At 50.1% G+C, this 144,179-nt stretch overlaps 1 protein-coding gene across 3 annotated transcripts; it reads left to right on the top strand.

Annotated features, from left to right (window-relative positions):
- The first annotated feature begins 26,004 nt into the window (after nt 1-26,004).
- Nucleotides 26,005-104,194, top strand: LOC144720742 (uncharacterized). Of its 3 annotated transcripts, none has more exons than XR_013585795.1 (6): nt 26,005-26,410; nt 31,268-31,357; nt 32,761-32,875; nt 64,999-65,145; nt 68,838-74,066; nt 82,610-104,194. XR_013585795.1 is itself a non-coding variant. In XM_078597769.1 (6 exons), the coding sequence occupies exon 6, from the start codon at nt 92,648-92,650 to the stop codon at nt 93,413-93,415; it is 768 nt and encodes a 255-aa protein (XP_078453895.1). In that variant the 5' UTR covers nt 26,005-26,410; nt 31,268-31,357; nt 32,761-32,875; nt 64,999-65,145; nt 68,585-74,066; nt 82,610-92,647; the 3' UTR covers nt 93,416-104,194. The 3 variants fall into 3 exon arrangements, 1 of the variants encoding a protein (XP_078453895.1); XM_078597769.1 differs by having other exon boundaries at nt 68,585-74,066; XR_013585794.1 differs by lacking the exon at nt 68,838-74,066.
- The last annotated feature ends 39,985 nt before the right edge of the window (nt 104,195-144,179 follow it).

Here is a 144,179-nt window from a genome sequence, read left to right as displayed (position 1 = left end):
GGAAAGGAAACGGGAGAGAAATCGTCTCTAATAAACGAGGAAAAATGTCCTCACACCATCGTAAGGGAGGAGAAATCAGGGCTCGCGACACCAGCGAAACTCACAGACGTTGATCCACAGAATAAATATGGAAGTAACATTAAATCACACTCTTGGGTACGTGGACAGAGTCCAGGAACTGATCGCACAAAAGTTAAAGTAAAATCGCCAGGACATGGTACACTAAGGTCAGAGGCAAAAACTGAAGGGAAATGGCAACACGAGCGACACAGCACTGGGCGTGCACACAGAAAATGCACACCGCTTAATCACGCCCGACACAGTACAGATCAAAGTGACAGATTTCCTGATGATAACTTGTTTGATGATGACGCTGTCGGCGATCAACTTTCGGAATACTTATTCAACAGTAAAACCCTTAAATTGATGGACAAGGCTCTAGTCAGAATTCCCGATTTTGACCCCCACAATAAGACTATGGATATCCACACACATATCGCAACAGTAGAAGAGGAGGCAATGATTAGAGGGCTGAGGAGACGGGATGAAAAAGCGAGTTTGTTGAAACGAAGCTTACATAAAGATTCTATCCCATGGGTAAAGTCACTACCACACAAGGTTAGAAATGATTTTAAACAATTGAGCCTGGCAGTGATTCGGAAGTTTGGAGAATATTCGACACTCACTGAAGGGTTTTATGCTGTAAAATCAATGACCCAGGGCATGGACCAAGACCCACGTGACTACCTCGTACAATTTAAAAGAGCGTATTATGCAGGCGATGTGAATCAATACCACGAAGGAGATAAAATGTTCAAAATTATGTTTTTTGAATCCTTGAGCCCAGAGATTACAGAAAGGGTGAGAATGGTTTTGAATCCAGAAACCGCATCCTTACGCCGCATAGAGAGCAAGGCGTACATGGCATGGTTATACAGAGCTAAGAATCATAATTCGGATCCAGAACACAGGGAGAGGGATAAGGAACCCAGCCTCTCAGAGAGGAATAAAAATCACCGAGCAGTCCCACAATGCAGGACGGAGCAAAAACGCACGCACACATGGCAAAATAACCCAGAGAGAGGTTGGCACGAGTATGAGAGCGACACAAAGCCGAACATTCAGAGGAATCGCAGGAGGGGGAGGTTCAGAACAGAACCATACCAACACCCCATGCCACGACACACACGAGGCCAAAGTTGCACACTAAGATGACGAGATAACCATCCAGCGGGAAGGTACACAGACTGCGGAGGTATGGATGCGAACATGCAGGAGAATCGTAGGAGGGAGAGGTTCAGAGCAGAACCATATCAACACCCCATCCCACGACACACGCAAGGTTCAAATTACTCACAGAGATGGCAAGATAACCACCTAGCGGGAAGGTGTTACACAGACCGCGGAGGTATGGATGCGAACATTCAGGAGAATCGCAGGATGGGAGGTCAAACACAATCGATCCAATTCCGACCAATTCCTCCACCGGCTATACCAGGAGGGAATAGAGGAATAACACAGAATGCGGTCCAAATACATGATGAACTACCCACAGTGAGCGCGAGCGAGCGGCCAACACGCGCCCCACCCGCCGAGGTGTTAAACCCTGAGCTCAATGGGAAATACAAACAGGCTGCAAGTGACAGGGCGGGCAAAAACGTGGACAGTGCTTCCGTAAATGACGCGCGGATCGAATACAAGGACAGGGTTGCATTGAAGCGTGATCGGACAGTACAAAAACAGACAGCAGGGACACGCCCTGAGGAGCGCAGGCGTGAGCCTTTGAATGGAAAATATCCATATGAAACAAAAATTAATGTGGATCGGAGTGCTAAAATGGAGACGAATGTTCATGACATATCGGGAATGGTGTTGGAATCTAACACACTCATAAAAACAAAGAGGGCAACATTACGAGACACAGAACTAAATCGACACACTGACTCGGCAAATGTGCATGTAATCGCAGAGAGAGCGAATGCCATTGATGACGGAGTACAGAAGTTGGTTGTGTGCGCGAATTCTGATTATGTGCAGCACAATTTTACACCACACACTCCCACGACGCGAAGAGAGTGAGAGGGGAAATTACAAAAACGAACCGGAAAACCGTGATCGAATGATCAAAGTGATAAGTGGTAAACCAGACACTCGGAACTTGGTAAAAAGATTGCAAGGATGTAACAGGAGGAAAATAACGCAAAAATGCGTTCGAAACCGCTACCTAGCGTTTCCCAGGATTTAAAAAAAACAAAAAAATTAATATCCGTCGGAGTTATGATGTATGAGAACCATGTAACTGATGATATCGATGTTTAACGTGTTGTTATCTTCTTTGCTTAATTCAAATGTAACCATGCTAAGCAAAAACAAAAATGAACATTCGTCGGAGTTATGATGTATGAGAATCAATGTAACTTGTGGTGTTGATGTTAAACGTTTTGTTGTATTTTCCTTGCTTATCTCAAATGTAACCTTGTTAAGATTGTGATACATATGCGCGCGCTTTGGAAGGAATGCGTTATGGATTAGTACCGATGTTTAACGTTGTGTTTTATTTATTTTGCTTATTTCAAATGTAACCATGTTATGATTGTGATACATATGCGCGCGTCGTAAGAAATACCCGCCGAGAGTGAGGGCGGCTTATGGATTCATAACACAAAAAAAAGGCATTTACTTGGTTTGAAAATTCGCCAGTGGCCAAATCGACCCCTGATAATTTTCAAACGGGCGGATTGTTGTGTCTATACCCTTTTTTTTTATTAAGAACAATTCAAAATTTTTTTTTTTATCTATATATATACCTTTTTTTAAATTAATTAATGAAAACAACTCACGTCTCCTCACAAGAACAACAGGAGTCCATGAAACATGGAGGGCAGTTAAAATGTTGAGAATTCGGTCACAAAGAGGTCATGGACATCCAGATGGACAAAAGATGTATGGACTAGCCTCCCAAGACATCTGGAGATGTACAGATAAGGTGCAGAATAAATAACGGTTGAAACTTCGCGTTTTCTTAACGTTTTCCTTACTTAACAAAGATAATTAACCAACAAACAATAATATTTTTTTCTATTATTATATGTTTCCTACCTACACGACCTTCGAAAAAAAAAAAAACTAAAGAGTACGAATTCCAGAAAGCTTAAGTGGAAACATAATTACGCTTAACCTCAGGACATTAAAATATAACTCAGAATAAACACCAATCTCTGGAGAACTAAACTTGGCGAAGCCAAAATAATAATGTGACGAGAATCATTACGAATATTCATTAAACATAGACGAATGATTACCACGATACTCAGACCGAAGGAACTCATAAAATATAATTCAAGAATAAATGTAACACACAGCACCACATAAATGTATTGCAAACATCTCCTCAGCCACCTTTGTCTTCCAGCAGGGCCTGACAAGCAAAGAGGGAGTAAAAAGGTCACAAGGGGCGGGGGGGGGGTTTGTGCTGACATGGTTTGTTTTCTCTCGCAAGGGTCGCGGGGGTGTCTGCTTTTTCTCGCTCTGTTTGTGTTTTGTTGCCCGCTCGCAAGGAATGCACAGAAGGGAGTCACGTTTTGAGTTAGGCACGGGCGCACACAGCGAACAGACAGTCTGGGTTGAGTCGTGCTCAGTCTCGCAACTCGGCTTGCGACGCGGTGTTGCGACGGGGCTCGCAAGAGAGGTGTGGCAGTCGTGCCTCAAGGAGAGATGGGACGACGAGACGTCGTTAAAGTGACAGTCTGAGAGCAGTCTGGGTTGAGTCGTGCTCAGTCTCGCAACTCGGCTTGCGACGCAGCGTTGCGACAGGGCTCGCAAGAGAGCGGGGGCAGGTCGTGCCTCGAGAAGTGATGGAACGAGGAGGAGTCGTTCGAGTCGCAGAAGTCTGAGTTCAACCTGGGTCGGGGCTGGGTTTCAGCCGTGCTCCGGCTGGCGGAGCGTCGTGAGGAAACGAAACACCGATGCCGATAGCCGGTGTCGCTTCTCGCAGAACGAAGTTAAGTGCGAGTGAAGCTGGCAGCTGCACGAACAAGGGAAGCACGGAGCAGAGAGAGTGACGAGTGACGACAAGCAATCAACCTGTAAAAGGGCGGAGATCGCCAAGCGTCGACCAAGCGTGCAAAGCAGAGAGCGCGAAGCAGTGGAGAAAGCCTGGTCAAACGGCTGTGAGGAAGAGGACAGCGCCATCGAATGCGCCGTGTGTTTGAGGGCACACCTACCAACGACCAGTGTAAACAGACAAGATGTCCAGAGCGACGGCGAACGTCGTGCCAACTCGTCATCCAGCAGTGGAGAGAGAGAGCGCAAGAGCAGCACGACTCGGACGTCACCGGGCGTCACCGAGCGTCGTGCCAACTCGTCATCCAGCAGTGGAGAGAGAGAGAGCGCAAGAACAGCACGACTCTGACGTCACCGGGCGTCACCGAGCGTCGTGCCAACTCGTCATCCAGCAGTGGAGAGAGAGAGAGCGCAAGAGCAGCACGACTCTGACGTCACCGGGCGTCACCGAGCGTCGTGCCAACTCGTCATCCAGCAGTAGAGGGAGAGAGAGCGCAAGAGCAGCACGATTCGGACGTCACCGGGCGTCACCGAGCGTCGTGCCAACTCGTCATCCAGCAGTGGAGGGAGAAAGAGCGCACAAGCAGAGACACGCAGGGGCTCGCGGCGGCCACGCCCAACCCAGAAAAAACTTCTGGCCGCTGTTTGTATCCTCCTACACCACACAAGCTAACGACACAATTAATATTACGAGGGGACAACGCACACACAGCACGCACACGAATAAGACTTAAAAAAAAAAATTATCTTTGCGTTTCAGAAAGGGTTGCCATTTCGAGGTGGTGCGTTCAATATCAACTGATCGTGCAAAGCAGTTGCTGCCGTCGAGTTACATGAATAAGAAATATTTAGTCATTCATATTAGGTAATTGCATAGTATCGCAAATGCATAAGTGTTTATTCATTCATTTTAGTCAAATGCATAATACCGTAATTGCATAAGATTTTAGTTATTCATATTAATCGAATGCATAGTATCGCAAATGCATAAGAGTTTGGTTATTCCTGAATTATTCACGCATGCTTGACCTGCATGATAGAATGTCACATGCTTGTTAGAATAAAATTGCTTAACACCAACTGTTCGAGTGCTTCTTTCCAAGTCCATGCAAAACTATCTTATTCATAAGAGCTGTTGCCTGCGATGAGATATGAAAATGGAGACCTAAAATATCATAACACACACTAAGATAATCGGTAAACGTTTAATCGATGATAATCGTGTTATCCTGATTGATATAACTCTGGATAAACGAAGCTGAGCTTAAGTATCACAACTGCACACATTAACATCATCGCAAGCATCCGCATAAATTACTACGATTATCTCCGCGATTATCATAATGTATGCATATAATTACATACATTAGCATAATTTATGCATGTTAATACACACCTTAACATAATTAAAGCGATTTGCGCAATTTTTCGGAAAAGTATTAATTTTTATTATTTTCATCAAAATTTCATAACCCGACAAATACAACAGAGGGGTGAGGAAGAGTGGTGAGGAAGAGTGGTGAGGAAGAGTGGTGGTGGTGAGGATGATTGGTGAGGGTGAGTGGTGAGCTTGAGTGGTGAGGGAGAGGGGTGAATGGAGAGGGTGAGTGGTGAGCGTGAGTGGTGAGTTGTGAGGGTGAGTGGTGAGTGGTGAGCGTGAGTGTGAGTGGTGAGGGTGAGTGGTGAGGTTGAGTGGTAAGTGTGAGTCGTGAGCGTGAGTGGTGAGCATGAGTGGTGAGTGGTGACAGTGAGTGGTGAGGGGGAGTGGTCAGAGTGAGTGGTGGGTGTGAGTGGTGTGGGTGTGTGGTGAGCGTGAGTGGTGAGGGTGAGGTTGAGTAGTGAGAGTGAGTGGTAAGGGTGAGTGGTGAGAGGTGAGTGGTGAGGGTGAGTGGTGGTGGTGAGAGAGAATGGTGAGGGAGAGTGGTGAGGGAGAATGGTGGTGGTGGTGAGGATGGTTGATGAGGGTGAGTGGTGAGCGTGAGTTGTGAGGGAGAGGGGTGAGTGGTGAGGGTGAGTGGTGAAGGAGAGTGGTGAGGGTGAGTAGTGAGTGGTGAGGGTGAATAGTGAGGGGTGCGTGGTGAGGGTGAGTGGTGAGCGTGAGTGGTGAGCGTGAGTGGTTAGTGGTGAGGGGTGAGGAAGAGTGGTGAGGGTGAGAAGTGAGGGTGAGTGGTGGTGGTGAGGGTGAGTGTTGAGGGTGAGTGTTGAGGGTGAGTGGTGGTGAGTGTGAGGATGATTGGTTAGGGTGAGTGGTGAGGGGTGAGTGGTGAGTGGTGAGGGTGAGTGGTGAGCGTGAGTGGTGAGTGGTGACAGTGAGTGGTGAGGGTGAGTGGTGAGAGTGAGTGTAAGTGGTGAGTGTAAGTGGTGAGGGTGTGTGGTGAGCGTGAGTGGTGAGGGTGAGGTTGAGTAGTGAGAGTGAGTGGTAAGGGTGAGTGGTGAGAGGTGAGTGGTGAGTGGTGGGGGTGAGAGAGAATGGTGAGGGAGAGTAGTGAGGGAGAGTGGTGGTGGTGGTGGTGAGGGTGAGGATGGTTGATGAGGGTGAGTGGTGAGCATGAGTAGTGAGGGAAAGGAGTGAGTGGTGAGGGTGAGTGGTGAGGCAAAGTGGTGAGGGTGAGTGGTGAGTTGTGAGGGTGATTAGTGAGTAGCAGAGGTGGGGACTCGAGTCATGCGACTTGGACTCGAGTCAGACTCGAGTCATGAATTTGATGACTTGCGACTCGACTTGGACTTGCTTAACAATGACTTTGTCCCACCTATGAGATGTGGACTCGAGTCATGTGACTTGGACTCGAGTCAGACTCGAGTCATGAATTTGATGACTTGTGACTCGACTTGGACTTGCATAACAATGACTTTGTCCCACCTCTGGTGAGTAGTGAGGGTTGAGTGGTGAGTGGTGAGTGGTGAGCGTGAGTGGTTAGTGGTAAGGGGTGAGGAAGAGTGGTGAGGGTGAGAAGTGAGGGTGAGTGGTGGTGGTGAGGGTGAGTGTTGAGGGTTAGTGTTGAGGGTGAGCGGTGGTGGTGGTGAGTGTGAGGATGATTGGTGAAGGTGAGTGGTGAGCGTGAGTGGTGAGGGAGAGGGGTGAGTGTTGAGGGTGAGTGGTGAGAGAGAATAGTGAGGGAGAGTGGTGAGGGAGAGTGGTGGTGGCGAGGGTGAGGATGGTTGGTGAGGGTGAGTGGTGAGCGTGAGTGGTGAGGGAGAGGGGTGAGTGGTGAGGGTGAGTATTGAGCGTGAGTGGTGATGGTGAGTGTGCGTGGTGAGGGAGAGGGGTGAGTGGTTAGGGTGAGTGGTGAGGGAGAGGGGTGAGTGGTGAGTGGTGAGGGTGAGTTGTGAACGTGAGTGATGAGGGTGAGTGGTGGTGACGGTGAGGATGGTTGGTGAGGGTGAGTGGTGAGAGGTGAGTGGTGAGTGGTGGGGGTGAGACAGAATGGTGAGGGAGAGTAGTGAGGGAGAGTGGTGGTGGTGGTGAGGGTGAGGATGGTTGATGAGGGTGAGTGGTGAGCATGAGTAGTGAGGGAAAGGAGTGAGTGGTGAGGGTGAGTGGTGAGGCAGAGTGGTGAGGGTGAGTAGTGAGTGGTGAGTTGTGAGGGTGATTAGTGAGTAGTGAGGGTTGAGTGGTGAGTGGTGAGTGGTGAGCGTGAGTGGTGAGCGTGAGTGGTTAGTGGTGAGGGGTGAGGAAGAGTGGTGAGGGTGAGAAGTGAGGGTGAGTGGTGGTGGTGAGGATGAGTGTTGAGGGTGAGTGTTGAGGGTGAGTGGTGGTGGTGGTGAGTGTGAGGATGATTGGTGAAGGTGAGTGGTGAGCGTGAGTGGTGAGGGAGAGGGGTGAGTGTTGAGGGTGAGTGGTGAGAGAGAATAGTGAGGTAGAGTGGTGAGGGAGAGTGGTGGTGGCGAGGGTGAGGATGGTTGGTTAGGGTGAGTGGTGAGCGTGAGTGGTGAGGGAGAGGGGTGAGTGGTGAGGGTGAGTATTGAGCGTGAGTGGTGATGGTGAGTGTGAGTGGTGAGGGAGAGGGGTGAGTGGTTAGGGTGAGTGGTGAGGGAGAGGGGTGAGTGGTGAGTGGTGAGGGTGAGTTGTGAACGTGAGTGATGAGGGTGAGTGGTGGTGGTGACGGTGAGGATGGTTGGTGAGGGTGAGTGGTGAGTAGTGAGGGTAAGTGGTGAGGGAGAGGGGTGAGTGGTGTGGGAGAGTGGTGAGGGTGAGTAGTGGTGGTGAGGGTGAGTAGTGAGTGGTGAGAGAGAATGGTGAGGGAGAGTGGTGGTGGTGAGGGTGAGGATGGTCGGTGAAGGTGAGTGGAGAGCGTGAGTGGTGAGGGAGAGAGGTGAGTGGTGAGGGTGAGTGGTGAGAGAGTGGTGAGTAGTGGTGGTGAGGGTGAGTATTGAGTTGTGAGGGTGAGTGGCGAGGGTGATTAGTGAGTAGTGAGGGGTGAGTATTGAGGGTGAGTGGTGAGTGGTGAGCGTGAGTGGTGAGCGTGAGTGGTTAGTGGTGAGGGGTGAGGAAGAGTGGTGAGGAAAAGTGGTGAGGAAGAGTGGTGAGTGGTGCGGGTGAGTGGTGAATGGTGAGGAATAGTGGTGAGGAAGAATGGTGAGTGGTGAGTATTGAGAGTTAGTGGTGAGGGTAAGTGGTGAGTAGTGAGGGGTGAGTGTAGAGGGTGAGTGTGAATAGTGAAGGTGATTGGTGGTGGTGAGAGTGAGTGGTGAGGGTGAGTGGTGGATAGTGAGGGTGAGTGGTGAGTAGTGAGGGGTGAGTGGTGAGGGTGATTGGTGAGGGTGAGTGGTGAGTGGTAGTGGTGAGCGTGAGTGGTGAGGAGCGAGGAAGAGTTGTGAGGAAGTGTGGTGAGGAAGAGTGGTGAGGGTGATTGGTGAGCGTGAGTGGTGAGGGAGAGGGGTGAGCGTGAGTTGTGAGGGTGAGTGGTGAGGGTGAATGGTGAGGGTGAGGTGTGAGTGGTGAGGGTCTGTGGTGAGTGTGAGTGGTGAGGGGTCTGTGGTGAGTGTGAGTGGTGATTGTGAGTGGTGAGGGGTCTGTGGTGAGTGTGAGTGGTGAGTGATGAGTGGTGAGGTGGTGAGTGGTGAGGTGGTGAGTGTGAGTGGTGAGTGTGAGTGGTGAGTGTGAGTGGTGAGCGTGAGTAGTGAGGGAGAGGGGTGAGTGGTGAGGGTGAGTGGTGAGGGAGAGTGGTGAGGGTGAGTAGTGAGTGGTGAGGGTGAATAGTGAGGGGTGCGTGGTGAGGGTGAGTGGTGAGCGTGAGTGGTGAGCGTGAGTGGTTAGTGGTGAGGGGTGAGGAAGAGTGGTGAGGGTGAGAAGTGAGGGTGAGTGGTGGTGGTGAGGGTGAGTGTTGAGGGTGAGTGTTGAGGGTGAGTGGTGGTGGTGGTGAGTGTGAGGATGATTGGTTAGGGTGAGTGGTGAGGGGTGAGTGGTGAGTGGTGAGGGTGAGTGGTGAGCGTGAGTGGTGAGTGGTGACAGTGAGTGGTGAGGGTGAGTGGTGAGAGTGAGTGTAAGTGGTGAGTGTAAGTGGTGAGCGTGAGTGGTGAGGGTGAAGTTGAGTAGTGAGAGTGAGTGGTAAGGGTGAGTGGTGAGAGGTGAGTGGTGAGTGGTGGGGGTGAGAGAGAATGGTGAGGGAGAGTAGTGAGGGAGAGTGGTGGTGGTGCTGGTGGTGGTGAGGATGGTTGATGAGGGTGAGTGGTGAGCATGGGTAGTGAGGGAAAGGAGTGAGTGGTGAGGGTGAGTGGTGAGGCAGAGTGGTGAGGGTGAGTGGTGAGTTGTGAGGGTGATTAGTGAGTAGTGAGGGTTGAGTGGTGAGGGTGAGTGGTGAGTGGTGAGCGTGAGTGGTTAGTGGTAAGGGGTGAGGAAGAGTGGTGAGGGTGAGTGTTGAGGGTGAGTGTTGAGGGTGAGTGGTGGTGGTGGTGAGTGTGAGGATGATTGGTGAAGGTGAGTGTTGAGCGTGAGTGGTGAGGGGTGAGTGTTGAGGGTGAGTGGTGAGAGAGAATAGTGAGGGAGAGTGGTGAGGGAGAGTGGTGGTGGCGAGGGTGAGGATGGTTGGTGAGGGTGAGTGGTGAGCGTGAGTGGTGAGGGAGAGGGGTGAGTGGTGAGGGTGAGTATTGAGCGTGAGTGGTGATGGTGAGTGTGCGTGGTGAGGGAGAGGGGTGAGTGGTTAGGGTGAGTGGTGAGGGAGAGGGGTGAGTGGTGAGTGGTGAGGGTGAGTTGTGAACGTGAGTGATGAGGGTGAGTGGTGGTGACGGTGAGGATGGTTGGTGAGGGTGAGTGGTGAGAGGTGAGTGGTGAGTGGTGGGGGTGAGACAGAATGGTGAGGGAGAGTAGTGAGGGAGAGTGGTGGTGGTGGTGGTGAGGGTGAGGATGGTTGATGAGGGTGAGTGGTGAGCATGAGTAGTGAGGGAAAGGAGTGAGTGGTGAGGGTGAGTGGTGAGGCAGAGTGGTGAGGGTGAGTAGTGAGTGGTGAGTTGTGAGGGTGATTAGTGAGTAGTGAGGGTTGAGTGGTGAGGGTGAGTGGTGAGTGGTGAGCGTGAGTGGTGAGCGTGAGTGGTTAGTGGTGAGGGGTGAGGAAGAGTGGTGAGGGTAAGAAGTGAGGGTGAGTGGTGGTGGTGAGGATGAGTGTTGAGGGTGAGTGTTGAGGGTGAGTGGTGGTGGTGGTGAGTGTGAGGATGATTGGTGAAGGTGAGTGGTGAGCGTGAGTGGTGAGGGAGAGGGGTGAGTGTTGAGGGTGAGTGGTGAGAGAGAATAGTGAGGTAGAGTGGTGAGGGAGAGTGGTGGTGGCGAGGGTGAGGATGGTTGGTTAGGGTGAGTGGTGAGCGTGAGTGGTGAGGGAGAGGGGTGAGTGGTGAGGGTGAGTTGTGAACGTGAGTGATGAGGGTGAGTGGTGGTGGTGACGGTGAGGATGGTTGGTGAGGGTGAGTGGTGAGTAGTGAGGGTAAGTGGTGAGGGAGAGGGGTGAGTGGTGAGGGTGATTGGTGAGGGTGAGTGGTGAGTGGTAGTGGTGAGCGTGAGTGGTGAGGAGCGAGGAAGAGTTGTGAGGAAGTGTGGTGAGGAAGAGTGGTGAGGGTGATTGGTGAGCGTGAGTGGTGAGGGAGAGGGGTGAGCGTGAGTTGTGAGGGTGAGTGGTGAGGGTGAATGGTGAGGGTGAGGTGTGAGTGGTGAGGGTCTGTGGTGAGTGTGAGTGGTGAGGGGTCTGTGGTGAGTGTGAGTGGTGAGTGTGAGTGGTGAGGGGTCTGTGGTGAGTGTGAGTGGTGAGTGATGAGTGGTGAGGTGGTGAGTGGTGAGGTGGTGAGTGTGAGTGGTGAGTGTGAGTGGTGAGTGTGAGTGGTGAGCGTGAGTAGTGAGGGAGAGGGGTGAGTGGTGAGGGTGAGTGGTGAGGGAGAGTGGTGAGGGTGAGTAGTGAGTGGTGAGGGTGAATAGTGAGGGGTGCGTGGTGAGGGTGAGTGGTGAGCGTGAGTGGTGAGCGTGAGTGGTTAGTGGTGAGGGGTGAGGAAGAGTGGTGAGGGTGAGAAGTGAGGGTGAGTGGTGGTGGTGAGGGTGAGTGTTGAGGGTGAGTGTTGAGGGTGAGTGGTGGTGGTGGTGAGTGTGAGGATGATTGGTTAGGGTGAGTGGTGAGGGGTGAGTGGTGAGTGGTGAGGGTGAGTGGTGAGCGTGAGTGGTGAGTGGTGACAGTGAGTGGTGAGGGTGAGTGGTGAGAGTGAGTGTAAGTGGTGAGTGTAAGTGGTGAGCGTGAGTGGTGAGGGTGAAGTTGAGTAGTGAGAGTGAGTGGTAAGGGTGAGTGGTGAGAGGTGAGTGGTGAGTGGTGGGGGTGAGAGAGAATGGTGAGGGAGAGTAGTGAGGGAGAGTGGTGGTGGTGCTGGTGGTGGTGAGGATGGTTGATGAGGGTGAGTGGTGAGCATGGGTAGTGAGGGAAAGGAGTGAGTGGTGAGGGTGAGTGGTGAGGCAGAGTGGTGAGGGTGAGTGGTGAGTGGTGAGTTGTGAGGGTGATTAGTGAGTAGTGAGGGTTGAGTGGTGAGGGTGAGTGGTGAGTGGTGAGCGTGAGTGGTTAGTGGTAAGGGGTGAGGAAGAATGGTGAGGGTGAGTGTTGAGGGTGAGTGTTGAGGGTGAGTGGTGGTGGTGGTGAGTGTGAGGATGATTGGTGAAGGTGAGTGTTGAGCGTGAGTGGTGAGGGGTGAGTGTTGAGGGTGAGTGGTGAGAGAGAATAGTGTGGGAGAGTGGTGAGGGAGAGTGGTGGTGGCGAGGGTGAGGATGGTTGGTGAGGGTGAGTGGTGAGCGTGAGTGGTGAGGGAGAGGGGTGAGTGGTGAGGGTGAGTATTGAGCGTGAGTGGTGATGGTGAGTGTGCGTGGTGAGGGAGAGGGGTGAGTGGTTAGGGTGAGTGGTGAGGGAGAGGGGTGAGTGGTGAGTGGTGAGGGTGAGTTGTGAACGTGAGTGATGAGGGTGAGTGGTGGTGACGGTGAGGATGGTTGGTGAGGGTGAGTGGTGAGAGGTGAGTGGTGAGTGGTGGGGGTGAGACAGAATGGTGAGGGAGAGTAGTGAGGGAGAGTGGTGGTGGTGGTGAGGGTGAGGATGGTTGATGAGGGTGAGTGGTGAGCATGAGTAGTGAGGGAAAGGAGTGAGTGGTGAGGGTGAGTGGTGAGGCAGAGTGGTGAGGGTGAGTAGTGAGTGGTGAGTTGTGAGGGTGATTAGTGAGTAGTGAGGGTTGAGTGGTGAGTGGTGAGTGGTGAGCGTGAGTGGTGAGCGTGAGTGGTTAGTGGTGAGGGGTGAGGAAGAGTGGTGAGGGTGAGAAGTGAGGGTGAGTGGTGGTGGTGAGGATGAGTGTTGAGGGTGAGTGTTGAGGGTGAGTGGTGGTGGTGGTGAGTGTGAGGATGATTGGTGAAGGTGAGTGGTGAGCGTGAGTGGTGAGGGAGAGGGGTGAGTGTTGAGGGTGAGTGGTGAGAGAGAATAGTGAGGTAGAGTGGTGAGGGAGAGTGGTGGTGGCGAGGGTGAGGATGGTTGGTTAGGGTGAGTGGTGAGCGTGAGTGGTGAGGGAGAGGGGTGAGTGGTGAGGGTGAGTATTGAGCGTGAGTGGTGATGGTGAGTGTGAGTGGTGAGGGAGAGGGGTGAGTGGTTAGGGTGAGTGGTGAGGGAGAGGGGTGAGTGGTGAGTGGTGAGGGTGAGTTGTGAACGTGAGTGATGAGGGTGAGTGGTGGTGGTGACGGTGAGGATGGTTGGTGAGGGTGAGTGGTGAGTAGTGAGGGTAAGTGGTGAGGGAGAGGGGTGAGTGGTGAGGGAGAGTGGTGAGGGTGAGTAGTGGTGGTGAGGGTGAGTAGTGAGTGGTGAGAGAGAATGGTGAGGGAGAGTGGTGGTGGTGAGGGTGAGGATGGTCGGTGAAGGTGAGTGGAGAGCGTGAGTGGTGAGGGAGAGAGGTGAGTGGTGAGGGTGAGTGGTGAGAGAGTGGTGAGTAGTGGTGGTGAGGGTGAGTATTGAGTTGTGAGGGTGAGTGGCGAGGGTGATTAGTGAGTAGTGAGGGGTGAGTAGTGAGGGTGAGTGGTGAGTGGTGAGCGTGAGTGGTGAGCGTGAGTGGTTAGTGGTGAGGGGTGAGGAAGAGTGGTGAGGAAAAGTGGTGAGGAAGAGTGGTGAGTGGTGCGGGTGAGTGGTGAATGGTGAGGAATAGTGGTGAGGAAGAATGGTGAGTGGTGAGTATTGAGGGTTAGTGGTGAGGGTAAGTGGTGAGTAGTGAGGGGTGAGTGTAGAGGGTGAGTGTGAATAGTGAAGGTGATTGGTGGTGGTGAGAGTGAGTGGTGAGGGTGAGTGGTGGATAGTGAGGGTGAGTGGTGAGTAGTGAGGGGTGAGTGGTGAGGGTGATTGGTGAGGGTGAGTGGTGAGTGGTAGTGGTGAGCGTGAGTGGTGAGGAGCGAGGAAGAGTTGTGAGGAAGTGTGGTGAGGAAGAGTGGTGAGGGTGATTGGTGAGCGTGAGTGGTGAGGGAGAGGGGTGAGCGTGAGTTGTGAGGGTGAGTGGTGAGGGTGAATGGTGAGGGTGAGGTGTGAGTGGTGAGGGTCTGTGGTGAGTGTGAGTGGTGAGGGGTCTGTGGTGAGTGTGAGTGGTGAGTGTGAGTGGTGAGGGGTCTGTGGTGAGTGTGAGTGGTGAGTGATGAGTGGTGAGGTGGTGAGTGGTGAGGTGGTGAGTGTGAGTGGTGAGTGTGAGTGGTGAGTGTGAGTGGTGAGCGTGAGTAGTGAGGGAGAGGGGTGAGTGGTGAGGGTGAGTGGTGAGGGAGAGTGGTGAGGGTGAGTAGTGAGTGGTGAGGGTGAATAGTGAGGGGTGCGTGGTGAGGGTGAGTGGTGAGCGTGAGTGGTGAGCGTGAGTGGTTAGTGGTGAGGGGTGAGGAAGAGTGGTGAGGGTGAGAAGTGAGGGTGAGTGGTGGTGGTGAGGGTGAGTGTTGAGGGTGAGTGTTGAGGGTGAGTGGTGGTGGTGGTGAGTGTGAGGATGATTGGTTAGGGTGAGTGGTGAGGGGTGAGTGGTGAGTGGTGAGGGTGAGTGGTGAGCGTGAGTGGTGAGTGGTGACAGTGAGTGGTGAGGGTGAGTGGTGAGAGTGAGTGTAAGTGGTGAGTGTAAGTGGTGAGCGTGAGTGGTGAGGGTGAAGTTGAGTAGTGAGAGTGAGTGGTAAGGGTGAGTGGTGAGAGGTGAGTGGTGAGTGGTGGGGGTGAGAGAGAATGGTGAGGGAGAGTAGTGAGGGAGAGTGGTGGTGGTGCTGGTGGTGGTGAGGATGGTTGATGAGGGTGAGTGGTGAGCATGGGTAGTGAGGGAAAGGAGTGAGTGGTGAGGGTGAGTGGTGAGGCAGAGTGGTGAGGGTGAGTGGTGAGTGGTGAGTTGTGAGGGTGATTAGTGAGTAGTGAGGGTTGAGTGGTGAGGGTGAGTGGTGAGTGGTGAGCGTGAGTGGTTAGTGGTAAGGGGTGAGGAAGAGTGGTGAGGGTGAGTGTTGAGGGTGAGTGTTGAGGGTGAGTGGTGGTGGTGGTGAGTGTGAGGATGATTGGTGAAGGTGAGTGTTGAGCGTGAGTGGTGAGGGGTGAGTGTTGAGGGTGAGTGGTGAGAGAGAATAGTGAGGGAGAGTGGTGAGGGAGAGTGGTGGTGGCGAGGGTGAGGATGGTTGGTGAGGGTGAGTGGTGAGCGTGAGTGGTGAGGGAGAGGGGTGAGTGGTGAGGGTGAGTATTGAGCGTGAGTGGTGATGGTGAGTGTGCGTGGTGAGGGAGAGGGGTGAGTGGTTAGGGTGAGTGGTGAGGGAGAGGGGTGAGTGGTGAGTGGTGAGGGTGAGTTGTGAACGTGAGTGATGAGGGTGAGTGGTGGTGACGGTGAGGATGGTTGGTGAGGGTGAGTGGTGAGAGGTGAGTGGTGAGTGGTGGGGGTGAGACAGAATGGTGAGGGAGAGTAGTGAGGGAGAGTGGTGGTGGTGGTGGTGAGGGTGAGGATGGTTGATGAGGGTGAGTGGTGAGCATGAGTAGTGAGGGAAAGGAGTGAGTGGTGAGGGTGAGTGGTGAGGCAGAGTGGTGAGGGTGAGTAGTGAGTGGTGAGTTGTGAGGGTGATTAGTGAGTAGTGAGGGTTGAGTGGTGAGGGTGAGTGGTGAGTGGTGAGCGTGAGTGGTGAGCGTGAGTGGTTAGTGGTGAGGGGTGAGGAAGAGTGGTGAGGGTAAGAAGTGAGGGTGAGTGGTGGTGGTGAGGATGAGTGTTGAGGGTGAGTGTTGAGGGTGAGTGGTGGTGGTGGTGAGTGTGAGGATGATTGGTGAAGGTGAGTGGTGAGCGTGAGTGGTGAGGGAGAGGGGTGAGTGTTGAGGGTGAGTGGTGAGAGAGAATAGTGAGGTAGAGTGGTGAGGGAGAGTGGTGGTGGCGAGGGTGAGGATGGTTGGTTAGGGTGAGTGGTGAGCGTGAGTGGTGAGGGAGAGGGGTGAGTGGTGAGGGTGAGTTGTGAACGTGAGTGATGAGGGTGAGTGGTGGTGGTGACGGTGAGGATGGTTGGTGAGGGTGAGTGGTGAGTAGTGAGGGTAAGTGGTGAGGGTGAGTAGTGGTGGTGAGGGTGAGTAGTGAGTGGTGAGAGAGAATGGTGAGGGAGAGTGGTGGTGGTGAGGGTGAGGATGGTCGGTGAGGGTGAGTGGAGAGCGTGAGTGGTGAGGGAGAGAGGTGAGTGGTGAGGGTGAGTGGTGAGAGAGTGGTGAGTAGTGGTGGTGAGGGTGAGTATTGAGTTGTGAGGGTGAGTGGCGAGGGTGATTAGTGAGTAGTGAGGGGTGAGTGGTGAGGGTGAGTGGTGAGTGGTGAGCGTGAGTGGTGAGCGTGAGTGGTTAGTGGTGAGGGGTGAGGAAGAGTGGTGAGGAAGAGTGGTGAGGAAGAGTGGTGAGTGGTGCGGGTGAGTGGTGAATGGTGAGGAATAGTGGTGAGGAAGAATGGTGAGTGGTGAGTATTGAGGGTTAGTGGTGAGGGTAAGTGGTGAGTAGTGAGGGGTGAGTGTAGAGGGTGAGTGAGAATAGTGAAGGTGATTGGTGGTGGTGAGAGTGAGTGGTGAGGGTGAGTGGTGGGTAGTGAGGGTGAGTGGTGATTAGTGAGGGGTGAGTGGTGAGGGTGATTGGTGAGGGTGAGTGGTGAGTGGTAGTGGTGAGCGTGAGTGGTGAGGAGCGAGGAAGAGTTGTGAGGAAGTGTGGTGAGGAAGAGTGGTGAGGGTGAGTGGTGAGGGTGAATGGTGAGTGGTGAGGGTGAGGTGTGAGTGGTGAGGGTCTGTGGTGAGTGTGAGTGGTGAGGGGTCTGTGGTGAGTGTGAGTGGTGAGTGTGAGTGGTGAGGGGTCTGTGGTGAGCGTGAGTGGTGAGTGATGAGTGGTGAGGTGGTGAGTGGTGAGGTGCTGAGTGTGAGTGGTGAGTGTGAGTGGTGAGTGTGAGTGGTGAGGGTGAGTGGTGAGGGTGAGTGGTGAGGGGTGAGAGTGAGTCGTGATGGTGAGTGGTGAGAGTGAGTCGTGAGGGTGTGTGGTGAAAGTGAGTGGTGAGAGTGAGTGGTGAGGGTGAGTGGTGGTGGTCACGGTGAGTGTTGAGGGTGAGTGGTGGTGGCGATGGTGAGTGGTGAGGGTGAGTGGTGGTGACGAGGGCGAGGATGATTGGTGAGGGTGAGCGTGAGTGTTGAGGGAGAAGGGTGAGTGGTGAGGGTGAGAGAGTGGTGAGGGAGAGTGGTGAGGGTGAGTAGTGGTGGTGAGGGTGAGTTGTGAGTAGTGAGGGTGAGTGAGTGGTGAGGGTGAGTGGTGAGGGTGAGTGTGAGTGATGGTGAGTGGTGAGTGATAGTGAGTGGTGAGGGATAGTGAGTGGTGAGTGGTAGTGAGTGGTGAGTGGTGATGGTGAGGGTGAGTGAGGGAGAGTGGTGAGCATGTATATATTTTTGCCTATGATGACAGCAGTACATGCTGACGTTTTGTATGTTAAATGTAAAAGCTAAATGTGTGAATGTGTGTGTCTGTTGGAAATGTTAAGCAAATTTGGCGACACGCAGTTTGTTAAAAAGGGAATAGGGCAATTCTAAAGTAATCTACAACCCTCGATTCCTTCGCAACGATTGCAAAGAATCGCTTCTCTTCGTGCTTGGGCTACATTTTTAATTACACAGTTGTATTTTCATTGGTATGTTATGTTTTAAAGTTTTCAGTAGATTTTAAATGTATTTTTCCCCCGGGCAACGCTGGGTATATCGAGTTTATAGCACAAAGTCTTTGCCTGACACGTGTGGGGTGTCGAGGCCTAGTACCGTGCAGAGCCTCCGGCCTCGCCTAGATTGCCCACCCGGCCGAGACTGGGTGCTGGGGCCGCTACCCCCCCCGCGCTAGAATAATACTGTCTAATCGCTATAATTTTATTATCTACCGACCCTATAATAGTAATTGCGCACATTGGTGTGGGGGGGGGAGTGAAGAAGACATGAAACTTTTGATGAATTTACCTCAGCGTCGCGTGTTAATGCGTGTTCATATTTTTAACGGGAATTAAAAATGGCGTCCACCCCGCAGTGACGGCGTTGCTGCCCGTTGCCAGGGGCAACCGCCCTGGTCGGCGTTTTTTGTAATAAATAAATAAAGAGCAATCACACTAAATCGATAGTTAAACCACTTTAAAGGCGACGGACTAAAAAACGGAAATGCCTATTCACACCGCGGGGCACGGGATGTGCCTCCAGGCAATTTTTTTTCGTCCTAAACCCCGCGGCCCGAGCGCCAAATCCCTCACAAGCGAGCGTACACAGACAAACAGACGGACAGACAGACAGACAAAAAGTGACGTTTATAGGTAAGATAATTTCTTTGTCAGTGGGCAAACGTACAAAATCAGCAGGGGATCAAATACTTTTTTCCCTCACTGTACATACATAGACTGAACAACAACAACCGCCATTCGCCACTAAGTGGCGGTGACGTCACGACAACGCTTGTGCTAGGCTATGTGCACCTTGAGGCCACGTGAAGTGTCGAACGCCCGCTGGCAAGAGGTCACGGGGCAAACCCAGATGGCACAGGTCGACTGACTGAGACGACTGGCTGATGCACCACCTGTTGTCCCGACTATGGCAACTTTCTGTGCTTTAGCCACCCGGTGCTCCGCTCGTTGTTGTGAGCGTCGCTCCTCCGCCCTCTGTTGTTGTTGGAGGGTGACTGCCTCCAACTGGCCAGTAGCCTCCTTCAGCAGCTTCCTCCACAGTGGCCGATCTTGACACAGCTGGTACCAGTCATCCGCAAGTGGACTCAGCTCCAAGTCCTCCTGTAGCACATGACTGACTCCATGTCTTCTCCAGCCCGTGCCGCGCCCGTTTAGCCCCCTCGATCAGGCGGAACAAAAGCTGTTTAGGCATGCGGTGGCTGGCCATGCGGGCTACATGACTCAGGCAACGCAGCCTTGCCTGCCGGAGGTCACCGATGTGACTTTGTCCACATCTTTCAAGGATTTGTGAGCTCACACAATGCAGCCTGGTTAAACCCAGGATGGATCGTAGGCAGGCCAGCCTAAATGTTTCTAACCGGCGAAGATGTTCCATTAGGGGGGTCCAAGTTTCGCAGGCGTAGAGAAGGGAGGAAATAACCGTGGCCGAGAAGACCTGAAGCTTCGTACGGAGTGATAGAGCAGGTAGCTTCCACACAGCGTTACGCAGCCAATGAAAAGATACTGCAGCTCGACTGATTCGGAGTGAGACCTCTGCTGTTAAACCGGAGCCGGTCATTAGCACACTGCCCAGGGAAACTCTCCAGTGTCTCCACAACTGCCCCATCACCAATTGGGAGTTGTGGGGGTGGAGTGTCCGATGATACAAAATAGCCAAGCAGGTGCTTAGCTTTGGTTGGGCTGATGGTAAGGCCCCACCTTTCGGTAGCAAGCTCCAGGTTCAGCAGCAGCACCTCGAACTCCTCCTCCGAGTGAGCAGCCATTAGCAGATCATCGGCATACATAACGTGGTTGAGCAACAGGGAGCAATCCCTTGACCGCACCCGGGCATCGATCAGCCTCCCATTGTATCTGTAGCAGATGGGAATTCTTCCGGTACAGGTGTAATGCGGGCGTAAACGGCTTCGCGGATATGACGTCATGGGGGGAGGAGTTAGGTCACGTGAGAGAGAGGGGTGAGGTCTTAAGGGAGAGATACCGGTAGAGACGGGGGGAGTGTGGGAGACAGAATTAGAGTGAGGCCACGCAGGGCGGAGGTCGAGGGGTGGCGAGATCGCCACACACACGGGGGAGTAAGACTTGGCACCGTCGGCCAGCGGTGACCAAGCGCGGATGAACGACGGGCAGCGGTGGAGCTGCAGTGAGGGCAGCCGGAGGACTGCACAGGGGATCTGCAGCGGAGCTGCAGAGGTGTGGAGGCTACGGGAGCGAGAGCAGCTATGGAGCTGCCAAGGAGAGAGCTCTGAGCGAGGGCCGTGTGGGAAAAGTGTAAGAACCCGAATAAAGGACAACGGAGACAGACCCAGGATCGAGTCCTTTATTACACAGGCATTGAAGGCTCGACGAACTACGTGGTCCAATGTGGGAGCCAGAGGACATCCCTGTTGCACCCCAAGGTGTACAGGGAATGGCTCTGACTCACGGCCACGTAGTTAAGATGCCGGGCCGCTCACCATCATGAAGGTCCTTAAGGATGGTGATGAGTGGGTTCGGGACTCGGAAAGCATGAAGAGCAACCCAGAGGCCAGGCCTACTGATGGCATCATAGGCCTTGAGCAGGTCAATAAAGCACACGCATAGACTAAGATGCACAAATGGACCTACAGACACGCAAAGAAATGTAGTTACACTGACTAACATGGAGGCATGCACATACAGCGACTAACACACATGCACATGGACTGAGACACACACACACACATATGGACTGGCACACACAAACACATCGACTTACAGACACACACACATATGGACTCACACACACATAGACATGCACTTGAGATACGCACACATGGAGTTACACACACATATCGACGTACACACATACACCGACACACACACATACATAGAGTGACACACACATTGCCGTACACACACATACACATGTGGACTGTCACACAGACATCCACTTGAGATATACACACATGGAGTTGCACACACATATATGGACGTACACACATACAGCGACTCACACACACACACCGACTCGCACACAGCAATACGTGGACTAAAACACACATTGACGTAAACACACATATGTACTTACACACACACATATGGACTAAGACACACACACACATGAACTTACACATACATAGACTGACACACACATAGCCCTACACACACATACACATATGGACTGTGACACACAGATGTAATAAAGGACTCTTCCACAGTGTCGATCTCCGTTGTCCTTTATTTGGGTTCGTGTAAAGCTCGCTCCCACGGCGTCCTCGCTCAGGCCCGCGTCTCCTCCGTCGAGCTCTCCGCAGCCACACTGCTGCTCTGGCCTGCAGCCACCCTGCTGCTCCGGCCTGCAGCCACCCTGCTGCTCCGCTCTGCAGCCACACTGCTGCTCCACTCTGCAGCCAGCCTTCCACAGCCCGCTAGCCCCCTGCGCCCGAACACCGATGGCCGACGGTGCCGAGGTCTCCCAACACGTGGTGATCGCGCCACCCTCCCAGTACTGCCCAGCGTGGCCTCCTCCCGTTTTTACTCCGTCTTAACTCCCCGATCCCCTTCCGGTTCTCTCCCTAAATCCTCTCCCCCACGTGACCCTAACTCCTCCCTCTCCTCACGTGACCCAGACTCCGCCCCCCTCAATCCTTGCTCGCATTACACAGATATCTACTTTAGATACACAGACATGGATTAACACACATATGGACTCACACACAGACGCATTGACTTACACACACACATCGAGTAACACACACATGTATAGACTTACACACACATATGGACTAACACACACACATATGGACTGACATACACATTGACGTACACGCACACAGATCGACTGACACACATACATGGACTAACACACACACAAAAACACTTTGACGTTGTCCGTTCGAAAAAGACACCCACATGGAGTTAAAGACACGCATGGCTCTACACGCACACACATATGGACTCAAAGACACACACATGGACTCACACACACACATCGACGGGCACAGCAATCCCCGATGATGGCACAGCTATCAGTATCGCAGTACTACGTATGAGTAAATAGCGTGACGTAAGCGATGGAAACAATAGAAATGCATTTAAGAAATAAGCAGAAATCACAGACTGGCAGTAGACCGTGGCAGTGTTATAAAAGAGCAACCCAAAAATCCAAAAAGAGTTTTGTGTACACAAACATAATTATTGTAACATGTCAACACATTGCCAGTGAACTCAAGCACGTACGCCAAGCTCTTAAGGCTAATGGTTACTCCGACTACACAATCCGCAAAGCCATCACTCCAACCATCAAGAAGGATCGTGTTGAAGAGCCTTTCAAAACCATCACCTTACCCTACATTGCTGGGGTCACAAAAAAGTTCTCCAAAATCCTGATTAAACACAATATCCAGGTCCGATTCAACACAGTACATAAAATCCGTGATCTGGTCCCATCTGTAAAATATGTGATTCCAGACATGCAGTACCCTGGCGTCTACAAACTAAGTTGCCTCTGTGGTAGCAGTTACATTGGAGAAACCAAATGACATGTCTCGGACCGCATCCGTGAACATAAAGCAGACCTGAAACACGGTAGGACAAACACCTCAGCCGTGGCAGATCACTGTTACAATTCAGTGGGCTCACATGAAATTGACTTCTCCAAGACAGAGGTTCTCTGCAAGCCATCTGGCTACCATGAGAGATTCGTTCATGAGGTGATCAACATATACAAACACAGAGACAATTTCAACCGAGAAGATGGATTCTGGCTCAGCAATCATTGGAAGGACGTAATAAACCATTTCGGATCTTAACTGATTGTGTTCACGTTTACGGTGACTTTCAGACCGCAGTCCACTCACTGGCATTGACTATATATATTTTATTCTCTGCAGGGAATGGATTCTTTGCTCCGTTGCAAGTCTCCTTTCACCACTCTCCCATTGACATATTTCGTTGCTTCCTCTTACTACCTTTCAAGCGACGGTCAATGGTATAGTGTATAGCAGATTGTATAATAATAAATAGTATAAAAGTGTAATGTTTAATATAATGTATAAGGTAATATATAGCATCGTAATTGTATAGTGAATATACAGCAGTGTGGTATACAGTAGGGTGGATAGAATAATACATAGTGTAATATTACAATGTATGGTTTATAGTAATGCAGTATATAATTTAATGTTGGGTTTGTCTATGGCAGTATATAGTACGGGGTAGACCCGTGTGATGTAAGAGAAACAAGTTTAGCTGGAGGCATATTATATTTTTTGCGACATAGAATTGTAATGTATGACTTACTGTAAGTAGCTCAGCTTATTGGAGAGTATATTTAGTATATTGATGATACTGATGTAGTTTATATTTTATTTTTTTACGTGGTGGTTTAGCTGCTGCAGCCCCTTACTATTAAAATTCCTTCCCTCTATTACTGCTAACCCTACTCCCTCCCTTTGATGCTGCTAATCCTGCATACTGCATAATGCACGGGCATAATATTGTAATGCAAGCGTAAATGGGGTTGCTGCTGAGCTCTGGCCCAATCACACGGCCCGGGGTATTGGGGGCAGAGCCCGGTATGGGGGGCGTGTGAGAGGGGCCGCCGTTCACCTTGGCTCCAATGGGAAGCGAGGTGAATGGAGGTGGAGCCAGCAGGGCAGTATGGGAAGGCCGGATCTGACGATCCAGAAGGGGAGGAGTCAGGGTCACGTGGGAGAGACGATATAGAGGGGAGCCCGGAAGAGATCGGGGCCAGTTGATGGAGTGAAGAAGCGGGACCACGTTGGGTGGCCGCCGCGCCATCAGCCACGTGGCTGCGGAGCGGAAGAAGGAGCTGATGGAGGAGCGTGTGGGGCACGCAAGAGGAGCGCGCGTGGCACGCGAGAGGAGCGCGCGGGGCACGCGAGAGGAGCGCGCGGGGCACGCGAGAGGAGCGCGCGGGGCACGCGAGAGGAGCGCGCGGGGCACGCGAGAGGAGCGCGCGGGGCACGCGAGAGGAGCGCGCGGGGCACGCGAGAGGAGCGCGCGTGGCACGCGAGAGGAGCGCGCGTGGCACGCGAGAGGAGCGCGCGGGGCACGCGAGAGGAGCGCACGGGGCACGCTAGAGGAGCGTACGGCTGCTTGCGTTGTGGCTGAAACATCGTGAGAATTATTTTATTATGTTTTATTTTTATTATTTTATTACTTCCCTTCTACGTGACTTTACCGAAAGAACCAAGAAGAAGTTCAGAGTATTGTGAGTATTGTTTTTTGTTTGCATTTGATTGCAAGTATTGTGGTTAATGTTTACATGATTCTTTGCAAAAGGTCAGTTTTGTTGCCGGAAAAAAGGGGAAAACCCCTATTAAGTATGGGGAATCTTTTCCTTTGTCAACGAGATGCTTGCACAGCGAGGTTTGAGGTGCCACTGCCTCCCATTCCTCGCCCGCCCCACACCACGGCACCAGCGAATGATACAGTACTTCCAAAACTAAATCCCGCGAAAGCTACATAGGTATACAAAGAGGTTGCTTGCGATAGGTCGACACCGTGAACAATAACCCTGCGATAAGCGATATTCCAGGGTCTCCCGTACAGTAAAATAATTGTTGTCATTTTAGTTCTAAACGTAATAATTTTTACATAACACAAAAAACGCGCTTAATCATATCGCATACCAAATGTATAATTAGAGATATTGTAATCGTAATATTTAAAAGTAAAATGTAATTTTCCAATTAAATATGAACGATACAATGTCCTATTTTTGTAATGTCATAACCAGTGTCACACCCTATGGGGATACAGCCGCGCAACGTAGTTTATTTTGAAACTTGCAACCAGAACAAGCCATAGATCTCCATGCAATGGCTCTCCGAGACTGCCGTGCGGATGTTTCTCCGGGTCCTCCGTTTTTCCCCTCCACGTTTATAATTAACATCAGGCGTTTAGAGAATTTGGCTGCTGCTATACATTTCACATGATGATAAGCCACTTCGTTGGTTGGCTACATACGGTGCAAAAGAAGTTCAACTTAAACTTGTTTTACCAGGTAAGGTCCACTGAGCTATGTCGCTCTTTTTCAGAAGCGACTTGGCCAAATGATAGCTCAACGAAGTGGCGTATCATGATGTGGAAATTTATACCAGCCAAATACTTAAAAAGCATGTTTCTAAAATGTGGAGGGAAAAACTGGAGAACCTGGAAAAAAATCCACGGGAAGCACATGTGAATTCTTAATATACAAGTGTCGGGGTGAAATCAAAAACATGACCTCCTGTATACCAGGCAAGGTAGTTAACATCTCGCCACCGTGGCACCCTATACATATGTTGTGTGGTAGAAAAGGACGCTGAAGCCGGTCGTGTAGGGGCTGACGCCAAACTGTTTATTTAGGGCTTACGCCTAACTCGGGAAGGGGTTAACACAACGGTTATTAACTAAGCTCCCCAGGGGAAGGGTACTGGGAGTTCCCTACACCCCACCAGGCTATCAGGCTCTTCCCACAGCACTGACCGAGGGTTCAGCCAACTCGGCCAGCCGGGTAAAGCAGCCCTTCAGCCTGGCTCTCTACCCTCTATCCCGGAGCCCCTGCTTCCCAACCACTCACTCCTCTGACTCTCGGCGAAGACCCCGTCCACGTCACGGGTCTCCCCTCAAATACCCCGGGGGGCATGACGTCACTTTACCCTGACGGCATTCCCCCGAGGCGAGTGTGACCTGACGTCAGCACTCCACTCCTCAACACATACGTAAATAAATACATAATTCGTGGCCAGGTCGCTTCTGAAAAAGAGCTATGTAGGCTGAGTGCGCCTCAACTGTTTTCAAATAAAAGTTAATAATATTTTAAAAAACTTTTTTAAAACACGCTTTTATGAAATGTACTAGTAATGGCATAACTCCACGACTCCAGGAAGTGGCCCTGAAGCTTTCCATAACATAAGGGACCGTGGCCAATAACAGCCAACGTCAGTTGACCGTGGATAATTAGACCCAAGCCGAAACATAACATGTAAAAAATAATGTTTAAAAATATATATATATTTTATGATAGAATATAGTATTGTCATCAGTATTACATAAGTATACCAAGTTTACAGTCGATACCACATTGGGAAGTGGGTTAAAACTGAGTTACAAGATTTGAGTATACAACGACAACAACACCAGACAGAGATAATAAAAAGTGTGTAAAATAAAAAAGCGTGTAATAATTTTAGTTTAATAGAATACAGGTGGGGCAGGTAGATGAGGGAGGGTGAATGATGGCGTGGAATGCGATCCCCCTCCTGTCCCCGACGTTCTCAGCTCGACGTAAACAATGCGGGAGAGCGCGCGTCATGTGGGGCGGAGCGAGGGGCAGAGCGACACTGTCCAGGTAACAAGGCGGAAGCACTCTCGGCTCTGCGTGCGTCAAGGTTGTACCGAACCTCTGCACAGATGGGATGGGGCTAAAACGATGAACGGATTGAACGTGACCGATCGATACATGTCGACAGGTTGTATAATTCAAGTTAGCTAAAAGGTGTTCGTTTTACATTGCCTTGGACGCGGCCGAGTGTGGAGCGTCTGAAGCAATCGAGGCTTGTGTCCGCCAGACAGGTGTGCGCGCCGCCCCGCCTGCCTGCCTGGGCGGCGGGCAGCGCATGACCTCAGCGGCACTCAGCTCTTTAACAACAACACCGCCGCCTACACGCACACCTTGATGTTCGCCGGCCGAAGGCTACTACGTACATGGAGCTTCACACGCTGTGGGCTGTGCTGGCAGCTTGTGTGGTGGGTAAGTCGAGTTCGCCGACGCTCGATGGCAACTGAACCGCGTCACGCAGTGCTGTGGCTAAGTGGCGTCAGTCAGGCTCGGCTGGCTTCACAGAGTGGCCTTTGGAAAGTGCTTTCTGCGTGTCTATTGGAGTTACTCTACACTGTTTTACATTTAAGACAGCCACAAATCCTGTGATATGGACCTGTGTAACCGTAAAGTTTAAGTGTAAGCATGCGATATACGTGAATTCCGAGTATATCCTTTGGGTCGGATGTAACTTGCCTGTGATGTATGGTTTGTGATGCTATAAGGTAACCTACTGTATGCTTCCTGCGGAGTTATTTTTTAACTGTTTTGGTGAACTGTACATGCTAATTGAGCGTCAGAATTGGGTCTTGTATAATAATCTTTGTAAATGACAGCGCCAGAGAAGATTGTTACATTAAGTTTTATCCAATCTGTCCGTAACGTGCATTGTAGTCATGCTTATCAGTGTTGGAGCTACTAAGTCAATGCTGCAAATTCTACATTCTTATGGAGGTTCAGGTCTCCATGAGAAAAAACACCACTGAAATACGAGCAAGTGGCGTAGCCTCGTAAGTTGCTATTAAATGCATGGATGTGGAAGGGTGATGCTGGTGGGTTCAGTAACTTCAGTTGAACATTTAGGATTTAAATAATTTTACCTACAATTGAAATTATGTTGCCTTTGAAACTGAACAATGAAATTGATGTGGTATGTGTTGCACACAAAAATTTAATAAATTAAATCCTTTGACCAAAGGGTGCTCTGAAACAGCGTTTATTTTAAAGCAATTTCTCGGCACATCTCAACTGCAGTGACTCAGGATGTGAATATTAACAACGGGGTGCCACGGTGGCAAGATGTTAGCGACTTAGCCTGGTTCAATCTTGACCCTGATGATGCCTGTATATTTGGAGTTTGCATGTTCTCCTTGCGGTCGCGTGAATTTTTCTCCGGGTCCTCCGGTTTTTCCTTCCACATTTAAAAACATGTCAAAAACGTTATCATTTAAAAACATGCATTCAGAGTATGTGGCTGCTGTAAATTTCCACGTGATAAGCCACTTTGTTGAGCTTTCAAATGTGGCCAGGTCGCTTCTGAAAAAGAGCTTATATAGTTCAGTGGGCCTTACCTGGTAAAATAAAAAACAATTGTTTAGTTTAACATAAAATAGCAAAACTAAAGAGGTGATAAATAAATAATCATAGGAAAGGGTTAAGAGAGTATGTGCAGAACACACTAGCCACTACCCGTAACCACAACCAACGACCCAACCAGTTACTTCTGTAATAAAAGACTCGGACGCTTCTCTCTGTCCTGTGTCCTTTATTTGGGTTCGATCTCTTTTCCTCACGGTACTCCTCTATAAACTCTCCACTCTGCAGCCCCAGGCTGCTGTCGCTCACGTAGCCCAAACTTCCTCCTAGCAGCCCCGCTGCTGTCACGTCGTGCAGACCCCTGCTGCCGACTCCTCCCTTGCAGACCCGCTGCTCTCTGCAGCCTCCTCGCTGCTCCTCCTGCCCCGGGGTCGGTCACCGTTGGCCGACGGTGCCGATCCTCGTGGCTCGGGTGCGTGGCGACCTCGCCACTCTCTCTCACACTTCGCCCTGCGAGGCCTCTCACTTTTCCCAGTCCCCGATCACTCCCGACTGCTTCCGGTTACCCCCCTTATAGACCCTTACCCTCTCCCCCACGTGACGTAACTCCTCCCCCCATGACGTCACTTCCGGGAGGTCGTTTACACCCGCATTACACCACCCTCCCCCGTAGAGAAAATCCAGCCGACCTCGGCTGAACACAACTCCAATAAGCAATGCAAGCGAACACGACCGAATACGAAAAAGGACACAGAACACACGATAATATACGGAAAGAACAAGAACACAACACAACAATTAACGAAATGTGAGGGATTTCGAGCGGGTGCGGGTCGCCGGGCCGTCCCGGACGGTCGGTGGCCCTCCCGCCGAGCGGGAACGTGGCAGGGTTTTAAGAGCGACAGGCTGAAGTTCGTCTGTCGCTATTGGAGGCCTGCCAACGTCCCGGTCTCCTATTTTCAAAGGCGCAGCATCAGAGGCGTCCCGCGATCGTGTCCACGGCGGGGTAGGAAGGGCTGCGGGCCTCAAAGGTTCTGCAGCCGTGGTAGGCGCACCCCGAGCTGGGTCTGCTTTCCCCTGCCGCGGCACGGCTGGCTCGTCTGTGCTGGCGAATCCTTCCTTGGAGCGGCCGCTGTCGAGGCCTCCTGCTGGGGCGGACCCGGGACGCGGGCCCAGCAGTCCCTGGCATAATGGCCCTTACGCCCGCAGCGGAAGCAGTCGATGTTGTTACGCCTTGCTGCGGGCGCCCCGTCCCGACGCGGCCGTGTCGGCGGCGCAGCCCGCGGCTCCGGCCACGGAGCAGCGGCAGCCGACAGCTCCTGCGGGCTCCTGTCGTCCGGCACATAAACAGCTTTCTTGGGGTCCCAACCCACGGCTCCCCCTTCGACGATGGGCCCACCCGTCCACGCCGTAACCTGCTTCCACCGGCGCAGGTTGAACTGGGCGTCGAGACATTTAGCCGCAGCCCGGAATGTGAGCTTCTCGTGACAGCACACCGGCATGGGAATGCCGAGATCCCGGGACAACTCCAACATCTTCCCCAGGATGAGAGGTTCCAACAGGTCAGGCTCCATCTCTGGGTATGCGGCCATTGCCAGCTCCAGTACCGCGCCCCTATACGCCACCGGAGACTCCTCGGGTGCGTGTTGTCGTTGCACAAACCGGCGATGAGCATCATCCGGCGGCTCGTAAGCATCTGCCATTTCGTCGAACACACCACGCAATGTTTTCTTCTTCGCGGCTTTTATAGAGCGAAATAATCTAACGGACTCATCATCAAGAAGAGTCGGAAGAACTTCTAATGCCTCGGCCTCAGTCCACCTCGCCGAGCGCACCGCTGCCAAAAATCTGCAGGCGAACGCACTCCAATCGCCCCCGATGGAGAATTCCTTGACAGTCGTTAGGTGACGACTGCGACGCCTTGGCGCGTTCCCTGCAGCCGCTGACTCTTCCGGTGGCATGTTCAACATGGCGTCGCAGCGTGGCATCGACAAGATGGCGGCCCTCCGTCGCGGAGGGCCCAAAATGGCGGCTTCCCGCCTTTCGTCGTGCGCCACGCCCAAGATGGCGTCTTCATGCCGCGTGGCTGATGGCGTCGACATTGAAGACAACCCGGGCTCCTGCGGACCACCAACATCGCCTTCTGACGCCGTCCTCAGCGTAACGAGCGCACACAACTGTGCAAGCACGTTCTTGAGAGTTTCAAGTTGCTCCGCCATCTGACTCCATCTCAAATCCGCGTCCTTTGGTGCAGACTGGTCCGCCGACACGGCGACATCTTGGACCCCTGGACCCGCACTCGTCCCAGCACGGATCTCCTCCTCTGCCGGAGTCGGGTCCACCGCAGGAGGAAGGTCATCGTCGTCGGAAGATGAAGCCGATGCCGGAGACGGAATATTCTTTTTTCTCAGTTGTTTAGCCATACCGTTCCACTTTGACACCAGTGTAATAAAAGACTCGGACGCTTCTCTCTGTCCTGTGTCCTTTATTTGGGTTCGATCTCTTTTCCTCACGGTACTCCCCTATAAACTCTCCACTCTGCAGCCGCAGGCTGCTGTCGCTCACATAGCCCAAACTTCCTCCTAGCAGCCCCGCTGCTGTCACGTCGTGCAGACCGCTGCCGCTGACTCCTCCCTTGCAGACCCGCTGCTCTCTGCAGCCTCCTCGCTGCTCCTCCTGCCCCGGGGTCAGTCACCGTTGGCCGACGGTGCCGATCCTCGTGGCTCGGGTGCGTGGCGACCTCGCCACTCTCTCTCACTTTTCGCCCTGCGTGGCCTCTCACTTTTCCCAGTCCCCGATCACTCCCGACTGCTTCCGGTTACCCCCCTTATAGACCCTTACCCTCTCCCCCACGTGACGTAACTCCTCCCCCCATGACGTCACTTCCGGGAGGTCGTTTACGCCCGCATTACACTTCCATTAACAAACCCTATTTCTGAACCCCATAATCCTGCCTCCAGTTTTCCACCTGGGGACTTTTCACTTTTTATTGTTGACAGCATATTACAATGCACAGAGGCATGAATAGACATCAGAGCAGGTTATGCATACTGTACGCTACACGAGAGCTATTTTTCATTTCCATATATCAGCTGCTTAGTGACCCTGCCTTGTGAGAGTAATACACAACTTCACATGCCTTTAAATGTCCTTTCACAAAGTGCGTCTCAACTGCACGCAGAGATGTGGCTAATTCTGTAATAGTGGTTGGCACAAATGCACCATGTTCTCTCCTACAAGATGTGTTCATTCGCCCGATGACCAACATTTAAATATGTAATCATCATCATACCCTATTCATAGTCAGAAAATGTAGTACCACATGGTGAGGCTTCACAATGGAGTGGAAAGTCAGCTGTGATCATTTATTGAGATAATGACGCATTTTCCATGGGAATGTAATTTTCACAATTGGTTGAGGCCCACAAATAGAGTACTTTCCTGAAATATATCTGATATGGAGATTACCATGCGTGTAAATTCTAATGATGTATTAGAAGGGTAACAAAGCTGAAATTTGGCGCAAATGGCGAGTTCTTACAATTACAAATTCAAAAAGTATGGGTCAAAGGTGAACTAATTACACTTCTGGGACAGGGTCAGCCTAAAGTTATAAATTGTATTTTACCCATGATAAATACTTAAAAACATAGCCCCTATATCAGTAAACAAAGTAATCTGCTTCCCATCCAGTGTGATGGTAAAGCAATACTAATCATGTATGTGTTTCAAACGCTTCAATTCTTTCTGCAGCAGGATTATCAACATTTGCATTGGCAGATGGTACAGTGTCACCTAATCCATGTCCAGCTGGGTCAAGTGATGGATCTGGTGATTGTTCAGGTATTTTGTGGGAGTGTGTGTGCCCATCTTTTGTATTTGATAAAACATGGACTGATGTGCTGCAAGATAAATCGGAGTTGAGTAGACATGCGGACAGCTGACACCAGAGTTTCAAGATTGGCTTTTGTAAAAGGAGGTTTTGAAAGAAACTAACTAACTAATCCACCAATAGGAGGCAGAGAAGCAGTGATCACAACATTGAGTAGAGTGCTAAGCTGATAAAACACAGTGAGTTCGCAGTTAGAGTAGAAGTGGTATATCTGTAGTGCCTGAAAGTACTCGTCACGCGCTGAGGTCGGTGTGCGTGCACGCGGCGTACAGTGGGAGCAAATAAGGACACGGGGTGCTTATTGGCTGGGCGTTGTTGTTGTCGAGATGTGGGGCCGCGCTGTCTGAAGATGGTAGCAGGTGGCAGGGAGTAATTAAGGACGCAAGGGCGCTGATTGGCCGAGAGGGTGTTGTCGCGGAGTGGCGCCGCATTGTCTGGAAAAACATGCCAAGTGGCAGCGGGGGCCGGGGACGAGGGGCGTCGCGGGGGATGCCCCTGATTAATTGGGGATTAATTGGCTCGGGGATAAAGACAGGGTTTTTTGGAGGAGACGGGAGTTCGCGCCTGGGAGGAGACAGGATGGAAGAGTCGGAGCAGCAGAGCTAATAACAGTATAGGGTAGCAGTGGAGAAGTGTAGGGTAGCAGTGGAGAAGTGTAGAGTAACAGTGAGACGACGAAGCCAGTAGGAAGCGGCTGGAGTGTGGGAAGAGAAGCTGATGTAGTTACGACAGAGTGGGACGGCAGAGCTGATAAAGAGCAGCCGAACTGTGGCGGAGAGAGTGGAGAGGAGAGTCGACGGAGGAGTGATGGGGAGCGAGTGAGGCCGGCGGAACGCGGCAAGTGAGCGGAGAGCGCGAAGAAGAACCGTGGATCGGTGTTAGCTGGAGGAACGTTGAGCGATGTTGGATGGAGGAGTGTTGATCGAAATACGCGAAATAAAGTGAAGAGGAAAGGCAAGAAGCTGTCGTGTCGAGTCGAGCACTACATATCTGCCAGGCATCTCGGTTAGCCCATAATACCTGGGTCTGTGTCGCAACTACCTTCCCAGCAAGACTTTCACACTTAATGTAACCTCTAAGCAGACCTAGCCTAGCACAATCAACTTGAATCTAAACCTGGCCTATACCTCCCCTAGGTCAACTCGGTATTAAATGGCTTCCTGGTGCCATATGGCCATAAACCTCACTCACGTGCAATGGCCACACCACTTGTCCCATGTGTGCTGTTGGGCTTCAATTATATGCTTGCTAGCAGCACTTCCCCAGTCTATGGAAAAACAGACATATGTTTCCTTTGTTTTGATTAAGAAATTGACCTTTGTATATGTGTTTGCCCAAATGTATCTCTTTGCAGAGGTCAGACCCGACAAGGGAGAAAAACACTTTGGGGAATGTCAAGGGAATGACAAGCACTACTGCATCTACGGAGAGTGCCGCTTTCTTATCAAGTTCAACACTCCCACCTGCATGTAGGTACCGAATGGCCTGGCCCTTGAGTATGAACTGCTTGGTATTCAATGGCATAGTACTATGAACTATACTAACTCCACATGTATAACTATGGCTTCAATACTGATTGGAATGATTTCATTTAACAAATTTAAATATCTTATGAACACAATAGTGTATTTATTTTATTATCACAATAATATTCAGTACCAAAACATATTTTTTTTTTATCATTCACTGCACATGGTCAAGGCACAGCTCAAATTCTTGGGCCCAACAATTTTTAAATAACTCTTGTTACCAAAAACAACACGACAGCTGTGGTGGTATTGGTTTTTTAAACCATACTTTACAGATGGAAATCAATGCCATTGGAACAATTCCAGTATCCGATGTTACCTTGGGAAATTTTATTTGGAAGCCTCACCTACGAATTAATTTTACATAATTTCTATTCAGTTAATTAATGTATGTTATAGTAAACATTTTGTGGCTAGAAGCAAACTTGTGGATGAATGGCTCTATAACTGTATTTACTTAATCATTCATTTTATTATGGTTGTTCTATTTGTATTGTTTCTTGGAATGGAAGTGCAGTCCTCCCACCTGAGAAAGAAAGGCAATGGTTGAAATGCGTGAAAAATAACACGTATATTTTCACGACCAATATCATGATTCATAATAGTTTTTTCGGTCAGATTGCGAAAGTAAAATGTGTGTTGAAAACCCTCTACCCGATACAGCCAATTAATAAAGTCACGTGAACAAGTGTGTCAATTTATTAATACTTTAGCAACCTCACGAAATGTAACAATTGAGTTCGACCTATTTGCTAAGTTAGAACAAGTGTCATCAGGCAGTTATGAAGATTGTGACAATGTCCTGCAGTTTTGGTCCTTAAATCGGAGGTGTGATGTCTCCAATGTGCACCCACAAGGGAGCAGAGAAGTGGCAGCTAGTGATGATACTTAGAGATAAATGTAATTTATTACAATAAATGTTTACTTGATTAAATGAGTTAGTCATAGTTAATTAGTTGTACTGGATGGTTATGTTAAATTATAATAAATTACGTGAGCTTTATTTAACTAATTAGTCGTAATTAGTTACAATAAATTGCTAGTAATGTTTTAACACTGTGTTTGTTTCAAATGCTGTAAATACAGTTTTCTTAAAGGTTGTATAATTGTATCTTTATTACCTAATCATGCGTTTCTGAGATGTTAGCTCAGTTGAATTTTATATTTATTCTGTGCATTTCAATGAATTCTATAATAAGTCTTGGCCAAAAATCAGAAGTTTGTATAGAACATTAACGTTATCATCATGCGAATGTCCTTGTTGCCGACAATTGTGCTTGTATTTGATGTTCCTTTGTTAAGTTATTACTAGCATCTTTGCGCATCCTAGGACGGAAGCTGTAATATTTATGAAAAAATTGAGCAGAGTAGAATTGTATCTTGTGTAAATGTAATAGCAGTGAATCTTGCACAAGAGTATGTCATCAAACACTTTACTGCATTTCACTGTAGCAATGTATTAATGGCAGTGAATCTGACACAAAACAAAGTCATAAAACACGTCACTGTAGTTCACTATAGCACTGTATTAATGAATCAGTCAGAAAGGGTTTTATTCGCCATGAAAGTTCGCACAGACAAGGAATTTACTTTGGCAGGAAGGTGCATACATTCAACATATAGGAATCTTAAATCTTAAATATATGGTGTACAAGTCTATTTATACTAAAGGTACAAAGTCTAACTAATACTAAGGGGCTAAAGTATGTAAAAAAATTGAAAAAAATAAAATAGCTATAATATACAATATAAAAATACAAAAATACAAGTAGGGTAACATAGTGCAAATATGGCAAGGTGTCATTGTGCAGATATAGTGCTAAAGTCAGTTTGAGCCCTTGGCCTTGTTGAAGAGGCCAGCAGCGGATGGGAAGAAACTGTTTTTGTGGCGTGAGGTTTTGGTCCTGATGGGCCGCAGCCTTCTGCCGGAGGGAGTAGCTGGAACAGAGAGTGTCCAGGGTGGGAGGAGTCGGCCACAATCTTCCTCGCTCGCCTCAGGATCCTCGAAGTGCTTTTTTTTTCCAGTGATTCTTGCACAAACCTATGTCATTAAACAACTCACTTCATGTCACTAGCACTATATATAACTGACCTTCAATTTGTTCAAATTCACTGCTCTGATACTTTATTCTTTTCTGCTTTCGGTCGCTGGGTTTGAAATACATTGGAAATCGATACAATGTGGAAAATCACCGAAAAATGCCTATTTTACCATAATGTAGAAGCATAAATTAGACTTATCTTTCATCTCAAGTGCTGAAGAAGTAGATAAAGACACCAAATCCACTTTGTTGCTGCATATAATGATTTATTAGATTTACTTTCAATAAAGAAACGTCAAACTTAAAGCGAATTTGCAGAAAAAATATTTTCCTTCCGCTCGACTTGCGCGAGTGTAAAAATCCACCCGCTCATGAATATTAATGATGGGGGGGGGGGGGTGCGGCATGTGGAGTGACGTCACGCGCGTTACAAACAAACATTCTTGGCTCATTATAGTAGTAATTATGCTAACATTTCATCCCGTCAAACCAACATAGCATTTACCGGTGTCCCGAAGCAGTGATATATTGGCATGATTGTTCACGTACCCAACTTCACTAATTGGCTGTGTCAGGTGCAGGATTGATGACACACAATGTTTACTTTTGTGATCTGACCTAAAAACTCAATTATGAATGATTGTTTTATTATAAGCACAATACAGTTTTTCACAGATTACTTGTCAATAATCGATCTCGCCTGCATTTGCACTTGTATGCTTGAAGTGTTGGTAGGTGGGAAGTACGTTTTCTGTTGTTGAAACACGAGTCGACTCACCCTTCGTCATGACAGATCATAACCGAGACCCTGTGGACTTATGAACTTCAACATTCGACACTCAATGGATAATTCACTTTGACATGTTGCCTGATAAATGGAGGCACCTGGAGCGAGTGCCCCTGTGGTAGAGACTTCAGAGATGTTTTCTTTCACTAATCATGATTGCATTTATTAAATCAGGTTCTTTGAAAGAAATAACACTATGCAATACAATTTTTGTTCCTGGGTAGTAAGTGTTATTTCATAATTGCTTATGTCTAAAAATTATAGAAAATAGCTATTATTCCCCACAAACTTTGCTTATGTGACCAGGACAGCAATCATTTGAAATCTACATATTTTCAAAGAGAAAACGTGCAAATGTGTCTTTTCGTTCACATGAAGTCAGAAAAACACAACATGAATAAAAATGTACATGTATTTATACTAAAGTAATACAAAAATTACGACAAAAGATTTAGAAGTGAGTCGTTTTTTGAGATTTACGATTGTACTGTATATCACTTTCACGAATAAGCCCCCAAATGTAGTCTCCCATCATGTTCTCGTTATACTGTCCTCGGTAGCGGCGTTCAAAGTCCAGTATATCCTGGTGCAAGCGCTCGCCTTGCTCCTCTGAGTACGATCCCATGTTCTCCTTGAATTTATCAAGATGAGCATTAAGGATATGGACATTGAGGGACATCCTATAGCCCATTGTGCCATAGTTATTTACCAGAGTCTCAACCAGCTCCACATAGTTTTCGACCTTGTAATTTCCCAGGAAGCCACGAACCACTGAGACAAAGCTGTCCCAAGCCGCTTTCTCCTTACTAGTGAGCTTCTTGGGGAATTCATTGCACTCCAGGATCTTCTTTATCTGTGGTCCGACCAAGACACCGGCTTTGACCTTTGCCTCAGACAGCTTCGGGAAGAAGTCTTGAAGGTACTTGAAGGCTGCCGACTTCTTATCTACAGCTCTGACAAATTGTTTCATATGGCCCAATTTGATGTGCAGTGGTTGCATCAGCACCTTCCGGTGGTCCACCAGTGGCTCCCACTTGACGTTGTTCCTCCCTACAACAGAGAACTCGGTCCACTGTGGCCAGTCCCGCCTGTGGTAGTGCGCCTTGGTGTACCTGCTGTCCCAAGGTCAAAGATTGCAGGGAAACTTGGTAAAACCGCCTTGGAGATCCATCAGGAATGCCACCATTTTGAAGTCTCCGATGGCCTCCCAGCCGTACTGATTATACTTCAAGGCGTCCAGCAAGGTCTTGATGTTGTTGTAATCCTCTTTGAGGTGCACCGAGTGAGCCAGGGAAAGAGACGGGCACTTGTTACCATTATGGAATAGCACGGCTTTGAGGCTCCTGGATGAGCTGTCAATGAAGAGGCGCCACTCATTCTGGTTACAGGTGATTCTGATTGCCTCGAATAGACTGGTCACATTGTGGTAGAAGCAGAGCCCATCTTGATGGGTGAAGAAGCTGCAAAAGGTTGGTGACCTTCCTCTGATCTACGACTTGCACACTTTCATCCAACAAGCTCCACTGCTTGAGCCTAGACGTCAAAAGCTCGGCATTGGACTTGGTGAGACAAAGATCTCTGATCAAGTCGTTGAGGTTTTTTTGGTTGGGGTAGTATGGGTTTCTCTCCTCAGCTCTACCTCTGAAATTGTCATCTGGATCTACAACGTTTTCCTCGTTCTCTGACTTGCTGCTCTCTTTTAAAGACGGCTGCTCTCTCTCCGGAGGAATGGGCTCGGGGAGCTCATGGCGGTATGGCACCGGAGTGATGGATGAAGGAAGGTCTGGATACGTGATAGCAGGTGCATTCTTGCCAGTCCGACATTTGGAAGGGTCCACCATGCAGAAGTAGCAATTGCTTGAGTGGTCAGTGTGTTCCCGCCAAATTCTTTGGATAGCGAACTTCATGGCTCTCTTTTCCCCTCTTTACCATCCTACAAAAATACATTCATTTCACCCATGACTAATGTGTAAGAGATTCTCATAACATTTTTTTTATATGTGATTTTTTTTTTCAATAACATTGGAAATTGTAAAACATTTTAAAATTAAAAACTTTTACAATTAAAAAAATTGTAACAAATGTTATAACATAAAATTCCGAGCAACAATTGTCCATCTTAACTTCCAGAGTCTTTTTTGCATTGCTCGCAGGTACCCAGGATTTTGCCTTGATCCCCGACAGGCATGCTGAAATATGCCTTGTAGGCCTCGCACATTTTAGCAGATGCTTCCACAGAGTACTTTTTCGCTCTTGTCTTGATAAATTGGCTGCAGACATAGCAAAATGTGTCTGCTGGATGCTTGCAGCCTCTTGATGCCATCTCAGAAAAATGCAGATATGTATCCACTTCGGCAGCTGGAACTAAACTTAGCTGGTGGGCTTATGCTGCTGTAGTGGGTAAGCAGGGAGAGCGAGACTTGCTGGTACATAACACAAGGTGTAACGGTCCCTTACACCCGATACTCTAGAGAGGTAGCCTTCCGGACTAATGTTTAAGTTTCATTTATTTGGTATAACTCTGTGAGCCATTTGGCTCTTGAATCGGGTTCAACTGCAACAAACAAAAAACAAAAATATGAACAAGAAAACATCTTCAAGTGACTATGCGCAAGCAGAAAAATCCAGGAAAAAACTGCAAAGTCTTCCCGAAAAAAGCACCGTACACCAACGCTGTGCAAAAATCCCCGTGGGATGCAAGTCGAACAACAACCACAAGACAACTTAGATTAACACTATGGGAACCTCATTTGCCAGTAAAAATATGATAATTGGTTTTTTATCCTTCTATCTGGCAACAAAACTGACACCTTTTTACAAGGAGTCATGTTTGCATAGACCGCAATACCTGCAGTCATAATACAAACAAAAGAACATAACTCTGATAATGTGCACTGTCCTTCAAGGACAGTGTCAGTTTTGTTGCCAGATAGAAGGGTAAAAAACCAATTATCATATTTTTACTGGCAAATGAGGTTCCCATAGTGTAGATGCTTGCCCCGAGCTCTCATACTCTGATGGTGCATTGTCTTTGAGTTGTACGCCTTTTGGCGTCATCTGGTCCAACCCATGTGAGACTAGGCTCTAAGGAAAGCTGTCTCGGGTGTGGACCAATCAACTTCAAGGACAGTGCACATTATCAGAGTTATGTTCTTTTGTTTGTATTATGACTGCAGGTATTGCGGTCTATGCAAACATGACTCCTTGTAAAAAGGTGTCAGTTTTGTTGCCAGATAGAAGGGTAAAAAACCAATTATCAACTTAGATTAAAGCTATCATTCTAACTCCGTACTACAACTGTAGTGGTGATACGCGCTGGGGTAGGGATCGGGTGCCAGCGCGTAGTGATTGGCTGTGGGTGTGGTGACGCGCGCTGACGGTGAAGGATCAGGGGTCAGCGCGGGGTCGTGGGTTATGTGGTGCTGATTGGCTGTGTGCCGGTGACGCGCTTGAGAGGGAGTGATCGGGTGGCAGCGCGGCGTGATTGGTTGACGAGTGGAAACACGCGCTGGGGGAAAACGGATCGTAGAGATAGCGCGTCGTGATTGGTTAACTAAGGAGCGATGCTCACGTCGAGGTCCGCATCCGCTCCGTCTCCCGTGAGGAGGGACTATATAAAGTGATGCACACAGGCGTACGGGGGGAGTGTAACCAGCGAAGACTGAAGACGGAGAGGAAGAGATAGGGCCCTGTGGTACCCAGTCCCGCTGTCCTGTGGGGACCGGGACTCTGTGTAACCCAGAGGCGGAGTGTAGGGTGAGCATGCAGTGTGAGCATGCAGCGTGTGTAGCCAGAGGTATAGGGTCTACACGAGACGAGTGAAGCGTGTTTAGCCAGAGGCATAGGGTCTACACGAGACGAGTGATGCGTGTGTAGCCAGAGGCATAGGGTCTACACGAGACGAGTGATGCGTGTGTAGCCAGAGGCATAGGGTCTACACGAGACAAGTGATACGTGTGTAGCCAGAGGCATAGGGTCTACACGAGACGAGTGATACGTGTGTAGCCAGAGGCATAGGGTCTACACGAGACGAGTGATGCGTGTGTAGCCAGAGGTATAGGGTCTACACGAGACGAGTGAAGCGTGTGTAGCCAGAGGCATAGGGTCTACACGAGACGAGTGATGCGCGTGTAGCCAGAGGCATCGAGTCTACACGAGCTAAGGGAAGTGTGGAGCCAGAAGAATAGAGACCACACGTTGTATCGTGACAAGTCAAGATTTAATAAAAAGTGTGTTACCCGTCAAGGAGTTTCCTGCCGTCATTTCCAATTCTTCAACTGGCGTCAGAAGTGAAACAGTCTTCCAAGCATGGATACAAGGAAGACCCGTCGGACCCACGGGATTGACCGCGAGGATAACCTTGACGACTCGGGCCAGCTGGCATCCGGGGGTGAGGACGAAGAGTGGCCCACGCTGCAGGATCCGCCGACGGCGCCGGGCGAGCGACTGGGGACCGATGCCGTGCTCCGCGAGGCGCACTCCCGTCTGGCGGAGCTGCTGCTCGCCGCTGCGTCCATCCTGGTAGAAATCAGCTCGTCGGCAGGAGCGGGGACGGCGGCGGACATTCTACAGGGTCGCCCCGCAGATTCCCGCCAAAATGACTTGGCGATTCCCGCCATTTCATCTGCGCCGACTTTTGGCGGGAACGGCGACCACCACGTGGCGGCGGTTCTCCAAGCGCGCCCGCTTACGTCATCAACGCGCGCTGCGGACCGCCATCGGACACCCGCCACTGGGGCCGCCATCTTACACACCGACGGGGCGGCGGAAAGGAACCACGAGGCAGAGAACGACTTCATTTTTCAACAGCGCCTTCCCGCATTGTCAGCCTTCAAGGCGGAAGGCGGGGACTGGGGCCAATTTCAGCGCAGGTTTTTGGCGCATCAGGAGATGTCCGCCTGGTCCGACGCTACGGCGCTGCGGGTACTGCCTGCCATGTTGGACGACAACCCGCTCGCGGCCTTCATGTCCGCACGGAGGTCGGACCGCTCCACGCTTAAGGCAGCGCTGGGTCTCATGGCCAAGGTCTACGGACCTCTCTCGGCGTGTCGCCATCATTTTTATGCAAGGCGAAAGGCGGACACGGAGACCGCGCTCGCCTATCGCACGGCGTTGCTGGCTCTCGCCGATGCCGCATTCCCTCGTATGGACGAGGAGGGCCAAGATGCGATGGTTTTGGAGCAGCTGCTTAAGTTGGCGCAGGACCTGGGGGTCCCCATCAACACGGCCGACGAGATCGATATTTCTTCCTTGCGGGTCGCTACGAGTATACAAGCGCACGAGGTCCTTCAACGCAAACAGGGGGTCGTCTGCAACGCTGCCGCGGCCTCAGCTCCGGGACCGGTGATCACCGAACCCCAAGTCGTCAGCCCACGAGAGGAGGCGTTCACCGCGGGACGACCAGGGGACTGGAGGTCGGGGGGTCGTTCGCCTCTGCGATCGGCCCGCAAGCTGGAGCAACCGAGATCTCCGACGACCCTCATCACGTGTTATAACTGCGGCCTCCGGGGCCACGTGGCGTCCGGTTGCCGCGCTCCACGTCAGCGCGCCATGGGATCTCGGCTGGACGACGACCAAGGCCCCAAGTCATCCCTACAAACCCCGGCAAGTCGCGGCACCTCACATGCTCGGCCTACATACTCGACACGCATGGGCCGTCGCGGTGCGGCGGAGGAGGGCCGGTTAGGGTTCGGGGATTCGGTTCGGCGAGGGGGTTCGGCCGGGACCGGGGAGACATTGAATGGTCGGAGTTGGGGCACAGAATTGTGGCTGCTTCAGCGGGTTCATCCGTCGTTATGGGATCTATTGATGGGGTCGAGGTCAGGGTGTTAGTGGACACGGGGGCGTCGGCGACTATTATATCGGACCTCATTTACAACATTCTCCCCGTCCAATGCAGTCCGCTGCTCCCAGTGGATGTGCCATTTTACGCCGCTAATGGGGGATCGTTGGGCATTATCGGTCAGATTAGGGCGTCCATTTGCATTGGAGATATCAAATTGTTGGGACTCGTTTCGTCTTCTTTGGCGGTTCCTTGTCTATTGGGCACTGATTTTTTGGCTAAAATGCCCATTAAAATTCTCATCGATCAGCGTTGCATTGAACTACCATCGGGTCGCTGTATTTCATTTTTGACGAACCCTACTGAAATTCGGACGGCGTGCGCTACGATACAAGCGTTGGCGACACAGACCGTGCACGTGCCCCCGGGTTCACAGATGTTAATTCCCCTCCGGTTGCAGAAACCATGGGTGGGGGGGACTTCGGAACAAGGCATGCTTTTGGGTCCTTCTAACAGGGCTGTCGGGGGGGTCGATTTGTCGGTGGCTCACACTTTGGTTCGGGCTGACAAGGATCCGTTTGTGATGGTTTTAAACGCTGGGTCGCGGCCAGCCGTCATTCAGCAGGGCACCGTGCTGGCTCACGCGGCACGGGTCCCTGCGGATGAGCGGCTGGTTGCGCAGGTTGATCCAAGCCCCACGCAGAACATTGAACCGAGGGAGGACCTTGAATGGGTCCATTCGCTGTGCGCGGACTCGGACGATTTGTCAGCGGTACAGTTGGGTGCGCTGCGCGAGTTGCTAATGGAATTTTCTGATGTGTTCAGTAAACATAAGTATGACATTGGGTGCACGGATTTGTTACGCCACCACATTGACACGGGCGATGCGGCACCGGTCAGGCTAAATCCCTTCCGACTGAGTCCTGCTGAGAAGGAACATGTTCAGTCGGCCGTTAACGATATGCTAGAAGCCGACATTATTTCGCCGTCCTCCAGTCCTTGGGGAGCACCTATTGTGCTGGTTAAGAAGCAGGACGGGTCCTTGCGATTTTGCGTAGATTTCCGTCGCCTGAATAAGATCTCTGTGGCTGACGCGTATCCGCTCCCCAGGATGGACGAGTCCCTCGATGCATTGTCTGGTGCGCGATATTTTTCGACTCTTGATTTATTATCGGGATTCTGGCAGTTGCCACTCGACGAAGAGTCTAAACCTAAGACAGCATTTCGGACTCCAGGGGGCCTGTTCCAGTTTAACCGGTTACCCATGGGACTTCATTCCTCTCCAGCAACGTTTCAGCGCCTTATGGAGTTGGTTTTGTCGGGCTTGCAATGGGATACGTGCTTGATTTACCTTGACGATGTCATTGTTTTCAGTAAAACATTTGAGGAACACCTCCAGCGATTGAGAGGGGTGTTCTTACGAATGCGATCGGCTAAATTAAAATTTAAACCGGCCAAATGCCACCTTTTTCGTAAGTCCGTTAGATACTTGGGTCACATTGTCGACTCTTCGGGGATCTCTACCGATCCCGCGAAGACGGACTGTGTCAGTTCATGGCCGACACCCACGTCAGTTTCGGACGTGCGCAGTTTCATCGGTTTTGCTTCGTATTACCGCCGATTCTTTGAGCACTTCGCCACTATTGCAAAACCCTTGCACGCTCTAACGGCGAAAGGAGTGAAGTTCCGATGGGGACCGGAGGAGGAGGCCGCGTTCTGCTCCCTCCGGGACGCCTTGGTGGGTGCCCCACCCTTGCGCTATTCGGATTTTGCGAGTCCCTTCTTGCTAGATACGGATGCTAGCAACACGGGCATTGGGGGGGTGCTATCCCAAGTCGTTGGGGGAGTCGAAAGGGTGGTCGCTTATGGTAGCAGGGTCTTGTCACCGGCGGAGCAGCGCTACTGCGTCACCCATCGCGAACTGCTTGCCATTGTTTTTTTTGTACAACAATTCAGACCGTATCTCTACGGTCGTCACTTTACGGTCCGGACGGACCACGCGGCGCTACAGTATTCATTGAGGGTCGCCCAACCCTCGGGCCAATTGTCACGGTGGTTGGAAGTCCTCCAGGACTATCAGTTCACGACTACATACCGTAAGGGGTTGCGACACACAAATGCCGATGCCCTGTCGCGATTGTTGCCTTGTCAGAAATGTGCGTGTCTATCGGGATCGGCGCGCTGTAAACCGCCGGTTGTCGAAGATATGGGGGCATTGGCTGCGACCGCGGGCGCACCAATCGGGGATGTCCCCGCTACCTCTCAGGATCAGGACTCGCTGCTCTCACTGTCGCTGAGTGAGTGGGGCCATCTCCAAATAGCGGACAGCTCCCTGCTAGCATTGCGCCGCAGGGTGGGGGGTCCCAAAGAGGACCAGGAGCGAACTGGCTCCTACGTACTTAAACAAGGCATGTTAATGAGATGGGACAGTTTGTCCCGGCGGTACGCACTTGTGGTGCCTTCCGCTGTGAGGGGGAAAGTTGTTTTGGCTGCACACGAACGCCTCTTGCATTTGGGAGTAAACAAAACGCTTGCCCTGCTTCAGCGTGACTATTATTGGCCGGGGATGGGGAGTGACGTGGTGAATATTCTGAAGGGATGCGTTGAGTGCGCCAGGCGAAAACCACCGCCCGTGGCAGCTAATCCACCGCTGCAATCTATTCAAGTCTCGCGCACTAACGAGCTCGTTGCGCTCGATATTCTGGGGCCCTTTCCAGTCACGCCTAGGGGTAATAAGTACCTGTTGGTGGGGGTCGAATATTTTACCCGGTGGCCTATGGCGTGGCCACTCGCCAACCAGTCGGCGGCGGCTGTGACGGACGCCTTTGTCCAGGGCTACGTCCTGGACAAGGGGGCTCCCGAACGCTTGCTGACCGACCAAGGGAAACATTTTTCAAGTAAATTGCTGCAAGAGGTGTGCGATCTGTTGGGTACTAAGAATGTGCGTACCTCCCCGTACCACCCGCAGACGGACGGGATGGTGGAGAGACTCCACAAGACTTTGACTTCTATGCTGTGCCAGCAGGTGTGTGAGGCACATGTTGATTGGGACCTGCAGGTCCCGGGGGTCCTCGCCGCGTATAGAATGGCCCCCCATGCAGCGACGGGATTTTCCCCATTCTATCTGATGTACGGTCGGGAAGCCGACCCGCCCATGGAAACGCAGCTTGGCCTGTCCGCACCACGAACTAATTCAAAATTGGCAGAACATATTACATTTAATATTCATAAGCTGACAGAGGCAAGGGAGGCCGCACGGCTTAATTCGCGGGCTCGCCAAATTGCAAACGAGCGGTTGCGTGCACGGAAGGTGTCCGTGCACGACTGGAAACCAGGTGACAGGGCCTGGCTGCATTGCCCTCAGGCACCGTTGGCTACGTCGCCTAAATTGTTGAAGCCATGGCGGGGACCCGTGGAGGTCGTGCGTGTTGCACGCCCCCAGTGCGTTCAGATAAAATGGGGAAAGCGACGATGGTACATCCACCCCTCCCGACTGAAACCGTTCTCACCTCCATATGGCCTCCCCTTGTGTCGTGAGGGCCGAGCATGTGACGTGACCGACGACCCAAAGGGGGAAATGTCTCTGCCTGATCCTCACATGTTTCCGCCTGATCTCCTCCCAGGTGTCTCGGAACTGACAGCTGCCGACCACCGGCGGCCGGATCTTCGCGGCGGGGCCGGTCCTTTCAGGGCCGATCCGCGCCGTCTAGAGCAGCCGGAGCCACCGGACGGTTGTCAGCGTCCCGTCCCATATGACGGACCGGCCAGACGGACTCGCGCCAGGTCGCGCTACTTTTTATGACCTGCCATGTGAGGAGTCGAGGAAGCTGGAGCGCCTCGTCACTGCGTTTAGTCACGGAGACGCTGGGCGCGTTCATTTTCTGGAAATCGCTTTTATTGTGTTGTTCGTCGGGCTGTACATAGCTTCTTATCGAGGTGTTGTGTGTGTTGTTGTTGACTTTTCTTGTGTTAGTTGTCAATTTGTACATAGGTTGCTGTTGTGTTGTTGTTGTTGCGTTACGGGGCACACTGGGGGGTGGAGTTTTTGTTGTGTTAACGTTGTGTTGTGTTGTTGGTTAGCAGCCGGGTCGGCTGCGAGCTATGTGGGAGGGGGTGATGTAGTGGTGATACGCGCTGGGGTAGGGATCGGGTGCCAGCGCGTAGTGATTGGCTGTGGGTGTGGTGACGCGCGCTGACGGTGAAGGATCAGGGGTCAGCGCGGGGTCGTGTGTTATGTGGTGCTGATTGGCTGTGTGCTGGTGACGCGCTTGAGAGGGAGTGATCGGGTGGCAGCGCGGCGTGATTGGTTGACGAGTGGAAACACGCGCTGGGGGAAAACGGATCGTAGAGATAGCGCGTCGTGATTGGTTAACTAAGGAGCGATGCTCACGTCGAGGTCCGCATCCGCTCCGTCTTCCGTGAGGAGGGACTATATAAGGTGATGCACACAGGCGTACGGGGGGAGTGTAACCAGCGAAGACTGAAGACGGAGAGGAAGAGATAGGGCCCTGTGGTACCCAGTCCCGCTGTCCTGTGGGGACCGGGACTCTGTGTAACCCAGAGGCGGAGTGTAGGGTGAGCATGCAGTGTGAGCATGCAGCGTGTGTAGCCAGAGGTATAGGGTCTACACGAGACGAGTGAAGCGTGTGTAGCCAGAGGCATAGGGTCTACACGAGACGAGTGATGCGTGTGTAGCCAGAGGCATAGGGTCTACACGAGACGAGTGATGCGTGTGTAGCCAGAGGCATAGGGTCTACACGAGACGAGTGATACGTGTGTAGCCAGAGGCATAGGGTCTACACGAGACGAGTGATACGTGTGTAGCCAGAGGCATAGGGTCTACACGAGACGAGTGATGCGTGTGTAGCCAGAGGTATAGGGTCTACACGAGACGAGTGAAGCGTGTGTAGCCAGAGGCATAGGGTCTACACGAGACGAGTGATGCGCGTGTAGCCAGAGGCATCGAGTCTACACGAGCTAAGGGAAGTGTGGAGCCAGAAGAATAGAGACCACACGTTGTATCGTGACAAGTAGTCAGAAGAATAGAGACCACACGTTGTATCGTGACAAGTCAAGATTTAATAAAAAAGTGTGTTACCCGTCAAGGAGTTTCCTGCCGTCATTTCCAATACTTCACAACAAACAAACATGGCCAAACCACAACACTTTTCGAAATCGCCAAAATAAAGCCATAAGCAATGTAACAGTGATCATAGGAACTGTGACCGAAATTTCACAATAAACGACATTAACAACATGTACCACCAAACCCTGTAGGCATAGCTGGCTGCATGAGTCACTCCACAACAGCAGGAGCATCAGTAGGAGTGTAATATCGTTGAGGACTCTTGGACGCCGGGGTTGAGGCACACGTATTTATTCCGCAACAGTTGTCACAACCGCGGACATACAACACTGGAGGGGGTATCGGCCCCCTCACCCGGCTAGCTGGGAATACACTGCTAGCTATCTCTGACCTACCTCCTAGTCCTCCACTAACGGGCTAGGGGAGGCTGTCTGGCCCGACACTGGTAAGTCGGGCTACGGTACCCGGAGTCCCAGAGCACTAGCTCTGGTTCTCGGGACCACGCCGCTGGCTCGGTCCTGCGCGGCCCTGACAAGGGCGGCGACCCAGGGGAGTCCAGGGCTCTAGATAGACGATCTTCGGTCTTCACTGGTTTAGCTTTAACATTCTGCCCCGAGCTCTCCGGCTCATCCCCTTTTATACCAAAACCCCCCGCTGAGGGGTGGGGCCAGCCCCCCCAGGCTGCCCTGTGCGGACGTCGTTGAGAGCACCTCCCCGTGCACTCACGAAGCCCCGCCCACTGTGTTTGTTTCCCGTGTGATCCTATGTATACAGCCCCTCCGTAACACCCCTACATCACTCCCCCCTGTACAGCTCGCAGCCGTCCCGGCTGCAAAAACGACAATAAAAGTTTATTTACCCCTCGACCCCGCGTGTGCCTCACAATTTTTTTCAACAATAACGCGAACGAGAACAACAACAAGAACCAGAAAAGCAAGAAGGGAAAATAACCCGACGCACCCCACCCCCGAATAAATACGAAATCCGTAAACCCACGTATATACAATTTGCAGGGAACCCCCCCAGCACACACACAACACACAGTGAACACAACATACGTACAATCCAATGTGCCAGGAACCCACCACCGACGCCGCACACAGTGAACATAACATGTGAAAAATATTTTTTTTTTCTTGTGCATCACAAGAGTCTGCGCATTCTTGCGCGCGTCCTTGCAGCAGGCCCGTCACGCGGGGCAACCCCGGATGGCGGGCCGTCGGGTGGCAACTGTCCATTTCCAAGTGAGTCTCCTCTCGATGTCGCGAGACCCTCGGCATCTCCCGTAGGGGTTGTCGGGCGTGAGCCCGTCATTCCTGGTGCACCTGGGGGCGGGACTGCTGGCAACACGTCAGGCGAGAGCAGCGGAGACAGACCCTTTGAGTCAGTCGACCCCCCACATGTTTGGCCACGCGTGTGTGGAGTGGGACTTCGCACCGCAACGAAGGGTTTCAATCTGGAGGGGTGCACAAACCACCGGCGCTTCCCCCATTTGATGCGTACGCACTGAGGCCGCAAAACCTCAACCACCTCGACAGGGCCCCGCCACGGCCGCACCAGTTTAGAGGAGGTCGCGAGTGGTACCTGGGGACAGTGCAGCCATGCCTTGTCCCCCGGCTTCCACTGTAGCACATGCGCGCGACCCAGTCTGAGGCGCTCATTAGCTTTCTGACGTAGGTCGGAATTTTGCATGGCAGCATCCCATGCCTCTGTTAATTTCACAAGATTAAATTTAACATGGTCGGCCAATTTAGTTTTACCCTGCGGCGCGGGGATCTGCAGCTGGGCCCGAACAGGTGGGTCAGGTTCGCGGCCATACATGAGGAAGAAGGGGGAAAATCCGGTTGCCGCATGGGGGGCCAATCTGTATGCTGCCAGGACCCCTTGAATTTGCAGGTCCCAATCGGTCTGTGAGTCCGAAACCTGCTGTGACAACATGGACGTGATGGTTCGGTGCAGACGCTCGACCATCCCGTCAGTTTGCGGGTGATAGGGAGAGGTACGAATCTTTTTCGTGCCCAGGAGCTCACAGACTTGTTGGAGCAGTTTTCCGGAAAAATTTTTGCCCTGGTCGGTCAGCAGCCGCTCGGGAGCACCTTTGTCTAGGATGTATCCCTGGACAAAGGCCTCCACGATGGCTGCTGCCGACTGGTTGGCCAGGGGCCAGGCCATAGGCCAGCGTGTAAAGTACTCCACCCCGGTCAACAAATATATATTTCCCCTGGGGGTGGCGGGGAATGGGCCCAGAATATCCAGCGCGACAAGTTCGTTGACTCTGGAGACTCTGATAGACTGCAAAGGCGGGTTAGACTCCCGGTGCTGGTGGTTTCCGTTGCGCACACCGAGGGCATGACCCCAACAGATCTGCGACATCCCTTGTCATGCCCGGCCAAAAAAAATCAAGCTGGAGCAAGGCGAGGGTCTTTTCGGTCCCCAGGTGGAGGAGGCGCTCATGAGCGGCCCACACCACCTTACCCCGTAACCCAGAAGGGACCACTAGCCGGTGTCGATGGGATTTCCCGTCCCAATGCATCAGCAGACCCGTGACCATTTCCCATGCGTCGGCATCACCCCTCCCCGCCCAGCATCCCCGACGCGACAACGCAACGCGAGGAGGGAGGTATCCTCCATCTGTAGGCGCCCCCATTTAGTGACAGGCAACCCCAACAGGGAATCTGATCCCTGTTGTGCGATCGAATTCGTCATTGACGCTGCGTCGTCTGCGGCCGCCAAGACCGGAACAGATATTTCACCCGGATGCCTGCAACGACCCGACCCCAGGAGGCATGCGCATTCGGGGGTGGTTGGCATGCGCGACAGAGCGTCCGCATTGGTGTGGCGGACGCCCTTACGGTACGTGGTTTCAAAATCAAAGTCCTGGAGAACCTCCAACCATCGAGACAATTGTCCCGATGGTTGTTGAACTCGCAGGGCGTACTGTAGTGCCGCATGATCTGTACGGACAGTGAAACGCTGACCGTACAGATATGGGCGGTACTGTTGGATGAAATAGACAATTGCCAACAGTTCCCGACGGGTGACACAATATCTTTGCTCCGCTGGAGACAACACCCCACTACCGTACGCGACTACCCGTTCCACGCCGTCAACCACCTGGGAAAGGACGCCCCCAATACCTGTGTTGCTTGCATCGGTGTCGAGCACAAAGGGTTTAGATAAATCGGGGTAAACCAAGGGAGGAGCTTTAACCAGAGCGTCCCGAAGGGAGCGGAAAGCAGCCTCCTCCTCCTGTCCCCAATGAAAGCGGACCCCCTTTGACGTCAAAGCGTGTAGGAGCTTTGCAATTGTCGCAAAATCCGCAACAAAGCGTCGGTAATACGACGCGAATCTAATGAAACTCCTGACCTCCCCCACAGAGGTGGGAGTCGGCCAGGAGCTGACGCACTGCGTTTTGGCGGGATCGGTAGCAATACCCGAGCGTCCAACGATGTGTCCCAAATAACGCACAGATTCGCGTAACAGATGACATTTTTGGGGTTTAAATTTCAAATTAGCAGCCCGCATTTTGAGGAAAACTGCCCGCAACCTCTGGAGATGCTCGTCAAATGTTCTGCTAAAGACGATAACGTCATCCAAATAAATTAAGCACGAGTCCCATTGCAATCCAGCCAAAACCAATTCCATCAATCGCTGGAAAGTCGCCGGCGCCGAGTGGAGTCCCATCGGCAACCGGTTGAATTGGAAGAGACCGTGCGGTGTACGGAATGCAGTTTTAGGCTTAGAATCATCGTCCAGAGGAAGCTGCCAGAATCCCGAAAGCAAATCCAATGTGGAGAAGAATCGCGCTCCCGCCAAAGCGTCCAGCGATTCGTCAATCCGTGGGAGCGGGTATGCGTCGGCAACAGAAATTTTGTTGAGGCGGCGAAAATTGACGCAAAACCGCAACTAGCCATCCTGTTTCTTAACCAGGACGATCGGCGCTCCCCACGGGCTGGTAGAGGGAGAAATGATGTCGGCGGCTAACATGTCATCAACAGCCTATTTGACATGGTCCTTTTCGGCGGGACTTAACCGAAAAGGATTTTGCCGTATTGGTGCGCTGTCACCTGTATCAATATGGTGACGCAGCAGATGGGTACAGCCCAAATCGAATTTGTTCTGACTGAAAACGTCGGAAAATTCACGCAGCAGTGTCCTAAGCTTTTGACGCTCCAAATCCGACAGGTCCGTCGATCCCGCACAAAGCGCCTCGAGCCACCCTTCATCGGTGTCCGAATGTGGATACGGCAGAGGGACAGTGCCTATGTGATTCGCGACAGGTTCCTCACAGGGCACCGGCGTTGCGTGAGCAAGCACGGTCCCTTGAGGAACCACCACTGTCTGCGACCCCACATTGAGGACCGCGATGAAAGGGTCCCCGTCCCCTTTTACGATGGTCTGGTCCGGAATCAAATGAGGTCCGCTAACCCCGGCCCTAGATGGCCCCAGCAGAATTCCCTGGTCCCCAATGCCTTTAGCTAAGGGCAGACGAAGTTTGAGAGGCACCAACATTTGTGCCCCCGGCGGTACGCGAACCGTTTTAACGACGAACGCCGGTACCGTCGCGAACGCCGTCCGAGCCGCAGTAGGGGACGGCAGAAACGCCATGCGTCGTCCCGACGAGAGCTCAATGCAGCCCTGGTCTATTAAAATACGAATCGGCATTTTGCCCAAGAAGTCCGTCCCCAGCAGGCACGGAACCGCCAGCGAGGAGGAAACAAAAATCGGGCCGGACAATTTGATATCACCGATACAAATTTGTGCTCGAATCTGTCCAATGATGCCAAGTGAGCCCCCGTTAGCAGCATAGAATGGGACATTAACCGGCAGTAAAGGACGGCTCTGGACAGGGAGAATATTGTAAATTAGTTTCGAAATGATGGTCGCCGATGCTCCTCTATCGACCAGGATGCACACCTCAACCCCGTCAATGTGCCCCACCACGGCTGACGACCCCGACGATGCAGCCACAACACGATGGGCCAATACGGACCACTGCCTGGGTTCGATCTGAGTCCCCATAGTGGTGCATGTTGGCGCGACGTTGCGCAATGTCGGCCCCCCGTTCGTTTCGGTGTGCGAGTGTGTGACGGGTGTGTGCGTGGGCCAAACATGAGGGGTGCCGCGACTCGCCGAGTTATGTTGATGGAGCTTGGGAGGAGGGCCGGCGTCCTGTCGAGGCGTCGTCCCGCGCTGCCGAGGAGAGCGGCACCCCGAGGCGACATGGTCCCGGATGCCGCAGTTGTAACAGCGCGGGAGCGCAGGCGGCGATGACGGATGGTCGGAGCGGCTCGATCCATCCCGGCCCGCCCGTACTCCCACCCTCTGCTGCAGTCGATGGTCGATGGCGCAAACTTCCTCCGCCGGGAGGGTGGCCGCAGCCACCGTACGCCCGGCCGCTGCCCTGCTGGCCTTCCGTCGCTGCGACAGCAGGTTGGCGTGGAGGAGCCGCGCAGCCTGGAGGGAACCCATTTCTGCGTCCTCCTGTGCAACGACGGCGATGCCCAGGTCGTCCGCCAGCAGGAGGATCTTTTCCGTTACCATCGCGTCCACGCCTTCGTCGTCCATTCGTGGGAAGGCCGTCTTCGCCAGCGCCAGGAGACTCATACGGTACGCCAGGGGCGACTCCTTTGCACCCCGCTGGCGATCATAAAAGAGCTGCCTGCATTCCGACGATGGTCCGTAGACCCCAGCCAGCAACTGCAGCGCCATCTGTAGCGTGGAGCGTTTGTCCTTCGGCGCCGATGTAAGAGCGGCGAGGGCGTCGCTGTCGAGGAGCGCCGGCAGCGCGCAGAGAGCCTCGGCATCCGACCACTGCGCCATTTCCTGGTGCGCGAGGAAGCGCCGCTGGAAGCCGCCCCAGTCGCCCTCCTCGCCCACAAACTCTTTGAGTGGAGGTAGCCGTTGGTGCAGCGCAGCGGCCGCCGTGGAAGCTCGCACTCCGCTGTCCCCGTTACTCGGCTGGGCTTCGGCGCGAACGACGGATGGCATCGCCGGTCGCACCAGTGGTGACGCTCTGTCCGCTGGTGATGATGCGGCAGCCCCTGTGAGGCCGATGTCGGACCCGAGGTTCAGTCCAGCCACGCCCTCAGCAGCTGCTGCGGCGATGGCGGGAGATTCAAAGTTGTGCTCCGTTGAAATGGCGGGAAGGCGCACCGGTCGTCGGCTGTCCTCGCCCCGTGGCGGTCCACCAGCCCCCAGCCGTGTGATGTGTTCGAGCTTGGCGGCAGCAGCGTACAGCAGCTCCGCCAGTCTGGCGTGAGCCAGCCTCAGTCCGTCTGTTGACGGCTCCCCTTCATCCCGATGCTGCGGTAAAGATGCGTCCGGGCCCGGCTGCTCGATGCCTTCTTCAGCCGTCTCGGGCTCCACAATTTCAGCGGTGTCCTCCGCCTCCGGTACCCCAGCTCGAGCTGTCCGGCGCGTGTCCATGTTCGTGGTCGTTCACTTCTGTCACCAGATGTAATATCGTTGAGGACTCTTGGACGCCGGGGTTGAGGCACACGTATTTATTCCGCAACAGTTGTCACAACCGCGGACATACAACACTGGAGGGGGTATCGGCCCCCTCACCCGGCTAGCTGGGAATACACTGCTAGCTATCTCTGACCTACCTCCTAGTCCTCCACTAACGGGCTAGGGGAGGCTGTCTGGCCCGACACTGGTAAGTCGGGCTACGGTACCCGGAGTCCCAGAGCACTAGCTCTGGTTCTCGGGACCACGCCGCTGGCTCGGTCCTGCGTGGCCCTGACAAGGGCGGCGACCCAGGGGAGTCCAGGGCTCTAGCTAGACGATCTTCGGTCTTCACTGGTTTAGCTTTAACATTCTGCCCCGAGCTCTCCGGCTCATCCCCTTTTATACCAAAACCCCCCGCTGAGGGGTGGGGCCAGCCCCCCCAGGCTGCCCTGTGCGGACGTCGTTGAGAGCACCTCCCCGTGCACTCACGAAGCCCTGCCCACTGTGTTTGTTTCCCGTGTGATCCTATGTATACAGCCCCTCCGTAACACCCCTACAGGAGTATCAATTTTAATGCACCTTTAAAGATCAGCACACTAAATGTGCCCTCACTCTGGTTATAGCTCTACCCGAAACTGGTAAGCTCTGAACCCGACCCTCGCCAGGGGTTCGGGTGCTGCCCTTTGGGCTCTTCGCTTTAGTCTTCAGAGTGGTTCTTCAGATCCCCAGGTCTTCAGGTCTTCGATGACCGCCGGACCCGTTCAGGGGTCTGGCTTTTATACCCGTTTCAGGGTCTCTCCGCCCTTAGCCACGCCTTACTTCTCGACCTTTCTAGGGGGCCCTGGAATATACGGCACCCCCCCCAGCTCCCCTCTTGGGGTCTGGGGTCCCTGGTGGCCCAAGGGTCCAACTCATCCCACCTATCCTGTCTACCACCCTCTGTTGGCACATGTCCACTACTGCAGGTAAGAATCAATGGCGATAACCATACCGCCCAACAATGGCACTACACTACTATTTATATTACTGGAAAGTTCTAGAATGTTCTAGAAGTTACTCCAAGTTTACTCAGCACTGAATATATCTGGAATGTTCTGGAAAGTAGGTAAATTTCAAAATATCACTGTCCTGGTCACAAAAGCAAAGTCTGTGTGGAATAATAGATATTTTCTGTACTTTTGAAGCATACGCAATTTGGAAATAACACTATGCAGGAACAAAAAATAAATAAAAAATTGTTACACAGTGTAATCCATGACCTCGCATTGGACATTTGTTAAGGGTTAGCAGTTGTGCATTGGATGTACCCAATATATACTTGTTCACGAAAGACTAGCCTTTCTGAGCAGGGTTAGGTTTACTGTGATCTTGAAAGCTCTTGAGTCGCATTCAGGGCATGTAAAAATGTGGTAGGACAGGTTTGATCACACTCGGGTCAGAAATGTACCAAAATAGTTCAAATTATTGGGGCGTGTTGGTTTTGAATAGTGGTGGCATTTTAAAGTTTTGACTCAATTGCATTACAACATGTTGAGCTGTATATAGTCAAACAACTTTTTTTTCCAAAAATATTTCATTGAACAAATGATTTGAGTGCTCAAAGAGGACACCAGTATAGACAATGCGAAGTATAATGATTATTACCAACGGTTTGAACCTGTCTATGCCACGTGTTTCAATACATTCTACATAATTGGTGTCTACTTCCAAAACTCGGATAACCCTCTAGGTAATGGACAGGGGTGGGGGGGGGCAGGAAAAATAAAAGGCGGGGGGGTGGTGAAGGGGAGGGATGGGGGGCTGCCTAAATGCCTAAATGGACGATCTTGCCCACAGCAATGCCCACTGGAGTAGAAGCTGTGGAGGGATTCCAATTTTGGTGATATGCTTCCCCCCCTGTCCCTAAATCTTGCATTCAGATGTTCTAGAGCAGATATTTTTGACAATGTATTGACCCATACCTACAGTGATGGGGAGGGGGGATGTGCTCGTTCCAGTTGGCTCTAATGGTGCGTTTTGGAGCAACATTAAATATTTGGAAAAATGCGTTTGCCTCCCTGGAGAGGCCTTGAGGTTTCAGTTGGGATGTTTCCGATGACGGTGAGATGTCCGTTTCGGGAATGTGAATAAAGTACCACGTGATCATCTGAAAAAAACGTGTTAATATCAGAACAGTCCCAGGAGGCATGGTGTGTAATTTTTAGGAGTATCTGGGGGCCATAATGGGCAGTTGGGGGCGGTTCTTTTGTCGAATTTGGCTCTTAGTATAATAATAATAATAATTTGGCTCTTAATTAAATAACAGCCATGGAGAAATTCAAATTGGGTTTTTCTTACGGGGGCTGAGTGTATATTTTGTGGAGTACTAGCCCAGATTTCGCGTCTTTCGTCATTTCCTACTGGGGCACTATGAAGGGAAGACCAGATTTTGTCAGTTTTTGTTTCGCAATATGAATGCTTGTTTTGTTAGCAGAGCGTAACTATCAGAGAGCTTGATTTTTTTGTTCAGAGTCCAAGAGCCACTCTGTAGTTTAAGGGGCAGAATGGTGTAATTATAGCTCCTTATCTCGCAAGGCCACTCTTGAGTTGAAAATACCGAATAAATTGGGAAGCAGGTGTGTGCTATTCTGTACGTAAGTTGTGCAATGGTCATAATTTTCTCAGTCCCCTACTTCATGAATTAACCTTGTGTTTTTATTTCACCATTCAGGCCATATTATGGACTTTTTAAAAAATCTATTTTTAGTAATGAGTTTCCCCACATGGGGGAGTATAAGGCTAGCCCTTTTGGATATTTTAGTTGTTTCTGGAAGTGACTCCAGTTTCGCAAAGTAAATTATGAGGACCATTGGTGGGTTGAGAGGGGGGTACAGTTGCTTGGTTCGACGAATATTAGCCCCTCTATCTGAGCTGGTTTAGCTTGTTTAAGAACCCAGGAAGGCCACGTCCTAGATTTGTCCTGGTGTAGAAACCCATATAATAGATTCACAGTTGTAGCACAATTATAGCAGCTGTAGTTCGGGAGGGCATAACCTCTAGTGTTTGGGACAGTTAACGTCTGTAGGTCTATTCTAGGGTTCTTGTGACTCCATACAAAAGAGGAAGTGGACAAGTTGAGTTTTGTTTTAAGGAAGCGTGTTGGAATAGTGACAGGAAGCATATGAATTAGAAAAATAAAGTGGGCAGGGTCATCATCTTAATTATTTGTATTGTGGTTCGGAGGGAGAGGTAGTGTGCATTCCAGATGTTCAAGTGTGTACATGTTGACTGTAGGAAGGGAAGGAAGTTATCAGAGAAAGGTGAAGGTAGGTGGCTCATTATTGTTACCCCGGGATACTTTATGCTGTTTGGTGACCAGACAAAATGGGTGTTCAAATCTCAGGAATGTTTTGCGTCGAGGGTATAAGTGGCATAATGTCTGATTTAGTTATGTTTAACTTATACTGTAGCTATGGGTAATATTAAACATGTTTGGAATAGATTCGGAGGAGTTAGTGCATATTAGGAGAATGTCATCAGCGTATAAAATTATTTTAACGGTTTCTCCCCCCGGACCTTGTGACCCCTTTATTGTATTAGATGTCCCTAGAGCTATTTCCGGTGGTTCTTTAGCTATCGCGAAAAGGAGGGACATTAGAGGGCATCCCAGTTTTATGTCTTTACTCAGAGGGAATCCACTTGAGATCCACCCTTTAGTTCTGACAGAAGCAGTGGGAAGATCGAATGGAAGTCGGACTAGTGCCAAGCATTCTTCAGGGAAGCCCATGCGTTGCATTGTTTGGAAGAGAATATCCCTATTGACTGCCTTTTCTCCATACAGCGTAATTGCCTATGCTTGCTGTTTAGTTTTTTTTTGTGATCACAAGAGCACACCTGTTATTGTTCTCGTATTCTGAGTCATGTCTTTGTCTTTTTTATGAAGCCAGTCTGGGGGAGGTGAATAATTTCTGGAAGGATCGCTTCAAGTCGAATGGCCAATGCATTCGTATATATTTGATTAGTGTCATGGTGGCGACATGTTAACTACCTTGCCTGGTACAGGGGGTCCCCGATATACGTCGGGGTTAGGGACCGGAAAGTTGCGACTTATAACGAAATGACGTATAGAGGGGAATTTTCCCTCAGAATAAACAGCAACCAAAATACGTGCAGTACATGTACACTACCTGCACTATACTGCACAACACATAATGTACACATAACACATTCTGAATTCAAAACCTTTAAACAGCATTTATAATTATCAAACACTTAATTGAAAGCCATTTTTATGAGCGTTTTGAAGCAGCCCTAGACACTGAAACTTGTTTTATTAGAAAACGTATTTGTGACATTTTTAAGCAATGATGCTAAAAGAAAACATGTTTATCATAAAAAGCACAATCTAAAAGAGCATTTAAAAAAGATTTACCTTAACCTATATATTTTATGATCTTACCTTGAGTGGATGAGTTGTGTTGAAAGGTTGCCAGAATATTTAGCGATAAAGTCCGTTTTCGTTGTTTAGGGGTATGTATCACCAATTGTGATACTATCATTGCTTCTCACTTTAACAGTTATGATTCTCGCTTTAACAATTATGTGTGTAATTATGTCAGGTCTCGAGATTTAGATCTCACCGCAGTTCGTCATTTCGACAATAATGCACGAATTTAGGAAAGAAGCACTCGGAAACCTGTTTTTAATCTTGGCAACTTTAATCTCAACTTACCCTAACATCCAAAAACTCTTATCAGAAATCCAACAACAGTGCCCATGCAAATATACGTACTCATCAATCTGTACTGGATCATAAAAGCATCAATGGAAAAATCTCACGATCATGTCATTAAACCAGAACCATAGGCAACACCTCAAAGTGGCAATATTCGCACAGAATGCGTTGTCATCAAATGCATATCAAATAGTTAGAAAACGTCAACCATTGGATCACACAATCACGTGATAAAAAAGCACAAGGGTGTCTCATGGTAACGCGACCATACACAATTCCATTATTATGGTGTGTGAGGCATGCAAGCTGAGATTCTTCTTGGCCCACAACTTGTACAAGGTACAGTTAAAATTAGTGAGTGAGTGTAAAGGTAATGTTTCTCCTTTCTTCTTTCTGAACAATAGCTTAAGTCCCACAACGATGTGTAGAACGGCAGGATTAGTCCACAGCTATAGTTCCCTCGCGGCCCCGCTTTTCCTTGCCAGCTGCTCCTTCACACTGTTGTCTGTGCATCATTCTCGATCCATGCTAGAGGGTGCTCGGGGCTCCCGTGTTAGCACATTTGTGGTCAGCCATTTGCTGCTGCGCAACACGTTTGCAGGTTATCTGTGTAGTGTGTACATACAGAGGCGCACACACTATGCTTGGAGGCAACACGTTTAATAAACAACCTACTTAACACTTGAGTTCTATAGCTAGGTGTGGCTAAACTGTTCGCTATGTGCGTGTGAGTTAACTGAACGAACGGGCCAGTCAGCACACACGCTGCCTGACCCACGATCCCCAACTTCATGGCAAACGAGGAGCGAAGGGCGACGACTTCTAGAGCTGATCCCCACAAACGAGCCCCGATCCCTCTCGGGGCTCTCCCTTTATCCCCCGTCCGCGGCCTCGCTCTGCCCTCGGTTCACGCCCCCTGTTGTATCAAGTCAGGAGCTCCTGGCTCCCGGTCACATGTCCCTCAAGCCTCCTGTGGAGGTTCCCGGCGCTCAGCGGCACTCCAGAATTAGTGTCTGGCGCTACAGTACAGTGACCCTATTTGTGTCACTACACTACCCTCCCTTTATAAAATCCAGCCGACCCAGCTGGGAAACCCCCGAAATTTTGAAGGGGAGAGGAGAACATTTTCTTAAAAAAACTGCTCAAATTTCCCCACAGCCAATCCGGCTGACCGTCATTTCTTCATTGGCAAAGTGTAACCCCCAATATAAAACCAGAACAATTAACAATGAACAATCCGTGTGGGGAAAATGACGCCAACACTATATACATAGTCCGCGAGGGAAAAGAGAAAGTAGTGAAGAAAGGCATATACAAGGTTCGACCTGCCCTCCCGGCAGCCAGCACAATCCCTCACCCGTACGCGTGCCACCCACACTTTTGGCATGCAGGGGACCCATATCTGTCTCCCAGGAGCCATGCTATTAAAATAGACAATATCACACTTAATACGCTCTGGTTCCTTCGGTAAAGTGACGTAGATATAAAAAATAATAAAAAGAAAACACGACGTTTTGGTTGCAACACAAGCGTCCATCTTCAGGTGAGAAAATTATCTGCTGTTGTGGCTTTATATAGGCACGGGAGGGGGGGGGGAGTTTTTTCGTGTCGTGGCTGGCATACGTGTTCAAGCTCACTGGCTAGGTGGTGCTGGTCGGAGATGCAATGAGCCCTATGGTGTTGTGTTTTGATGAGGGAATTCCCACCACCATCCAGCCCAAAATAATTCCTCATCAAAACACAAGCACCACCTAGCCAGTGAGCTTGAACACGTATGCCAGGCTCTCAGGAGGAATGGATATTCTGACTGCACAATCCGCAAAGCTGCATCCCCAACCATTAGTAGAGAACCATCTGAGGGCCCAATCAAAACCATCACCTTACCATACATAGCAGGGGTTACCAAAAGGATTGCCAAAATCTTGAACAAACACAAGATCCAAGTTTGGTTCAATACAGTACACAAAATTCGTGATTTGATCCCATCGGTGAAGGATGCGATTCCGGACATGCAATGTCCTGGTGTCTATAAGCTGAGTTGTGTCTGCGGCAGCAGTTACATTGGTGAAACGAAGCGATGTGTCTCAGACCGGGTTCGCGAACACAAAGCGGATTTGAAACACGGCAGAACCAACACCTCGGCGGTGCCGGATCATTGTTTCAACGCTGTGGGCACACGTGACATTGTTTTCTCCGAGACCAAGGTGCTCTGCAAACCCTCGGGCTACCATCAGAGATTTGTTCATGAAGCCATCCAGATATACAAACACAGACACAACTTGAATCGAAAAGATGGATTCAGATTGAGCAATAATTGGAAGGATGTGATAAACCATGCCAAGTTTTAACTGCTAGGATTTTCACTCACCCACCAGGTTGTCGTCTTCAGATTACTAATTCGAGCTCCTTTACTTGCTAATTTCACCAGCTCGACCCATCCCTGCACGCCACAAACCCTCCCCCCTCTTCCCCCTGTGCCAGCCCCCACCCTTCCCTGCACGCCACAAACCCCCTCCTCTTCCCCGTGAACTCCTACAGCCACGACTCGACAAACCCCCCCCCCCCTTCGCCCCCCCTCCCGTGCCTATATGAAGCCACAACAGCAAATAGTTTTCTCACCTGAAGACGGACGCTTGTGTTGCGACCGAAATGTGTTTTATTTTATTATTTTTTCTATCTACTTGATTTTTTCGAAAGAACCAGAGTATGGATTCCTGCAGTCACGAAAGCTTTAAATCAAACTTAATGTAATTTTTTTTGGAAAAGTCATACAACAACAGTACATCTCCCACCCCCCACCGCAGAGCCTAATTCAGCTGCGCCAAGTCGAAAACGATCACCTAAAACGGTAATCGTCATTGGTATTGACCGTGAACGGGAATAAAAGTCGGGTCTCCGGCACGTTCAGCAGCATACTACGCGCTGCACACCCACGCGCAATGTTTTCGACTCGGCTCAGCTGAACTGTTCAAAAACAACGTAACGACATACAGTGAGGGAAAAAAGTATTTGATCCCCTGCTGATTTTGTATGTTTGCTCACTGACAAAGAAATGATCAGTCTATAATTTTAATGGTAGGTTTATTTGAACAGTGAGAGACAGAATAACAACAACAAAATCCAGAAAAACGCATGTCAAAATTTATATATATTGATTTGCATTTTAATGAGGGAAATAAGTATTTGACCCCTCTGCAAAACATGACTTAGTACTTGGTGGCAAAACCCTTGTTGGCAATCCCAGAGGTCAGACGTTTCTTGTAGTTGGCCATCAGGTTTGCACACATCTCAGGAGGGATTTTGTCCCACTCCCCTTTGCAGATCTTCTCCAAGTCATTAAGGTTTCGAGGCTGACGTTTGGCAACTCGAACCTTCAGCTCCCTCCACAGATTTTCTATGGGATAAAGGTCTGGAGACTGGCTAGGCCACTCCAGGACCTTAATGTGCTTCTTCGTGAGCCACTCCTTTGTTGCCTTGGCCGTGTGTTTTGGGTCATTGTCATGCTGGAATACCCATCCACGACCCATTTTCAATGTCCTGGCTGAGGGAAGGAGGTTCTCACCCAAGATTTGACGGTACATGGCCCCGTCCATCGTCCCTTTGATGCGGTGAAGTTGTCCTGTCCCCTTAGCAGAAAAACACCCCCAAAGCATCATGTTTCCACCTCCATGTTTGACGGTGGGGATGGTGTTCTTGGGGTCATAGGCAGCATTCCTCCTCCTCCAAACACGGCGAGTTAAGTTGATGCCAAAGAGCTCCATTTTGGTCTCATCTGACCACAACACTTTCACCCAGTTGTCCTCTGAATCATTCAGATATTCATTGGCAAACTTCAGACGGGCATATATATGCGCTTTCTTGAGCAGGAGGACCTTACGGGCGCTGCAGGATTTCAGTCCTTTACGGTGTAGTGTGTTACCAACTACTTTCTTGGTGACTATGGTCCCAGCTGCCTTTAGATCATTGACAAGATCCTCCTGTGTAGTTCTGGGCTGATTCCTCACCGTTCTCATGATCATTGCAACTCCACGAGGTGAGATCTTGCATGGAGCCCCAGGCCGAGGGAGATTGACAGTTCTTTTGTGTTTCTTCCATTTGCGAATAATCACACCAACTGTTGTCACCTTCTCACCAATCTGCTTGGCGATGGTCTTGTAGCCCATTCCAGTCTTGTGTAGGTCTACAATCTTGTCCCAGACATCCTTGGAGAGCTCTTTGGTCTTGGCCATGGTGGAGAGTTTGGAATCTGATTGATTGCTTCTGTGAACAGGTGTCTTTTATACAGGTGACAAGCTGAGATTAGGAGCACTCCCTTTAAGAGTGTGCTCCTAATCTCAGCTCGTTACCTGTATAAAAGACACCTGGGAGCCAGAAATCTTTCTGATTGAGAGGGGGCCAAATACTTATTTCCCTCATTAAAATGCAAATAAATTATAACATTTTTGACATGCTTTTTCTGGATTTTGTTGTTGTTATTCTGTCTCTCACTGTTCAAATAAACCTACCATTAAAATTATAGACTGATCATTTTTTGTCAGTGGGCAAACGTACAAAATCAGCAGGGGATGAAATACTTTTTTCCCTCACTGTATATGGGAGGAAATTTTATGTTGTGTTCCTCAAAAAGTCAGTGATGTGAGTGGGAAACAACATATAATGATCTCTTGCCAACCGCGAATTTACCAATCTCGATATTTGAGTATACATGCATTTACTTTGTAAACCTGTCTACCAACCACGGCCTGGAAATTAGAATATCCATGGGTAAGCACGATGTTAAGAAAGTCACGTTACCTGTGTATTACGTCATTGCATCACAGCATGATATCATTGCATTGCGTGACATCATTAAAAATGTATTGTACCAATAAAGTATTTTTTTCTTCCGATTTCGGGAAAGGGTTAATTTTGCCCTTAATAATGGACTCAAAAACGTGCAGCAAGTAGTGAAAGTGAGAGTATTGCGTCTGTGGTCTAGAGCAAGAGGGGGAGTTTGGGCTGAGCCCCTCCTTCTAACCAGCCCTTCCCCCATCATGTCATTGTCATGTAATGTAGCGCTCAGAGACACACTCTTCTTAAGTTATATATATATATATATATTTTATTATTATTAAACAATACAGTCCACCCGACTCGATGACGTTTATTAGATGGATGCAGGTTGACTATATTACAACTGGAGGACTATGTAGCTGCTACAGGACATTCCCTATACAGCTGGCTGACTGTATAGGAGCTGTCGATGTAGTAGCCACGGCATAAGTAGATAACTTCCTTCGCTAGCATTCCCAGACAATGAGGACGATCCACAGCGATGACAGCGGCGATGGTCCGGACACCGACTCCCCCACGACAGCCTCAAGCCCTGCTCTGCGCTGCCTTTTATTTCCCCTCGGTTCTGCCACGCTCCTTTTCCCAAACTCTCTCCTGTCGGAGATTTCCTTTGCCTCATTTCTACCCCCGTGGTCACTCCTCACCCATTTACCTCACTTGACCCTGCCTGTCCTCATCGCTGAAATAATTATTCGCGGCCACTAGGCCCCGTACTGTGCTTACAATATTAAAGGTATGTAAAGTTAATGTTATTTTTTATGTTTTTAATTTTATTGTGTAATATACTGTATTTTATTTGGTGTTAAGTTAATAAACAGGCAACTTAGTTAAACTATCACAAGTCTGACTGCGGCCGTGGTGCTCCTAACTCCTTATTTCCACATAGGCCCTGTATTTTACCAACCGCGGATTTGCCTACCATGGCATTTGTCAGGAATATAACCCTCGCGTTTTGCGAGGGATTGCTGTATATCAGGGCGAAATATATCGGCGACCCCCTGTATGCAGGTCGTGGGTTCGATCCCGACCCTGACACTTGTATATTTGGAATTTGCCTATTCTCCCCATGGCCAAATGGATTTTCTGTGGATCGTACGGTTTTTCCCTCCACATTCAGAAACCTGCGTGTAGAGTATTTGGCTTATATAAATTTCCACACAATAAGCCACTTCTTTGAGCTATAATTTTTGTCCAGGTCGCTTATGACAAAGAGCTCTATAGCTCAGTGGGCTTTACCTGGTAAAAGAAAAAAATATAATAAAAAGAAGTCGGCGTTTAGCAGTGAGATGTGCCTGTAGCTCTTGCACTCGGCCAGATCTGCACCTCTCTGGTGGAGTAGAGTAATCCTAGCCCCTGTATTTACAGCTGCTCCCCATCGCTCGCATTACCGTCTGAGTTCCGCATCCTGTCAGATCAGAGGCGGCATTAGATTCTCATAGGAGCGTGAACCCTACTGCAAACTGCGCATGCGAGGGATCTAGAGCTAACCCAAGCTAAAATTAGTAAATAAACAAACGTCGCTGGAGAGCTTCTTTCAAAAGGGGGAAAGACCCAATGATGAACCCCCCCCTCCGATCCGTGAAAAAAATTGTCTTCCACGAAACCGGTCCCTGGTTCCAAAAAGGTTGGAGACCGCTGCTCTACATGATGTGTCGCGGAAATCGCTTACACTTGTATCCACCAGAGATGATGTAAGATTGCAGACCCGGGGGATATAAAAAAAATAGTTCTAGCACAATTCTGTTACGATATTTTGTGAATGGCACTGTATTTATGCCTGGAAGTTTATTTTTCAACAGTGCAGCAGATTAGTTGGCCACTGAAGATGAAATGGCAGGCTGCAAATACTTTGGAAAGAAGAGCAATACGAGAGCAGGTTATTTTAATTGTTATAAATGAGATTTGTGTTTTTGTATTCAATTGTAATTGTTAATGCAGTAGCTTCTATTAATTATTAATGTAGTCGTTCATGTTTTCATGTTTCTAATATTTTCTCCAATTTCCCCCCCAATTGTGCTATCGGTGTCACGTGAAACAAAGCATCCACTCGGGTCCCTGTCCATCAAAAACGACAAAAACCTCACCTCATATTTTCATGACTTCCCAAGTCCACTGCCAAGTTTTAGGCAGATTTAGAATTAAATACTTGAAAACATGTTAAATTGATAAGTGGTGTTGTAGACCGTTGTATTTAGTCCATTTGCATTAAAACTAAAGTGATAAATATATCCTTCCCTTTGCATGTACATTTGCGCATCTGTAAAGTTGCATATTTCTTTTTCAAGTTGAATAACCTACAATTAATGCTCGCTTAATGGATTGGCTTTCCAGCTTTTTTGTACAAACCATATACATTTTTATTTCAGATGCCATTTTGGCCACTCAGGAAGACGGTGTGAGGAAGTTGGCTACATTTATCAGAAGGACACAGAAGGTCAGAAAACGGCCATTGTGGTGTCTGCCGTAGTGGTGACGATCATCATCGTTGCAATTCTTCTCTGCATCTGCTTCTGGTAAGGGCGTCTCTGATAAAGTGGCAACAATCCCAGATAATAACTTATGACAAAACCTCGTTTACATGTTCTCTTGGAACTAGGTTCTGTGGTCCAGGAACAGCGCAGGAATATCTGCGACGTCAGTTAAATAAATGCTGTTAAGATTTATTATAAGCCAAGCAGGCTATGATTGTGTAATGTGAGGATATATCCGGGTTGCTGATGGATCACACCTCGTTACGATGATTGGCTCTGCTGGTCATGGCCCATAGCCAATGGGGGGAAGTCTAGAGGCGTGGCCCTGACGTAATGGGAAGGTGACATCTGTAAGTAGAGGATTGGTTCTGCTGGCTTTAGCCACAGCCAATGGGGGGACGAGTCAGGGGCGTGGTCCCGGGAGCGTACGATGGAGTCTAGAAGATTCCATAGAGGTTAACCAGGATTGGTGGAAAGGTACCACGTGACCCGGGTATTAAAAGGGGTGGAGACGAACAACACGTGGTCAGATCTGGAACGAACGGAGGGTGAGGCCACGCTGGAGCGGGGTCCAGGCTGCCACGTGGCCGCGCGTGTCTCTTTCTCTCTATCCCTCTCACGCTGTCTGTCAGCAGTGTGAAGGAGTAAGATTCAAGTTCATTTATTAGGTATATCCCTGTGAGCCTTTCGGCTCTTGAATCGGGTGCAACCGCAACAAACAAAAAACCAAAACATGAACAAAAAACATCTTAAAGTGAATATGTGACTAAGTGCAAACAGAAAATCCAAGAAAAGACAGCAAAATATTGCAGAAAAAACACCGTACACCAACGCTGTGTGCAAAAATCCCAGTGGGATGCAAGTCAAACAACAACAACAACAACAACCACAAGACAACTTAGATTAAGACCATCAGTCTAACTCTGTACTACAACAAACATTGCTAAACCAATACACTTTTTGAAATGAAAAAGCAATCATAGGAACTGTGACGGAATTTTCACAATAAATGGCATAAATAACATGTACTACCAAAACCCTGCAGCCATAGCTGGCTGCATGAGTCACTCCACAACAGCAGGAGCATCAATCGGAGTATTATACATTTTCAATGCACCTTTAAGATCAGCACACTAAATCAAAATACACGTCATACTTTGTAGCGATCATCCGGAGCGAAACATTTTATTTTAGGCCACTGAATAGCACTGGCAGCTAGGGGTGTACAACTCCTCTAGAGAAGTTTTGAGTGAAGATCTCATAGGTAGTGACTCAAGTTTCAATTTATTGGCAACAGCATTCCAGACCCTGGGGGCATCAATAGCAAAGGCCCTTCCTCCAGTATATGTACGGCAATAGGGAATCCAGCAGGTAATCTGCGGATTTTTTTGCAAGTACATCATGAATAAATAAGATCTGGTGCACAAGCCGTCGAACATTCAGAGAGGTTAAGTTTGACCCAATGTAGAGATCACAGTGGTGAGTCCTATATGGGCAGTTCAATGCAGATCTTAAGGCCGAGTGATACATTGAGTCAAGCTTCTTCAGTACAGTACAGTACTTGGGGCTGATTTATACACAATGTCACAGTAATCAGGTAGAGGCAGTATGGTAGCTTTTATCAATTCCAAACGGAACATAGGGGGGAAGCAGTGCTTGTGTCGATATAGAAAACCAATTTTAATTTTTGTCTTTTTCCCAATATAATCAATGTGATCTTTAAAATTCAGTTTTGAATCCAGGATGACCCCAAGATACTTATAGATATTCTTAGGTTTTTTCGGTAAAGTCACGTAGGTAAAAAAATTTAATTAATAAAAGTAAAATAAAATAAAAATCACGACGTTTCTGAGGCAACACAAGCTTCCGTCTTCAGGTGGAACCGTCACAGCCCGACAGCTGTATCAAGTAAATGAGAGATTACAGGAGATACCACTCCGTATATATAATGGTTGAGGGGGGGGGGGGGGAGGGCCAGGAATGGCCCACTTTTTATTATTATGGTAAGGTGCGGCTTGAGACTTTGAATAGACTGCATAACAAAAGACTGAGCCTTTATTATGGAGAGGTTCGGTTTGTGACTACGCCTAGCCTACATGACAAAAGTATGAAAAAAGAAAGCTAAAACTGGTTGAAAGCTAAACCTGGTAAAACAAAACTGGCTGTCCATCAGTAACCTGCAATAGTTTTATGTCAAATAAGATGGTCCAAATAAGTGTAGTTAAATCTTTTTTATAGATCTTGACTTGCTCTATTTGATCATTATACTGGTAGGAACGAAGTGGACCAGCCTACAACAGATTATATCGTCCGTCCATTTGTCTGTCCGTCCGTCCGTCCGTGTAGCAACATTGCCCCCTACTGCAAACACTTGGCATGACCCTACAAAAACCTTTAGACTCAGTGACGCTTTCCTGGCTAAACAAGTGTACCATTCCCTTATAATTCCCTGAGATAGCTTTTAATTAAAACTTTTAAATTAAAATTGAACTCACAGCGCCCTAAAGCCTACAGCTAGGCCTAAAGCCTCGAACTACGCCTCAAACTCTCCCTTCGTATCGTACCCCCGCGTGTGTGCAAGGGAGTTAATGTTTAACAATGTTACATTCCCTGATGTTTTTAAATAGAAACATTTACATTTTAAGCTGTTACATAAATAATTAAAAGATTTAAATTAAAAATTAACTCACAGCGGCCTAACGCCTACAGCTAGGCCTCAAGCCTAGAACTAGGCCTCACACTCTCCCTTCGTATCGTCCGATTCGGTGTAGCAACATCGCCCCCTACTGCAAACACTTGGCAGGACCCTACAAAAACCTTTAGACTCAGTGGGGCTTTCCTGGCTAAACAAGTGTAATAATACATTATGTTTATATTCTTTGGCTATTCGTTCCTACCAGCCCACCCAGCAGGGTCCTGTTTTAAGGAATGTAATTGGGGCAAAATAACTTCCCGCTTTAGTCCTGGTGAGAAGCATAGCACCTTGGTCTTGGCAGGATTTAGGACTAGTTTAAGAGCAACTACCTGATGTTGTAGTTTGTTGAAATCACTCTGGAGCTTAGCAATCACGTCATCCAGAGAGCGGCCAGCAGTAATCAGTACCGTGTCATCTGCAAAAAGATTTACCCTGGAATAATCCAGTTCAGTGCCCAAGTCATTTACATGCAGAGACAACAAGAGGGGGCTGAGAATGGAACCCTGTGGAACCCCTTTTGTTATCTTAACACTGTTTGACCTCCAACCATCTGTGAATACAGTTTGGGTGTGAGAAAAGAGGTAATTTTTTAACCATTTTACTGTGTTTTCGGAAAAACCGAGGCAACTTATTTTACTAAGCAGGATGTTGTGGTCTACTGTTTCAAAAGCTTTGGACAAGTCAAGAAAAAGACAGGCGCAGTACTGCTTATTATCAAGGCTACTGTAAATGTGATTCAGAGAGTCTAATGCAGCAGATGTGGTGCTGTATTTTTTCGGAACCCAGATTGTTTTAGATGTAATAGATTGTTGGCGGACAAGAAACTGCTAATTTGGTAGTTCAATAATATTTGGTAGTTCAATAAAAACGATAGGAGTGTTGTGAACAAAAGACGAATAAAGACCGGATTCCAGAAGTCGCTTCCACGACCTTTATTACATTGGTGACAGAAGTGCTTCTTGAGACCGTTTGGACAATTATTAGAAAATGCCCAAGCACCTCAAGAAAAGAAACCCACCGAATCCTCCGTCGGGTGAAGATGTCCAGGCAGACGAGGACGAGCTGCTGGGAGCCATGGGTCCTCTACCGCCATCTGCAGCTCTCCCTGACGCCGCGCATCGACGACAGGCCGGCGAGGCGACGTCTCCGGCTGCGGACGAGGGGTGGCGTTGGATGGCGGAGCAGATAGAGTCGCTCCGTGCAATCCTGCTAAATCTTGCAACAGCGGTCGTGTCATCAGCGGCCCTCGGTCGGCCGCATGGAACTCACCCAAGGGCCGGTGACCAAGATCTTCAGCGGGAAACGCCGTTCGCCATTACTCCTGCAGCGGAGGGGGAGGCCTCCATCTTGGGCGGGGCTGCTGCCACGGGGCCATCGGACGCCATCTTGGGCGGGGCTGCTGCCATGCGGCCGCCGGACGCCATCTTGACGGAGCCGCGTGCTGCGCGGGGAGCGGGATCTGACATGCCCCGAGGCCTCGGATATTTACCGCGGCCATCGCCTTCCTCAAATTAAAGAATTTGTCGCCAGGGGCGACTGGAGTGCATTCACGTGGCGGTTCGAGTCAGCCTTTCGGTCGGTGCGATGGACGGAGGCAGAAGCGCTGGAGGCTCTGCCCACGCTATGGACGACGTCTCCTTGGCAGTCTTCCGCTCCATCCCGGCGAGTAAGAAAAAGACGCTGCGTGACGCTTTCGCAGAAATGGTGGAGTTCTACGAGCCGCCGATGGTGACTACCAGGAAATTCATGCAGCGGCATCGAGGAGCGGATGAATCGCCCTTGGCCTACCGAGGGGCGCTGTTGGCGCTTGCCATGGCCGCCTACCCCGATTCGTCAGCCGATCTCCTGGATCCTCTCATCCTTTCTAGAATGATTGAGTTGTCCCAGGAACTTAACATATCATTACCGGTGTGCGGCCACGAACCGCTAACGTCTCAATGGGCGGCGCGCTGTTTGGACGCCAAGTTCAACCTCAAACGCTGGGACCAGATGGCTGCATGGACGGGAGATCCTGGGATAGACGGGCCACCGTTGGGATGGACCCCATGTTGTGTCGTCCACGGCTCCAATGACTCCAGCGACGACGAGGTGATGGCAGCCATTCCTTGCTGGGTCCCGAAACACCGGCCGCGCGACCAGCGTGACGGGGCCGGACGTCCACGAGCGGGGACCGGGGCGGCCGACCGCCGGGCGGCGACGGCCACATGTTTTAAGTGTGGCCGACGAGGCCATTTCGCCCGGGATTGCCGCTGCCGACTTGAACCTCCTCAGCTCCCATCGGGCCGACTTCCATCTCCTCCACCGGACGCGGATCCACGGCACCCTCGGGCAAGTCGGCACATATCGGACACCCGGCAGGTCTTGACACATCACGCATCCACTCGCACCCATGTTTGCACTCCTGAAGGGAATTGTGGGCCACCTGGGTCGATGCCACACTCGGTTACACAATAGAAAAAATTGGCTCGAAAGGTGGTGGCAGCCGCGTCGGGGTCCTCTGGTACGGGGAACTATCGATGGGATCGATGTCCGTATTTTGGTGGACACCAGCGCGTCTGCAACCATCATTTCCGATGTTATTTTTCATCTCCTGTCCATTCCTACGTCGCAGATCCGACCGGCTAACGATGCATGCATTGCTGCGAATGGGGGTAGCATGGGTATTTTGGGGCGAATAGATGTGCGCATTGCTATAGGGAATATTACCGCGGTGGGACCAGTTTTGATCTCGCGTTCATTGGCCGTCCCATGCTTATTGGGCACCGATTTCCTTCGTCGGATGCCCGTTAAAATACTCGTCGATCAAGGTTGCTTGGAAATGCCAGGGGGCCGTAGAATGTCCTTCCTGCCGTCCCTGCTGGGCTGTTCGCCCCCAGGAAACGCTTATAACGCGATTGTTGCTGTCACGGTAGAAGTACCATCAGGCTCACAAATGCTTATTCCGCTGCGTTACCGAAAGCGGTTGGAAGCCGCGGACGATGCGACGGGTGTGTTGTTGTCCCCGTCGAGCTCTGTGGCAAAATCCTTTTCCCTAGTGGCGGCTCAAACTATCGTTCGGCCTGGTCAGGCCCCGTTTATACAAGTGTTAAATGGGGGCCCGGACCAGGTCGTCGTCCCGGCTGGCTCGGTGTTGGCTCACGCCACTACCGATTTCACCAGCTTTGAGAGCGACCAACCCACAAAAATGGCCGCTGGCGTGCCACGATCCGATCGTTCGGACGATCGATGGATCGCAGAATTGTGCGGGGAAAATACGTCCTTGTCGGCCATGCAGCGGAGCGCCTTGCATTCACTATTGTCGGAGTACGCTGACGTTTTCAGTAAAGACGATTTGGATTTGGGCCATACCTTGCTCTTGTCGCACCATATCGACACCGGTGCGGCGGGACCAATTTGTATGTACCCGCATCGCATGAGCCCTGCAGAAAGGGAACACGTGCGTGGCGCGGTGGACGACAAGTTGGCGGCCGATATAATTTCGCCGTCCAACAGTCCTTGGGGCGCGCCCGGTGGTGTTAGTTAAAAAGAAAGATGGCGGAACGAGGTTTTGTGTAGACTTCCGCCGATTGAATAAGATATCCGTGGCAGACGCATATCCCTTGCCACGGATGGACGACTCGTTGGACGCTTTGTGGGAAAATTTCTTCTCTACCCTCGACCTGTCGTCTGGGTTTTGGCAGCTTTCCCTCGATGACGCGTCCAGACCGAAACAGCGTTCCGCACGCCGCAGGGCCTCTTTGAGTTTAACCGCCTACCTATGGGCTTGAATGCAGCACCGGCGACGTTCCAACGCCTGATGGAACTGGTGCTAGCGGGGCTGCAGTGGAAAACGTGCCTCATATATTTGGACGATATCGTATTCAGTCGCACCTTCGAAGAACACCTCCAACGACTGGAGACTGTCTTTCAGAGTATGCGGTCGGCTGACCTAAAATTTAAACCAAAGAAGTGCCACCTTTTGCAACGATCTGTCCGCTACCTGGGACACATCGTCATCTCTGACGGTGTGTCCACGGACCCTCAGAAAACGTCGTGTGTCCGAGAGTGGCCCTCGCCCACTTCAGTGGGTGATGTACGGCAGTTTATAGGGTTCGCATCCTACTATCGCCGATTTGCTAAGAATTTCGTGATGCTGGCTAAGCTGCTGCATGTTCTGACAGGGAAGAATCAGAGATTTAAATGGGGCCCGGAAGAGGAGCGCTCTTTTCAATCTCTCCGGGATCGCCTGGCCACCGCTCCGACACTCGACTACCCAGACTTTTACCAGCCGTTCATCCTTGACACGGATGCTAGCGACATCGGCATAGGGGCCGTTTTGTCGCAACGGAAAGACGGGGTCGAGCGAGTGGTGGCATTCGGCAGCAGGGTTCTGTCTCCTGCCGAGACACGCTATTGCGTGACGCAACGGGAATTGCTGGCAATCGTCCATTTTCTTCGCCAGTACCGGCCGTACCTGTATGGAAGGAAATTCCTCGTGCACACTGACCATGCTGCCTTGCAATATTCTTTGAAAAATTGGAACAACCGTCCGGTCAATTGGCTCGGTGGTTAGAATCGCTGCAGGAGTTTTCCTTCAATATCACGTACCGCAAGGGTACTCGCCATGGCAACGCGGACGCTCTCTTTAGGTTGCCCGCGACTCCTCCTTGCGCCTGTCTGACGGGTATGCACAGCTGTGCGGCACTGCCTACCCCGCCCTGTCCGGTCATGGGAGCGATGTCAAAGGATGAAGGCCAGGATGTACCCGTTGGCGCCGACAATACGCTGCATTTTCCGCACTCGGTGTGGCTACGCGAGCAAGAGGCTGATGCCTCTTTGGCTCCACTGCGGGAATTGGTCAGGAAACCGAGATCTCATTTGGCAGGATGGAAATGGCAGTTGTTTCGGGGCCAGGCGGGATTACTGATGTGTACGGATGGGTTGTCGGACCGTTCACGCCTGGTTGTGCCGACGTGCCTTCGCCACGATCTGATCCGCGCGCTGCACGCCGACAAGCTGATGCACCTTGGCGTGCAGAAAACATTGGCCGCGATGCAGCAGGATTTTTTTTGGCCAGGCATGACAGCGGATGTCACTAATTTTATCCGGTCATGCCATGATTGTGCGAAGCGGAAACCGACACGTCAAAATTATGTCCCGCCCCTACGATCGATCGAGGTGTCCCGTATTAATGAGCTGGTTGCTCTGGATATCCTGGGCCCGTTCCCTCCATCGGCTAGGGGAAATAAATACCTTTTAGTCGGGGTCGAATACTTTTCTCGCTGGCCTATGGCCTGGCCTCTACCTGACCAAACGGCCTCATCCATCACCGAGGCTTTCTTGAATGGGTACGTCATGGATAAGGGAGCACCTGAAGGGCTGCTCACGGATCAAGGACATAACTTCTCCTCTAAATTGCTCAAAGACGTGTGCTCTGCCTTGGGTACAAAGAAAATCCGCACTTCCCCTTACCATCCGCAAACGGATGGCATGGTGAAACGATTTAACCGCACCCTTTCGGCCATGCTTTGTCACACGGTGAGTGAAAAACAAGCCAATTGGGACTTGCACATACTGGGCGTCCTGGCGGCATACCGCATGGTTCCGCACGCGTCCACAGGATATTCGCCATTTTTCCTGATGTATGGCCGTGAGAATGTACCCCCGATTGATGTGCAACTTGGTGCAGCGGGGAAACAACCGTCCCCTTCCTTGCCTGACCACGTGCGGGACTCGCTTAAATGGGTTACGGAGGCGCGAGAGGCCGCCAGATGTGCGACGGCTCGTACGCAGTCAAGGAACGAGAGGTGTGCGCGTCGATCGCGAACTGACATGCCTTGGTCGGTGGGCGATATGGCATGGCTCCATTGTCCTCAGGTGCCAGTGGGTACGTCCCCTAAACTGCACAGGCCTTGGCGGGGGCCTGTGAGGCTGGTGGACATTCGGAATCCCCAGAGTGTTCGCATCCAGTACGGCCAACGTCGTTGGTATGTTCATTTGTCGCGGCTCAAGCCCTATGTTGACCCGCGTGCTGGCCCTTCATCCCCACTTGTTGACCTGCCGGGGTCTGGCGTGCCGATTGTGCCACTTTCCTCGCCGATTGCTCCCCAGTGGGGCTGTGTTCTATCCCCCGCAGACGCACAGGCTTTGAAGGACAACGGGACCCCGGACGTTCCACCTCCAACGGGGCTTGTCCCAGACACAACGGAAACCGAAAATTCTTCTTCTCCACTGCAACCACCTCCTGCTGAACAGTCGGCGAGGCAACCACGCGCGAGGGGAGGAGAAGGTCCGGCGTCGCGTACGCAATCGAAATCTCTCCCATTTCGCTAATACTGTTTTCCTTGTGGTCTGTCACCCTGGTGTTACTGCGCTACAGGGGCGCCCTAATGTATGTCTGTTGTTTTAATGTCTTAATTCCTCTGCGCATTGGCGCCTACTCCCCTTACCTTGTTAATGCGTCATGGACGCCCTAAGATGTTATTCAAAGGGATTCGGGCTGTCACTCTTTTCCCAGCCGAAACGGCTGACTCTTTACACTGGGGGGGGGTGGGGGTGATGTAATGTGAGGATATATCCAGGTTGCTGATGGATCACACCTCGTTACGATGATTGGCTCTGCCGGTCCTGGCCCATAGCCAATGGGGGGAAGTCTAGGGGCGTGGCCCTGGGAGCGTACGATGGAGTCTAGAAGATTCCATAGAGGTTAACCAGGATTGGTGGAAAGGTACCACGTGACCCGGGTATTAAAAAGGGGTGGAGACGAACAACACGTGGTCAGATCTGGAACGAACGGAGGGTGAGGCCACGCTGGAGCGGGGTCCAGGCTGCCACGTGGCCGCGCGTGTCTCTCTCTCTCTATCCCTCTCACGCTGTCTGTCAGCAGCATGAAGGAGTGTTGTAAAAGAAAGACAAATAAAAACTGGATTCCAGAAGATTCTTCCACGACCTTTATTACAATTGTAGTATGCTCATGTCATAAGGAAAAAATCATAAGCCAATGTAAATAGGGGTCCCAGTTGGACCATAGAGTGGTCGCCGCGGCTGCAGGCTCCTCCGCTATCATTGGCTTTATAGAGGGGGTCGAGGTCAGGATGTTGGTCGACACGGGTGCGTCGGCGACCATCATCTCTGACCTCATCTTCAACATTCTACACGAGATCTACCGTTCCCTGCGGCCAAGTTTCGCCGCTAATGGGGGTTCCTTGGGTATAGTCGGGCGGATCGAGGCACAAATTCAAATTTGCCATGTCAAATTGAATGGGCCCATTCTCGGTTCGTCTAACCTCGCCTTCCCTTGCCTGCTCGGCACCGACTTTTTGGGCAAAATGCTTTTTAAAATCTTGGTCAGCCAGTGATGCATCGAGCTCCCCTCCAGCCGGCGCATGTCTTTCCTGCCCTCTCCTTCCAGACTGCGCATGGCCTGCGCGGCCGTGCAAGCACTGGCGTCACGCACTTGTCCGCATTCCGCCCGGGTCACAAATGCTTGTTCCCCTTTGGTTACACAAACCCCTTGACTCTGACATGCTCGCTAATGGTGTCCTGTTGGCTCCCTCCAACACAGCGGTGCGGGGTTTACATTTAGTAGGGGCACAAACGCTCGTTCCTGGGGAGGGGGAACCCTTCATCCAGGTCCTTAATGCGGGCTTGCGTACCACCGTCATCCTCCAGGGCACGGTGCTCGCTCATGCGGCGCCGGCACTCCTGGGGGACTCGGTGATGGGCCACGTGGGGGATGCCCGTGCAGCCCACCCGCATTCGGACCTCGATGATGGCTGGATTGATGCCCTGTACGCGGGTTGCATCGACCTATCAGATTCCCAAAAGAGTAAAATGCGTGCGTTGCTTCGCAATTTTTCGGATGTTTTCAGCAAGGGGAAGTTTGACATTGGGTGCACAGACCTTCTCAGTCATCATATCGACACCGGGGATGCGGCCCCCTTTCCCGCCGAAAAAGAGCACGTTCGGGTAGGGATTAATGATATGCTTGCAGCGGATATCATTTCGCCGTCCACCAGCCCATGGAGGGCACCAATAGTCCTCGTTAAGAAATAAGACGGCAGCCTCTGTTTTTGTGTCGATTTTCGCCAGTTAAATAAAGTTTCAGTTGCCGACGCATACCCCTTGCCCAGGATGGATGAATCGCTCGACGCCCTGGCCGGTGCGCGATACTTTTCCACTCTCGACCTCTTGTCAGGGTTCTGGAAATTGCATCTTGACAATGTTTCAAAACCCAAAACGGCATTCCGCACCCCACAGGGACTTTTTTTATTCAATCGGTTGCCTATAGATCTCCACTCGGCCCCAGCGACGTTCCAGCGCCTCATGGATCTGGTCCTCGCTGGGCTCCAGTGGGAGACCTGCTTGATATACCTGGACGATGTAATCGTGTTTAGCCGGACTTTCGAAGAGCACCTGCACCAGATATGTGAAGTCTTTGAAAAAATGCAAGCACCACGCCTAAAATTTATATCCCAGAAATGTTTTCTGTTGCGGAGCTCCATCCGGTATCTGGGCCACATTTTCAGCCGATCTGGGATTACTTTTGTAGGCAACGTACGAAGTTTTGTAGGATTTGCCTCCTACTATTGGCGGTTTGTCGCAGGGTTCGCGTCTATCGTGAAGCCCCTTCATGCTCTGATGGCAAAGGGGGTGAAATTTTATCAGGGCGAGGCAGAACAAGCCACATTTGATGCACTCCAAGATGGTCTGAGTTACCCGGATTTTTCTAAGCCATTCCTGCTAGACACTGACGCCAGCAATACCGGCATAGGGGGAGTGTTATCTCAGGTCGTGGACGGTGTGGAACATGTTGTCGCCTATGGCAGTCCCGCTGAGCAGCGATACTGCGTCACCCACTGGGAGTTGTTGGCTATTGTCTTTTTCATACAGCAGTACAGGCCGTACCTGTCTGGTAGCCATTTTACTGTCCGATCTGACCATACGGCTCTTCAGTATGCTCTCCGGGTTGACCAGCCATCCGGATAACTCCCGCTGATTGGAAGTCCTCCAGGACTATTCATTCACCGTTGTGTACCAGAAAGGAATCCGACACGGAAACACCGATGCACTATCGCGGTTGCACGGTCCGAGCAGGTGTGCCTATTTCCTGGGGTTGGGCCGCTGTAAACAGCCCGTCGAGGGCGCGTCTTTCCCACTCGCTGCTCCAGCCGAGGGTGTGGTTGACCCCCCTCCGGCGCCTGCCGTGCCCGATGCACAAGATGCATTGTTGGGCCTCAGCTCAGATGAGTGGGGCCGGAAACAAATGCAAGATGCCTCCCTCCTTTGCATGCGCCGTGGAGTTAGCGACGCTCATACGTGCAATGGGCCCGAAGGGCCTGTGTCCCTTGTTACACGTGACGGCCTGCTGATGAGATGGGATGGCAGCGACCAAAAGTAGAAGCTCGTCGTGCCCACGTCTCTGTGAGGGAAGGTTGTGTGGGCCATCCACGAACGACTTTTACATTTGGGCATACAAAAAACCCTTGCCACGCTCTGGCTGGATTTCTTCTGGCCGGGCATGGTGCGCTCAACGGAAACCGTCTGCTGAGCCGTCGTGTCCGCCTCTTCAATCCATCCAGGTGTGCCGCATAAACGAGCTTATAGCAATTCTATTTTGAGCCCTTTCCCTGTCACTCCATGGGATAATAAGTACCTTTTGGTTGGGGTGGAGTACTTCACCCATTGGCCAATGGCCTGGCCTCTCCCCAACCAATCGACAGCAGCTGTGACGGAGGCCTTTCTCTAGGGCTATATTTTGGATAAGGGTGCTCCGGAGCGGCTGCTGACCGATCAAGGGAATAATTTCTCATCTACCTTGCTGCGGGAGGTGTGCGACCTGTTAGGCAGTTCGTACATCGCCATACCACCCACAAACTGACGATATGGTGGAACGCCTCCACAGAAAGCCTACCTCGATGTTAAGCCACCAAGTGTGCGATTCTCAGATCGATTGGGACCTTCACATTCCCGGTGTTTTAGCCGCCTACAGAATGGCACCCCATACGGCCACCAGGTTTTCCCCGTTCTATCTCGTGTACTGCAGGGAAGTTAACCCCCCTTGTGGACGTTCAGTTACGCCCTAAGCAGCCCTCCCCTAGTCCAAACTCTTTGCGCACATTCGCTCCAATGTTCCTAGGCTTGTCGAGGTGCGGGAGGCTGGTAAACACAACTTTGCCGCTCGGCAGTTGGCTAATGAGCGGCTGCAAGGCCTCCGCGTGTCCGGCCATAAATGGAGTGAGGGTGACAGGACTTGGCTCCACTGCCCCCAAGTGCCATTGGCAACATCGCCAAAGTTGCTCAAGACCTGAAAGGGCCCGGGGGACATTGTGCGCGTCGTACGGCTCCAATGTGTAAAAGTGCAGCATGGAAAGCGGTGCTGGTACGTGCACCCGTCGCGTCTCAAACCCTTCTTCCCTCCCCACACTTCACTCACTCCACACGGGGGCCGAGAGTGTGACGTGTCCGACGAGCCGAGTCGTACTCTCGCTGTGCCTAATTCAGATTTGAACATCATTATATGCATATTTGTGTTCGTTAAAACCCAGTTGAATCCGAAGTATCTCAAATACAATAAAAGATAGAACAATGGTTCTTGCTTTAATTTTTTTTGTTCTTTAACGCTCTATGAAACTGTAGAAGAGTGAAATACGCGGTGCGCACAGTTAACCGAGGGCAACTGAGGGCAAAGAGGTGCACGTGTGCAACAGGGGGTTGCACGGACAAACCGCCACCTAATTAAGGGGAGAAGCGGGTGCAAACAGGGTCGAGCGGTTGTGCACGCTGTGGCTGGAGGTGTTGCCAGGGAAACGGGAGATAAGGGATGATTGATGTAACAGCTGGCGCCGGCTTGACGCGAGCTTGAGTGGATGCACGTGGGAACACGGGATGAGCGGGGTGATATAAGCTGTTGTATATGTCGGGTTTTGAAAAATTTATAAAAAATAATTATCTAGAAGCATCTAGCAGCATCCTGCCTTGTATGATGCTACGCCGAGGGAGCCGTACAACCGCTCATTGCTACTCGCATACTGTAGTTTTATTCACCCAATCACGTTATATCCAATTCACATCCGCATTAGAAAAATGTGTTCCATAATACATTATTGGCATATCCAATTTCCTTCATGAAAACAGGATTTATAGAAGACCAGCATGTATATACCCCATTTAGGACCCTCTTGCAAAAGCTTTGAGACTCAATGAGCCGATTTCGGATAAAACAGTACATCTGCAAATCTCATAGACACAGCTATTGTCTGAATGTGCAATTTTATCACATGCCCTTTATCAATTCGTAATAATGCCTGCAGAAAAACACAACAGCACTCTGTGCTTGAGAAACACACATCCATCCACAATAGCAGCAGAATGATCTAAAGCCTCGAATGCTCGACTTTATCATGTGTTAATCCCAGGATCACTCTGGCTACAGCATGCCCATTGTCCTTGCAAATGAAAAGGAGACTTTTCTTGTAACAACATTGATACACATCGGTAAAATTGCATCTTCTCACCTTTCACTACAAAATAAACATTTCAGCAAATAACTATATACAGTATTCCCTCGTTATTCACGAACTTGTTATCTGCAAATCGTATCTGGAACGCAACACGACTGCATAAAGACAGAGAAAAAAAGTAATGAGATAAAGTTATGAGATGAAGGTAAGTTCATTTATAAACTGTTATTTAATGTTAGATTTGAAGTCTTCGTGACTGCAAGGATCCATACTCTTTGGTTTTTTCGGTAAAGTCACGTCGATGAAAAAAAAAATGAAAATAATTAAATTCAATCACGACGTTTTGGAAGCAACACAAGCTTCCGTCGTCGGATGCAACAGCCACAGCAAAATTACTGTAGTGAATAGAAAGAGCTATTGGAACAAGCGATTATATAGGGTATGAGGAGCCAGGGAGGAGGGATGTGGGGGGGGGGGGGCAAGGCCACTTTAGCAGTACTTAATTCAACTGACTTGGTCTCTCTAATCAAGGAGATTTCACTGTCCCCTGATGATATCCTCGTCAGCTTTGATGTGGTTTCTCTATTCACCAATGTTCCAGTGCCTGATACCATAGCAATAATTGAAGACTTAGTACAACATGGACTGAACCCTGATGTCCCTGCGCTGGTTAGGCACTGCCTTACCAACACGTACTTCACCTGGAGTGGTACTTTCTACAAACAAAATGAGGGTACCCCCATGGGTTCCCCCTTGTCACCAGTGATAGCCAATGTTTTCATGGAGAAATTTGAAACAAACGCCATCCAGAAATCCACCCTGCGTCCTTCCCTGTGGAAGAGATATGTGGATGATACTTTCATCATTTGGCCACATGGCCTACCAGCATTAAACGAATTTCTTGACCACATTAACTCCATACACCCATCCGTCAAATTCACCATGGAAGTGGAGAAGGATGGCAAGCTACCATTCTTGGATGTTCTGTTTGAGAGGAGGCCTAATGGCTCTTTGGGACATTCTGTCTACAGAAAGGCCACCCACACAGATTCCTATCTGAAACCTGATTCCCACCACCATCTGGCACAGAATAATTCCCTCATCAAAACATAGGGCCCACTGCATTTCCGACCAACACCACCTGGCCAGTGAATTGGAACATGTACACCGTGCCCTGCAAAGCTGTTTCTCCAACCATGGAGAAACAACCACCTGAGACTGCGATCAAAACCATCACGTTACCATACATACCAGGCGTTACCAAAAAGATTTCCAAAATCTTACACAAACACAAGATCCAGGTCCGAACCAGTACAGTACACAAAATATGTGATCTGATCCCATCCGTAAAGGATGTCATTCCTGACTTACAGTACCCTGGAGTCTACAAACTGAGTTGCATTTGTGGTGATTGTTATATTGGGGAAACAAAACGTCATATATCAGACCGTATTCGCGAGCACAAGGCAGATTTGAAATACGGCAGGACTAATTATTCCGCCGTGGCTGACCACTGCTACAACGCTGTGGGCTCTCATGATATTGTTTTCTCCGACACCAAAGTGCTCTGCAAGCGTCTGGATACCACCAAATATTTGTCCATGAAGCCATCCAGATATACAAACATAGACATAACTTCAACCGAGAAGATGGATTCAAATTGAACAATCATTTGAAAGATGTTATTAACCAGGTAAATTCTTAATTGCTTTCATAGCTTGCTCCCATACATTTCCACGCTACCCCCCCCCAGACCCACGCAGGCATTGTATCACCAGCCGTTGCCTGCCACACACTATTAATCAGCTTAACTTCTGCCCCCGACTCCACACACCTGCCTCCCTGCATCCCAAAAAGATATTACTAATCAGCTTAACTCAGCTTAACTATTAGTCAGCTTAACTCCCGCCCCTAAGTCCACACACCGCCCCCCCCCTGCGTCCTAAAAGGATGTTAATAATCAGCTTAACTCAGCTTATCTATTAATCGGCTTAACTCCCGCCCTCAAGTCCACACACCGGCCCCCCCTGCGTCCTTAAAGGACGTCATTAATTAGCTTATCTCAGCTTAACTCAGCTTAACTCCCCCCCCCCCTGCATCCCTCCCTCCTGGCTCCAACCCCCCTCTTACCCTATATAATCACTTGTCACAAATAAATCTCTCTATTCACTACAGTAATTTTTCTGTGGCTGTTCCACCTGATGACGGAAGCTTGTGTTGCCTCCGAAACGTCGTGATTTCATTTAGTTATTTTTTATTTTATTTTATTTTTCATCTATGTGACTTTACCGAAAGAACCAAAGAGTATGTTATTTAATGCTTTAACATCTATTCTTATTTACTTTATGATTGTTATAACCAATTTATTGTGTTATGATGTTGATTTATTAAATAGCTTATGAATGCATTTATTTAAGGTAAATCATTCAAAATATAGGTTTGCATAAGCCAATATCATTATCCGCGAAATCTGTTATTCACGAGCATCTCCGGAAATGTATCCCTCGCGAATAACGACGGAGTACCGGATAGGCCTCGCCACAATCAGACAAACATGTGACGCCACTTGGCCAGGCCATGAGACCTGGGGTACAATTTATATTCTTGGAGGCAAAACCAAATGAACGAAACATTGACAAAGATGCAAATGTTACTTGTAAATGAGTAAGATGAGGATGTGCATCGCAGGAATGGGTTCCTAGATGCAAATGTACCCTAATGATCGATAAATGAATGTACTTTTTCAATAGTCATCCCGCCTTATATGGCTACTCAATATACGGAATTGAACATAACTTATAAATTAAGCCACAAATTCTATATACATTATGTTAAATCCGCATGTATGGAATTTCTTATCAAATTATATATTTTTCCAGAGAAAAATCGAACAATGCAGGTCTGTCGATTGCCCTTAGTGTGCATTTTATACTGCTCCATGTGGTTTCTGCATGCTTTTCATACTGTACTGGTTTCCTGCAACATAGTTTGAGTATTCTTAATATTTTATCATAAAATAATCGATTTTCCCCTAAATGTGCTTAAAAATGTGTGCTGTGTTGTTAAGTAAGATTTTTACGTTTTGGGGCCCAAAATATTTTCCGTAGGAATGCATCTAGAATTATATCATTAAAGTCAATGGGGAAATATGGTTCGGTATAGAAAATGTGCTTTACGGACCACCTTTCAGTAATGTATGTGTTACTGAAAGGTGATCCATATGTAGAGAGATTCCTGCATCGTTGATTCAACCAAATAAATTGCAGCAATGGTTATTGTTCTGCAACTGTATTTGCACATTAGCTTCTTACACCCATATTGCCATCACGTATTTAACGTTGGTGTCTTTGCCCCCTCCTTTGCATTTCAGGAGAAATATAAAAAAGGTTTGTAGGCGGTCACGTGGCAATCAAACCAGTGAAGAAATGACCACCATGTATGAAGGAAAGCCCACACAGAGGTACAAAGATAACGGAAGCAGTGGCACCGTGTGAACAAACACTCCATTAATATTCTGCATGTGTCACGTTCTGCTTGTTAATATTTAAGGTATCGTAGTTGCAGACTAGCACAGCGCTTGGTAAGCATGGGAGCGTAGGTGACAGGTGTATGGAGGGCAGGGATTACATACAGTAATTTGCTCCAGTCAGAGCAGTGTCCCCACGTTGTAATTTAAGTGTTGAGTTCTCAGAAGTTACCACTGAGGTATGATTGCACTGAACTTGGCAAAAAGCCAAACCTATCATTCTCAAGTTGGAACAAAAAAAAATGCAAATATGCTTTTGACCAAAGTTAATCACATGCTTCAAACGTCAGTACAATTAATTAATCAATGACCCTTAAGCTAGTCCTTTGTACATAAATGAACATTACGTGATGTACAAAGTATTTGTCGCAACCATTACAGTGTTTTAGGTGTACTATATTATATGAACAATATTTTAAGTGTCTTTATTATTTTGACATTAGTGTGTATTTTGATTTTTTTAATTGACATGTTTATTTGTATCGGTGACGAGTGCATGAGGTGTCAGTAATTATATAGAACTAGCCTTTTGCCCATCCAAGGACGGGTGTATTGCATTAAATCTGAAAGTTGCAAGCGAAAAGCAGACCGCGACGTGATATTCAGTGCATTAATGCGTGTGCAATTTGTAAGGGTGCGGTGACAGACCTATTTAATTTGAAGGTTATAATCCCTTGTTCATCATGACGTCCTTTTTACTTTGATGTCTCAATAGCGTTACGGAGATCGCGTGACGTGAGGGTTCTGCCTTTGTAGTGAGGGTTGTAAGTTGACGCCGAGGAGGGGGGAGGAGGCGCCTTGGCCCCCCATGTGGAGTGACGTCAGCCGCCAATTATTATGAATGGGGGGGGAGGTATCCATTTCGAAGACGTCACCTGCTCATGATTATTAATGAGGGGGGCTGTTCGATGTGGAGTAACGTCACTTGCGCATGATTATTAGTGAGGGGGGGGAATACTCCATATTGAGTGACATCACCTGCTCATGATTATTAATGAGGGGTGAGGTGGGGTATCCATTTGGAGGATTTCACCTGCTCATGAATATTAATGAGGGGTACTGGTCGATGTGGAGTGACGTCAGGAACGTTAAAGACAGACGTTTCTGGGTGATTATAGTAGGTATGCTGTATTTTAGGCAATTAAAAGTTGACATTCCATGAGCCTCATTATTGTCTATCTCTGCAAAGAAAGGGGTTTCTGGAAGCCGTCAGTTTGGTCTGGTTAATGAGAAATTGGAAAATGATTTTAGCATGCTTCATTGGATCTGTTATTTTCCAAGTAAAACCATGTCTCTACTGATTACAAGTTGTCAAGCCCAGGTTTTTCTGAAGGGTTCAGTCGTCTTGAACCACGATAGTGCAACTTTGTATGTTTGTACATTTTCTGCGTTAATATTAAGTTATTGCAAGATTGTACTCACCGGATGATTCTAAATACATCCTACAAGTAGAGATGAGTTGGCACGCTCCGTCACGTGAGACACGCACATAACACACACACACATACGAGACCTGCCTTAATTTGAATCATTGCTCTTAATGTAACGTAACATGTTTACAAATTAATTGAACGGAGGTTGTACAACATGCACGTGTACACTGGTGCATGATTAAGCCAACTGTGCGAAATAAAACGTTTTTAGTCCGATATTTGGAGTTGGCCAAGTCCAGCATATGAAGAGAACTCAATACAATTGTAAGACTAATTTGCACTTAACCACAGGTGGATGTGCACGTGAAATGTTGTACAATACAGGGTGTTTAAAAAAGTTGGACCCGATTTGAAATCGCTATAGCTCTGCAACCGCGAACCGCCCATGAATGAAACTCTTACCACTTGAAAGGGTGAGGCATAGATTTTCAAATCTTTGCTGCTAGATGCCTCTCCCAGCGCACAAACAGTCCCTAGCCTCAGTCATTCGCAAGATGGTGACCCCGCAACACAAGGCGTTTTGCGTTCTGCAGTTCAGCAAGACTGAATCCGTATTTGCGGTGCAGCGTGCGTTTCAATGGCGTTTTGGCATTGATCCGCCAATGTCAATGAGCATGGTGGCACAAAAGACCGTGTTTTTGTGCCACCATTAGCGACTAATCTCGATGACCTCAAAAACAGAATCACGGCAGCGGTGACTTCAGTGGAAAGAAGACACTTTGAGAGGCGTTTGGGATGAATTCAACTATCGTCTTGATGTTGTCTGTACAGGAGGTAGAGGGCACGTAGAGCATTTATAAAACGATTAGTATAACTTGATAGATCATTAAACCGTTTGTAATTTTTCGTGTAATTGTAACATGTTGCCATCTTGAAATATACTGCTTTGAAATTGGGTCCATCTTTTTCAATGTACATACAATACCTTGTATTGGTGTTTGTAATGTTAGAATGTACATGCTGTATTATTGCATTAAAACGTTCCAAACCAGTCCTAACTAATTAAACATGAATCGCTAGTTTGGTTTGTTGACTATAGTCTATTTTAGTGAGGTAGTTTATATGGCTTTGAAAATAAGCTTTCCATAAATAAGGAAATTATTGTGGAGTAATATTCATCACAATTATTATCCATGATCAATGTACTTCCCCAAGCCGTTAGCATCTGTCAACATTCTACGATCTTACAATACACCTCGTATCTGCACACTCGTTGCTTGTACCCCCTCTGGATGTCATCTTGAATTGTTTCCATTGTTTGGCGACCGCCTCATCATTGCTAATGACCATGGTCCATCATCCCCTCTTATGACATATCCTGCCCAAGCACACTTACACTTCCAAACAGTTTGAATTATTATTTGGTTCTTTCGGTAAAGTCACGTAGAAAGAAAATGAATTAAATAATAGAATGATGTTTCGATTGCAACACAAGCAAGGGTCTCTGTGTGTCTATGTTGTGTGTCTGTCTCTGTGTCTCTGTCTCTCTCTGCTTGTGTGTCTGCCTGTGTGTCTCCATGTCTGTGTTTTGTCTCTCTCTCAAATGTAGTTTTACCTGATAACGGTTGCTTGTGTTGCAATCGAAACGTCGTATTCTATTATTTAATTTATTTTCTTTCTACGTGACTTTACCGAGAGAACGAAAGAGTAATTCCTGCAATCACGAAAGCTTCAAATCAAGTTTAAATTATATAATTAACCTCCATTTTTATTTAAGCCATGTGTTCCCCTGTCTCTCAGTGTAACAGAGAAAATGCATCGCTCCATGCTTCTTCACTTTTCGGTTTATGTTGCATTGTCTACAGTTGTGTGCATTTTTATGATCCATGTTATTGGAAGTAGCGCACATTAAATACATCATTATTATCAAGTGTACAATATTCAGTGGACAGTAATGATTCAATGTATATGTCGTTAAAATAACATTTGGTCTTCGATTAAAAAACATTTGTATGATGACAATAAATGCTATGCATGTAAGAATGTATAAATTGGATAATGCAAATGTATGCATATTGTACTTATTATTTATGAATGTGTAGTGGGTTGCACAGAGGCACACACTTGAACTTGGAGGTAACACGTTTATTCTTAATACAACTGGGTAACCATATAACAATTATATATGTTGGAGATATTTGAGGGCCTTTCCTGTTAATAAATATCATCCGGGTCAAAGAGCAACAGACAAGCAGAGAAGGCGAATACAACGTAGGAGACTTGAAGGTGCCTTGCAAATTGGCCATCAGCTGGGGCAAATCCCTGGGTAATGATTGACTGGCAAGGAGGACAGATAAGGTAATAAAGGAAGAGGGAGAGAGAGCGGAGGGGGGAGTTCTGAGTGCGGAGTTGCTGGAGCGTGCGTTACCTACTGTATGACCGACTGCATTACCTGTGGGTCATCAATATATATATAGCTTTGCTGAACACCACGTGTGCTGAATCCCTTCATATATATTTGAAATAAAGACAGTCTTCATTAAATGTGGCCCACCGACATTTTTGAAGGTGATAATCAGGTGGATGGAGTCAGAATTACCCAAATAGAAGTGAAGCAATAACACAATGCGGTGAAATGGTATTGGCACCGATATGCAGGCCCCTCTTGAAAACATTTATTGAGACTCAATGAGGCTTTCTTGGTTAAATAAATGGCATTCATATTGCTAATAATAAACAAATCTACAATAACTTTGCACCTAACTACAAATTACTTCACCATTAATTGGACACACGTACCAAGCCGGGTTTATTCCTACTACTGGGCCTTTAACATTACACAACCCTTTCACTATAACATCAGCCCCCCTTGTTAAAGTTTCGTTTGATTTCGAGCTTAAGAAACACTTTGTGAGATGCATTATTAAAAAAATGAACTCCAACCCTCGTGCCCCAATGCATGCAGTCTTTCCAAATCGGCTTTGGGGCACACCTGCACACAGTGTAGCCATGTTGGCAGATGCATATCTCGGAGGTTCATCTGCAGGTCTCGTTCCACACATAGCTGTTATTGTGGTAGAAAACACATGTTCATCTACCTGAAAAATACGTGTAGATTAAAAACATTAGCATTGAGGGAAACTGCATAGTTGTAGGGTCTATAATAGCTTTGTCACAAGGCTGAACGCTTCGCAAAAAAAATATTGTATTTAATGCAATGACTGCACAAGAACAATAGTTGCCACAGGAACAAAACCCTTTGATTGAAAAAAAAATGTTTAACCAAGTGTAATGAAATCCACGACGGAGACAGGTAAGTATTCTCTTCTGCAGCTTCTCCTTACACAGCCATCTCTCTCTGCCCACGACTCTCGCTCTTTCCAGTCCAATCATGTCCCCCGTAGGGCTTTTCCTCCAGCACGTCAAGGGGTCAGCAGCTTGTCCTCCAATGGGAGAGCTGTGAGGCTCTGCTATCAGCTACATGCTACTACTTTCCTCTTCCGGGTTATTGCAGCCATGCTCTGAGTATCCTACACAAGTAAACAAACCTGAACCACATGTGCTATTTAAACATGCAGTTATATTGATACTATATATATAACTCAACGTTTTATACTTATGTAATAAGTCCACCGGTGGAAGTCAGGGAGCACCACTGTGATTCCCTCCTCTTCCGGTTACGTCACCTCTCTCTGGGGTGTTCCCTATCTTTTTCGCCCCGACTTCTCCTTTCCCTCGCGATGTCATCCTCACAAAGGAACCTTGGATCACGTGTAAGTATTTGTACTACATCACCCTGCCCCCCCCCTGAAGAAAATTGTAAGAAACCAACGGATTCGGGGACAATAACTCAATGCTAACTCAACTTGAGCCCTGTTACTTTGTGTGTAAGTGTATACAGAACAGAGATTAAGACAGTAGTAAATAACCATGAGGCAAGATAGTACATACAAAGGGGTCAATCGTGCCTTGTAACTATAACATCCGGACAACCGACAAACAACCTCTGGGACAAAAGAACGAGTGTAAGTTTATTTGCGGTCTCGTGGTCTTGTCCACGGTGGGTGTCTTATCACCGTGGGAGCATCGTCTAGGCCCATGGCCAGGTAACCGGGCTGCGTAGCTGTAGCTCCGTCGGATGGTGATGCACCTCCCTCATCATGGGTAGTGCTGCGAAAGGAAGGCATCCGTCTTGCGGTTAGTTTGTCGCGTCAAGTGACTTCCCTGACCTTGGCATTGATGCTGAAGGTGAGTGAAGGTGTGGGTGTAGATGTTTGTGGCGACCCATTTTTTTGTGCGTGTAGTGGGTAATCTTCCGGGTGTAGTGACTCCTCCATGGTAGACCTCGACCGGTCCGGCCGACGGCCGGGGTGTACATACCAGTTGTTGGGTATATGCTGCTTTTTCAAAAATTAATTTTAAGAATAATTCAGCCAATAATATATATTTTTTAATAGACACTGGGTAAACTTGGTAGCAAACAAAGGAAAAGAAAAAAAACCTGTTTCCACGCTTTCACGGGCAGATGCACGCACACCTCGCTTCAAAAGGCCAGAAAGCATGAAAGAGACAGCCATAAAATGTCATGAAACCTCCCCAAATTGCACAGAAGAGGAAAAGGGGGGGGATTGCAAGAGCGTGTTAAGACAATACACATACTTCAAAAGGCCCCCTCACAATACAAGAAACAGGTGCCACGAGAAATATATAATTATATTCTTAACGGCTAAAAAAAAAATTGAATTGGCAACAAGAAAGCAAACAGACGGGTTTTGAGCCATATTAGTTAAACAAAGTTACCAACTTAACCATGAAGATTAAGCAAACAGTATCTATCCTCGCTCCAATTGGAAACCAGACTACAGTCTGCACCAGGGGGTCGTGAATCCTCATTTGTTAATTCAATACTGACATTATTTACCTTAATAATTTTCTACGCGGCCTGACCGAAGCATCAAAGAATAATTATGGCAGTCAGGGTCGCTCCTAAGCCAAAAACAAATTCCCTAGCCCCGGGATATCAGATAAAATAATAACAGGCTAAGTCACAAATCGTGAATAAAAACAAAACCAAATAATAAGTACGAAATTAGAGAGGATCTCTTAGGAGAGTTAAGGGCGGAGAAGTCTATCATAATTAACCAACATGCAACACTCCAGGGAAAGGGGGCTCACAGCCGTCTTTGTCTTCCCGAGAGGAACGGCCACAGAGCAGGCACAAACAAAGCAGGGAAATGGCCCTTATAAAAGTTTCATGGCGAGCAGGTAAGGTGCCCACGAGCAACGGCTCGAGAAAGGAATTCAACAGATGCCTCTATAAAAATAATAATAATAAAAACACGCGCAAGTACGGCTGCAGGACTGCAGTGTGCTCCAACGAAGGAGCCCGACCGTCTTTGTCTTCCCGCAGCACGGACAGAAAGATTTGCGCACACGAGCAAATAACATCTCCCCATAAAGAAATCAAACCACGATGGAAATACCGTGAACATGGCTACAACATACCTTGAATCACAATCAAATCACAATAATACTAAGCAGCAAAGTGAGTCTCATTTTGACTTCCAAACCAAACGAACAACTTAAAGCTGTGTGAAACAAAGGATAAACGCCCAGAGCGAGGGAAGGGATTATAGAACTCGCTTAACGCGTAGGCTTTCGCGACCAATATTATTCATAATCCAAACCCAAAACGTCGATTATGATTTTGCAATCTCGGTGCGAACGCGAATCGTCAGTCTGGTTTAGTTTGATGACTCGTATGTAACGCCGTTTCGCGAGGAAACCCCCACCCCTCTTTCCAGAATTATTACGGACAGCTGCTTCTTTGAAGAACATTATTCCTCCAATAAATCGCACACACGGACACACACACGACACACACGGACGCAGATGTGTCCACGCACACAAACAAAAAATAATTATATGGTTCCGGCCTTTGAACAACTCGAAAAAAACAGAGTGGATTTTCCCGATATAAGCCGAGGCAAATTCCGTCAACGGTATACCATCGGGGGTATACCACCGGGGGTATACCACCGGGGGTCAGCGTCCCACCGGGGCTCAGCCTCACCTCGTCTCGTCGCCGCCAACGAAGGAGCTCTCTCGTCGTCCAGAATGGCGATGTTCGCGGGGTAGCGACGTGCATTAACAAGCTGAGGTCTGCACCACCTAAGAAGAATCGCTACACTGAGCCGCCGAGCTGCGGGTGAAACTGACGGAGATTTCAGTTATCCTTCTCGAACCCAACATCAATACCAGTAGTGAACGAGCATCGTCACTTCGTCCTGTGCCCGAGCTCAGGTGCCGGCCTGCCCGCGCACGAGCAAACGAGCACTGCCGCGCCGTCAGAGCCACAGTACGGGTGCCAGCTCCGAGGGCCGCCAAGTGCCGCCAAACCCATCAAGCGCCAAGCAATTGAGTCACTCCCAAGACCACATCGTGCCAACGCCGCTCAGCTAGCAGCAGAGGGAGGAGTCGGAAAGCGAGCAGCTCACCGCAGCCACGCTCGAGCGAGAGGGACCTTCTCCGAAGCCGTTCGTATCCGCAACCCCCCCCCCACTTATAGACCCACACACGCACGCATCGACGTCTCGAACTTACCTAAGAGACTAACTATTCCACCCACACCATCGTATCAACCCTAGTCAATTATCAGAAGACTAATTACCAATTACATGAACCATCAGCTGGCCGTGAGGAATCGGTTATAAGAGTGTGAGGTTATTTTTCTTGCTTTTTCATTTTCGTTTCGCTTATCGCATAGGCGACCAATAGATTCGTCGAGGCAAACTAAAACTCTCGACATCCTCATTGCGAATCGACACGTTTACAGAGAGCGAATATCGTGTCAAACCTGTTTCTTTGTCATAGAGTCTCGCTGAAGAATTAATTAAAGCAGAGCCAGATACGCTCTCCCACGAACACACGCACCCACCCACTATTATCAAACTTTTTGTTAACAAATATAATCTTGCCGATGAATCTATTGACGTATACTTTTGCCTTTGCATGTTAGAGTGTCATATGTTTGTTTAGAATTAAAATTGCTTAAAACAGAAGTATGTCGAGTGTTTCTTTCCAAGTCCATGCAAAACTGTCTTTTTCATTAGAACTGTAACCTGCGTTGAGATATGAATTTGGAGACCTAACATAACATAAACACACTAAGACAATAAATAAATGTTTAATCAAAGATATTCGTTTATTCCGATGGATACAACTCTGGATGACGAAGCTAAGCTTTATTATCATAACTGCATACATTAACATAATCGCAAGCATCCGCATACATTACTACGATTATCTCCGTGATTATCATAATTTATTACATACAATTCTCCGACCAAACAATCATATTTATCTTTATGTTGAGTTTCATAGTGTCGACGTAAATTGTATTCTTTGAACACAGACACTATATTCTGGCATATCAGACACACAGCTCTTTCCTTGTACTGCATGAAAAAGTAATCATAAGTCCACTGTTCTTTGAATATCCTACACTCCGAGTACATTTTTCTCTTTCTTGACATCATTGTTTCCTAGGAAGTCAAAATTGCGATTAGTAAAATACCAATATATATATACAGCGCTACAAAAACAATATACCAGCAATAACTTTGCCCACACAGAGACATACAGACTGCACTGCCCATCAATGCAGTCTGATTGGGGGAACTCCGCTTTTACCCCAGGCTCACACTGGTGCGAGTGCCATTAAAAAGTTAATTACACCTGCAGTTTTGTTCACAGGTTGCAGTGCGATCTGCGAACTCGCATAGGAATCTGATCGCATGGGGGAGAAGACCCATGCGATCCGATTCCACTGCAGGAAAAAAGAAGGCACATGTGCCTTTTTTCTTCCGAATCTAATGCAAGTTCAGCCATACAAGCATATGGCTGAACTCGCACTTCTCAGAGATCGTGTAGGGGTGTTACGGAGGGGCTGTATACATAGGATCACACGGGAAACAAACACAGTGGGCGGGGCTTCGTGAGTGCACGGGGAGGTGCTCTCAACGACGTCCGCACCGGGCAGCCTGGGGGGCTGGCCCCACCCCTCAGCGGGAGGTTTTTGGTATAAAAGGGGATGAGCCGGAGAGTTGGGGGAACAATGTTAAAGCTAAACCAGTGAAGACCGAAGATCGTCTAGCTAGAGCCCTGGACTCCCCTGGGTCGCCGCCCTTGTCAGGGCCACGCAGGACCGAGCCAGCGGCGTGGTCCCGAGAACCAGAGCTAGTGCTCTGGGACTCCGGGTACCGTAGCCCGACTTACCAGTGTCGGGCCAGACAGCCTCCCCTAGCCCGTTAGTGGAGGACTAGGAGGTAGGTCAGAGATAGCTAGCAGTGTATTCCCAGCTAGCCGGGTGAGGGGGCCGATACCTCCTCCAGTGTTGTATGTCCACGGTTGTGACAACTGTTGCGAAATAAATACGTGTGCCTCAACCCCGGCGTCCAAGAGTCCTCAACGATATTACATCTGGTGACAGAAGTGAACGACCACGAACATGGACACGCGCTGGATAGCTCGAGCCGGGGTACCGGAGGCGGAGGACACCGCTGAAATTGTGGAGCCCGAGACGGCTGAAGAAGGCATCGAGCAGCCGGGGCCGGACGCATTTTTACCGCAGCATCGGGATGAAGGGGAGCCGTCAACAGAAGGACTGAGGCTGGCTCACGCGAGACTGGCGGAGCTGCTGTACGCTGCTGCCGCCACGCTCGAACACATCACACGGCTGGGGGCTGGTGGACCGCCACGGGGCGAGGACAGCGGACGACCGGTGCGCCTTCCCGCCATTTCAACGGAGCCCAACTTCGAATCTCCCGCCATCGCCGCAGCAGCTGCTGAGGGCGTGGCCGGCCTGAACCTCGGGTCCGACATCGGCCGCACAGGGGCTGCCGCGTCATCACCAGCGGACAGAGCGTCACCACTGGTGCGACCGGCGATGCCATCCGTCGTTCGCGCCGAAGCCCAGCCGAGTAACGGGGACAGCGGAGTGCGAGCTTCCACGGCGGCCGCTGCGCTACACCAACGGCTACCTCCACTCAAAGAGTTTGTGGGCGAGGAGGGCGACTGGGGCGGCTTCCAGCGGCGCTTCCTCACGCACCAGGAAATGGCGCAGTGGACGGATGCCGAAGCTCTCTGCGCGCTGCCGGCGCTCCTCGACAGCGACGCCCTCGCCGCTCTTACATCGGCGCTCCACGCTACAGATGGCGCTGCAGTTGCTGGCTGCTGTCTACGGACCATCGTCGGAATGCAGGCAGCTCTTTTATGATCGCCAGCGGGGTGCAAAGGAGTCGCCCCTGGCGTACCGTACGAGTCTCCTGGCGCTGGCGAAGATGGCCTTCCCACGAATGGACGACGAAGGCGTGGACGCGATGGTAACGGAAAAGATCCTCCTGCTGGCGGACGACCTGGACATCGCCGTCGTTGCACAGGACGACGCAGAAATGGGTTCCCTCCAGGCAGCGCGGCTCCTCCATGCCAACCTACTGTCGCAGCGACGGAAGGCCAGCACGGCAGCGGCCGGGCGTACTGTGGCTGCAGCCACCCTCCCGGCGGAAGAAGTTTGCGCCATCGACCATCGACTGCAGCAGAGGGCGGGAGTACGGGCGGGCCGGGACGGATCGAGCCGCTCCGACCATCCGTTGTCGCCGCCTGCGCTCCCGCGCTGTTACAACTGCGGCATCCGGGGCCATGTCGCCTCGGGGTGCCGCTCTCCTCGGCAGCGCGGACGACGCCTCGACAGGACGCCGGCCCTCCTCCCAAGCTCCATCAACATAACCCGGCGAGTCGCGGCACCCCTCATGTTTGGCCCACGCACACACCCGTCACACACTCGCACACCGCAACGGACGGGGGGCCGACATTGTGCACCGTCGCGCCAACACGCACCACTATGGGGACTCAGATCGAACCCAGGCAGTGGTCCGTGTTGGCCCATCGCGTTGTGGTTGCATCGTCAGGGTCGTCAGCCGTGGTGGGGCACATTGACGGGGTTGAGGTGCGCATCCTGGTCGATACAGGAGCATCGGCGACCATCATTTCGGAACTAATTTACAATATTCTCCCTGTCCAGAGCCGTCCTTTACTGCCGGTTAACGTCCCATTCTATGCTGCTAACGGGGGCTCACTTGGCATCATTGGACAGATTCGAGCACAAATTTGTATCGGTGATATCAAATTGTCCGGCCCGATTTTTGTTTCCTCCTCGCTGGCGGTTCCGTGCCTGCTGGGGACGGACTTCTTGGGCAAAATGCCGATTCGTATTTTAATAGACCAGGGCTGCATTGAGCTCCCGTCGGGACGACGCATGGCGTTTCTGCCGTCCCCCACTGCGGCTCGGACGGCGTTCGCGACGGTACCGGCGTTCGTCGTTAAAACGGATCGCGTACCGCCGGGGGCACAAATGTTGGTGCCTCTCAAACTTCGTCGGCCCTTCGCTAAAGGCATTGGGGACCAGGGAATTCTGCTGGGCCCATCTAGGGCCGGGGTTAGCGGACCTCATTTAATTCCGGCCCAGACCATCGTCAAAGGGGACGGGGACCCTTTCATCGCGGTCCTCAATGTGGGGTCGCAGACAGTGGTGGTTCCTCAAGGGACCGTGCTTGCTCACGCAACGCCGGTGCCCTATGAGGAACCTGTCGCGAATCACGTAGGCACTGTCCCTTTGCCGCATCCACATTCGGACACCGATGAAGGGTGGCTCGAGGCGCTTTGTGCGGGATCGACGGACCTGTCGGATTTAGAGCGTCAAAAGCTTAGGACACTGCTGCGTGAATTTTCCGACGTTTTCAATCAGAACAAATTCGATTTGGGCTGTACCCATCTGCTGCGTCACCATATTGATACAGGTGACAGCGCGCCAATACGCCAAAATCCTTTTCGGTTAAGTCCCGCCGAAAAGGACCATGTCAAATCGGCTGTTGATGACATGTTAGCCGCCGACATCATTTCTCCCTCTACCAGCCCGTGGGGAGCGCCGATCGTCCTGGTTAAGAAACAGGATGGCTCGTTGCGGTTTTGCGTCGATTTTCGCCGCCTCAACAAAATTTCTGTTGCCGACGCATACCCGCTCCCACGGATTGACGAATCGCTGGATGCCTTGGCGGGAGCGCGATTCTTCTCCACATTGGATTTGCTTTCGGGATTCTGGCAGCTTCCTCTGGACGATGATTCTAAGCCTAAAACTGCATTCCGTACACCGCACGGTCTCTTCCAATTCAACCGGTTGCCGATGGGACTCCACTCGGCGCCGGCGACTTTCCAGCGATTGATGGAATTGGTTTTGGCTGGATTGCAATGGGACTCGTGCTTAATTTATTTGGATGACGTTATCGTCTTTAGCAGAACATTTGACGAGCATCTCCAGAGGTTGCGGGCAGTTTTCCTCAAAATGTGGGCTGCTAATTTTAAATTTAAACCCCAAAAATGTCATCTGTTACGCGAATCTGTGCGTTATTTGGGACACATCGTTGGACGCTCAGGTATTGCTACCGATCCCGCCAAAACGCAGTGCGTCAGCTCCTGGCCGACTCCCACCTCTGTGGGAGAGGTCAGGAGTTTTATTGGATTCGCGTCGTATTACCGACGCTTTGTCGCGGATTTTGCGACAATTGCAAAGCCCCTACACGCTTTTACGTCAAAGGGGGTCCGCTTTCATTGGGGACAGGAGGAGGAGGCTGCTTTCCGCTCCCTTCGGGACGCTCTGGTTAAAGCTCCTCCCTTGGTTTACCCCGATTTTTCTAAACCCTTTGTGCTCGACACCGATGCGAGCAACACGGGTATTGGGGGCGTGCTTTCCCAGGTGGTTGACGGCGTAGAACGGGTAGTCGCGTACGGTAGTCGGGTGTTGTCTCCAGCGGAGCAAAGATATTGTGTCACCCGTCGGGAACTGTTGGCAATTGTCTATTTCATCCAACAGTACCGCCCATATCTGTACGGTCAGCGTTTCACCGTCCGTACAGATCATGCGGCACTACAGTACGCCCTGCGAGTTCAACAACCATCGGGACAATTGTCTCGATGGTTGGAGGTTCTCCAGGACTTTGATTTTGAAACCACGTACCGTAAGGGCGTTCGCCACACCAATGCGGACGCTCTGTCGCGCATGCCAACCGCCCCCGAATGCGCATGCCTCCTGGGGTCGGGTCGTTGCAGGCATCCGGGTGAAATATCTGTTCCGGTCCTGGCGGCCGCCGACGACGCAGCGTCAATGACGAATTCGATCGCTCAACAGGGATCAGATTCCCTGTTGGGGTTGCCTGTCACTGAATGGGGGCGCCTACAGATGGAGGATACCTCCCTCCTCGCGTTGCGTCGTCGCGTCGGGGATGCTGGGCGGGGGAGGGGTGATGCCGACGCATGGGAAATGGTCACGGGTCTGCTGATGCATTGGGACAGGAAATCCCATCGACACCGGCTGGTGGTCCCTTCTGGGTTACGGGGTAAGGTGGTGTGGGCCGCTCATGAGCGCCTCCTCCACCTGTGGACCCAAAAGACCCTCGCCTTGCTCCAGCTTGATTTTTTTTGGCCGGGCATGACAAGGGATGTCGCAGATCTGTTGGGGTCATGCCCTCGGTGTGCGCAACGGAAACCACCAGCACGGGAGTCTAACCCGCCTTTGCAGTCTATTAGAGTCTCCAGAGTCAACGAACTTGTCGCGCTGGATATTCTGGGCCCATTCCCCGCCACCCCCAGGGGCAATAGATATTTGTTGACCGGGGTGGAGTACTTTACGCGCTGGCCTATGGCCTGGCCCCTGGCCAACCAGTCGGCGGCAGTCATCGTGGAGTCCTTTGTCCAGGGATACGTCCTGGACAAATGTGCTCCCGAGCGGCTGCTGACCGACCAGGGCAAAAATTTTTCCGGCAAACTGCTCCAACAAGTCTGTGAGCTCCTGGGCACGAAAAAGATTCGTACCTCTCCCTATCACCCGCAAACTGACGGGATGGTCGAGCGTCTGCAGCGAACCATTACGTCCATGTTGTCACAGCAGGTTTTGGACTCACAGACCGATTGGGACCTGCAAATTCAAGGGGTCCTGGCAGCATACAGATTGGCCCCCCATGCGGCAACGGGATTTTCCCCCTTCTTCCTCATGTATGGCCGCGAACCTGACCCACCTGTTCGGGCCCAGCTGCAGATCCCCGCGCCGCAGGGTAAAACTCAATTGGCCGACCATGTTAAATTTAACCTTGCGAAATTAACAGAGGCACGGGATGCTGCCATGCAAAATTCAGACCTACGTCAGAAAGCTAATGAGCAGCTCAGACTGGGTCGCGCGCACGTGCTACAGTGGAAGCCGGGGGACAAGGCATGGCTGCACTGTCCCCAGGTACCACTCGCGACCTCCTCTAAACTGGTGCGGCCGTGGCGGGGCCCCGTCGAGGTGGTTGAGGTTTTGCGGCCTCAGTGCGTACGCATCAAATGGGGGAAGCGCCGGTGGTTTGTGCACCCCTCCAGATTGAAACCCTTCGTTGCGGTGCGAAGTCCCACTCCACACACGCGTGGCCAAACATGTGGGGGGTCGACCGACTCAAAGGGTCCGTCTCCGCTGCTCTCACCTGACGTGTTGCCAGCTGTCCCGCCCCCAGGTGCACCAGGAATGACGGGCTCACGCCCGACAACCCCTACGGGGGATGCCGAGGGTCTCGCGACATCGAGAGGAGACTCACTCGGAAATGGACAGTTGCCACCCGACGGCCCGCCATCCGGGGTTGCCCCGTGTGACGGGCCTGCTGCGAGGACACCCGCAAGAATGCGCAGACTCTTGTGATGCACAAAAAGAAAAAAAAAATTGTTATTTTTCACATGTTATGTTCACTGTGTGTTGCGTCGGTGGTGTGTTCCTGGCACATTGGATTGTACGTATGTTGTGTTCACTGTGTGTTGTGTGTGTGCTGGGGTTCCCTGCAAATTGTATATACGTTGGTTTTACGGAATTCGTATTTATTCGGGGGTGGGGTGCGTCGGGTTATTTTCCCTTCTTGCTTTTCTGGTTCTTGTTGTTGTTCTCGTTCGCGTTATTGTTGAAAAAATTGTGAGGCACACGCGGGGTCGAGGGGTAAATAAACTTTTATTGTCATTGTTGCAGCCGGGACGGCTGCGAGCTGTACAGGGGGGGGGTGATGTAGGGGTGTTACGGAGGGGCTGTATACATAGGATCACACGGGAAACAAACACAGTGGGCGGGGCTTCGTGAGTGCACGGGGAGGTGCTCTCAACGACGTCCGCACAGGGCAGCCTGGGGGGCTGGCCCCACCCCTCAGCGGGGGGGTTTTGGTATAAAAGGGGATGAGCCGGAGAGCTGGGGGAACAATGTTAAAGCTAAACCAGTGAAGACCGAAGATCGTCTAGCTAGAGCCCTGGACTCCCCTGGGTCGCCGCCCTTGTCAGGGCCTCGCAGGACCGAGCCAGCGGCGTGGTCCCGAGAACCAGAGCTAGTGCTCTGGGACTCCGGGTACCGTAGCCCGACTTACCAGTGTCGGGCCAGACAGCCTCCCCTAGCCCGTTAGTGGAGGACTAGGAGGTAGGTCAGAGATAGCTAGCAGTGTATTCCCAGCTAGCCGGGTGAGGGGGCCGATACCCCCTCCAGTGTTGTATGTCCACGGTTGTGACAACTGTTGCGAAATAAATACGTGTGCCTCAACCCCGTCGTCCAAGAGTCCTCAACGATATTACAATCGCAACAGTATCAACCGGGGCTTATACAACATACAACATATAACCTCATCCAACTGAATAGCAATCCGAATATAAATGCACTTACTGTCATTTAAATTGGGTTTCCTACTCCTCGGCTGTCTGTCACTGACCAGCACGGGAAAACAGCAGGCAGCCCCTCCAGAGATCAGAGATCACTCTGTTATTACCCCTCTATCATTTACTCAGCGGTGCGTGTGCTGGGGATCTACATCCCCAGCACACAGGAATATCACTGGGAGTGGAGCCGAGGGGCAAGTGAGGGAGCTGAGGGAGGGAGAGCCAGTCAAGCGCAGCCAGGGGAGGGCTGGCAGCCTTAGGCCTGGGGGGCAAGTCCAGTCAATTGGCCCATTGAACCATTCACCAGCGCAGCCCAATGAGTGCCCACCGCTGCAGCTCAATCAGTGCCCACCGCCGCAGCTCAATCAGTGCTCACCAGCGCAGCCAAATCAGTGCTCGCCACCGCAGCCCAATCAGTGCCCACCACCGCAGCCCAATGAGTGCTCACCAGCGCAGCCCAATTAGTGCTCACCAGCGCAGCCCAATTAGTGCTCACAAGCGCAGCCCAATTAGTGACCATGGGCCGGATAAATGTCCTCGGCGGGCCGCATGTGGCCCGCGGGCCGTAGTTTGAGGACTCCTGGGTTGGAGGGATGACGTCCTGCTCCGCCTCATCGTCCGACGACACAGCAGGTGGGTTTTTTTCGTTTCGTCGCCGACTAAGACATGACAACTAAGGTTCGTTGGGACTTCTAACACCAAATGTAGTGTCTTGAAAAATCACTCAGTCGGACACGTTGCTACAGGTCACCTGCTTACACTGTATTACTCTTGCACCAGTTGTAGGCACTCCTGTCTCTGTCTATATGGTCACTTTTGTTAACTAATTTCCCCTATCAGGCTGGCGCCTGTCAGGCCATCAATCACCTCTTATAGCACGTCTCCCTAGTAACACCTCCGGTGTCAGCGTGCAGCCCCGGGCCGACCCCATCTGCACCCGATTATCCCCTTGATGAGGTGGAGGTTTGCTCATGCAACCTCATGTTGCACACGCGCACCTGCCTGCCCTCAGTTGCCATCAGCCGACAGTGCGCACCGCGTATTTTACTACACTACATATACATAACACAGCCAAATACTGAAACACCTGTATTAAGACTTGATCCAGACAGTCAAACATGAAGAATGATTTGTTGGAGTCAATCTTATTCTATGCCTAAATAGCTTTTGATATGTATTACATGTTAAGTTCAATAAAAATGTATATATAAATGTGTAATGAGATAGTGACATCTACTGGTTGGTAAAGGGTAGCACGGGTACAGGCACCATTATAAACATTATCCAATCCCCAAAGGGGAAGGTATCTAGGCCAAAGGGGAAGGTATCTAGGCCAAAGGTGAGGGGTAGGGCCAGCCGAGAAACTCCGAGAACTGGCTGGAAAGTTCCACGAGAGGGCATGGCCAGAGGCGGAGCCTAGGCGCGCCTGCGAGAATATAAGCGGAGGAGGACTCGTGGTCGGTGTGTGAAGTCTTGGGTCCAGACTGCGTCACTGCTCGCCATCATCTCTCTCTGTCGTTCGGCCACGTGGCGGATCTCCGGCAAAGCTCCACCACCCTCCCCGGCACGCCGTCAGCCAGCGGCGAGACCGAGAGCGGACGGGCGGAACCAGCCATGTGATCAACCGTGTGTGTAGTCTGTAGAACGTAACATCTACATGTGTGCCAATAACGTTGGCCTGTTCCGTGCCATACGTGGAATAAAGAAGAGTACCCTCTACAAGACGAGTGATGGAAGTCGCTCATTACAAATGGATTGTCTGTCAATACATTATATGTGTAGTGATTTTATTTCATGTGGACAACTTCTTATTTTCCTCCTGTGCCACTTGTTATTGAATAGAACTCCTCGCATTCGACACCCTGTAACTCCGTCGTGATTTTCCCGCTTGCGCTGCTCGCCTGCTTCGCTTCGCTTCGCTCTCTCCGCTCCCCCTCTCTCTATCAGCCTCTCCACGGCTTGCCTTCTCTCTCACTCTCCTAGCCTCTCCACTGCTAGCCTGTTCTCTCACTCTCCTAGCCTCTTCACTGCTATCCTGTTCTCTCTCACTCTCCTAGCCTCTACACTGCTAGCCTGTTCTCTCTCTCCTAGCCTCTCCACTGCTAGCCTGTTCTCTCTCACTCTCCTAGCCTCTCCACTGCTCGCCTTTCTGCCACACTCTGATTTGCTCTTTCCGCTGCTGGCCTACCACTACACACTCTGCTAGTCTCTCCACTGTTAGCCTATACTATACAGGGCAACAAGGCGCAGATGAGTGATGGGAATGAAACGACCAAGTCCATGATGCGTCGCGACTCGCCTGTGGTCCTCGGGACGAGGAGAAGTTGACGCCGTAGGTCGCAGGAGCTCCCGGCGGACCGCCAACGCGCAGCCAGCAGTTCCTGGCGATGTGGCCCATCCTCACGCAGTTGTAGCACCCGCGCGGGGCATATCACCTCAGTGGTCCGCGACGTGGTGACCACCCAACCAGCGATTGATCACCCCGCATCTCTGCACGTCGTGGACTTGAAGATCCGGTTGCGTATCCCATGCTGTTGTTGCTGGCCATCGAGTTTCCTTCCACCGTTGTGCATGCTATCGCAGCTGGCTCTTCCCTGAGGCCCAGATGCGCCTGAATGTTCTTTGCCACTTGGAGGGACGAGAGATCGTTGGCGACGGAGAGGACGACCCCCAACTCCTTCGCCACCGTCAATAGCCGTTCCAGAGCGAGCGAGTCGAGAGTTGCCCGATCCATGGAAGGATAGGCCGCCTACCTGAGGGCTAACAGAGCGCTGCGGAATGCCAGGGGCGACTCCGTGTCACCCCGCTTTCTGAGCTGGAACTTCCTTCGGATGGTCAACGATGGTTCGTAAATAGCCGCCATCGCAGCACAGGCACCGACGAGTGATGATCGGTCGGCCTCGAGGATGGAGTAGAAGACGGCCAACGAGTCATCATCGAGGGCCGTCGGCAGGACCCGCAATGCCTCGTGCTCCGACCAGTCGACGGAACGTATGATACACAGCCTTGAAGCGGAGATGAAATGCCATTCAGTCGCCCTCGGTCGCGGATAACGCGCGGACCTGCGGCAGCCAGCACAACGAAGCTGAACACACCGCCGGCGGAGTAGATGCAGAGCCCGACGCGACTGATGTAACGGCAGGCCCCGTGACCGCTCGCCCGGATGCGATCGGCGCTGTTGATGCGACATGAAGAGCAGCCGCATCCGTCACCACCCCCGTAGACGTCGTCCGGCCCGCCGCCATCAGCATGTTGAACATGTATGTAACCGCTGCCAACGTGGTCTCCAAGTGCACAGCAACGTCCCGCCAACTTCGTCTCGTTGTGCTGGCCGGAGGTTCCTCATGCTCACTCCCTTGCGCCGAGGGCAGCCGGTCCTCTGGTTCTGCCGGCTGAGCAACATTCTCGGGAGCCGTGGCTGGAACAACCTCATCATTCTCATCATCGGAAGAGTCAATGGGTAAGTTCTTCCGTTTAGCGGCTTTTTTTGACATGGCTGCGTAGTTTTTTTACTGCTTCGACACCAAATTTAGTGTTTTTATTTCACACCGACAACTTCTTCTCTTCCTCCTGTGTCACTTTTTATTGAACAGAACTCCTCGCGTTTGACACCCCGTAACTCCGTCGTGATTTTCCCGCCTGCTTTGCTCCGCTCCGGGGCAAAGGTAGGTTAACGACGAACTGGGAAATCTCTAGATTGTCAAACAACTGCATGACATGATCTCCCCGGACGTTTTGGACAGTTCAGAAACAATTCTGCAGAGCCGTAAAACACAGGCACATAGCAGGGACAATCGGACGTTACAACCGGCATTTTTTTTAATAGTTCGAAGCTTGTCTATAAGAATAAGTCGACATTATAGACTGAAGTATTACTTATTTTATTTCTTATTGTATATTTATATCTACATGACTTTACCAAGAGAACCAGGGAATATGAATTCCGGCAATCACGAAAGCTTAAGTCCAAACTATGCTATACAGTGAGGGAAAAAAGTATTTGATCCGCTGCTGATATTGTACGTTTGCCCACTGACAAAGAAATGATCAGTCTATAATTTTAATGGTAGGTTTATTTGAACAGTGAGAGAGAGAATAACAACAACAAAATCCAGAAAAACGCATGTCAAAAATGTTATAAATTGATTTGCATTTTAATGAGGGAAATAAGTATTTGACCCCTCTGCAAAACATGACTTAGTACTTGGTGGCAAAACCCTTGTTGGCAATCACAGAGGTCAGACGTTTCTTGTAGTTGGCCACCAGGTTTGCAAACATCTCAGGAGGAATTTTGTCCCACTCCTCTTTGCAGATCTTCTCCATGTCATTAAGGTTTCGAGGCTGACGTTTGGCAACTCGAACCTTCAGCTCCCTCCACAGATTTTCGATGGGATTAAGGTCTGGAGACTGGCTAGGCCACTCCAGGACCTTAATGTGCGTCTTCTTGAGCCACTCCTTTGTTGTCTTGGCCGTGTGTTTTGGGTCATTGTCATGCTGGAATACCCATTCAAGAGGGAAGGAGGTTCTCACCCAAGATTTGACGGTACATGGTCCCGTCTGTCTCGCCTCACGGCAGATGTGGAGCGTACGTTCACAGGAAGTTCCTGTTTATTTATGCTAATTTTGGTCACGTGACCAGGAAGTTACGATTTTAGATTTCCACTGTACCACGCGGGCGTCGGCCATTACACAGATAAGTCAAGATGGCGGCACGCATCGCATCTCAGTGAGACCACAGCCGCACTTGTCTATTGTGGGAGCTTAAGAAGCATTGTCTGTAAGTTGTTTATATTCCTATAATATTGACAATGCTGTTGTAATGTTGGAATGACCGTTATAGTGATGTAAATGCCTTTATGGTGCCGTTAAGTTGTTGTAGTAAATACGAGGCCTAGTTAGTAACGAAGCCTGCGACTTTCCTTATTGTGGATGTTACTTGTGATTTAGTAGGTCGAATCAGACTTGTGCCTATGTTGCGATCCTGAGAGTAAAGATACGAAGTATCTCATCCACAGTTTAGTGTTATGTGTAATGCTGTACATTTGGGGTGCAGTGGGATGAATACACGATGTGCCTGTATGCAACGCACCGGCTTGTGCTTTTGTCTAGTTGTTCAGTGGTAATGTAGGGGCCTGGTCCGTCCAGGATCTATTGTTATCTAAGACAATGTTCTGATGCTGTGGTGTTCATTGTGTTGGTGTTTCCGGATTATAACAGATGCTGTATCTGTGTTTTCTCACCAGTTTTACCTTGTTACAATCAATAAATGACGATTGGAGTTGGACGTTCATCCTGGCTCCGAGGGTTTATTGAACGCAAGGTTATCTACTCGACTAGTGGTGCAACGCAGCGCACAGCGAGGCCGAGATAGTAAAAAGACAGTCTTCTTTAAGCTCCCAACCGGTGCTGCAGCCAGCCCTGCAGCGAGTAAAAAGACACTCTTCTTGGAGCTCTCAAGCAGTCAGCCTGCAGCAAGCAACCAGCTCTCAAGCAGTCAGCCTGCAGCAAGCAAAGGCGCTCTCAAGCAGTCAGCCTGCAGCAAGCAACCAGCTCTCAAGCAGTCAGCCTGCAGCAAGCAACCAGTTGTCAAGCAGTCAGCCTGCAGCAAGCAAGGAGCTCTCAAGCAGTCAGCCTGCAGCAAGCAAGGAGCTCTGCAACGAGTCTACATTAAAATCGTGCTGCAAGCATCGCAGCATGGAAAGCCACAGTTCAGCAGGGAGAGATACTGAAGAAGGTGATTTAAGCAATCCAGGACCTCCCATCCTGCCTCAAGAGGACCAAGGGAGTTCAAGGCCCCAAAGAGAGGTCAGGTTGACACAACGGGCCTTGGAAAGCTATGAGGCTGAGAAACAGGACCTTGATGTCAGGATACAATGGGCATGGGACCGGGTTGAAGCAGATTTATCTGAAGCTTCAAACGCCTCAGACACAGTGGCCTCAATTCAGCGGGCCATCCAGCGAGTGAAGGTGAGCAGCTCAAGCTACAAGCTCCTGGCAAATAAATACATCTCCCTCCTGATGAAGGTGAAAACAGATGAGGGCATTGAGGGAGTGCGCAGACAAGAGCACTTCCTCGAACTGCTCGATGATAATGTGCAGGCAGTGATACAAGATGCAATGGACCGTGTGGAGGGCTTAAGAGAGACACGATCTCAGCACTCTGTCTCATCCAGGTCCACCACAAGATCTAAAGCCTCAGCACACTCACATATATCATCTACTAGTATGACAGCAGCTCAGGCACGCGCCGCAGCAGAAGCAGCAAACGCCCGTATCTTCTACATGGCTGAAGAGGAAGCCATGCTAATTGAAAAGGCTCGCATACAAGAAGAAGCAACCATAGCGACTGCTGCCGCACGGAGGAAAGCAGAGCAGGAAGAAACAAGCATAGCAATTGCTGCCGCACGGAAGAAAGCAGAGCTTGAAGAGCAAGAGGGTATATTAGTGGCTACCGCCACGCGGAAGAAAATTGAGCTGGATGCTAAGTTAAGCACCCTCCAACTCAAAAGGGAAGCAGCTGCTGCAATGGCCCAGGCAGAGGTGCTCGAGGCAGCAGCCAACCTGGATAAGGAAGAGAATTGGAGTGAGTTTGGCATGCAGATACCTGTCAAGGACCGTGATCAACTCACCAGAAAAAAATTTTTGGACTGGTCTGAAGGAGCATCAATGCTCCTCCACCAAACGATACTGAACAAAGGGTGGACGTTCAGGCATCGCCATCTCCACACCGAATGAACATGAATGCTGTCTATGGGAATGGTGGAAATGCATATCCTGCCCTGAGAGTTAGTCGCCGACTCAGCATCATGCACGTGGGGTCAGACGTGGATGCACCAAGTCAGACCCACATTCCAGATAGTCACATAAGGGGATCCAACCAACGTGATCGAAACCCTTTGGGCTCACAGTCCAACGCCATCGCGAATGACGGCATGCAAGGCAATACAGCCAATAATGCCACCTCACAAGCGCCAGTATGGACACACCCTGGATCAGCAGGACTAGGGGACTTTGCTAGGTACCTGGCTCACCGCGAACTAATCAACACAGGACTCGTTAAGTTTGATGTCCACTCTGAGAACTATCGAGCCTGGAGATCTACCTTCAGGAATGCAATCCGAAATGCAGACATCTCTGCAAGTGAAGAACTCGACCTGTTGGTGAAATGGTTAGGAAATGCGTCTGCAGAGTACGCAAAGAGGATCCGGTCAGCAAACATTGACGACCCCACCTCAAGCCTGCATGCGGTGTGGGAGAGGCTCGAGGAGTGCTATGGTAGCCCAAAAACCATTGAGAAGGCTCTCTTCAAGAAGTTGCAGAACTTTCCAAAAATCTCTGGTCGAGACAATAAAAGGTTACGGGAGCTTGGAGATCTTTTGATGGAGCTTGAATCAGCCCAGGCTGACCCCTACTTACCAGGTCTCATTTTCTTGAATACCTACCATGGCGTGAACCCCATCGTAGAGAAATTGCCATTTGACGTGCAGGAAAAATGGAGAACAGCGGGTTCAAGATACAAGTCAGAGCATCAGGTTGCATTCTCCCCATTCTCTTTTTTCTCAAAGTTTATTCGCAACCTGGCTAAGACTAGAAATGACCGGAGTTTCATGTTTGGCACCACGGGGATTTCCAGTCCAGATCTCCCAAAAATGGAAAGAGCAATGGCGAAACGAGGAACAGCGAGAGTGCCAATTTCCGTACACAAGACTGAGGTCTCTCCTGCGACATTCGCAAACTCTGTCCAGGCAACCACCACAAAGAAAAAGATAGAGGATCCAGAGAAGCAATGCCCATTGCATGATAAACCTCACTCCCTCCAGAAATGCCGTGAGTTCAGGAGGAAGCCATTGGAAGAGCGGAAGAACATGCTGAAAGAATTTGGAGTGTGCTTCAAATGCTGTGCTTCTACAAACCACCTTACAAGGAATTGCAAGGCAAATATCAAGTGCGAGGAATGTGGCAGCGACAAACACGCAACTGCTCTGCACACATTTTACTCGAAACCCAGTGGCACTAAGGCTTCTGATCCCGAAGCAGAGCACGGCGGGGAGCAAGGCGAGACCGCCGCACTCACTTCGTCAATCACAACCAAATGCACAGAAGTCTGTGGAGAAGGCTTCAAAGGAAGATCTTGCTCAAAGATATGCCTCGTCCGAGTCTATCCCAAAGGACATCCTGAAAGGGCAGTAAGGATGTACGCCATAATGGACGACCAGAGCAACAGGTCTTTGGCAAGGTCAGAGTTCTTTGATCAGCTAAGTGTAGGTGGGAATTCCTTTCCATACACGCTCAGAACATGCTCAGGACTGATGGAGACAGCGGGAAGAAGAGCGAGCGGCCTCATGGTGGAAGCCATAGATAGCACCATGAAGCTAGCCCTTCCTACGGTGACAGAGTGCAACGAGATACCGGATGACAGGAGTGAGATTCCCACGCCCGAAGTCGCACGTCAACACCCACACCTGAAACCCATAGCAGAGTTCATCCCGCCATTGGATCACACGGCACAGATTTTACTTCTGCTCGGCAGGGACATGCTGGGAGTCCACAAGGTTCGCAATCAACGCAATGGACCTCACGACGCTCCCTACGCCCAGAGACTCGACCTAGGATGGGTCATTGTAGGTGACGTTTGTCTCGATGGAACACACAAACCAGACCACATTAGCACATTCAGAACGAGTGTGCTCGTGAATGGACGCACGTCGCTCTTCAAACCGTGCCCCAACCACTTCACGCTGAAAGAGAAGCTCGGAGACAGAAGCGAATGCTGTACCGTGCAGACTTACAAAGAAACCACCATGCTGACCACAACTTCGCACGTACATCCACCATCTTCGCTGGATTTTGTTCCTCCACGTTTCTCCAATCCAGTCCTCACTGACAAGAGGAAGCCAAAGATGAAGCCGCTGCTCGTCGCTCTGCTGGTGGTCGTGGCGGTGGTGGCTGCAGCCGTGGCCTCTTTGTTCCTAGACCTGGAGCTGTCATCCGAGTGGGAATCCTGGAAGGAGTTCCATGGCAAGGCCCCACAACCGGAACATACCATCCCAAGGCTTGAGCTGTGTGGAGCGGTTCTTGCTACAGAGGTGGCGGAACTGATCTTAGACGAATTGGACGTCAAACTGGATGCGGTCAAGTTCTACACAGACAGTAAGGTCGTACTAGGCTACATAAACAACCAAACCAGAAGGTTCTACACCTACATCAGCAACCGGGTCGAGCGCATCAGGAGATCGACGCAGCCGGAGCAATGGAATTACGTTCCAACTGACCAGAATCCAGCAGATTTCGCAACTAGGTCCGTCCGTGCATCTCTGCTGAAGCAAACCATCTGGCTGACGGGTCCAGCGTTCCTTTAGCGACGTGACGGTGGCCCATGTACTACCAAAGAGACCTTTGGACTCATAGAGCCCGAGTCAGACAAGGAGATTCGTCCTCAAGTGACAACTTTCGTAACAAATGTGCGACCAAGAAGTCCACTGAGTCCACACCATTTTGAACATTTCTCGAAATGGACGACGCTCGTGCGAGCGATAGCACATTTAACGCATATCGCAGACTGCTTCCATCGCCCGATGAGAGGCACCACTGGTAGCTGCAATGGATGGCATCACTGCACAGTGCCACGCACTGAAGACGAGCTTTCCAGAGCAAGGAAATCAATCTTCCGCTGTGTGCAACAGGCAGCTTATGCAAGTGAGATCAATGCCATCAACAAGGGAGAAGACCTTCCTAGGGTCAGCACCCTCAGGAAGCTAAACCCCAGGATGGACAAAGACGACTTGCTCAGGATCGGTGGTCAGCTAGGAAATGTAAAATTAGATGAGAATGAACGAAATCCCCTCATAATCCCAAGCCAGAGCCACATCGCAATCTTACTTGTGCGCCACTACCACGAGAAGGTCAAGCACCAAGGTCGGCACTTCACAGAAGGAGCAATCCGATCTGCAGGGCTGTGGATCGTTGGAGCAAAGAGGTGCATCGTCAGCACAATCCACAAGTGTATCCGGTGTCGCAAGCTACGTGGAAAACAGGAAGAACAGAAAATGGCAGACCTCCCAGCCGATCGACTCAGTGTGGAACCTCCCTTCACCTCTGTAGGGATCGACGTGTTCGGACCATGGACAGTCATCTCCCGCCGCACCAGAGGAGGGCTCGCGAACAGCAAACGTTGGGCAGTGCTGTTCACCTGTATGAGTACACGAGCAGTGCACATCGAAGTCATTGAGTCCATGGACTCTTCGAGCTTTATAAATGCACTCCGGAGATTCTTCGCCATCAGAGGGCCAGCCAAGCAACTCCGTTCTGATTGTGGAACCAATTTCACTGGAGCATGTAAAGAGCTTAAGATCAATACGGAGAATAGCGAAGATGATTCTGTCAGGAAATACCTTAGTGAGCAATGCTGCACATGAATCTTCAATCCTCCCCACTCTTCGCATATGGGTGGAGCCTGGGAACGCATGATCGGGATTGCTCGACGCATTCTCGACTCCATGCTATATGATGTCGGGTCCACACGGCTCTCTCACGAAGTCTTGACCACTCTCATGGCCGAGGTCTCAGCCATAATTAACTCAAGACCCCTGATCCCCGTCTCAACCGGCCCGGAGTCACCATTCATCTTGACTCCTGCTACACTTTTTACCCAGAAGACAGATGTGCTCACAGCACCTACCGAGGAGGCCAGCACTGCAGACCTCTAAAGACGTCAATGGAGACAAGTGCAGACCTTCGCGAACACGTTCTGGCGTCGCTGGAAAAACGAGTACCTTACGACACTCCAAGTGCGCAACAAGTGGCAGTCTAACAGACCAGACATCCAAGAAGGCGACCTCGTCCTACTGAAGGACAACCAAGCCAAACGGAATGAGTGGCCAAAGGGCCGCATCCTCAAGTCAATTCCAAGTGCCGATGGAAAAGTTCGAAAGGTCGAGGTTATGATTGCGAAGCAAGGTGTCGCAAGAACTTTCATCAGGCCCATAGTCGAGATAGTACTACTTCTCTCTCGCAAAGATATGGACAAATAAGTCGACCCGTTGAAGTTGTTATACACTTGTTTATGAGATAGGAAATAAATGGTGGTATCTCGTAGATACCAGACGGGGAGTGTCTTGCCTCACGGCAGATGTAGAGCGTACGTTCACAGGAAGTTCCTGTTTTTTGATGATAATTTTGGTCACGTGACCAGGAAGTTACGATTTTAGATTTCCACTGTACCACGCGGGCGTCGGCCATTACACAGATAAGTCAAGATGGCGGCACGCGCATCGCATCTCAGTGAGACCACAGCCACACTTGTCCATTGTGGGAGCTTAAGAAGCATTGTCTGTAAGTTGTTTATATTCCTATAATATTGACAATGCTGTTGTAATTGTAATAAGGGATTCGATCCTGGTTCTGTCTCCGTCGTCCTTTATTCAGGTTCTTACACCTTTCCCGCACGGCCCTCACTCAGAGCTCTCCCCTTGGCAGCTCCATAACTGCTCTCACTCCCGTAGCCTCCACACCTCTGCAGCTCTGCTGCAGATCCCCGGTGCAGTCCTCCGGCTGCCCTCACTGCAGCTCCACCGCTGCCCTCACTGCAGCTCCACCCCTGCCCGTCGCTCCTCCGTGCTTGGTCACCGCTGGCCGACGGTGCTAAGTCTTATCCTCCGTGTATGTGGCGATCTCGCCACTCCTCGACCTCCGCCCTGCGTGGCCTCACTCTAACTCTGTCTCCCACACTCTCTCTTCCACCCCGCTGGCTGGCGCCGTCATGAGCCCCTCAGCCACCAGGCTGAGGCACGGCGACCACCCAACGTGTTCTCCACTCTTCACTCCCCCGACTGCCCCAGATGTCTTCCTGTCTCCCCGCTATACCATCTCCCCCCACGTGACCCTGACTCCTCCCTCTCGGATCGTCACATCCGGCCCGTCCATTTACGCCCGCATTACACCACCCTCCCCCGTAGAGAAAATTCCAGCCGTCCTCGGCTGAAACAGAACAAAATAATGCGGGCGAAGGCATCACAATCAGGACTCCCCCAGACACAACGGAGATTATAACAACACAAGTAACGAAAGGGGAGGGATCAGGAACCGGAACAGAACAACAAGAATAATAATAGCACAAAGCACAACAACGGCAACCGACACGCAAGAATGGCACACGCGCACAACCCAGAAATGCGGTGTCTTAGAGCGTGTCCATGTTGTTGTTCCATCCGCTCGGCTCAAGTCCAACATCAATAAGCAAGTGGTAGAGCAGAATGACGAACGGGCGCTCAATTGCTCCTTTAAGTCCTCATCCAGTTAGCACACCAGGTAACACCCAGTGTGGCAGGCGCCGAAGATCTGTGACGAGAAGGAGAATCCAATCCCCTGAAGCACAGCACAACAACGCACATCCGCATGTCGTACACGACAGCCACCCGGCCCCAGGGTAGTGGAGATGATGTAATTCCGGCCCGCTTAAGAAAACCCCAATAATTACCCAAAATAACGCGATGGATGCCCCAGTATTTACATTTTAACAACAATATTATTTACACGTGACAACAACAACAAAAAAAAATTCTGCTCTTGCCCACCAGCAGTCCTCCCTTGAGGACCAGCACAGACATCACACGTACACAGCATGTACCCACAGTCACTCTCAACAAAACCCCTAGTCGCACACCCTAGCGTGGAGAGAGCCACGCTCCCCAGCGGTAACGTTTAACTTGCCCTAACCCTCACCATGGTCGTCAAACCACAGCAACATCCACTGATCAAACTCTCGGCTAGTGCAATTTCGGGGATGAGCAGCAACTCGGCCATGCTCCTCCCTTACTATCCCATCAGCGATGGACACACACCAGCCTCTTATAGTCTAACGCTTTATAGCCAAGGGAAGGTTAATCCCTCGGCAAGGCCAGACACCAACGACCCCCCCCACGGGGTAATGTTCTCTTATAGAGACAATAACACCCTAACCCAGATCCCCGGCACACCAGGTTCAGTCTGCCACCGCACAACTGAACCATGACTCCCCGAGCCATATGAGCACACGGCCCATTAGTTTGAGACATACCACGGAGGTTTCGCCTCCGGGCCGTCAGGTCAGCCATCAGCCATAGGCCGATGTGACCACAGCTCGTGCATCACCCAATCAACAATGGCAGGCATAACAGATGGAATATTTGCCCCACCGAGGTTTTTCTCGCGCGCTCCAAAATGGCGGCCCCCTTCGCCAAGCGCGTTCTCGCAATATCTTGCGCGCATTCAAAATGGCGGCCCTTTGCGCAAAGCGCATCGTCGCCATACCCCGCGTGCGCGCAAAATGGCGGCCCAACGTGCGAACACGTGGCCAGTTTTCTCCGTGCGTGCACCCCAGCTTCCCTTTGCTGGGGGTCACAAGACGCATCCCCCGTCACGTTGTAACAACCCCACCAACGATAGACGCACAGCCCCAGCTTGCTGCGTACAGCAGTCATATCGGGGAATTTTTAACCAATATTTTACCAAAACACATTGGTTACACACACCAACCCGCAAAGCAACTCCTGGCTGCATGCAATCAACCGAATGAGCGACGCCACTTGGCGCCAATTTACGGCCCCATCACCCTTAACATCTGATCCACCAACAACGGCGTCATCGCGCACTCTCATCGCGCGCTCTCTCTCTCAAAAAGCGCAATTACCTATAATATACATGCAATCTCGTGTGCATAAACACCCATACAACCAGAGTTTTGGGTCCCCCTCGAATTTGTTACCAATTTCCAAACAGGTACGCACAATTAATAAGAATCCCAACCCCAATAGTCAACCAATGCATCGCACCCCGTAACCTTACAGAACAGTGTAACCAGCACATGCAGTCAGCATATCGCAATCACACGCGTAAATTTAAGCACAATAGCAAGCAGATCTGTAGGCAACCAACACACCATTAATCCAGTCGTAACATTGCAGCAACAACACAATTATTCTCTCTCTTACAAACAACCACATCGCACATAGCACCTCGCAGCACAATACACCAAAAAAAAATATTTTTCAATTAAGCCCGTCGCACACGGTAACCCACGAGATGGTACAGCGCAGGATACCCGACGCTCCCGAGTTAATAATTAACTTCGCCATCAAGATAACAACTCCACACCGCAGCGCACACACACTATTTGACACTCAGCAAGCACAGCAGACTCGCCGTCCATCCTCAACAAACACACACACTAATTGACACCGAGCAACAAGCAAATAGCGCGTTCATCCAGAACACACACACACACAGCCCGAACCGCGCTCGAGACATGACAAAAATCGCCCCCCGGCACACGAAAGATGGGTGAGGTGTGTGTTAAGGCCGGGTGCGTATCGTTACGACTCACCCGGGGCTGCAGCAAGCAGAGGACAGCAGGGTGGTAACTTGAGACGCCTCGCAGAACTCGAACGATGACTTGACTGCTCCGTTGTCTCGCACCCGAGCCAGGGCGGGAGAGCTCCCGCCCCAGCAGCTGCAGCGTCGGCGTCCTCTCCTCGCAGCTCCTCCTCAAAAACAGCAGCTCACAGCAGGCTGCTCTCCCCGCGGCACCTCCAGATGGCAGCGCAAGGCTGCCTCTCCGCCGCGATGTTGAAGATGGCGGCGTCTCCCTGCCGCGGTGAAGACAAGATGGCGGCTTCCCGCCGTTTCTCCCCTACCACGCCCAAGATGGCGTCTTCGTGCCGCGTGGCAGATGGCGCTGGCAGCGCAGGCAAGGCGGCGGCCTGCAGACCACCATCGGCTCTCCCCACCGCCGTCCTCGGCGTGGTGAGCTCACACAGTTGCGCCAGCACGATTTTCAAGGTCTCCAGCTGCGCCGCCATCTGTCTCAATCGTAAGTCGGATGATGTAGCAGATGATGGCGCAGGAATATTCTTTCTTCTGAGCTGTTTTGACATGCCGTTTCACTTCTGACACCAGTGTAATAAAGGACTCGATCCTGGGTCTGTCTCCGTTGTCCTTTATTCGGGTTCTTACACTTTTCCCACACGGCCCTCGCTCAGAGCTCTCCCCTTGGCAGCTCCATAGCTGCTCTCGCTCCCGTAGCCTCCACACCTCTGCAGCTCCGCTGCAGATCCCCGGTACAGTCCTCCGGCTGCCCTCACTGCAGCTACACCGCTGCCCTCACTGCAGCTCCACCGCTGCCCGTCGCTCCTCCGTGCTTGGTCACCGCTGGCCGACGGTGCCAAGTCTTATCCTCCGTGTAGGTGGCGATCTCGCCACTCCTCGACCTCCGCCCTGCGTGGCCTCACTCTAACTCTGTCTCCCACACTCTCTCTTCCACCCCGCTGGCTGGCGCCGTCATGAGCCCCTCAGCCACCAGGCTGAGGCACGGCGACCACCCAACGTGTTCGCCACTTTTCACTCCCCCGACTGCCCCAGATGTCTTCCTGTCTCCCCGCTATACCATCTCCCCCCACGTGACCCTGACTCCTCCCTCTCGGATCGTCACATCCGGCCCGCCCATTTACGCCCGCATTACACAACCATAGACAACGAAGTCGAGGTTTAGCATAATTACACCACACTTGCATAACTTCATACAATTCATTGTATTATTCCGATTAATAATACGACCCTAGACAACGAGGCAGAGAATAATTATCATAACCACCTGCATTAGCATGATTACATACATTTACATAACACTTACACCTCCCTAATTCAAATAAATACTGTGCATAATTACATAAATAAGCATTATTTCGGATAATTACGTATTTACCCATTTTTCATTTACATTTTATTATTTTTATTTATTTTTCAAAACCCGACATATGCAACACCACCTCCCCATCCCCGCCCCCCAAGAAAAAAATACAAAAGCCTCGTTTTATACTTGTTGCATTGTGTACAGTCTGGAAGCTACCCACATGCCAAATTTCAAGTTTGTTGCATGTCGGGAAGTATGCTAAACATTTCGAACACACATACATATTCACAAATTTCCCTTTAATATATAGATGAAAAAACAAACAAAAACTCTTCGATTGGGTTCAGCTGAAGCCGTTTAGTTTCGGTTCCGCATTACTGCAGTACACAATAACAGGACCCTGCGGGGTGGGCTGCTAGGAACGAATAACCAAAGAATACAAACATAATGTATTATTAAACTTGTTTAGCCAGGAAAGCCCCACTGAGTCTAAAGGTTTTTGTAGGGTCCTGCCAAGTGTTTGCAGTAGGGGGCGATGTTGCTACACCGAATCGGACGATACGAAGGGAGAGTGTGAGGCCTAGTTCTAGGCTTGAGGCCTAGCTGTAGGCGTTAGGCCGCTGTGAGTTAATTTTTAATTTAAATGTTTTAATTATTTATGTAAAAGCTTAAAATGTAAATGTTTCTATTTAAAAACATCAGGGAATGTAACATTGTTAAACATTAACTCCCTTTCACACACGCGGGGGTACGATACGAAGGGAGAGTTTGAGGCCTACTTCTAGGCTTTAGGCCTAGCTGTAGGCTTTAGGCCGCCGTGAGTTAATTTTAAATTGAAATGTTTTTATTATTTATGTAAAAGCTTTAAATTTAAATGTTTATATTTTAAAGCATCAGGGAATGTAACATTGTTAAACATTAACTCCCTTGCACACACGCGGGGGTACGATACGAAGGGAGAGTTTGAGGCGTAGTTCGAGGCTTTAGGCTTAGCTGTAGGCTTTAGGGCGCTGTGAGTTAAATTGTAATTTAAAAGTTTTAATTGAAAGCTATCTCAGTGAATTATAAGGGAATGTTACACTTGTTTAGCCAGGAAAGCCTAATTAATGTAAATGTTTTAATTAAAAGCTATCTGAGGGAATTATAAGGGAATGTTACACTTGTTTAGCCAGGAAAGCGTCACTGAGTCTAAAGGTTTTTGTAGGGTCATGCCAAGTGTTTGCAGTAGGGGGCGATGTTGCTACACGGACGGACGGACGGACGAACGATATAATCTATTGTAGGCTGGTCCACTTCGTTCCTACCAGTATAAAGCATCTAAATACTGTAGATAAGTAATATATTGTGCTCTACAGCACAGTAAATGTATTTATGCGCAACGCAAAGTAGTTTGTGTACAGGGTTCGTGCAGATGAAGGCCGAGGCGACAGATGCACGGAAGGGTGGATGATGCTGTGTGAGCGACGTAGGTATAAGTTGAGGCGATGCAAATCGGGTCGTGATATTAATAAAGTGACGACATTTGCGAAATTACTTAAAAGGGAGAGACGTACATCGGGATATGACTATACTATTAGACCCATATTATTCAGCAGCACGTGTTTAAATCAGCAAACTCTGGACCAGTGTCATCCTTGAGGGTCTTATCAGAGGTGAGGGTCGTTAATTTCTGAAAAGTTGCCATATCTTGTCAACAAGAGCACAAGTCAATGTAAAAAAGTGATGTCTAAAAAACTCTAATAATTTACACTTTAAAGCACCTTTTACCCATATATAACAAGGCACTGTACAAAACACACATACATGCAGACTCGCATCAATAAAATGCAACTCCAAAACAAAGGAATCAATAAATAGGAAAGGCCCTTAGAAATAAGTCCATCTTAAGGCGAGATTTTAATAAAAGAGGTGGGAGTCAGCAGAGCGAACGTCCAGTGGAAGTGAATTCCACAGCCCGCAGGCCACATGAGACAAGGCCCGATCACCCATCATCATCGTAGAGGGGCGTCACCTCAGCACACATAATAGTTCAGACTCAGAGGACCAAAGTACCCTTGTTAGAACATCATGGAGCATTATTATTGGTAATATAATAAACCTCCGATTTAGTATATCAGCCAAAAAGCTTATAAATCTATGGATTGTCCTTAAACCATTTTTACAATTCGAGTTTACTCTCCAACACACTGGTGTGCTGAACTAGTATCTAATTTGCATATTTTGTTTACGTGACAAAACCGTACTAATTCACTGTCGGTAGTGTTTAACAACAAATTTATTTTTAATCGATCTAACCCAAAAAAACCTCCATTATGGACATTGGTCGTGAAAGCCTGCGAGATAAACAGACCTATGGACTAAACATTTTAATGCGGAGACAAAGTCTATTTAATTTCCCATAATATTCCACAGTAGCATGTGATGAGTCTTTATACAATCTTAAAACTAAATTTTGAGAACAATAATTATTATCAAAGCATACAACAGGCTAAGGTTTATGGGCGGTGTTGGTGTTGGCCACAGGTGGCAAGTAGAGTCTAAGATTTGACTGGTTGGGGGTGGAAGGAGATAATAACAGCTGAGACGAGGACCACTCTGCACTGGTTGCCACTTGTCCCCTTGTGTTTGCACTTGTGAATGTGCCTCGAGTGTGAATGTGTCTCATATTAATGGAAGCCATCTGAGATGTGAATTTCACCCCTCAAGGGTGATGTACCTCACACAATTGTGCACTAATTGCACCTTGTTATACAAGAACTCCAAACTATTTTGTGTCAATTCTCACTAGGTCCTTTAAAACTGTATAAATGAACTTATCAACATCGTTATCTTTGTCCCAATATTATTGCAATTGCGGTACAGTATTTACTCGTTATTCACGAACTTGCTATCCGCGATTTTGGCTATCCACAATTTGCATCTGGAACTCTACACGATTGCATCGAGAGAGAATGTGATGAGATAAAGTGAGAGAAAATGTTATGCGAGAAAGTTATGAGATAAAGATATGAGATAAAAGTAAGTTAATTTATAAACTATGATTTAATAATTCTAGATTTGAAGCTTTCGTGACTGCAAGGAATCATCTTCTTAGGTTTTTTCGGTAAAGTCACGTAGAAAGTAAAATAAAATAAAAACAAAAATCACGACGTTTCGGAGGCAACACAAGTCTCCGTCATCAGGTGGGACCGTCACAGCCAGATTAGCTGTATCAAGTGAGGCAATGATTCAAGATGTAATCCCTTAAAAGCGAGTTGAGGGGGGAGGGAGAGGGAGGGGGGAGCTCATCAGACTATGGTAGCCAATGATAGCTTTATTGTATTTAATATCTTATTGTGTATTTATTTAACGTAATTAATACAAAATATCGATTTTCCTATCATTGGAAAGTAACTATTTTTGCTGCAGTCAAGTTGTGTTGGATCGTAAATGGGGCAACAAGGTGACGAGACGTTAATTACCTCGGCTGGTATACAGGAGCTCGTGGGTTCTCCCCGTCATTGCGTGGACTTTTCTCCGGGTCAACTGTTTTTTCCTCCACATTTCGAAACATGCGTGAGAGTATTTGGCTGCTGTAAGTTTCCATGTGATAAGCCACTTCGTTGAGCTATCATTTGTGGCCAGGTAGTTTCTGATATAGAGCTGTATAGCTTAGTGGGCCTTATCTGGTTCATTAAATACATGTAATTCATGTATGTTATTTCATCACGTAAATGGATGGTTCTTGTCAATATCACCTGGAAATACAATACATACAGTTTCAGCAATGTTAGGCATGATTTTGCTCATGAGACTCAAAGGCATAACTAATCAAAACGAGCTCAGTTAAAATATTGGGTCAGAAGACCCACAGGCTGATGGATTTTTTTTCCTATATGCAGGTGGTTTGTGTCTTAACGTATGTGATACTTGATAGTTGCTTTGAAAAAAGAAATTGATGTGAAATTTTTTTCTATTAAGTTATTTCATATTTGCGATGGAGCGTTCATTCTGTGTAACAGCAGACGTGTGACAACACTGCCATCTGAATACAACTATAAATAAGAGTCCAGTGCTAAATAGTCATAATCACCTACAATTTATTGGGATACATGGCATAAATAAGCCATATGTTCGACTAACGGGAAGCAAATTGTTGACATCCATTGCTGTGCACAGCAGAGGAAAATTGCACCCATGCATGAAATGTATTAAATGGTCAGTGTCCAATTCACGAACCAAAGGTGAATGCAAAAAAACACTGCTGTAATTACAAGAAATTGGCAAAGAATGTTGATTGGGTGCTGGGCTTCCCCTGGGTAGACTCAGCCTCAAATGAGTACCTGGTGCGGTATGTAAACATCACCACTGGGAATTAAAGTCGGCCGAGCATGGTTTTGGCCACCCACCCCTCCTGTGCCGTGCCGGCCTCCATAGGTGCTTGCTAACAGCACTTGCTCCATCAGTATGTTACGTTTACACAGGGGATCATTGTCTTTGTGTGTGCGCGCGCGTTCCCGCGTGTGTCTGTGCAATTGTGGTGACTCGCCCCTTTTGACAAGCAAGCCAGCATCGGGACTCAAGGTAAGTGAAAATAAAACTGATTTTTAATACTTATTGTATTTTTTATTTTATTTATTGAACAGTATTCATTACAGTATTGCATGAAAATATACAATATTTCTTCTTATTTATGAGTTTAATAATGCTTCCCTTTTTGGTTAAACCATAACAAATTTTACAACACTTAACTTATGCGCATTCAAATACAGCACAATGTTGTGTTCCGACTTACGAACCGTTTGACTTACAAGGACTGCCCGTACTGGACAAAAGGGTCCCATGAATCAAATATGGCTTGGTGTTGGAAGGAAAATGGATTGAAATTTATTTAACTTCATTCACAAACAAGGACACCTTTACAAATACCTTTTTAATGACACAATTATTGGAGGCCATGCTAAAGAAAATTGCAATTGAATGCGCATTCATGTTGTGTATGCGCATTCATGTTGTGTATGTGCATTTGGGCAATGGAAATGGTTCTCTGTGTCAGAATGGCAATTACCGGATATATATTGGGTAAATTCATGTGATTGCCAATATTCCTTTTTGCCAGACGATTGGTGAAAATATCTCAATGTCTCCACCACCAACAATGCGGAAAATCACAAAGGTGATGAGTGTTGGATATTTTTAAGTGATGTACATTTAGTGGCAGAAAAACGTTTTGCGATTGTGTTTGCTGCTTTGTGTGAGTTTGTAATTTGATAAGCTTTTTTTCTAAAAAAATAGTTGTTTTGTATATTTCAAAATAAGTTTTGTTATGAATTTTAAACATTTCAAATTGTATGCGTTTATTTTTGTTATGACAAAGGCTATTTGTCATGTATATTACAAAGAGTTTTAGATGAACTGACAATATATATTTTTTAATAGCTTCATGTAAGAGTTAAGGGATTGCATGTGTAGTGGTGTAAACTCACACGGAGACGAGATTCTCTGTAAGGGCTATTGCCAGTTTATTAACTACTACACTCACGTACAGAATCACCGGATCACACCAGAGGTAGACACTTCTACACTTGGTCCTTCCCGTGGATCGTCCTGGTACCCGCTTAACTCCTCGGCCTATCCTCACCTAAGCTCCCCACTAATCCTACTTTTTCCTCAGCCTAAGATCTCGGTGCCGAGCAGCGTGTCTTCCGTTCGGCGTGTCTTCTGTTCCCTCGAGACCTCCATTCCCTTGGCTCCCCACAACGACCCCGCCCCTCGGCCCGGAGTCCCCCTTAAGTACACCTCCCCTCTGGGTAACATGAAGCAGAGGTGTGGACTCGAGTCATGTGACTTGGACTCGAGTCAGACTCGAGTCATGAATTTGATGACTTGCGACTCGACTTGGACTTGCATAACAATGACTTTGTCCCACCTATGAGATGTGGACTCGAGTCATGTGACTTGGACTCGAGTCAGACTCGAGTCATGAATTTGATGACTTGCGACTCGACTTGGACTTGCATAACAATGACTTTGTCCCACCTCTGACATGAAGTCACTCTATGACGTAATCCAGTTCTTTCTTTCCAATGCCCTCACTTCCTCCCACTACTCCTCTACATCACCCCCCCCCACCCCATAAAAAACCACAGCCGTCCCAGCTGATAACACAACTTTAGGCCCGGCAGACAACCCGCAACGCCAGCACCCCGCAATTGGTAATTATGACCAACAAGAGAAGGAGGTCCGGGGTGCCAAGGCGGAGGTGATGTCTGAAACGGGGAACAACACAGAAGACAGGCAGGATGGCGGGGCGGGAAGGCCCCCTCCCCAGGGCGGCTGGCGAAACAATGTCTGCGATTGCTGGCGGCCGGCCGGCCGGACGACCTCTGGCGGTCAGCGAAAACGATTGGCTCTGGAGCGCGTGTGCGCTGCATGTCCGCTACCATGGGCGGCATCCGGTATCGGGTGTGGCGAGGCATCTGCTGGTGCGGTCCCGTTGTCGTGGGCCCCATGCGTGGGATGGCGGGACTTACTTGGAGAGGTTCTGTGGGCATACAGGCAGGTGAATTATTCCGCATAGCATCCTGGGCCGGGCGACTCGGCTCGTCGGACGCATCACAAAACGGCCGCTCCATGAGTGGAGATGGACTAACCGAACGAGGTGGCACATACCTCTTTAACCTAGAGGGGTGGACTATCCGTTGGCGGCGACCGAATCGAATGCGCACACATTGTGGCCTGTGGGCCTTAATTACATTAATGGGGCCTTGCCAAGGGCAATGAAACTTAGGCGATGTACCGATGGGCACTTGCGGGCAATGGAGCCACGCCTTGTCCCCTGTGACCCATGGAACCCCTGAAGCCTGATGCCTTGGTAGGTGTTCGTTAGCCGCTTGGCGACTGGCCGAAATGTTGATGGCTGCCTGTCAAGCATCGTGCAGTTTGTTGAGCGTGCCCCTCATTGGTGAAAACTGATTCCAGCCACAGCAAGTGTTCATCAAACGTATGGCTGAAAACAATGACGTCGTCTAAATAGATCAAACAAGATTCCCACTGGAGACCTGCCAAAACCATCTCCATAAGGCGTTGGAACGTGGCAGGGGCCCATAAGAAGCCTATTCAAATGGAACAACCCCTGAGGTGTGTGGAATGCGGTTTTGGGTTTGGAAGCCTCGTCCAATGGCAATGGCCAAAGCCCGAAAGCAAATCCAGGGTCGAAAAGAACCGCGTGCCGGAGAGGGCGTCAAGCAAATCATCCATCCGAGGCAGGGGATAGGCATCTGCCACGGAAATCTTGTTTAACTTACGGAAATCAACGCAGAAACGGAGACTCCCATCCCGTTTCTTGACCAGAACGATAGGGGCTCCCCACGGGCTATTGGAAGGGGAGATAATGTCCGCCGCCAACATGTCATCCACGGCTGAGCGGATATGCTCCTTCTCCGTTGGGCTAAAGCGATGGGAATTTAAGCGAATGGGGGCTGCATTCCCCGTCTCTATGTGATGTTCTAGCAAGGACGTGCGGCCGATGTCGAATTTGCTGTGACTAAACACGTCAGAGAATTTGTTGATGAGTGTTCGAAGCTGGCGCCCAGGACGTGTCGGACTTCCCCTCAGGCTGCACAGCCGCCGCCAACCGGCGTTGCCTTGACCGGTGGGAGGGCCGGGGACGTGTGTGCCACAACAGTGCCCGCCAGGACTGTTACCTGCGAGGGCTCCGCATTGAGAATTTGTAGGAATGGCTCTTGATTTTTTGCCACAACCGTAAGGGCACCCACAAGGGAGGGTGTTTGTGAGAAATAGTTGGAGGGCATTAAGAGGATGCCCACCTCCAGAGTCTGAAATGTTAAGTTCCCGCGCATCCTCAAGGGTATTAGCATTTGAGATCCCGGCGGGATAGTCAAGGAATCTCTAGCCAAGGCACGAACACTGGTTACACTGGCCGCAAGAGGGGTCAACACCGTAGGAGAATTCAAAAAGGTAAAGCGCTGGCCAGATGGTAACTCGACGCTACCCTGGTCCATGAGTATCTTCATGGGCATTTTTGCTAGGAAGTCTGTGCCCAAGAGGCATGGCACTGCGAGCGTCTTAGAAACCAAGACGGGACCTTCCAGTTGAATGTCCCTAACCTAAATTGATGCCACAATATGGCCCAATATACCCAGACTGCCCCCATTTGCGGCAACACACGCCCCCTGCACAGCTCTCAGTGGACCAACGCTGCATGGTAGCAACTTGAAAATGCATTCTGATATAATGGTGGCTGACGCCCCCATGTCCACCAAAATGCGAACCTCCACCCCTTGTATGTACCGTGCGACCACGGCGGAACCCGCCGCGGCCGCCACTACACGATGTGCGAGCGTGGCCCACTGACGAACACGTCTGGGCCACCCAGATACCGAAGGCGAGCGAGTACGGCGCGAGACAGAACTTTTGTAGGTGACCCAGTGAGTATGAGCCCTATCCCCACTGTGTGCGTGAGGTGGAGGGAGCGGCCAGTAGGGTAATGCGTTGCGACTTGCCTGCGGCCCTGAGGACGACACTGGTGTAGAGACGGAGGATTACGAAGATCCACCGAAGGTCCCCGGAGCGTTGCAGCAGCCCACCGCAATGTGGCCCGCCTGACCGCAACAGAAGCAGACGATGGTTGCCATCCGCTGTGGAAGGGATGATCTTATTATTAGAAAATAATAAAAAGGTAAAAAACCATGACGTTTCGATCGCAACACAAGCGATCGTCTTCAGGTGAACAAATACAGCTGGCGGACCATTGAAAGAAATATAGCGAGAGAACTGCTTGAGCCAAATGCAGAGCCACTGCAACCAAAGGTTAGAAATGCTTGGAGTAGGCGGGGCTAGAGATGGAATTTGCAAGTAAATACAAAATCGCAGAGCTAGGAATACCTCGGCTAATTATGTCTGTATTAACCACTATACTTGTTGTCAGAATGCAACTAAAAATAAGGCGATTGAATATGAATTCCTTATGTCACGAAAGCTTTAAGTCAATATTTAACTGCCTCTACGAGGAGGGTTTCCACACAACCATTAGATATTTTAACAAATAAATGTATTATTTGATGATTCGCTTCCACACAGCACTAAAGCGGTAGCTATCCGAACGGTTAAAATTAACCAACAAAACTTCCTTATATAGTCCACCTTTGCTTCCCGCCTTTTTACCTTTCAAATATTTCCACCAATCCCTTCCAATCTTGCCTCCCAACCAATCACTGTAGAGGCCTCTCTGCACCAATGGGAGGCCTTGGCCTTCTTCCTGATTGTCTGACCGTACATTTGTGTCAGATAAGGGGTCTGTTCATAATGTAATAAAGGACTCTGACGACACACAGCTTGGTCTCCGTCTCTGTCTTTATTCTTGTTATGCCGCTCACACTCCGCCGGTCCCGACTGTGGACCGGCTGTTCCACTGGCGCGCCCCGCGCGCTCTTCCCGTCAGTTGCCCTGCCGCACACCGTTGGCTGACGGTGTGCTTGGAGCCGTCTCCAGCTACGTGGCCGATGGCGCTGGAGACCTTCCACGGCTCGACGTGGTCCCACTTCGAGTCTATGCCAACTGCCCCGAGCCTCTTCCGGATCCCCCTTATATTCCCCTCTCTCGTCATCCCGTCTCCACCTTCCACCACACCCTTTCCAAACCTTCCAGATCACGGCCCTTCACTTAGCGCCCCCCCCGGCTCCGCCCCTAGGCTCCGCCCCTGATCATCCGGGCATCCGATTGGACCGGAGGTGGGCGGCGGACCTCCCCATACGCCTACCTTACTGGGCCCCGCCCCCAATACTTCGGGTCGTCTGATTGGCCCAGAGCTGAGCGGCGAAACCTCGCTTACGCTCGCATTAAATTAATAAAGGGGTCTGTAATTTCGGTTTATTACACATCCCTGGGCATTGTGTGTATGATCATCTCCAGTTTGACAGCAGAGGTTTCACTCCAAATCAGTCGAGTAGCATGTTGTCTCGCTTGTATAACGCTGTATGGAAGCTATCTGGCCTGTCACTCCACATGAAGCTTCGGGTCTTCTCGGCCAGTCATGTGCTCCCTTATTTTTGTTTGCAACACGTGGACCCCCCTCATGGAACATCTGTATTTTTTTGAAACATTCAGGTTGGCCTGCCTACGATCCACCCTGGGGTTAACCAGGCTGGATTGTGTGAGGAGCTCACAAATATTTGAAAGATCAGTGAGCTCCTCCTGCAGGCAAGGCTGCGTTGGCTGGGGCATGTAGCCTGCATGCCCAGCCACCGCGGGCCCAAACAGCTTTAGTTCATATCATATAACAACATGCTTCGGAAGTAGCCCTTTGACATTTAAAGCAATGGCACTGCAATTATCTGTTAACATAAATACATAATTAAACACATCTGAGCACTACTCACTTTTATGAATGGTCAAACATAATAGTGTTGCAACTCTTTTGCACCATTACCCCTTATTCGACGATTGTAACATGCCTAGGAGAGCAAAAGCACACGTTTACTGTTGCATGCCCTCCGATTCGATTAAAATCTCAAAACAGCAACCCCCTCCTTTGCACAAACGCTTTTCTTTGCCTTGTCAAAAGCTATTTTCTGTCAACCTTGGTACAGACATGAAAGCACTTTCAAAATAATTAACGTGAATTTTTCCTTTGAAACCTAAATTCCAGTCCCTATTCGCCTCTCGGACCACAGATGATTTTAATAATGCACTGTGTTTAGTGTTTGATATCTTTTTATATTCTTTCTATTTACTCCCAAGATACAATTAGTAAAATATGACTTTTTTCCGTATGATTTTTTTACACACTGAAATTTTCTGTTTTGCTGTTCATTTAAACTTTGGTTTCCCTTGAAATATTATAATTTGTATCTCATTACACTCTTACCTGGGCAAATTAAACAATCTACCAATAATATAAATATAAGATATCACCTGTCATAAGTTGCCACATTCGTTGTGCGGCACATACATTGCTAATTAAACAGGGAACACATTTCTGGTACAAGTGTAATGTTTCGCATATAGGCCGCGGCAGAGATGTAGCAAGTGGTGTGCTGGTCTTTGGCGTTTCATGAATGCTCGGGGGAGCTGGGAGGAGTGAGCCGAGTTCAGGCAGAGGGTGGAGCAGGGTGCGGGGCATGACGCAAGCACCCACCCCGGGAGAACGTGTTGCTCCTCGGGTTGGAAAACCTGGGAATAATATACTCACCAGCGAGGCAGTGGCTTCTAAATATTTGGAAATAGGAGTGATAAGCGGGTGATCCTCACTGCTCTACCAAGATGAGAGGGTTGCTTGTTTAGCTGAGTCCTCCTGCGACAATCGATGAATGTGCTGAGGCATGGCCTTTTCGCCACGTGGCCAGCCTGTCCTTGCTTGCACGACATTGCCTCGGAAATGTCTTCTCAACGTCTCGACGACCGAGGCTCTGCTCTTTTAGTGTAGACCCTGTCCTGCGCAACACGGTTTGTGCCGAGTGTGCGCCGCGAGCCTGCAATTTTGTGGATTTAACTTTGTTTTACTATTTTGCCCAGTTTGGGCCCAAGTGAGACGAGAGACACGGTCAGACAGACACAGGGACAGGAGATGCAGAGACGGTGAGACAGCGAGATGGTGGGACAGAGAGGCGCAATAGACATTACGATACAGAGACAATGCAAACAGGGTGAGATAGAGAAACAGAGCCACACAGACACAGGGAGACACAGGGATACACAAAAAGACAAAACAGGGACACAAGGAGACACAAGGTGACAGAGATCTGGGTTACAGAGATACAGGAGTAACAGAGGGCAGTGTTCCAGTTCGACTTGATGTCCCGGGGCGGCTCGCTAAGCACTCGACATACCTTGTGACATGACCCAGTGTGACAAGGAGCAGGCACATAAATACAAAGTGGCGTATCGCTTAGATTCAGTGGGACAGTGAATAAGGAATCCCAGGAAGAAACATACCGTATAAAGCAGCATAATATCGCATAGTTAAAGTTTTGGCATAACAGTAGAAACCTAGGCCGGGAAATAGCAGGTTGTTAGCCGTTCTTAGTCACTGCGTTGCTCCCAGTGTCTCTCCTCTCAATCATTGTATGCAGGTGACAACACGGCTCACCTTTGACGGCTATGGTCAGCTTCGGCACATGCAACCCTGGTGTCTGACTCAGCATGGTACTGACCCCCTATGCGCCGGTGCCAATGCCATGCATCTCGGTGGATGGAGTCCGTCTTGGCTCTGCTCTCACACATCCACGACCTGCCCCGGCCTGGAGCTCACGGCCACCGGGTACCCAGGGTGCTTGCGTGACCCAGTGCTCGTGAACCCAAGCCCTTTGTGGGGGCCAACGTCCGCCCCACTGCCCTCGCTGGGTAGGTGGGATTCTACGTTCACCCCCTCCACTCCCTCCTCCACCGCCTCGCTCAGCTCGTACTTGGCCCCCGCCGATCGGGTGATCGGCCCTCCTGCGCTTGCGCCCTCTCTGAGAGACATGGCTGACATACTGGCTTACCGCCGTACAGGATTAGTCCTCACTCACTTGCACACACCACCCCTAATGCTCACGCGGTTGGCGAAAACGCGCGCGCTCCTGCTGGCGATTATATTCTAATATGCGCACGCCCCACAGTCAACACTACAGCGGCTGCCCGAACACGCGCGCACTCCTGTGGGAGATTATATTCTAATACGCGCACGCCCCACAGTTAACACTACAGTGGCGGCGCGAATACGCGCGTTTCTGCGGGCGATTATATTCTAATATGTCCACGCCCCTCCAGTTAATACTACAGCAGCTGCGTGAACGCGCGTTCCTGCGGGAGATTATATTCTAACACCCGCACGCCCCCACAGCTAACGCGACAGCAGCTGTGTGAATGTGCGCGCACCTGCAGGCGATTATCTCAACGAGCGCTCGTGCTGCAGCTCTGCCCTCACTCTTTCCGCGCGTCTGCCCACGCAGCCGCTCCACGCATAAATTACTCACACCACACCGAGGCTCTGTGTTAACGTTTATTCACGGCGAAAACCCTGCCTTGCCCGGAGGGAATATTCTGCGATGAAAGCCAAGTCCCCAAACTCACACGCCCTATCATGTACCTCGCAGCTGTACTCACGGCGTCACACGGACGCTGTGAGAGTCGGAGGGAGGATGACAAAAAAAACCTTGCTTATCACTGCCTCGTAGCTGGCATCACACGGATGCTGCGAGCGGCTTTAGGGGGCAGGACGGCAGGGGGGGTCTTGGCGACCAAGCTGTTGAAGAGGAGAACTGTCCTGGACCGTTTCTGGCAACCCTTTTAATGCCCCTTGATAAAAAAAAAACATCCGGGTTTACGTTATCCTGCGCAGCCAATCGTGATTTTCAAACGTTTTTCTATCCTTATGTAGAGGTGTAATTGTGTATGGGCACGGATGGCTAACAAACACAAGGGGCGTGGTTAAGGCCGTACACAGAGGAGGTGCTCACACCGACGTCCGCACCTGCATCCCCCACGGGCCCCTCCCGGGGGCCGAGTACTATAAAAGGTGGTGAGCCGGAGGGCTCGAGGTCGAGTATTAGCTTAAACCAGCTAGAATAGGCCCCGGAGCTCCCCTGGCTCGCTGTCCTTGTCAGGGCCGACCAGGGCAAGCCGGTGGCGTGGCCCCGAGAGCCCAGACTGACGTTCTTATAAGAGCCGGTCTGGAGACTCAGGGTGCCGGGATCCCAGCTTGACCAGGGCTGGGATAGGTAGCCTCCCCTAGCTCCGTAGTGGAGGACTTGGGCGTAGGTTAGCGGGGTTAGATGTTGTGTCTCCCTGTTAGCCGAGTGAAGGGGACGATACCCCTTTAAGTACTGTGTGTACCCATTACTGTGCACAAGTTGGTGTTAATAAATAAGTGTGCCTCCGACCCCGTCGTCAAAGCCTTCTGAATACTTACTACATCTGGGGTCAGAAGTGAACGTTCAACGATGGACACACGAGGGACGACACGTACCAGGGAGTCAGAGATGGAGGACACCGCGGCCGAATCGCCACCAGAGATGGCCGAGGTCGGATCGGAGCAGCCGGGGACGAGTACACCCGCGCTGCTACGACAGAAAGGGGGGGATGCGTCGGCAGAGGGACTTCGGCTGGCTCACTCCCGCCTGGCGGAGCTGCTCTACGCTGCGGCCGCCACGTTGGAGGAGATCACGCGGCTGGGGGCTGGAGGGGCTGCGCGGGACGACGAAGGCAGCCGATGCGCGGCGACATTTCCCGCCACCCCGACGCAGCTCGTGGTTAAATTTCCCACCATCACTACAGTGCGAGCAGAGGGCGGGGCCGGCCCGCGTCAGGTGACTGCTGAGGGCCAAGCACAAGCCGTGACATCATCAACACCGGCCAGCGCGTCAACAACGGAGCGACCGGCGATGCCATGCTCGCAGCCCGCCCACACTGTAACGTCTGCTGGGAACGACGGAGCGCGATCCGCAGCCACGGACGTCGCGTTACAGCAGCAACTGCCGCCTCTCAAAGAATTCGTGGGCGCGGACGGGGACTGGGGCGGCTTCAAAAGGCGGTTCATCGCTCATCAGGAGATGGCGAACTGGACGGACGCCGAAGCACTACGCGCGCTGCCGGCGATGCTGGACAACGACGCCCTGGCTACTCTCACCTCGGCGCCTAAGGAAAAGCGCGCCACGCTGCACTTGGCGCTGCAGCTGCTGTCAGCTGTCTACGGCCCGCCTTCGGACTGCAGGCAGCGGTTCCACGATCGTCATCGGGGCGCCAACGAATCGCCTCTGGCCTTCCGGACGGCTCTCCTGGCCCTGGCGAAGGCAGCTTTCCCGCGGATGGACGAGGAGGGAGTGGACGCTATGGTGGCTGAAAAGCTGCTGCTACTCGCGGACGAGCTGGACGTCGCCGTCTTGGCTCAAGACGACGCAGAGATATCGTCCTTGCTGGTCGCGCGCCACATCCACGGGGGCTTGCGGTCCCTGCGTCGCAAGGCCGCCAAGGGGGTGGCCGGCCATGCCATGGCGGCCACCACCCTCCCATCGGAGGAGGTCTGCGGGGTGGAGCGGCGGGGGGAATGGAGATCGGCGGCACCACAGGCTCGGAACGGACCGAGCCGCCAGGAGCAGCCCAGGCCATCTGGGGCGCTCACACGCTGCTACAACTGTGGCCTTCAAGGCCACGTTGCTTCAGGATGCCGGGCTCCCCGTCAGCGCGGGGCGACACCTCGTCAGGACGCCGCGCCGTCTCCACCCAAGCTCCAGCAGAGAAATACGGCGAGTCGTGGCACCTCACACGTTTGGCCCATGCACACATCCGACACACACTCACGTGCTCAACCGAACAGGGCTCGCAAATCGACAGCCGTTGCGTCCGATTGTTCTGAAATGCGGCGAGCGCTCCAACCGGGTCAGTGGTCGGAGCTCGCCCATCGTGTCTTTGCAGCGTCGGCGGGATCGTCGGTCGTGGTCGGTCATATTGATGGGGTAGAGGTGCGGATTTTAATTGACACAGGAGCATCGGCGACCATTATATCTGATTTGATTTATAACATTCTTCCCGTTCAAAGTCGTCCCTTGCTCCCTGTTGACGTGCCATGCTATGCTGCTAACGGGGGCTCGCTAGGCATCATTGGGCAAATCCGCGCCAAAATTTGCATTGGAGACATTAAATTATCCGGCCCTGTTTTGGTTTCCTCCTCACTGGCGGTTCCGTGCCTGTTGGGGACGGATTTCTTGGCCAAAATGCCCATTTGTATCTTGATCGACCAGGGGTGCATCGAGCTCCCGTCGGGTCGACGTGTAACGTTTTTGTCTTCCCCTGCCACGGAGCGTCGGGCGTTTGCGACCGTGCAGGCGCTCGTGGCAAAAACTGTGCGCGTACCCCCGGGGGCTCAGATGCTCGTCCCTCTTAGGTTGCGTCGGCCGTTTGCTGAGGGGGTTGCGGATCGGGGGGTCTTGTTGGGACCATCTTGGACCGGGGTCAATGGCCCCGATTTACAAGCGGCTCAGACCATGGTGAAAGGGGATGGGGACCCCTTCATTGCAGTCCTTAATGTAGGATCGCGAACGGCCGTGGTTCCTCAAGGGACCGTGCTTGCACACGCAACGCCGGCACCCTATGAGGAACCACTCGTGGGTCAGGTAACCACCGATCCTCCGTCGCGACCGCATTCGGACTGTGATGACGGATGGCTGGATGCACTTTGCGCGGGATCAGTGGACCTGTCCGACTCGCAGCGTGCGCAGCTGCGAGTTCTCCTGAAAGAATTTGCCGACGTTTTTAGTCAACACAAATTTGATATTGGTTATACTAAATTGCTGCGACACCATATTGACACGGGTGACAGCGCGCCAATCCGCCAAAATCCCTTTCGGCTGAGTCCCGCTGAAAAGGATCATGTCAAATCGGCCGTTGATGACATGCTAGCCGCCGATATCATTTCCCCTTCCAACAGCCCGTGGGGCGCGCCGATCGTTTTGGTGAAAAAACACGACGGCTCACTGCGGTTTGGTGTCGACTTTCGGCGATTGAACAAAATTTCTGTGGCAGATGCGTACCCGCTTCCTCGAATGGATGAGTCGCTCGATGCCTTGGCGGGGGCGCGATTCTTTTCCACCCTGGATTTACTTTCTGGATTCTGGCAGCTTCCTCTGGATGACGAATCCAAACCTAAGACTGCTTTCCATACACCGCAAGGTCTCTTCCAATTTAACCGCTTGCCGATGGGCTTACATTCTGCACCAGCAACTTTTCAGCGGTTAATGGAACTGGTCTTGGCAGGCTTGCAATGGGATTCGTGTTTAATTTACTTGGACGATGTCATCGTCTTTAGCAAATCATTCGAGGAACACCTCCAGAGGCTGCGTGCTGTTTTTCTCAAAATGCGGGCTGCCAATTTGAAATTTAAACCGCAGAAGTGCCATTTGCTCCGCGAATCGGTGCGGTATTTGGGTCACATTGTTGGGCGCTCGGGGATATCCACTGATCCCGCCAAAACGGAATGCGTCAGCTCCTGGCCAACTCCCACCTCGGTGGGAGAGGTCAGGAGTTTCATTGGGTTCGCGTCGTACTACCGACGGTTTGTGGCTGACTTCGCTACGATCGCGAAACCATTGCATGCCTTGACGTCCAAGGGAGTCAGATTTCATTGGGGGCCGGAGGAGGAGGCTGCTTTTCGCGCCCTCCAGAATGCCCTGGTGGGGGCTCCGCCGTTGAATTACCCCGATTTCTCACAACCCTTCTTGCTGGATACAGACGCAAGTAACACGGGCATTGGGGGCGTGCAGTCCCAGCTCATTGGTGGCGTAGAGCATGTGGTGGCTTACGGTAGTCGGGTACTGTCTCCGGCGGAACAACGGTACTGCGTTACCCGTCGGGAATTATTGGCAATTGTTTATTTCGTTCAGCAGTACCGCCCGTATCTGTACGGTCGACGTTTCACCGTCCGTACAGATCATGCGGCTCTGCAGTACGCCCTGCGGGTTCAACAACCATCCGGGCAGTTGTTTCGATGGTTGGAGATTCTCCAAGACTACGACTTTGTCACCACATATCGTAAGGGCGTCCGCCACACGAACGCTGACGCCCTGTCGCGGTTGCCACCCACTTCGGAGTGCGCTTGCCTCTTGGGTTCGGGGCGTTGTAGGCCCCCGAACGTGACCACTGATTCGGTCCTCGTGGCCACCGCCGATGCGCCTTCGGCTTCGGGTCCTATCGAGCAAAAAGAGAGGGATTCGTTGCTGGGGTTGTCGGTTGCGGAGTGGGGATGCCTCCAAATGGAGGACACCTCCCTCCTCGCTCTGCGCCGTCGCACCGGGGGTGGCGAACGTTGACTCGTGGGGGTTGTTCCAGGGGCTTTTAATGCACTGGGACGGAAAATCCCGCCGCCAACGGCTCGTGGTGCTTGCAGCATTGAGGGGTAAGGTGGTATGGGCTGCGCATGAGCGGCTCCTACACTTGGGGGTTCACAAGACCTTTACCATGCTCCAGCTCGATTTCTTCTGGCCGGGCATGGCAAAGGACGTGGGGGATCTCCTGGGGTCGTGCACGCAATGCGCGCAGCGGAAGCCACCAGCGAGGGGGTCCAACCCTCCGCTGCAGTCCATAAAGGTTTCCCGGGTTAACGAGCTCGTTGCTCTGGATATTCTCGGGCCATTTCCCGCTACACCCAGGGGAAATAGGTATTTATTGACAGGGGTCGAATACTTCACGAGATGGCCCATGGCCTGGCCCCTGGCCAACCAGTCGGCAGCAGCCATCGCGGAGGCCTTTGTCCAGGGCTATGTCCTCGACAAGGGTGCTCCGGAACGGCTGCTGACTGACCAGGGTAAGAATTTTTCGGGGAAACTCCTCCGCGAGGTGTGCGACCTCTTGGGTACGGAGAAAATTCGGACCTTTCCGTATCACCCACAAACTGACGGGATGGTGGAACGGCTGCATCGGACTATCACGTCCATGCTGTCCCAGCAGGTATCGGAATCCCAGACAGATTGGGACCTTCGCATTGCCGGTGTGTTACAAGCCTACAGGATGGCTCCCCATGTGGCCACCGGATTTTCCCCTTTCTTTTTAATGTATGGCCGCGAGGCTAATCCCCCTGTGACGACCCAGCTGAAGCTCTCGGCGCCTCAGGCGAAGTCTACATTGTCCGAACACGTTAAATTTAACATCGGCAAATTATCTGAGGCGCGGGAAGCGGCCGTGCAAAATTCTGAACTCCGCCAGAAGGCGAACGAGAGGCTTAGGCTGGGGCGGGTACATGTGTTCAAATGGAAACCGGGGGACAGGGCATGGTTTCACTGTCCCCAGGTGCCGCTGGCGACCTCGTCAAAGTTGGTACGGCCGTGGCGGGGGCCCATGGAGGTCGTACAGGTCTTGCGGCCGCAATGTGTTCGCGTCAAATGGGGGAGGCGTCGGTGGTACGTGCACCCCTCAAGGTTGAAACCGTTCATTGCGCCGCCCCATGGTTCGCACACACACATGCATGGCCAAACGTGTGAGGGGTCTGCCGACTCCCCGACGTCGCTGCTTTCGCCTAACCTGACATCAACTGTTCCATCTCCAGGTGCAACAGGAGTGACGGATCCACGACCGCCAACCCCTCCCGGGGGGGTCGGGGGTCACTCGGCGGCGAAGCCAGACTCTCTCGCACCCGGACCGTCAACAACCGCCACTGAGCGTGCCGGGACGGGCCCTTGTGACGGGCCCGCCGCGAGAACGCGCGCCAAAACGCGCAGACTTTTGTGAGGTCGGCCGTTGGGGGGCCCTTGCGGACGGTGGGGGGAGGCGTCCGGAGCGCGTGTATATATGTTGGTATTTATTCGGGGGGGTGCGTCGGGTTATTTTTTTTCTTCCTGTTTCCTGTTGTTGTTGTTATGGTTGTCATTGTTCTTGTTAAAATTACGCGAGGCACACACGGTTTTGGGGAGGGATGCACCTTTATTCTGATTTTTTTGCAGCCGGAGACGGCTGCGAGCTGTACAGGGGGGGGTGATGTAGAGGTGTAATTGTGTATGGGCACGGATGGCTAACAAACACAAGGGGCGTGGCTAGGGCCGTACACAGAGGAGGTGCTCACACTGACGTCCGCACCTGCATCCCCCACGGGCCCCTCCCGGGGGCCGAGTACTATAAAAGATGGTGAGCCGGAGGGCTCGAGGTCGAGTATTAGCTTAAACCAGCGAAGACTGAAGACCAGCTAGAATAGGCCCCGGAGCTCCCCTGGCTCGCTGTCCTTGTCAGGGCCGACCAGGGCAAGCCGGTGGCGTGGCCCCGAGAGCCCAGACTGACGTTCTTATAAGAGCCGGTCTGGAGACTCAGGGTGCCGGGATCCCAGCTTGACCAGGGCTGGGATAGGTAGCCTCCCCTAGCTCCGTAGTGGAGGACTTGGGCGTAGGTTAGCGGAGTTAGATGTTGTGTCTCCCTGTTAGCCGAGTGAAGGGGACGATACCCCTTTAAGTACTGTGTGTACCCGTTACTGTGCACAAGTTGGTGTTAATAAATAAGTGTGCCTCCGACCCCGTCGTCAACGCCTCCTGAATACTTACTACACTTACATGGAGCGTTACGTTATTTTTCGGCCCATTGTCTCTGCGCCCGTACTCATTAATCCCTGACCCAGCCGGTTTAATCTGGGAGGGCGTCCGGCTGGCGAATACACACCCGGCTAGTGTGTACTTGGTCAGTGGCGCTGGGGTCCCCTGCCCTCATCGTCTGCTCTGCTCGCCTAATATTTCACCCCAGCCCTCTCCCCGATGTCGTGCGTGACTCATTGCGGCTGGCCCGGTGAACCTTTGTACGCCCATAAAATGTTAAGCCAATTTACGGGCTCCGCAATGTGATTTGTCCTGGGAGGGTCGGCCAATTTCCTAGCACCGGGAAACCGCGGGACTTCCCACCTAGGAGCCATTCGGATGAAACCCCTTTGTGCCAGGTGATCCCCTGCTGGGACACTACGTGTATGTGTGTGCTGCGTGTGTGCCTGTGCTCGGGGGGGGGGGGGGGGGGGTCGCGGCGCTTGCGGAGTTGCTCCGCGGTCGTGGCACCATACCTGTTTTGCTTACGAGATGTCCCCTGGTAACTTGTGTTCTCCTAGAGTGAGGAACCGTTCACAAGGACCTAGGACTTGAATGGCAGATGCATACAAATGTGCAGGTCTGTTGTGATTTTTTTTTTGTGTTTGCCCCTGATGCACCTTTGCCATTCAGGATTAGGAATTCCACACTGACACGTGATACACTTAGTTGTGGTTGTTGGTTATTAATAAAGAGGTGTTATTGCAGCCAAGCTTGGTGAGCGCCGGGAGGAACCCTGTGATTGGATGTGATGGAACAGAAAGAGAGGGGAGGGAGACTTGCACCTCAATTTCTGCCACAAAGTGGCAAATGCTCGCTGACATGAGGTCAAAGGACAGACCCATGCGCTTTCTACCCTCTACCAGATTATGCAGCTGCTGCACAGCAGACACGTGACCTCGAAGATCTGTCCAAACTTGACGAGGGTGACTGACTGGCAGGTACACTGCCCACAACTAATTGTATGTGTTGTAGCTGCCTGGCGCTGTATGTGTCACTTCACCTGTTGTTACTGCAAGGGAGGCTCCCAGCAGCCGTCCTGAAGCCTCTAATTAGCTTTAACGAGCTGTCTTGTAGCGTCGATTTAGGTGTTCATTGACGCCAATAATACCGCTCTTTGGCAAGACCAGTCAGTTCCTGTTGTACCACAGCCAATATTTATTGCTTTTCTCCAGCCTGCCATTTGGCCACACACACGCACTGACATCCTGCAAGCAGCTCGAGCCCCCATAAGAAATAACCACCATTGATAGTTGTCTGTTTTTTTGTTGCCCTCCACTCCCTCTGGAATTGTCTTTTTCCACATAACATGAACAAAAAAAAGGTGCTTCTTGTAGAATAACTACTTGGAGAGTGTCTTTCCAGCCTTGGCTCCAAAATTGACAAAAAGTTACCACGATATGGATTTTATATTCCCCATTCCTGCCACTGCCAGAGCTCTACTCTCACCGATGGGGCACGTTTCCTGTTTGTACTCCTGCATGATCTTTGTCGTGGATAAGATGCTTGGTATATTTGTGTTTATACTCAGTACCAACAAAAGCTCCAGGGACACGACGTACCCTCTCGCAAACATAACCCTTCTGAGTCTACCATTACACTGCTCATCCATCTCTCACCTCTAACCCCGCAATAAAATAGTCTTGACCCATGCATTGTACTGCTTCTGCTTGTGTTGACATTGCAAGGACAAGGAAGTGGTAGTGCAGTCTTTACATTCCTTTGCAATGTAACAGTGACAGCTGAACATATAGGTCAAAAACATATTTCAGTGGTATTTATCTCCATAGGTAGTCTTCAGCGAGTGATTGAAATATCTCATTCCTGTGGGGAGGACCATTTTTTTGTCCACAGTACAATCACCATTAAATTTCCACCAAGTGATTGCTACCTGGTCCAGCTCTTTTATGAGCCCCAAAGAAAAAAGAATGATGATCCTGAGTTGACCTTGGCCAGTATTTGTTTTTGGACAATGCCAGCAGGAGACTTGCTGCTCTCAACTGACTTTCTGCCCCATAAGAGCAGCAATATTAACATCCAAAGAAAGCCTTATTTCTCTCTGCAAATTTACCAGCTCTGGAAAAAAAATCTGGCTGTTATAAAATGAAATCTAAATGATTTGTGTGTAAAAGTCTCACCAGAGTGCTGCCATCAGGCGTAACGAGAGAGGGAGAATGGGAGCACAATTGTACTTCGTGCCCAAGCACAGGAGGGAGCACCCATATTTGCACAATTTTTTTTACGTAATTTACCGGCTAATTTATTGTGTAAATCATTGTAATCCAAGTACCGATATCTGCTGACAAGGCCGTCCATAGGGGAGGTACTGGGCCCAGGGGAAAATAACACTGTGTGGGCCCTGTGACTGATGCCTTCAAACTAAAGCGGAAGTATTATATCTGACACCGTGATGTTGAAGCGTGGGGCCCGGGGTGGTCGTCCAGATTCCCCGTACCATAGGGATTGCTCTTTTTGCTGGAAATGGGAGTCCCCAGCCAACATTCCCTAATGTGGCCCCAAATTTCTCCTGATGGACCTGGCTACCATGGGGTGTTTCGCCAATTCCTTTTTGAGTATTTTTTTTGTTATACGCTTGGCATTGAATGATAATTGTTATAAATAAGTGGTAAATTAAGGTATAATGACAGCTGTCTTCCAAACAAACTCATTCTCATAAAAAATAAATAATATTTCAAGATCCGCATTCATTGCATGTGAAAAGAAGACAGCCCTTAATACGTTCGGTGTGAAAGACATTCAACATATATACTTATGCCATGAAGCAGTCCTTGGAGCCGCAGGTTGCCGACCCCTGATCTAGGTGTTTTAAGCAAATGTGGAATCGTTAATTATGTTATATAATTTGGCATCAAACTAGGACCCATATCTTAAAGAAATAGTTCTTGCTCATAGCATCTGGCAGTTTGTCAGCTCTGATCCAAACAAGCCGGACTGCTGATGAGACACCTGCGAATCCAGTCCAGAGTTTGCTCATACTGAATCAACGCTGCTGAAATTATGCACTCCTAGAAGATTGTGGAGATGTTATTGAGACAGTGATATGAAAGAGACAGTTTTCTTATATAGTTAATTTTCATTATGCTAATAGAAATAGGAAATTTGCCATTTAGCCTATTCTGAAACAGTATGTCTTACTCCTGGGGAACTGCCAGATGTTACAGGCAAATACTAATTAATTCCATATAAATATATGTATTAATTTACTAAAAATTCCATTAATGTGCATACGATTGTATTAACAGCATGTCAACATTTGGTCGTAATTTGAAACCATTTTACTTTTTGGACATATGTTAGTTATTATAAATTACAGTCCATGTTATTTGTCCACACAGCAATAAAGGGAAACATAATCAAATGACGTGCGGTTCATCTCGGATCATAATCTATAATCCATAATCTGCATGTAGGCATTAGGCATGGATTACAGCTCTTTATAACCTTGGGCGCACAGGCATGCCATTGTCTCAAGATTACAAAACAATGTGAAAATGATAAAAGACTGGTGAAAAACAGTTAAACATGACACCTGATTGCATAGACCTCCAAGGTGACCGATAAAATGTAATCTTCACGCATGTTTGCTGCATCTGCATTCATCAAATAATCATAGAAGCAAAAACCACTGTTACCAGATGGAAGCAGCAATAACAACTTTAAAACTGCTGTCAGAGCATCCAGATGAATGAGACCCCTGACCTACTGGTTCTTAAACCTAAGCAGTTATCGCCCTGCTCTCGTCTTCTACAGACATTGGTAGAGCGTGTTAATCTATTTCACAAATCACTGATACAAGATACTGAATGTACAAAACTGCCGTTTCATCAAATTACTGGATTGGCTTTTGGGAACATACATTTGTTTCTCATGGTCTGATCCGATAAGCATTTTGGATTTTTTCTAAAGTTGCAATTCACTTATGAACCAACATGTATGCATGTGGAAATGGAGAAGCTTGGAATACATCTGAAGTTCATCTTCTTGGTTCGGAATGACGCTGTCTTTCCGACAGACCTGTTCTTCACCTGAGGACGGCTGCTTGCGTTGTGGCCGAAACGTCGTGAGAATTGTATTTTATTATGTTTTATTTTTATTATTTTATTATTTCCCTTCTACGTGACTTTACAGAAAGAACCAAGAAAATGAATCCCTGCAGTCACGCAAGCCTTAAATCGAAATTTTACATCTGAAGTTGTTTTGTGCACGACCATGAATACTTTATTTGAGTACTAAATGTATTGCCAAATCCAGTCCTGAGAACATTCAATAAAGAAAGACAAAGGCTGAACATAAATTAATGCCCAATAAAACTGATCCTCTACCAATAACCTGATACATTTGTATCTGCCATTGAACTCGTGTGCAAGTTTTACCCACTACACTCAAGCTCACGCTACAGCCGTAAAATTAGGTTAAACCTGATGAATACATGTTTAACGATCACTGTTATAATTATTTAAGTGAACATTGTAAAATGATGTATGAAATAATTTTCACTAGGGGGTAGTGCTTGTTACTATATGCAATTACATTTTTACGTATATATGTGACATCACAATGGGTGCAGGAGCATAGTCTCATAAAAGCAGTTGAAAAACGCACAATGTTACCTTCAACTTTTTGCAACGATGTAATAAAGCACAATTTACTTTCAGTTGCAAGGAAATTCCAATATCAATTTAAATGGCATCTTTAATTCATATAGGTTTTTGTGTGAATGGCCATATATGTGTAAGTACAGTACGGGGTGATGTAGGGAAAGTACAGCTCCCCGGGACCATGGTTACTAATTAACGTAACGGGAACAGACAGGATCATGTTAGGGTAATGTGGGACCTAAGTGGTTGCTAATAATGATTGATGGGACAAGCATTGACAGGGTCTTGTGAGGGGAAGCACGGGACCCAACGGTCGTAAATTGTAATAAGGGCGGAGAGAGACAGGGCCAGGTGCAGTGAACGAGAGTTCGGGAACAAGGGCGTGGCCGGGTCGTGAGAGGGATAAGAGCCAGTGCAGACCGGACCTGGGGGCTGTTGTGGGGAATCGCCGTCGTCACCTTGGAACGGGTCATCTTCATCACCCTGGAGTGGGCACCGTGTAGTCTTGAAGGGTTGGAGTTACGTTGTCTCAGAATAGAGTATCTAAATTGCCCAAGCGTATATACTCACTCGCGGTTACTCGTTAAATTGTCAGCGGACTTTATTCATAATAAATATATATTAAAACAAGACAGTGTCTCTGAGAGCTACATTACAGTGGCGTCAAAAGTGGCTATTGCAAAATGTCTAAGAAGAGGAGGAGCACTTCCAAGGGGCCCCCAGACGGGGTCCTGGTGACAATCCCCACGGGCGCAGGGAACACAGTGCCGAGGATGGAGATGTCGGTTGCCTCGCCGCCCCAGCTACATGCTCTGGTGGAGTTGCAGGCGCCGCCGGTGAGGGGAGAGGCGGGGGCCGCTTCTCCCCAGCAACACCTGATGGAGGGATGGCGAGAGCTGGTGGCGGAGGTGGATCGGCTCCGCTCGACCGTCGCTCAATTAGTGGCTTCAATGGGTGCGGCGACGTCGAGGGCGGAGGTGGCCGTGGATGAGTTGCTAAATTCGCAGGGATGGTGGAGTGGCCGCCTGCGGTTGGGATTCCCGCTCTGGGGACCACGCGGTCGGGAAACGACACGACCGAGGGCCGCCATTTTGGAGCCTGCGCAAGAGGCAGTAGAAGCGGCACACTGCCTCGCCGCCGATCGACCACGAAGATTGCCCCCGGTGAAAGAGTTTACAGGGGCAGGGGGAGATTGGGGTGCCTTCACCCGCCGGTTGGAAGCAGCGTACCGGTCAGTTGACTAGATCAGGGGTCCTCAAACTACGGCCCGCGGGCCACATGCGGCCCGCCGAGGACATTTATCCGGCCCATGGTCACTAATTGGGCTGCGCTTGTGAGCACTAATTGGGCTGCGCTGGTGAGCACTAATTGGGCTGCGCTGGTGAGCACTCATTGGGCTGCGGTGGTGGGCACTAATTGGGCTGCGGTGGCGAGCACTGATTAGGCTGCGCTGGTGAGCACTGATTGAGCTGCGGCGGTGGGCACTGATTGAGCTGCGGCGGTGGGCACTCATTGGGCTGCGCTGGTGAATGGTTCAATGGGCCAATTGACTGGACTTGCCCCCCAGGCCTAAGGCTGCCAGCCCTCCCCTGGCTGTGCTTGACTGGCTCTCCCTCCCTCAGCTCCCTCACTTGCCCCTCGGCTCCACTCCCAGTGATATTCCTGTGTGCTGGGGATGTACTGCGATCTGTGAACAAAACTGCAGGTGTAATTAACTTTTTAATGGCACCCGCACCAGTGTGAGCCTGGGGTAAAAGCGGAGTTCCCCCAATCAGACTGCATTGATGGGCAGTGCAGTCTGTATGTCTCTGTGTGGGCAAAGTTATTGCTGGTATATTGTTTTTGTAGCGCTGTACATATATATATTGGTATTTTACTAATAGCAATTTTGACTCCCTAGGAAACTGATGTCAAGAAAGAGAAAAATTTACTCGGAGTGTAGGATATTCAAAGAACAGTGGACTTATGATTACTTTTTCATGCAGTACAAGGAAAGAGCTGTGTGTCTGATATGCCAGAATATAGTTTCTGTGTTCAAATAATACAATTTACATCGACAATATGAAACTCAACATAAAGATAAATATGATTGTTTGGTTGGAGAAGTGAGAAAAGATAAAATATTAAAACTGAAAAATACATTAACAACTCAGCAAAATACTTTTGTGAAGCAGAAGCAGCTAAATATTTCATCACTGCGAGCAAGTTTTCAAGTTGCCAAGCTAATAGCGTGCACTGGCAGACCATTCGTGGAGGGAGAATTTGTTAAAGAATGCCTTCTTTCTGTTGCCAAAGAGATGTGTCCAGAGAAGGCCGATTTATTTAGTACAGTGAGTCTTTCAGGACCTACAATTACACGGAGGATTGAAGAAATGGGAGACAATTTGCATCAGCATTTGCAAAACTTTACAAAAAAACTTTCCTATTTTTCCTTGGCACTCGACGAAAGCAATGATGTTCGTGATTCTGCACAACTTCTAATTTTTATTCGTGGGATGAATGACTATTTCGAAGTCACAGAAGAGCTTGCTGCACTGCAAAGCATCAAAGGAACAACTACAGGAGAGGATATCTATGAAAAGGTTTGCCAAACTGTGAATGGTTTGGAGCTGAATTGGGCTAAACTAGCCAGTGTGACAACTGATGGTGCTCCTAGCATGGTGGGGTCTAAGAAAGGAGTAATTGCTCACATTAACCAAGAGATGGACAAACATAACCATTCTCATCCAATAGCCATACACTGCCTCATCCACCAACAAGCGCTGTGTAGTAAATCACTGACGTGGAACTCTGTTATGAAAATTGTGGTATCTTGTGTTAAATTCATTAGAGCTCATGCACTAAACCACAGACAATTTCAGGAATTTCTGTCTGAACTAAATGTTGACTATGAAGATGTTCTGTACCACACAGAAGTCCGTTGGCTGAGTCGAGGGAGAGTTTTGAAACGTTTCTATGACTTACTTCCACAGATTACAGCATTTCTGCTTTCAAAAAACAAAGTACCAGAGCTCAATGATGCAGACTGGAAATGGCACTTTGCCTTTCTGACAGATGTAACAGAGCAACTCAACAGTTTCAATGTGCAACTTCAAGGAAAGGGGAAGCTCCTCTGTGATATGCAATCACATGTCAAAGCATTTGAAGTAAAATTAGGCCTCCTCATCAAACAAGTTAAGGAGGAAAACTTCTGCCATCTCCCGACAACTCAAAATCTGTTAGCGAAAAAACCATTGGTTGCAATTCCCAAACAAAACATGTGTGGATTCACTGGAAAAATTGCAAAAGGAGTTCCAATTTAGATTTAAAGAGCTTCATCTCCATGAACAGGACATACAGCTTTTCCGTAACCCATTTTCTATTGACATTGAAAATGTGAATACAATTTACCAAATGGAACTGGCTGAACTGCAGAATTGTGACTCTCTGAAAGACGCATTCAAGTCAAGCAGCCTTCATAATTTCTATGCATCTCTCCCCTCTGAGACATATCCTCATCTCAGGAACCATGCACTCAAAATGGCAACCATCTTTGGCAGCACTTATGTCTGTGAACAGACTTTTTCCAGAATGAAACATTTGAAATCTCCAACCAGATCTAGACTAACGGATGCACACTTGCATCACTTGTTACGACTAGCAGTGACAAATATGGAACCGGACATTGACCATCTCATTAGCCCAAAGCAGGCCCATAGTTCCCATTGAAATACTGGCAAGTTTGTTGATTGAACTTTACTTGTTCTTCATTTTAAATATTGTATTTGTTCCCGTTTTGTTTCTTCACTTCAAAATAAGATATATGCAGTGTGTATAGGAATTTGTTCATAGTTTTTTTTAACTATAGTCCGGCCCTCCAACGGTCTGAGGGACAGTGAACTGGCCCCCTGTTTAAAAAGTTTGAGGACCCCTGGACTAGATGGAGGAGGAGGCGTTGAGAGCTTTACCTATGGCTCTTGACGATGATGGCCTCGCGGCGTTCCAGGCCATCCCTGTAGAGATAAGGGCTACTCTTCAGGATGCCTATAGAGAGATGGCCGCAGTATACGACCCACCGTCGGCTACACGGAAGAAGTTCCTCCAGCGGTGTCGTGGGGAAGCTGTTGACAACCCTCACCTACCGCGGCGCGCCGATGGCATTGGGGTTGGCGGCCTATCCATGGTTGGATCAAGCAGAGCTCAACTCTCTCGTGATGGAGAAAATGTTGGAATTGGCCTCGGAAATGGGAGTCGTGTTACCGGTGATCGACGAAGATGCTCATACATCCTTGTGGGCCGCCAGGTGCCTGCAAGCACACGAAACCCTGCGAAAACAGACTCGGGTGGCTGCATGGACCGGGAAGCCGTGGACTGGAGATGGATCGAACAGCTGACCATCACGGGGCATAGAAGAGCCGACGGAGGATGGCGTTGAATCTACGGGGGAGGTGACGGCAGCGGTTCATGGTTGGGAGCGGTGGCGAGTCGAGATGCCATGACGGAACCGGGAGTGGCGATCCCAAGTCGAGGCAGCGCCGTTGCCACGAGTGCCCAAGCCCGCCTGCTTCCATTAAGGCCAGCTTGGACACTTTGCGCGGGGATGCCAAAACATCGCTCGGACATCGACGGAGTTCCACACATCCACTGCCTCGTCGACCACCACATTCCAGCCCCCCCAGGCAAGTCACGATGCACCAGACACCTGGCTGCTAAAAGCATATCACGCATCGGGGCCACGGGGACAATTTCCACCCCCCATTCTCTGGTCAGGGTGGACGGCCAGCTAGCATGGCCGACACAGGGGTGGGCAAACTCGAGCACGCAACGGCGAAAGCTGTCGCGCCGAGTAGTAGCAGCGGCGGCTGGCTCATCGGTAATAGTCAGGTTTGTACAAGGAGTGGAAGTTCGTGTGTTGGTTAAATGGGTGCCTCAGCTACTATCATATCTGAGGTTATTTTTTAAACGTTACCTTTGAAAAATCATCGTGTA

This window comes from Lampetra planeri, chromosome 9 (assembly GCF_965212315.1).
Source record: "Lampetra planeri chromosome 9, kcLamPlan1.2.h2, whole genome shotgun sequence".
Taxonomy (NCBI): Eukaryota; Metazoa; Chordata; class Hyperoartia; order Petromyzontiformes; family Petromyzontidae; genus Lampetra; species Lampetra planeri.
The sequence above is the reverse complement of the archived record's forward strand: the minus strand, read 5'-3'. Positions and strand labels throughout refer to the sequence as shown.

Excerpts from the sequence above, each read along its gene's own strand:
- LOC144720742 (XM_078597769.1), top strand. The coding sequence starts at position 92,648 with ATGGACACGCGCTGGATAGCTCGAGCCGGGGTACCGGAGGCGGAGGAC.